We start from the raw sequence: 122,234 nt of genomic DNA, 5'->3' as shown, positions 1-122,234 counted from the left end.
GCCATGTGTGACTGACAGGGAGACTCAAAATCCTATATTGGGCCTAGAGAGATAAACACAAGGTTTGAATGAGTCTTGTGTTTCTGAATCTCTCACTGGGATTCTCAGGCCCAGTTTTTTTGGGGGTCTCTTTTGATTTTTCATCCTAGTTTTTAGCCTATCAACATAAGAGTATTTACTGGTTGTCATTATGAAGTCATGTGGATTCTTTTCATTTTAGTCCACTTTCAGTCTTGACTGAAACTTGACTGTGATTTTGTCGACTAAAATGCTGTGATTCAAAAAGTAACTAAAACACCCAAGACACTTTTTTTCTGCTGACACAAACTGTTTTGGGTATGAATTCATGTTGTTGATTGAACCGAGTCCAACTTTTTTGCAAAAATTGTATTTTCACCCTCGACGTGTTGAAACTTGGCTATTGAAATAGAATTTTGCTGCTGGCTGCGAATGGTGGCTTCTGACGTCACAAACCACCACTGTTTGCCCCGCACCTCCTATTAAAACTAGCATCTCACTATACCTGGCTATTGCGAATAGGGAGGTACAGTATAGGCTGTGTTTGAAATGGCCTACTAACGTACTACTCATAATAAGTTTTATGTCAAAATTAGTATGTAGTCCCATCACATTAGATAGTATGAAAAGATTGAATATAGAAGGTGTCTATTCGTACGGTTGCCAAAGTACAAGTACGTAGCGTGTTAGGGTTAGGTTATAACCCTATATCGCAATCATTTTTAGGGTTAGGTTTAGTCTCAGTCACGTGACCTGAACTGGCTAATGAATAGAATGTCGGTATATTGATACGGTAACCGTACGAATAGCCACTGCCTTTTGTAAATAGGGCTCTTATTTTGAAGTTAACCAACAGTTTTGTCAGAAGCACAATGGCAGGTCTCCGAAAACCTCCAAAATTTCAGAGTGGAATGTGTTTACACGACTTTGACGGATCAAATGACCACATGTCGATATTCTACTTGGTCACTTTCTCGCTTAAATTTTTTTCAGAAGTTTCAAAGGTGGCGAATCAACGGAGCTATTTAGCCTCAGCGTGTTTCAGGTTTTTGTTGTAAGTTCGAAATGCATCCTGGGAAACTTGGAAGTATACTTCAGTGGGAACGGTCATCACCCTAATCATCCTAACCATACTTATAGTACATAGTGGACAGTATACACTCATTGGGTTTGTAGTGTATAGTGCCCAGTGTGCCAGTTGAAAAAGTCACAATGAGGATTAAGTGTAGTCTGGGCGTGTCTTAATTGCTCCAGAAGTCCCACCCCTTTGATAACAAAATTGTCTGTTTACCATTAATGCTATCACAACACTAAAGCTGGAAAGTCCCACTCCTAAAAATAGCCGTGTTTTCTGTTCTCATGTGCATGGGGCAGGATGGGTAACCTTGGCATTCGACTCAAGAGATGACAACTAGCTGTGTGTGTGTGTGTGTGTGTGTGTGTAAGTGATAATCCAGCCCATGTTATCATTACTGATCTCTGTAAATGTCAGGATTGTGGTCAGAGTTTCATGGGCCTCCACAGATCTTTCTTTATATTGTAACACTTCCACTTGTCTTTGTATTTTACACATCCAGGTCATAATGTCCACAAGAAGTGAGAGTCCATTTAAAGTCTCCTTAACTAAAAAATATCACAATCTCACAAATTTAAACACAAAAAAAACAACTTTTAAGAGAATCTGATGATAAGTATGTGTCGTGGAATATTTCACAGTGGGAATGTCAGTGCTGTTAAACAGGTGGTATGATCAACCATCAAATCAAAAGTCAAACATGTTATATATTTCAAGTTTCTAGAGACAAAATGTTTTTTATCAGATAAATATATAGTGCTTGAAAAAGGGTCAAATGTAAAAGGTTGGAATTGCCGCTTGAAAGTTTCTTTTTATTGTCACTGTAAACACTACTTAATGAGATTGTCGGAAAAGTTTCACACATTGCATTGTGGGATGTGGAGTCCTGTAGACAGATTTATAGAAGTGTTTTTATACTTCATTCTTGCTGTGATTTATTGTGTTTCTACTCTAGACAAGGAAGAAAGTTTATTTGGTTATCCTCTGTGATATCAGAATGAAGTAAAAAAAAAAAAAAAACACTTCTATGCATCCACCTTCAGGACTCCACATCCCACAATGCAAAGGGTGAAACATTTCTGACAATGTCTATAAACAGTGGAGCTCAAAACTAACTTTCAAGCGATGATTTAAATCTTAAAAAAATGTACTTGTCCAGCAGCTTTTTTTATTACAAATCTGGCTTCGCTACTTAGGATGTTGCCTTTATGACCTGACCCTGGATAAGTGCTAGAAAATGGATGAATAGATGGACACGGGATTGTTTTATCCTTCAGTCATTGTGGGATGTACATACAGTATGTTAATGATGTATGAAATCCAGAATTGATGAAGATAATCCCACACATGGGGGAACATGCAAACTCCCCTCAGATGATAAGTTGTATAACGACGTGTATGTTCAGTAATGACTCTTCAAACCAACACAGATGGTTGAGACGTGAGTGCTGATGACAAACTGGTGGTTGACCCATTCTCCCACATGAACCCTTTAGAACCCCATGAAGGAAATAGTGTATCTTGTTTGTTTTTAATGGTATGAAAATATTGTTTTTGTGCGTGATATGGTAATACAGTTTAATGTAAATATAATATTTATTATATACTGTTCCAAAACACAGCTAGCTTGACTAATGAAACGGATTTATGATTCTATGATTATAATTCTTCTTTAGATTAGTAAGTTATTGTGAAGCACTGCTAAATCAGTTGCACTAAAGCCTGCGGTCATGTAACCAGTCAAACCTGCTAAACTCCATCAGCTTTACATTTTTATCTCATAGGAGCAGCACATGCTTTGATAAAAGACAGACGACAAGTTTGAGGCTCTTCAGCTCATTTTTTGAAAATTCGGCAGTTTGTCGTTGATTATTGTCATGTTTTTTTTCTTCTCTTTAACGAGTGCTGAAAAAATCCTCCAATTCGTGTTCTTAACATCAGGTTAAACATGTAAATGTTTAAATGCCTGCAGGTGCAGGACAGAGTATATACGCATGGCGGGTTTGGTGCTTTTGTTTAGACTAAATAGAACATACGTAACAGTTTCTCTCAGCAACTTTTTTAAAGACCTCTGCTTGTCTGTGAGGTTATATTGTAGCTAATTGAGTTTATTTAAAAAAAAAAAAGGAGTTTGTCTTACAGTTTTCAACCTTTCGACAGTTGGACATTTTGGCAATTTTTTTCAGTTAACCTAAAACACAGGGAAGCCAACAAAAAATTCCCAAAAATCTCTCTTTTTTTTTTAAACTATATGTTGTTTTAATAATATTATATACTTTCAGTTGGAAACTTGGAAATTTCATACAAAGTTTAATGTAAAAAAAAAAAAAAAGCATAGCTGTTTTCCAAATTCTAATTTTTCTGTCTTTTTTTTTTATTTCAAAATATCCTATTGTATCAATCTTATGAACTCAATATCATGCATCATACTGTACCTTTAATCAAGTATATAGTCCCAGCTCTAAGATACACATATAAATGGATAAGTATTTTCTTTAATAACACAAATGTGGTGCATTTTTCAATGCAGACTGTACGTTTGATGTCTTTGTCTGGTGACTGGTGACTGGCTACGTTTACATGAGAACGTTGTCTGGTTAGATTTACTCTCTCTGCCACAGCTGTGCAGGGATTTCATTTCCTTTCTAGTAACAGTGGAGCTACTGAGACCAAAATGGAAAGATCACTGGCTCAACTCAAACATGCTGGTGACATAAAGGTACCATACCAATATAATCCATTTGCCCTTACACGCTGTTGAGCAATAAATCAAGCTGCAAAACGCTCAGGCCCGACCGAGAAATACACAACATCAAACCAGAGTATGGGAAACAGTTTGTGATCATCCAAACTCAAATATTTCTCTGCCAACTGCACAGGGCGTAAGAGGCTGAGATTAGAAATAGCACAACAAACACTTTCTTCTTAAATTATGCATGTGTGGATGTACCCAGTGACGCAGACACAATGTAGCCTCACATAATAGAAAGTATGGGGGTGTTGGAGACTCTTTCTTTCTTTTTTGGCCTATTTCGTCGATGAGAAGCGAACTCATAGCTTTTCTTTGGCTTGTTGTTGTTGTAATAACTTTATGAGGAGTTGACAGAGACGTGCTGCTTTCACCGCAGGGGGATTCATTGTGCAATATACTTCCAAGTGGAGTTTTTTTTCTTTGGTTTGATTAATACTTTATTGATATTATTAAAAAAACAAAAAAATAAACATGGCGTGTTAATTAATTAGAAATCAAAATTGGGACCATCCCCCCCCCCCCCCCCCCCCCCCACCCACCCACAAAGGGGACTAATCAATTTGGAATATTTCAAAAGATTGTTTTATAGTTTCTGTTCTTTACTCATTTTCATCAATTATGAGTAGTTGCAATACAATTTAAATTTGTTTAAAAATAATTGAAAAAAAAAGACAAAAACAAGGTCCAATATTATTAAAAAATCATAATTCTGAAGAAAACATTTGAATTCTGAGATTACAGTCAGAATTCTGAGAGAAATTAGTCAGACTTAATAATAATATATTTTTAAAAGCTTATTTTCCCCCGGTAGCCCTAATCCTCTCCCTATACATCAGCCTATTGCCCAATTCATCATTTTTATTCTGTAATAATTGTCCAAAAATGCTCATATTTTCTGTGATGACTCAGAAATTAAGATATATTAGTCTCTAATCCATTTATATGAAAATCAATAAAAAATTGTTGTATTTAAAAACATGAGAAGAAAAAAAATTGTGTGTCCCACTGTGGAAGAGCAGCAGATGCTGTCATCATCATCATCATCTTATGAGTTTTTGTCTTTTAGGGAGTACAATAAAGTTTACAGTTTTTGATTGGCCTCATTATTCTTATGGAGTTTCTTCATTATATGTGTGATAAATATATTTTATATTTTGAGATGACATTTGTTGTAATTTGCGCTATATAAATAAAGTTGAATTGAATTGAATATACAGATGGAAAAGGCTGCTGTGTTTTACTACAGCAGGAGCAGAGTTGGGGGTTCGCCACGTGCTCCAAAAAGTGCGCAGTCGAGGAAAGTGGGAGTGATGATGATGATGATGATGATGATGGTGGAGTGGTTGCGTAACGCACGCGCACCATCCCGTCAGTCAGTCAGTAACAGCCGTCTGCTCGTGCTGGCCTGTTCGAGGAAGCGCGTGCGTATTCAATTCTGTGAAAAACGCCCCCCATCTTCCGCCCCGTTCCTCCTATAGGCTCAGTGCAAAGGTATCGCAGAGCCGGGGGTGGCTTTAAAAACATCCACTGTGCTCATTCTGCCTCGCTGCCCGTCTTTCTCTCCCTCGGCTGTCTCTCGTTGGCGTACAGAGCGCACCAAAGATGCCCAGCAAAAGCAAGAAAAACAAGCGCCGCATGAAAAGGGCGGTGAGTGATTTATTTTCTTTACAGTTGTTTATCGTATTTTGAATAAATTCAGATACAACCTGTATTAGAAACCTTAACCCTTTAAAAAAAAAAAAACAGAGAGAGAGAAGAAAAAAACATCAATCTTACTGCTGGATATTTACGCCTTCATTTGAAGACTCCGCGTAATTTACGCACATACGCACTAAATATTGACAAGCAGTCAAAAAAGACATTCGAGATCATCAATGTACATTTATTATTTGACATTTAAAATGTTTTTTTTTGTTTTGTTTTTTTTTGCCATGCCCCGGTAACAATCCCTCAGACCTCAATATGCCGTGCGTAAAGTTGTGCCAAAAACAAACAGCGCTCAAAAAAGGAAAACATTAGCGCCCATCCTTAATTAATCTGGATTTTTTTTTCACCATGATTTAATGTTGCAGTCAGTCACTATAGATTTGGATGGACACCTGTGCGCCATGTGCTTCTCAGTGCGCTCCTTGTAATCTTGGATGCTTTACAGTTATATATTTGGATGTCTAAGTATTTAGCACAACACAGTGAGAAATGTGTCGCAGTTGATGGATTAGTGCGACAGTTACATAAGCCTGCATTGCCAATGACACGATATTTGGGAGTTCTTGCTCCCCTCTTAGGTAATTTAAGAGCAGTTTGGGATTTTGTACATCTAGTTCCTGAAGAAAGTGAGTGGGCGGGGCCAATGGGGCTGGTGTGTGAGTGAAGAATGAGAAAGTAACCCACAAGCTCCAGTTTCTCAAAGGGTAAAGGTTGATGCATCACTCGACATCTCTGCTGCTATTTCATTTCCTTTAAAGATGATTTTGTGAATCTAGCCGAGCATTCAACCCACTTTTTAAATAAGCACTTGCGTCACCACTGAAGTATTAGTTAAAGCTCAGTTCTTTTACCGTCTCTGTGAAAAACTCTCCACATGGACTTCTTGTCCACCTCCACCCACCCCCACCCTGAAGCATTCGGGCCCTCTGGCTCTCCACTCAATCACTAGCACTCTCACACGACTGTATTTGGTAATGTGTTGACCAGAGGAATGTCTTAGGTTTGTTTTTGTTAGATTGGAGTCTGCACAGCCTCTGATTCCCAGTGACACTTAGATAAAAGAAGGACATTTAAAGCTTAGCGTTATCACAGGTTCTGTCTGGGGTACGAGAGCACAGGAAGGGAATGACCTGATGGACAGATCCAGACTTCCAGTTAAGAACTTCATGGGCATTCTTGCATAAAGGGTGCTATGACCTGTTTGCCACAACATGAAAACTGCAACTGGCAACTATGTTGACTTGGAAAGGCATTAGATGTAAATAGGTGGATCCCTATGGATATCCATCCACTTCTAAGTGGAGAGAGGGGTTGTTTTGAAGGTGGTTTGCACACAGATACGCTGCGAGTTTACAGTATTGGTCCCACCCTATGAATACTTCACTCGCTCATGGCCTTAACAAAGGTATTTTTGGAGGAGTGATTGTGATGTGATTATGCCCACTGTCTGGTCGGCGGGGCACCCATCAGTGCTGCTGACTCGCACAGTTTGTATTCCCGCTTCACCAGACCTGTCAGGGCCACTTTGATTCATCTAATTAGCTCCCATTATCTAGCTAGCTGTTTGGGTTGAGTCAGTGGTCTGCCCCCCTACACCACCATCAAAGCCAGAGAGTTTTTTTTTTGTCCAGAGCTGAAAAACATGTTGGACCTGCCTGGGAAGGCATGCTCGGTATTTGCAGCAAAGTGCTTGAATGAACATCATCAGCTAAATCGCGATGCTGTAGGACTAGAGATGGGCAATATTATCGGCACACCAATATTATCTACCGATATTTTCCATAAAAAGTAATATCAATTTACATCGATATAAAGTTCTTCACCATTATTGATAAACTGATTGAAACAAAATATTTTAAATAAATACGGCACTTTTCCCGCAACTGAAGCTGAATAAATATTTCTATTGTTATTTTTTGAACAGAAAATATTTTATATAGAACATTTGAATTCCATAGCGACACATTATGTGACCTAAAAATAAGTTGGGGGGAAGGCGTCTATATATCGGTAGTGGTTAGTATCGGAATCTGGAATATAAGTGTTGGACAATATTTGAATATCCAATACTGGTAAAAAGCTTATATCAAACAGCTCTAAAAGACCAGAGTCTGACATTGATAGAGCCAAATCCTCAGTGGCCTTTTAAATAACCAATATTGAAGTTTCTTCCCTTTATTTCTGGCTAATTTTATAGCTAAGTAATAATGGTCAAAACAGTTATTTGGCCTATTTAATTTTTTCAATCTAGATTAAAAATAAGACCTTTACGTCCACTTGGGTCAGCTGGTGTATTTCTCATCTTACAATTGTTGCAAGGCAGGTTGCACCATGTATTGGATGCCAGTCTTTCACAGGGCCATTTCGTGGAGACAAACATCATAATCACTTACTGATTTACTCCTATTGGCAATGTGGCCACTCAAATTAACATACATCTTATTGGATGTTGGGATGAGGCCCAAGTACCTGGAGAAAACCCATACAAGTACTGGACTCTATGTTTTTGTTAAGAATTGGAGTTATATTTTTTGAAAATTATTCATGTGCATCTTTCCATCTTTGCAGAGAGCCCTGAAGGCGGTTCTTGAAGAGCAACATGCAGCTAAGACACCAGTCAAAGCCAGCCGTGGGCTTGCTGTCGGTGCACCCCCTGCAACAAACCAAAAGAAACCAGTTAAAAAACCTACTCCTGCTCCAGCGCCAACACCATGCCTGGCCCCTACTCTAGCCTCAGCTTCAGCTCCAACTCCATGCCTGGCTCCATCCCCAGCTCCAGTTGCAGAACAAGTTCCTGCTAAGATTGTAGAACCCATTCCCGTTGCTGTTCCCATTGTGGAAGTCGCCAAAGTTGAACCAAAACCCATTGTGCCAGAACCTGTTGCAGAGCCTGTCCCATGTGAGATAAAGTTGCCCGAGCCCGTTTTGATTGAAGAGACTCCAGTTGAGGTAAAGTTGCCGGAGCCCGTTTTGATTGAAGAAACTCCAGTTGAGGTAATGTCGCCGGAGCCTGTTTTGATTGAAGAGACTCCAGTTGAGGTAAAGTCGCCGGAGCCTGTTTTGATTGAAGAGACTCCAGTTGAGGTAAAGTCGCCGGAGCCTGTTTTGATTGAAGAGACTCCAGTAGAGGTGGAAGACAAAATCCCAGCACCCGTCACTGAAGACGAAAAAGTTATTTCGACGCAACAAGTTTTGGAACCTCCTACAGCGGAAGTTGTTGTGGAACTCAAGACTGAACAGGTCATTCCTGAACCAGAAACAGTCCCAGAGGTATGAAAACTTTTCCTTTACAAGTGGCTATATTATTGGAAGCACAAAGATACAAAGTTTAAACTAGGTTTGATAATAATCTAGGACTGACCAAAGAGTAATAATCCGCTAGTTCCCTGGATGTATGAGGTTGTTTTTAACCATTTTCTTAATCTTTTGAATCCAGTTGGTTCTCAGGTTGGACAAAGGCTTTGGAGGACTTGTTTTAGGAACAAATACACTCTACTAGGCTGTTTCTAAATACCGTTATTCCTGTTTAATTTTTATAATTGAGAGCACAGTTTTAATGGATTGAGGTCAAAGGCTGCTTAGAACAGCCTCATGGAAGAAAGGGTGTAGGAACTGAGCTGGCAGAGAAGCTGAGGGAACAACTTGTTCCATTTAACATGAAGGTGAAAAGTAGCAGAGAAAATGACAGCTGCATCAGTTGAAGGGCCGCATGGCTTATCCTGGGCAGCCATGTTGAACCATGTCTAGCATGTGTCTTTGAGACGCTAGCTTTTTTCAAATTTGGCTGTTGGATAAGACAGTCAAGTCATTGCCTACTACATATAGTCACATGTACGATTGACTGCCATTGTGTTGTCACCCTTCTAACACAATGTGTCATCCAGTAAACTTCATTGTTGTGTGTGCTAATATTAGATTCCTAAACAGTCTAATTATCGAATTATTTTGCACATTTGTGGGCCAGTGACTGACATCTAAGAAATGCACATGTGCAATCTAATAGTGTAAACCCTAAACCCAACAAAACCAACATACTCAAAAGAGGAGTTATATGTTTATTAATGTGTGAAATTCATGATATAGATGATTTCCTGAATTGTGGACATTTGTGGCACCCTTCGTGTTTGTTGCCTGAGCATGGGTGGACAGTGGGTAAAAGATAATCCTTCAAACTAATCTAATTGAAGCTGAACATTTGAAGTTCTACATGTTAAGGACAAAATGTTCAGTGTTCATATCTGCCCTTTCCAATGTATATTTGCACTGTCTAAATTCAGGAACTGTGCCGCCACTGAGCTATGACCACATATGGTGCACTGCACATGTGGTAACATGTGTGTCTACATGTCTACATGTGATTACATGTTGATATTTGAACCCTATTGCTAGTTCCAGTCGAGCCAGAAGTTCTGTTAGCGGCTGTTCTTTAGGACTTGGCCCAGACCTTCTACTGTTCCGTAGCATTCCTTTGTTCACTTTCAGACTCCTTGTCCTCTGTCTGAGCTAAACAGAGAATATAAAGAAGCGTCTATAGGAGATTCACTGTCTTTCTTTCACGTGGTTTTATCCTGGGGCCGTACCCACCCCCTCCGTCCCATCGCTCCCACTGCCCTCCTCCTCCTCCTCCTCCTCCTCCTCCCTCACCCTCCCTTGCTTGTGTCCTCCTTCCCATCTACTGCTTACTTCACTCCGTCCTTTGCCTTTTCTCCAGTGCTCAGCTTGGAAGCAAAGAAACCGACGGTGCAGAAACTTATGCACCTTTGAAAACTAGTCAGTACTTACTTGCAAATAATTACTGTGATTGTCTTAATATTTCTTTAAAATTTGTTGTGGGCTGTTCTATTTGGCTTTGAGGCACCTGCACTTCCACTGTTCTTTGAGAAAGTCTGTGATACCAGTTCACAGACAGTCCAAATTTGCGTCACTTGGTTGATGGTAAAGTAACAGAGGGCCAAAAATGGGACTCGTGTTCAGCTGGCTTTGGGGCCAAAATGAGGCCCGGCCTCTCCTGGATGTCGTAACGGAGGCTCAGGTGAGTGTGAACCCACCTCCCCGATCTGCAGATTTGCTGAGTGTGTGTTTTTTTCACCCATTGCTTTCAGTGTCAGTGGGCGGGGCTGAACATTTTGTACCATGTTCCATGCTCCCCTCCCCTACCATCACTCCCTCGACACTCTTCATTTCCTCAAGCTTCCTTTTTAATTCTCTTCTCTCTCTCTCTCTTTCTCCTGTTGCTCTACCTTTCTCCACACTTTCAAATCCCAGTGGCAGCCTATAAGTTTTTAATAGCTTTTGCGCTCAGCACTTATTCATGTGTGCGTCTCATTGGAGGGTTTGTGGAGGGAGGTGACATATTTGGGGAAAGCTGAATAATTAGTTCTATGTTGGGAGGTGAGGTAGTACATCAGCCTGATGTGTGTGTGCGTGCGTGCGTTTGTGTGTGTGTGTGTGTGTGTGTGTGTGCGCGCGCGTGTGTGTGTTGTACAATTTAGCCTTTGGTATTCAAGCGCTGAGGGAGAGGCTTACCAAGACAGCTGCTTCAAAACCTTTTATAAATCCCGTCCACATGTTCTACTGGCAGAACATCTCAAGGTTTATTTGCTCAAGATAATAAAAGAGTGCATTCACACCCTTAGTAATCATTTTTTGCATACTTTTTATACTTTTCCGCACACTCAAATGACGTTAAGTCAAGCTGATTGTGTTTGGACGTTAGAAGTTACCTGTATATTTTGGTTTTTAAACTAAAGACCTGATCAAACAATTTCAAAAAATCATCCCAAATTACACAAAGGCAAACAATTCTAATCAAACATTTTCTTTTTGAGTAACCAAAATTACAAAAACTGGTTTTAAAGGTTAGTTAACGTGCTTTATCATGCATATAAAAATAATTGGCAACTCATGTTATACTTGAATGTGTATCTAATGTTTTAATTCTTTTTTTGAGGGATCTTGTTACTTGAGCTTCTGTACAGGCTTTAACTTTGAAAACAGGATCCTACTTCCTGTCACTCTATACAAATGCAAACTTTACAAATTGGAGCATGGTTTTAGTGACACTATACATTAATTTGTTACACATCAAACAACTATAACCCATTATAGCCACTTTATAAGATATTATAAACATGTAGAATTTAAAGGAATACTCAACCCAAATGACAAAGACAGGCAGCTCAACTGAAAGACGATCATACAGTAGAATGTACAGTAGTAGGAATGAGAGGCGATTTAGAAGCTGCAAATGTAATAAAAAGCACTTTAAACGCACGTTTGTGGAGGTTGATATATTTCACAAACTGTGACGTCGTGATTACTCAAGAAAGTTCAACGTTCATCTAACTCCAACTGGTTTGATGAGGTTTAAGGCATGCAATGGTTTTGATGGTAGCATAGACTTTACTGTTTTAAGGTGTCTTCATTGTTCAGCTGTTAAAATGTCAGATTGAAATCCATTTTATTTCACCGTAGACTTTCCATGAGGGCGGAATTACAAAGAGTAATCCTGACGTGAAGTGCAGACTCTGATTGGCAGAAATTAAAAGGGCGACACCCACATATAAAGGGATATTTCGTGTTTTTGAAGGCTAAAAGTTGATATAAATGACTTCAAAGACATTTCTGACATGAATTAGTAACAACGTTTCATCATTATATCACTTAAAGTGCATTCATGCGATGAATTACGTATTGCTTTAATATAACTTTGATTAAATCATCTCCACACACAGAGTTAGTTGCTTTTTTTTTTCTACATTCCTATATACGGTAGTATTTGTTAACTTCTTTTCAACTGAACACACTTTGTCACACAGACAAAAACATTTGTGGCTGGACACCGTGGCTGGATCAACTTTTCTTTGTGTTTTTAGTGGGTGTGCTGAAGTCAGACCACTTTGGTACACAGTGTTCTAATGGTGGAATGGACTGAAAGGGGGGTGTGTACTCACTGTATACGGCCACGTGTGGTGTGTGTGTGTGTGTGTGTGTGTGTGTGCATTTACAGTGGACCAAAGGAAAGGCTCATAGCACAGCTCTTTCCTTCCCTTCCTCTGCTCCCTATACCATTCCATTTGGAGACGCACAGGAGGTATTTTTACCCCTCTAAACCATACGTGCATATTTACCCAGTGGGCTTTTGTTGAGAAGCTGTAAAAAAAATGCCACAGAGCAGGATTCCACCCCTCCCAGTATACACAATGTACACAGCAAAAGGGGTGGAGATGGGCACTACAACTTAACCATGTGTTGTTTCTGTTCTGTTCAAACTGATTGATCGGTGAATGAATGACCTGTTTGTTTCTGACTGCAGCAGACTTGCCTCACATTGAATAGCTAAAGGAACGTGACAGGAGGATGAATAATTTACTACCAAGATGTTGGCGTTACAATATTTATGTGAGAGCCACTGTGGTTCAGTACACATGCATCAGTGGTCATACTGGTAACCATTTTTAGTCTCACTGAGAGGAGAAACACTAAAAAATGGTCGAATTGAGAAAAAAGTATCATAAACTGATGAATTACATGGTTATTAAGGCAGAACTTGCTAAAAGCTTTTGTTTTAATGAGATGTGGATGTCATTGAGTTTTGCCTGCAGGGTGTGGACTAAACTGTTTTTTTTTTTTTTTTTTAAATTGGAAAGTTTGATGGTAAATAACTTTTCTCCATCAGTGTACAATCTGCTTAAACATACAGAGGGGCCCTGCAGAGGGAGGGACCGCTTCCTGTTCAGCGATTGGTTGCAACATGCCAGTAAAAGATGTATAATGTCCCTCCTCTGCTTTCCAACTCCTGCTACAAAGGGACCATATATATGGTTTCCATTAAGGATTGGAGAATTCTGACTTTATCCATTATAATCAATGCATTTCTCTCTCTATTTTTTACATGTATTACTGTTTTATATTTATATATATTTTCAAAGCACTGTGGTTGAGCTGCTGATTTAGCTTATAATAAACTATGTATATATTTAATGTAGAACTGCCCTTTTTGATGAGCTTTTCTTTATTGTATTGTGTGTTAGGATGCTGCTACTTTGGCATTTTACCATGCAGCTCTAAGTTAACTATTTATAAATGTGCTGTGCAGGTTTAATACAAGGTAATAAAGCTAAATTTGTGCATTTATAACCGAATCACCCCGAGTTATACAGTCCACATTTTGGATTTAGTTTTTAATTTTTTGCATTGAAGTTTGGACACTGAAGAAGTTGCTTTGACTCTTTTTTTTTTTTCTTCTCCAAACCGTGATTGCCCAAAGCTATCACAGTTTACTGTTATTATAACAAGCTGTTGAGAAGGATCATTTGCTCCGAGCGCATTTTTGGTTCATACCCCGACCTTCAATCAACCGTCACAAGGCGGTTTATCTTGAGGCAAATACTTTGAAAGTGCCGTGTGCTTATTGAACACATTATTAAACAATTGATTACACATTACAAATTACGCATGCTCGTGTTTAGGATTGTTTAGTCTATAAATTCTTCTTTGTCTTTTTGCAGCAGGTCTCACCTTTAGCTGAGGCTGCAGTGGAGACTCCTGCTCAGACAGAGGTAAGAGATTCCTCGTACACACACACATGCATGCACGCACACGCAATGAATTGAATATTAAAAGTTTGTTGCAGAAGCACGGGGCAGAGTGAGACATGAGGAGTGAAGCGCAAATATCAATCTTAAACCTGTGGAACAAGTTTTGATGTTTTTATTAAAGGTCCCATATTATGCTATTTTCACACATTCTCCATTTGTTCTAAGAACACCAAAAACATAGTATTTGAGATTTATTTTCCCTAACTTGCCTGTTTTTCAGAGTTTTAGCCTCTGAAAAGTCACATTCTGAGCAACTCTACACAAACAGGCTGATTTGCGACCTACTTATGCATATTCATGAGTGGGCGTCTATAGACGGGACACTGACTTCCTCCTCCCTGCACGGTGACGTAGGGCCAGAGGACGGCCCCACTCCGTAGTCGAGCTCATGCTGTTTTATAAACATGAGACAGAGCGTGGGGGCGGGGCGTTCGCCGGTACATACATAGACTGTAGAAAATACATACATAGCACAGCGTGAAAGACGCTGAAATGCTCACCTTGGGGGGCGTGTCTGTTTATATGTCAATCACGGCAGAGAGCCTCCTGGAGGCGTGGCTTCTCCAGCTCAGTGCTGCATCAAATTCGTCATCAAAGTGGGAACGCGTTATCAAATTGGAGCGAGGTGTTTGGGATCACCCTGCAGTAAGAAAGGAGCAAATCACCCTCTAACTAAGGATTGAGGGAATCAATGAAAAAATAAGGCTTTGGGAATGTGCATGAAGCCCTAATAGCACTTTATCATGTTTAAAGGACATGAAAAGTCAATTTAGCTTAATATAGGCCCTTTAGGGTTGCAAATGTCACAAAGAGAAGCTCTGATACTTTTTTTTATCCCCTTGCTGTCACAAGTTTGTAGCATCATTTATATTAGACGCAAATGAACCATAACTTTAGAACCGCCTGTCTAATTATCTTTAGTGTCCTTTGGATTCCCCAAAACATGCAATATGCATTCATTTTCTATCGGCTTCTTCCCAACATCCAAAAACAAGACAAAAAATGTCATGCTTTTGTTTTGAAAGGGTTTATTTCTTCATAGGACTTCAGTACAAGGCAGTATTGTCTTCTACACTGTGACATCATGTGTTAACAGTGTGCAACACACTGTTTCCACCCATATTTTATGGGTCCACACTACAAACACATCGGGACAATGAACAGTTGCCTCAATAGAAACGTGTGGAAGACTGCAGCTGTACGCTGCCACCTATGAATAAGAACCAGCCTGTTCCTGGCACTTACACAACCCAGAACTTACATCATAAACTCACCCTGCAAATATTTTTTTGTGATTTCACTGCAGGAACATTTTCTTCAAACTCTTTTTATTTTTATATGAGGGTTGTTTGTTAGCAGGAACAAGCTGCAGTACCAATGTTTAATCCCCACAGTGAAAAACATGATCATTACGGGATGTTTTTTTTTTTAAGATTTTACATCTAAAACTGATTTTTAATAATCATATCACATGATCCCAGTTCAAAGATAGATTAGCAGCTTTTTTTTTTACAGGTTCCAACATTTGAGACCACAGTTCTACTAAAGGAGGCTGAACAGGTGAGACATAGATGCTGTAATATGAATTGAATTGCACGTGTTTGCTGAGTGTCATTCTCTCTGTTTTTTCAAAGTGGTTAGAAAAGCAATGAATGAAAGGTGAGGATAAATATTTTAAACAAAATGCAAAAAAAAAAAAAAAAAATATATATTAAAAAAAAATATCACAGTAATAGATTAAAAAAACCTAATAAATGACTATTTTTACTTTTATGACTATATTCCACAAATATAAATCTGTGATCCATATGCAAACTAGGGACACATTTAAAATGGGTGTAATCTAAGAATTTGAATCAAATTAAGAGATATAAATCTAATGCAAAAGTCTTTAAAGACTCTACAGGCTTTAATACCTTATAAAAAAAACAAAATATTTGTTATTCTAATAATGTGAAGATGTTCAAATGAATTAAAAAAAAGTCTATTGTTGTAGCTCATGTCGTACAGAGAGTGATAGATTTTGCTACTGGGTGACATTTATGATAACCAATGATGAACCAGTGGGAAAAAAAAAAAAAGATAACCAATGATTTGCTTCGGTGTCTGAAAATAATAAAGGGAGTCTGAAAATTGTATTCATTTATTATTAAAATACAATTTGCCCATAGGAATTAAAGTGAATTTGGAATGTGATTAACTTTAAGTGTTGGCATTCTGTCCAGGTTGTATCATACACGTAAAGTTGCATGTTTTAAACTTATAAGATCATTAAACTTGCCGTCTCAAGGAGGCTTGATGTAGTTGCATGTTGCACGGTGTCTTAACGTGTGCTGTGTTGACTCTGCATGCACAGAAGCTTGATGTGTGTGAACCAGAGGTTGAAGTTGAAGTCTCTGTGGAGCAAGTGGAAGTGACTGAGGTGGAAGCAGAGCAGACTCCGGCAGCAGAGCCCGTGACAGAAGCTGAAGAACCCACAGTGGAAGCACCATCAGACGACCAGGTATCGTCTGATGCAGTGGAAGTGGTCACAGAAATCGTCCCCGACACAGAGGCAGTGGAGGATATCACAGAGATACCCAAGTGTGTGACAGAAGCAGCTGCTCTGAAGGAGGAAGACGAAGAGGAAGCTGAAGCTGAAGTGGAAGTGTTGCCTGAAGGAGACACAACTCAAGCTTCTGCAGAGCTTGTTACAGAGACAGAGGTGCCAGCCTCACAAAACCCTGTCTCCTTTTCTTTCCACTTCTTCTTCCAGCCTTTGTGACGTTTGTCTCTTACTGTGTGAACATTTGTTGCTTTGGCGGGTTCATTTCCTCTTAAATTTGCCTTTTTCATGTGACTTTTGGGCTGCTTTTAGTCATTTGTTTCACAAAACTTCATCCTGTGCTTTCTGTTTTTTTTGATCAGGATGTACCAATCCAGTGTGTGGAAGTCCCAGAGGTGAGGTTTGCATAATCTGTTAGTTTTTACACACATATCTATTCAATTTGACTCACTGTGTGTAACTGTTGTTTTTCTAGGTGCCAAGTATCATCGCAGAGGAGAAGAAAGAAGAGGCTGAAGCTCCCGTTACAGAAGTTAAACAGGTAAAACTGAGGTTTCAACATAATGCTGGTTTATGCCAAATGTATCTTTTTTTTGATAGCTTTGTGGAACACAATTTTCAACCATTGAAAGAAATGATACTCCTTTGACAGTCACATAACTCTCCACTATTTGCATTAGAATTATTTCCTAATTTTCTGCAGCGCCAACATGAGCTTGTTTTCTGTTCTCAGCTCATTGAAGACTCGCTGGTTGAAAACCTGACTGTCACTGAACCTCCAACAGTAATTGAGTGTGAAATCACTGAGTCTGCAGTTGTTCAACAGGTAGGAGCTTAGAGAAATTCAGAAATTATTATTCTTTTGTCTAGAATTTTTTAAAACCGTACTATATTCTGTATTTATTCCTTTCAATATACAGCATTTGTCACTATTCTTTCTTAGTCCTTCAAGTTTAAGCTTTATTTCTCATTGGATGAATTGTTTTCTTTGTATAATTCCATCAATCAATCAAACTTTACTTATCTAGCACCTTTCTTACAAATTTAATTGTAGACCAAAGTGCTTCGTAGAATTTTGTTAACATGATTGACAAAAGTTAAAAAATATAAAAAAAATTGTATTATGTTTTTTTTATCTACATTTATGTTGAAAGTTTTAGGGGTATGACCTCTTCTCAGTGAGTTCTGCTTCTGTATTTGTGACCTACAGGAACCCGTGGCCGTTGCTGATGCCCTCGCCGTGCAAACAGAATGTGTGGTGGAGCCTCCTGCTGAGCCTGAGCCTGAGCCCATTGTTGCACCTACAGAGGAAGTAGTCAGTGTAAGTAGAACCGGTTCAGAACATGCATTGCCCTGACAATCCCTAAGATTTTTTTTTTTTAATGTAAAATCTTTTTGTCACAGGATTGTGGCATTGACCTGCTGCCAGAGGAGCCCATGTCAAATGTCTGTGACATGGCATGTCCGATGCAGCTCTCTGTGGACTCTGTGCAGCTCAGCTCAGTGGTATTTCACACTCATTATTACCCATAACACAAAATATCAATTTTTAGGTAGTTTGAATATGCTTTGTAACAAAACGTATTTGGACAAACTATATGAAAGTCACATCTGAACCCACTTTTGATTACTTGTTATTTTTTTAATTAGATAAAAACATAGTGTAGGCCTAAGAGTATACTGTATATATATATAAAGCAAAGATAATTTGCTCAAAAAAAAGATGTAAACTGCTGCTTGAAAGTTTTTTTATTCTCCACTGTAAACACTCTCTTATTGACATTATTGGAGAAATTTCGTGCATTCCATTATGGGATGTGGAGTCCCATGTTTTTACTTCATTCTTACCAAGATTTCTTGTTTTTTTTTCACCCCAAAAAACTGCCTAAGTGACATCCCAACGCTGAAAGTTGCAGATAAACATGGCAAATGTTTATTTTGGGGGTTACATGGAAAAATCTGAATCCAGCAGAAATTGAAGGTCTCGCGAACTGCAGTGATATCACTGGTAATATCAGCAACAAACTAAAATAAAACTGGTGACAAGTTAATTTACTGTCCTCCTTGTCTGATGAAGAAACACAAGAAATCTCAGTAAGAATGAAGTAAAAAAACACTAATATGCATCCGCCTACTGGACTCCACATCCCACAATGCAATGCGCAAAACTTTAGCGTTCACAGTAGAGATTAAAACAAGCTTTCGAGAGACAATATCAACCATTTACATCTTTTTTTCAAGCATATCTTCAATTTATTGATCAATTAGGCCTGCATTATTTCTTTATATAATTAGAAAATGTAATTTATCTATTTCAACAGTTATAAGTGATATTTATGTGTTGACGCTCTACTCACATGCTCTATGTTTGTGTTCAGGAGATGTCCATGGACACAGTGCTGTCTGCACACATGGCCCCAGAGGTTCCCATCGAGGGTTAGATGATGATCCATACCAAACAACTTCTCTTTGTAAGTTGAATAAATAATAAACTAAAGACTGTAATAAAACCTGTTTTTTCCCTTTATGTGACTGATATTCTCTATAATCTTCTTCTTTCAGATTCCCTTTCGGTCATTTGGAAGACATGCTACCTGACTTGAAGTCATCCAGATGAGATTTTTCATTCTTGAGGCTTAGTAAGGGACCATCAGGAAATCTAAGGGATATCCATGCTTTGAAGTGCCTTTTCCTGGCCTTGGTTTTTGTTATATTAGAAATAACATCGATGTGCAAAAAACAGGAGGGAAACAACATACATTCAAGGCCATGCATTTCACCATTAAATCAGTTTACCAACACATACAAATATGTAGGAGGAAGAAAAGAAAGCAGAAGAGGTGAAAATTTGACTTGATAATCCTGTTCCTTCACTCTGTGCATGTGAGAACTCAACACGTAAACTCACAAGAGACAGAAAACCAGTTTTATTTTCATCCTACTTCACATAAACTCAATTTTTACCCTCTTTTCTGACCTTCGATCATCTGCTTCAGCTATGTGCCAACGCTAAAGCGAGTGTGATACTAAAATCTATATCGCCAAAGCCTGAGTTTTCAGCTTGAGAGACTGATGAGTGACAGGTTCTTCAGAGGATTAACCCACATGTCTTTTTAAAGATCCTTTTCCCACCGTTTTTTCTTCTTTTTTTGTAATTGATTTTGTATAGATCTAATGATGTGCTACAGTTTTGTGTTCAAAGATCATGTTGTGGGAAAGATGATTTGAATTAGGTTTGTAAGTTGGTTGGTTGGTTGACCTTTGAAATAAAGCTGTAATTCATCTGGATTCAGTGTTTTTGTGTTTGATTACGTTGCCTTTTTTCCTCCACTTCCAATTATGCATTCATCATTAATCTATCCATCCATCCATCCATCCATCCTTGTGTGGTCTTGGTGGCAGTGTTGATATCATATTCCCTGGTGATCAGCTCTCCGGCAACTACTTCTAATTTATCTTGGGGGTTCCCAAGTCCAGGGCCAATTCCAGGTTCCTGTTATATATCACACCTGAAAAAAGGCAAAAAAACAAGCATCATAACCAGATGATCCGATCACCTAAACTGGCCTTTGAAAAAAGCCTCAATAAGAAAAGATATCAAGGTTTTTTTCCCACCAGTTTTGGCTTTTTTGGGGCCCTAACTGAAGCCAGATGGGGTTTACCATTTTTGTCCAGCAGATGGCAGACTACACAATGAAATAAAGACTCCAGTTTTTCCACAATCGAGAATTATGGAGTGATCTGCAAGGTGTGTTGTTTTAATATAATATTACAAAATATTGAAAATACTCAGTAAAGAAAAACTCAGAAAAAGCTTTATTGTTCATTTTAATGAGCTTTAATTATCTGATTAGTTTTGAAAGCCTCATTTGTAGCCTACTAATATTTTTCTATGCAATAAAATAGAACATCCAGAAACAATTATATGACAAATAAAGTATGTACAATATTTTTATTTTATTTTAGCAAATACACAAATTTTGAAAACCCATGTATTTAGGATTAAATTAATGTTTTCTTTCAATTCTAACAATTTCTTCCGCAAGGTACCAGAAAATGGGAGAAAAAAGCAATTCCAATAAATAATATTATTTTCTCTCACCAAAAAATGAGTCTAAACATTTTTGGAATTTGGAAATGTTGAAAGATGCAGTTAAAACGTTTTTTTTTTCATCGAATCAAATAATGAATTTAATGTTTGAACAAATTGAAAAAAACTGCACGGAATATGTTTAATAATGGAGAATAACACAAACAAAGAATTTGTTTTTAATGAATATATAATATATACAGTATATACAGACAATAAAGCACGTAATGTCTTATACAATGATCAATAAGGTCAGGATATGAACACTTTGAAAACCATACCATAGGTACAATACAGATAGGTACAGTACCCCAAAAACATACACACATAAGGGCTTTCAATAGGAGATAAATTGGTAGGATTCTGATTCAAAGATGGCTATGTTTTGTGGATCAACGTAGATTTTTTATTTAAGTCAAAATAAATGTGCTGTCAATAACACTGATTGTGAATGGTAGTGAAATGAGATTTAATTTTATTAGTTTTCTTTATGCGTGAAAAACTGTATAATTATATCTATAAATGTATGATCATTTTCATTTCCATAAATGCATCCAGATGAAGAGAAAACAAACTCCCGGTTGCTTAATCTCTGTGGTCACATGACTGAGTCGTGTTTTGACGTCACCAGTCCTCCCGGTAGTGATCTCCGTCTCTACAGTGATGATGATGATGGTGTTTTCGTCCGCGTAGCGGCGGGAGAGGAAGATGTCTGTTGGGTTAAAGTTAGTGTAACAGGTTCTCCTGAGCACCGGGATCGTTCTGCCGAGGCTGCGGGCTTTCACGCCACTTTCTCCCGCTCCCCACCGGCCTCTGTGAGCCTGACACGGAGGGCCGGAGAAACATGTCCCTCTTTCAATCGGCTCTGGATTTCCTGGCCGGGCCCGGCTCTTCTGGAGCGGCCTTCCGGGACCAGAATGACTTCGTGGGACAAGTGGTGGAGCTGGGTGACCTAAAGCTGAGGATAAAGAGAGTTATAGCGGAAGGTGAGCTGCTTAAACGAGTCTTTAGATGTTGGTCAGTCACGTACTCGGCACTGGTAGCTAGCCAAGCTAACAGGCTAACGGCTCTGACACATACCTGCGGTGGTAGTTAGTGACAGCGACGTCAAACACCGACCTGACACTGCTTGATCGTTTACCTCCATTGTCAGCATTATGTGCTACTGTGTTCAGTTGATAGTGTTTTTATGTGGCTGAAGACTCGCTGTCACCATCCATCCACCAATGTGTTCCCTGTCAGTCAGATCTTTAAACGCATCAAAAAATCTGGGATCCTCTAGTCTACTGTACTGGATCCCAACCTTTGTTGTCTGTTGTACCCCCACCATCACGTAACCACCCCCTCATATATCTTTAGTATGTATCTTATAATGTGTCAACAGACTCCCTTTAACGCTAATGTGTTCCAAAGCAAGAGTAACCAGGAATGTAGGCCATTTATTTATGATTTCTTCCAGAACTGGGCGATATATCGAGATTTCTATTTTGGCGATATATAGAAAATAACAATATGCATATTTAATAGCTGATTTTGTTGGCTGTTACTGTTGGTCCGGACCCAGACCTCAGACAAACCTGACTATAGTTCTGGTGTAGTGAAAAGTAATCCTACGTCTTCACCTTTATCATCCTTTATCTTCTCATAAAAACATGACAAGCCACACTACAGAACTCACTCACACGTGCTGTCCCTAATAGGTGAAAAAGCCAAAAGTGGCACATATTGTGCAGCTGTTTGTTAATAAATTTCCCTGTGTGGCATTTTTCATCAGCAAATTTAACACAGAATTGTGTTTCTGGTAAAACTTTATTTGAATAAAAAATATCAAGATTTATGTCGTATATCTAGTGTTTTATTAAAGCTTGACTGATAGGGTTTTTTAGGGCTGATGCCAATATTGGGGATTGTAAAAAGCCGATATCCAATGTATCTGACAATAACTGATATATCGGCTGATATATAAAATAATTTATTATGTGTTGATGTACAGTATATGATATATACTGTACATCAACACAAATTCTTATAATACCCAAAATAAAAGCAGCCTTAATTAGTAAAATTGTCTATAGAACTATAAAGCTACTTATAAATAAGGAAAAGCAAACTTGTGCAAACTGTGTTTCTAGTATACAGTGTACATTTATTTAATCAAAAATGAAGTTGCTCAAATCGTAAACGTTAACCATGAATAAAAATGAAAAACGCAAACTGTGAACTCGTGAACTTCCGTCGTTGTTGTAATTTTGTAGTCATCACTACGAAAACCAAAGTGTCAGATTATAATGTACTCAGCATAAAAAGTGAATACATAAGTTACATATTATAGCCCAATGACTGACCGGTTAAATTGTAATAGCTAAAATTGGGTCGATTATTTGGCCAATATAGGTCAGGCTCTACTTTTAAAGTCTTCATAGATTAATTTTATTACCTCTTTTGTTTTTCGTAAAAAAAAATAATGTTTAAGCACATAAGATTTGGAAATGGCTTGTAAAAGACAAAGAAAGCTATCATATTTATCTAAAAAGATAGATAAATATTTCCCTGTATTCCGTATAATCTACTCACATTCCCCAGTTTAGTGCTTTCCCCAGTGTGGAAACCCTTCTCCTCTAAACTAACAAAAAGCTGTAGTAGCTTGACTGTTATTGCTGTAAATCACCTCTGCAATCATTAAAACATCAAATTAGCTAATTTAACGCATTCTATCTAACATTCACATAATATCTAGTCCAAATGACAAATTGACCCTTATTGTGTGGTTGTATTCTGTTGGGGGTTAGATTCTAAACTATGCCAGTCAATGTGAAGTGAAAGGTTTACTGACATTTGGTGTGTGAATGTGACATTAAGGCTACTATTGCAATATTAATTTCTGATCCAAAAACAAAAGTAAAATCATACACTTCTAGAAACATGTAGTGTTAACTTTTGACCACATATGCAGAAAATATAGATAATATTGTCTCAAAAAATGACCATATACCGTAGAGCATTATTTCTTTACCCACCTTTATTCAATTGGTGTTCTAAGACATTTGTATTGAATTAGATTTCAAAAGGGAGCTTTTTATTTTTCTGTTCAAGCCTGTCTTGAGGCCTCATGTACAAAGACTTGCACGAAAAATGGCGTAAAATAAGCGTACGTCTGAATCCAGAGACAGGCATACGCTTATAAACATTCAGATTCATGAATCTGTGCGTAGTGCGTACGACTGGATGCACGCACCTATCCTTTGAACATCTAAATCACCACCATTTAAATAGGCATCATATTAAAATGAGAGCGACACAGGGATTCCCTTCAGCGTGCTCAGAAAAAGCTGCTGCTCTTACCACCAGTAACACAGGAAAAAAGAACATTTTTCATTTTTAGACCGACAGCAACACGTATGGCGGAGATGATTTAATAGTGAAGAAACTTGAATTAATGTAGACACACAGTTTGGTTAATGGTTGACTGTTTGTGGGTGTGTTAAGATTAAGTGGGAAGAGAAGAAAAATATTACTGCTGCTAGAATTGGTCTATTTTGCCTAAAAAAATAAAAAAATCTCATTATTTACTAATTCAAGTTTCAATTAAATTTTTTATTTTTTTTCCAATGCACTTAGAAATGACTGCAGATATATTGTCAAAAGTGCAACTTTATTGCTGTGATTGTCCTCAAAAGTTAAAATGCATAGAACAATCCCAAAATAAAAAGTAACTGAGACTCTGTCATTCAACAATTTCAAGCTTTAACCCAGGTTTAAGCAAAAGTGCAACAGCAACTTCACAGTAGCTTAATTTGTAAACTACATATTTTATAACATTACAATTAAAAAAAATAATAAACTCTTCCCTTAGCATCCCAGCATAGTGCGACTAAAAAATGACATGTGGCACACATATAACCTACTCAAAGGGTAAACAAAGAGGGGGCTGGCTCACATCGCGTTACGGTAACCCACAAGGACGGAACGTGAAAAAATCCGAAAAAACTGTGGTGGGGAGAGAAAAAAAACCTTGAATTTGCAAAATAAAAATCCTTTTTATCTACAAATTTGATAAATCGATTAGATAATTTTTTTGCCCAGCCCTAACTGCTACTGAAAATATTATAATAATGATAGGAAAATATGTCCTTGAGTAACTATATCTATGTAGGCTTAATGTTTGTCACGCTGTCGTCCATCTGAGCATAAAACAGGCTGTGGGAATGTGTAACAGGTAAATGGGACTAAAGCCCTCGATGAGTGAAGTCAGTTTATTATCAATACGTTAATCGTACGTACCTTTTGTACATGGGGCCCCCGCTCCTTGAAAAGTGTCTTTGTTTTGTTCACCCACTGAAACCTACCCACTGTATCCTGATAGCTTCATTTTATTTATCAGTTTAGGCTGTGTTTTTTTTTTTTTTTAATCGATTACTAACTTTCTTGCAATGTCAACAAAACAATCAGAATTATTTCATACAAAAGGCTTGTTTAGGCCTTTAACCCTTTGTCTGTGCTTCACTGAACAGGTTTTTAGATATTCAGGTGAAAGAAATGCAGCTTTTCAGGTTCTGGTTCTTGTGTTTTCCTCCACAGAACAACAGGAGACACTCGATCCTCTCTGCATGTCGACTCTCAAGTGACTAGCATCACAATGAGTGCTGCAGTGGATGAAATACAAACAAGCTTTTACATAAAAATGTCTGCAGTATGTTTAAAAAAAAAAAAAAAAACAGTTTTAAGCTTTCTTGATTGTGCCGGTGTTGGCATGGCTGATAAAACAAGACATTATTGCGCTTTTCTATTAAAGATCGACTTACACATTTTCATTCAATAGGCTTCTTTTCTACACTGACATAGTTAAGGCCAGGGTTTATATTTGTCTTTGATTTTTCAATAGTGGATAAAAGTCTTGCCTTTGATTTTCTTGCCACCATATTGCACTGATATTAAATGTTTTTGTTTTATTGCTGTCTTTATGTATAGCATTTTTGTGTCATTGACCGGTTCGATTGTGATTCACAGGAAAACACTTTTTTTTCTTTTCTTTTAACCTCCAAAAGATGTTTTCTGCCCACTTAACATTATTTGTGATAAGAATTAAAAAAGGAAACAAACATGCTCTGCTCAGAAAGAGGTCAAACTGAAAGTGAAGCAGGTTTCTCTAAGAACCGAATGCTTTGTATGGATTGATCTGATGACAGAACATCATGTTCCATCCTAAACGGAGCTGACATCATTCATGGTGTAACATATGGGTTCGTTTCCTTCTCTTTTGTCTGGTTAAAAACTTTTTTTCCTTTTTTTGTTTTGCAAAAAGTACTTGTAGTGTGTGAATCAAACTTTAGTGTCACTGTCTTGCTCTTAAATTTTAGGAGAGAGGATTTACAATCTTTTTTTTCCCCACATAATGTCTTTCCATACCCTATGTGATTAAAGTAGATGAACAAAATAATAACTTGCCTCACAAATTTCATCTACAAAGACAGGAAGTAGAAGGAAAAAATTGTTTCTTGCTGTTTCCTCAAAGCCAGCAGTTAATAATGTTGGTCTTCTACAAAATCATATAAGACATTAGTTGTAGCTGTGTGCTTGATTAATTATAGATTGTTCAACAATGTCAGTTGTTTAGGGATTATTGAAGGAAAGCAACGGTCAATGTAAATATTCTCATTGTTAAAGATTAATCAGAAGTTTACCTTTTGTTCATTTTTACCTATAATGTTTAAGCGCTGATTTACTCGTTACCATGGTTACCTCATAGCCATATTATAAGTGAAAGAGGGGATAATTAGCAAGGCCCAGCCTGAGGTTTAGAGGAGGAAAATATAGATTAGTGTGCATTGTTGAGTCTTTAAAAGTCTTGAAACATTGTCTCATGTAGGTAAACCTAAACAATCAGTATTCTATGGAATGAGAAGAAAAGGTATATGTTGTGTCATATGTCATATATATTAATTATTAACACTGCAAAGTGCATTAATCACACAACAAATGAGACACAAAGCCAGCATTACAATGATATTACTCTGTAAACAACATTTTCTACTTTCACTTGTAAAATTTTTGAACACCTGTGAAAAGTAAGAGTTGTTCTATTAGTGTGGATTAAAATTTAAAAAAAAAAGATTTAATCTTGAATATTAAAATAATTTAGTATGTGGATTTTCTCCTGTGTGTTGAACTTTTGCCAGTCCAGTAATGTAACAAAATCAATACTGGTAACTAAGGGCTTCCTGATCCGATATTCATATCAGATATATGGTCTGATATCATAAGCACTCCTATACAAGCAGTTCATTCCAGACTCCAACACCTCTATCCATAATTTCTTGGATTTATTCAGGTTATTTTTCTGTATAATGTTCTTATGTTTAAGTTAAAAATGTATGTAACCTCGGGATGTAACCATTAATTGTAAGGCAGTTAAAAATGGATTCATAGGTATCACGATTCACATCGATACTGTGAAAATTGAATCGCAGTACTTTTTTTAACCAGAAGTGTTGGCGGTGGGCGGAATCTGCTAATACTTTCTTTCTGGCCACTTTCTACTTTTAAACATGTTCATAAATGATTCCTTACCCCTTTAGCACCAAAAAGTCTCTGTAATATTACGTGAATATCTGTAAAAGTCACGTTTTTCTATTAGCTCTGTCTGCTAGCATACCATTTCTTCTTCAATGCAAAATATCTGCATGCCAACCGACCACTGGGTTACCAGCGCCCTCTGCTGGTCCAAACAAATATCTGACCTAAATACAGTGAAATGACAGTTTTTTTTATTTTTTAAAGTCCAATTGTTTAGGCACAAAATACATTAAGTTGCACTTTTAAGAAGAACTATGATACAGTTTTGCATTGTTTACTATAGAACCAGAATTTAAATTAATAGGCTTCTTCATTTTTATTATTTATTTATTTATTTTATTCAAGATTTATTTTTAGTTAAATTGAATTGTTTTGAATAGTTTATTAAGGGATTCTTTTGACAATGAAAAATAAAAGGAAAACAGTACGGTATTTTTCCCCCCAAAAATAAAGGAATATTTTTCAGTCATTTCAATCATTTTTCTACAGTCCCATTTTGTAAAATAAATCGAGAGAATTGTATCGTGAACCCAGTATCGTGAATCGAATCGTATCGGGAGTTGAGTGAATCGTTACATCCCTAATGTAACCCATTGTTTAGTAATAAAGGGGTTTGTTTTTTCTCATTCCTACTGCTGCTGTCTATTTTTTTCTGAGTAATATCACTTGATCAAATCTTTTCTAACATTCCTCACAACAAAATAATGAAGAACAGTATGTTTGATGTTTGCATCGGGACATGTCTACTGTTAAGTAAACAATATTGTGCAACCTTGAATAAAAAAGTGCTTCCTTTAATTTTTCTACTTTCAGGCGGATTTGCCTTTGTGTATGAAGCCCAGGACATGAGCAGCAGTAAAGAATATGCCCTGAAGGTTTGTTACATACTGAAAATGTGTTTTATTGTACCATGCTATCCTAGATTTAGTACCTACAGACTGATCTGGGTGTTCATGTTAAGCCCTGTTACAGACAAAAGAGCAAACGGGTCCTGAAAGGGGACGCCTTGAATTCCAAAGTCTCATTTTTCCAATAAATGGAAGCCTGGCCTCACAACCTCTGACTTTAAGAATCTGTTGCTAACACATTAGAGCTAAACACCACAGCATGGCCATGCATTTGCACCTCTTCCCCCTGCTTTTTTAAAAAAAAAATTTAACAATGTTAAACACATCTCATTATTGATTTAAGCTATTAATCATCAATGATGTGTCAAATATTAGCTTCTTGTTTTAAGTCCAACATGTTCACCTGACTTGAATTCAATATATTTGTGTTTTCAGAGGCTTTTGTCCAACGAGGAGGAGAAGAACAAGGAAATTATACAGGAAGTCTGCTTCATGGTATCCTTTGTCACGTGTTGACAAAATCTTTTTTTTTTCCCCCTGAGATCATGACAAAGCATTTTTGTGGCTGAAGTTGAAAGTAAGCTAAGCTTTGACCTAGAGTCTCACAGGCTGGACGTTAAGAACACTAAACAGTTAATTTAAGGTTTAATGTTGTGTCAATACTGGGAATATGTGATAGAGACCTGTGGTGTGGATGTTTACAGGCACTTTAAGATGATTATAAAGGATCATACACTTAACTTGCACAAAAACAAAACAAGTGCCTATATCATGTCTGATTAGTTGGACTTTTTCTAGATTCCATAATTACAGAGTAATTGGCAAATGTTATCACGTTGTTTAATGTTCAACCATTTAAAAAAAAAAAGTTAGCGGTTGGTTGAAATTAAGGCAAAGCAAATTTATTTGTATAGTGCATTTCAGACACAAGGCAATTCAATGTGCTTCACATAATCAAAAAGTGCAACAGAAAACATTCAACAGCTTAAAAATCAATAAGAACATTAAAAATGAATTACTCCTGGTTTAAACCATAAAACCACAAGTTACACCTTGGAATAACTGAACTCTTAGGTATATTCTGAGTAAGGGTGTAAGAAAAAATTGATTTGGTGATATATCACAATATTTCATCTGGCGACTATCGTATTGATCCAAAAAATGTCAAAATTGTTGACTTTTTAAAAACCTGGAAAAAAACATGTAATTGCGCTAACACATGCATTGCATGTAAATGGGTGTCAGTGAACCACATCAGACCTTGTTAAACTACCTCACTCCTCAATGCATTTTAGGTTGGAAGTTGATTGCACTTTATTTTCATAAAACATACTGGACACTTTATAGATTTATGTGATTACTTTATTAAAAAAAAAGTTTAGAATGTAAAAGAATCAGAATCTGTAAAAAAGCTAGGTTTGAGCTCTGTCCGTCTGTTCGTCCGAGTTAAAGGGGGCAGCTTTTCTCAGAAACTGTTTAAGATACGTTAACCAAATTCGGTGTGTGGCTTCAGGGTATCAATACATTGATGGAGTTCGAAAAGGAGAAGTGCACAATTATTTTTTCCGGAGTTATTGCTCTTGTTCCATTTTTTTTACTCTGTTGGAGGTATCTTCAAAGGCGACAGCTTTTCTTAGAAACCGTTTAAGATAGTTAGTAATTTTATATTCTGATGTGATAATGTTTTCTTATGTATACATAAGTGATAGACTTATACATCGGCCGGCCGTTCTTGTTCTACATCACCTGTTTTTAATATTTGTTAAATATTTTCTAGTTGTCGTTCTACCTCACCTTTGTGAATTTCAATACATGTTCCTCTTTTAAAAATTAGGACTCGTATCATTTGTTATCATCATTGTGTAATTTTTATGATGTAAATTTAGGGAGCAAGAGTAGTATCGTTTCCAGATATTGGCTCAAGAAAATCGGCAGTCCGTATCGGTCATCGGCTAAGGCTGATGGAAAAAAAATTGGCATCTGCCCTAAAAAATCCATATTGGTCTATCCCTAGTATACATTTACGTTCTTATATTTAGGACATTTAAGAAAAGGTTGAGTTATAATGAATACCAATGGATGTTGATGACTGTCAACTTGTTGATATTGCAATATATATCGTATTGTTTAGTATCGGGATATATTGCATCATAACATGGTGTGAATGGTATCGTATCATCAGGTTCATGGCAATGCAATGAGTGAGTGTTTCTTCCTTGACTGGTTGTGTTCTCAGAAAAAACTGTCAGGTCACCCAAACATGGTTCAGTTCTGCTCCGCTGCTTCCATCAGTAAGGAGGAATCAGACACGGGCCAGGCTGAGTTCCTCATCCTCACCGAGCTGTGCAGAGGTAAAGATTCCTCCTTCGCACTTCTCTCAGGGAGGCGAGGAACACGCTTCCTGTTTCATCATTTTCACCACTAAGGTTGTGCTTAGTCATATAGCTTACTCCAAGTGTTGTAAATCTGTCAGTTTCCTGACAATTGCAGACATTTGTGATGACAGTTTCCTGTCTGTGGCCTTTGTATTTCCTCACCATTTTAGTTACATAGAACTTCTTCATTTAAAGAATTTTCGCTGTCACTTTTAATGACGCATTACTTTTTATGTTTTCGTTTGTTTCGGTCTCAGGTCAGCTGGTGGACTTCATAAAGCGCGTCGAGCAAAGGGCTTCAATGTCATGTGACACCGTGCTGAAAATCTTCTACCAGGCGTGCCGTGCAGTGCAGCACATGCACAAACAGAAACCTCCCGTCATACACAGAGACCTCAAGGTTCATGAATGAGTGAATATTTAAATCAGCTGTATATGCTGCAGCATTGGGATTAGACTGTATTTTAGTGTCTTTTTTTTTTTTAAAGAACTAATGTTACTGTGTTTTTAATGGTAAATACTGCTGCTTCCTCACTGCGTTTCAGATTGAAAACCTCCTGATTAGTAACCAGGGCACCATCAAGCTTTGTGACTTTGGCAGCGCCACCACAGTGACCCATTACCCAGACTACAGCTGGTCAGCACAGAAGAGGTCCATGGTGGAGGATGAGGTGCTCACACAGAAACACACTTGACAAATCACCTCATTTAAAAAACTATCTAGAAAGTTATAATAATAGATTCAAATTTAGCTGGAAACAAAATAAGCTATTTTATTTGTCTATTCAATTTCCAGATTCCACAGCAGAAAGTATTTTAAACTGACATCATCCTCGCTAATGTTTTTGTTGCGTGCTCGTCTTGTTGTTTTAAGCATCAGCTGTGCACAAGTAAAACAAATGAGCCCCTAAGTCAGTGGGAATCTGGCAATGTGTCGCGTCAGCTTTGTAAACAAACTGGGACAACAAGTTAAGATGACTAAATCTTTATTAGATTAAATATCTTAAATTAAGCAATATATGCTTATTTTTTGTTTGATATTTCTTCTTACCAGTTACTGTTTGTGCATGAAGATTTAACTTTTTTACTTCTTTTAAAAGATCTTGGTAAGTCCTGATCTGTTGGCAGATAATTTTGCTTATTTTAAGTCATTAAATTGCAAGTTTTTTTTAAGTACGTTCATCCCTGATTTTACTTAAAATAAGCAATGAACAATCAATAATTTCACATTACTCATCTGCCTGATCCCTTTTTTGAAAATATGGTGAGGGTTAGGCATGCAGGGGGTGGAAATCTGGTTGTTTATGTAAAGATTATGCTAAATAATATTTTCCCAACTATATTTAATATTCCTGTTAATTGTCAATTTAATTCCCAGTTATTCCCATTATTTCCCAGAAATTCCCATTGAAAGTTTGCATTTTGCAACCCTAGTTTTGACTGAAATGTAATCTCCTTCCTTGGTATAGCCTTAAGGAAAGTTTAGGATATCAGCTGATCTAAGAAACCAGACACAGTAGCTTCTGTAAAGTGCAGACCATCAATTATTAATGGCTGGGATTGAGAATCGGCAGAGAAATGTCTGTCACTAAACCGAGGTTTAAGAATGCTCTCACGCTAGCTTACTTCCCTACGTTTTTATAACGTCTTCTCCAAAAGACGTCATTGTTGATTCACGACAGCTTCGCACCGTTGGATAAAAACCAGATTCATGTGATTGAATTAACAGAGCAAGGCTCAGGAAGCACTGATCAATGATGTCAGGCTAATTTTCTTCATCTTGTATCACCGAGCAGACGCTCACACACAAGACGCCAGAGAAACTGATGAACCCATTTCATTTACATAAAAATATTTTTTATCAATATAAATCATGTAAAAGTACTTTGAGTGGGTGAACAATAGGTTTCCTTGATAAGAGATCAAACACTGGAACAGTAACCATCCTTAATTGTTTTGTTTTTATATGTTATTTTGTTGTTTCCAATCTTTATTGGTTCTGTTTTGTGAAATTATGCATTCTCATTTAATACCTGATCAGAATCAACCAGCTAGATAAAAATACATATTTTTTGATATAATATTGGATTGTTGTTTTCTTAGTTAAGTAAGCACTGCTGTAAAGAATAACCAATATGCAATACATTTTATTTAAGTACTTTTATTTAAGTTAATTGTGTCTTGAAAGTCATGAATTACATTTTACTACTTTTACTAAAGTAACTTCGATTGATTGTAACTGCACTTTTAGTTTGGACAGTGGTTTCCAACCTTTTTTGGGTCGTGTCTCCATTTTAATAACACACATTTTTGGCGACTCCACAGACTTTTTTAACTTTTGATAATGTTTGTTGTTGCCAGAATTAGTGCACAAATTGGCAAGTGACAAGAAGTGCCAGCTAAGATCTTTTACAGCATTTTATTTGAACTTGATTTATATTTAAAGTGAAAGTACAGAATACAGATTGTGTGTGGTGTTATAATTTGAGAAAGAATGATAAAAAAATGCGGAATAAAAATGTCAACTACTCAATGTGTCAGGTGTAGGTGTGAGTATTGGCAAGGATGTTGCAATACGATACGTATCGTGATACATGGGTCACGATATTTTACCCAGTTAATATCAAAATGAAATGGAGAGATGAAAAATCAAGTTGCTGTATATGTTCATCAGAAGATATTGATCATTCAGAGGTCAAATTGAGTCAAAACTATTTGCTTCAAAACATCCTATTTATTATTTATTATTAGTGTTTTTGCACATTTTCACTGAAAAAAAGAAAATACAGTGTTACACACTGCCATCATAAAATAAAGTGCAACAAGTTTTTTTTCACTGAAACTACTGTGTAGAAGTCTCAAAGTAACCATGACAACATAATGACGGCATTGTAACAACTGTAAGTGAGAACATTAAGGATTAATCACCCTGAGTTACTGACAATGCACAAAAATAAGAAAAAATAATTTATCCTATTGTATCAGTTTAAACACTGATCTGAACTCATTGAAAGCATTGTAATTACCACTGAAATATTGCACAAATACACAAAAATATTGATTAAATTTCAGAAGAAAAAAAAAAAAATCGATTTAAAATTGGCACCCAAAAAATCGCAATATATCATGAAATCTGAAGATTATTTGGTCTCCATGAGAAATAATGAAGTGACTTAACGATTCTAAAACTTTTATTCTGTTTCTTGTGTAGATCACTAGAAACACAACTCCAGCATATCGAACTCCAGAAATGATCGACCTCTACTCCAACTTCCCCATCAATGAGAAACAAGACATCTGGGTCAGGAAGACACCCCACACAGTGTCTTTGTTCTAATTATTTTTGCAGTTTGTTTGTTGCGTTTCTCATGAACCGTTGCGCCCTTGGTTTCCCACATAGGCTCTGGGATGCATCCTCTACCTGCTGTGTTTTAAGCAGCATCCATTTGAGGAGGGAGCCAAGCTACAAATCGTCAACGGGAAATACTCCATCCCTCAGAACGATGTCAAGTACACTGTGTATCATGACCTCATATGTAAGCCAAAAACTGGGTATACCGTATGTGTGTTTAGTTAATAAGTCATTTTAGTTTCACTACAACTTTCCTCTTGGCCTTAATAATTCTCCCTCATGTTGTTTTTCCTTCTTCTTCTCTAGGTTCCATGCTGAAGGTGAACCCAGAGGAGCGTCTGTCAATCACAGAGTTGGTCAACCAGCTCCAGGAAATCGCCGCCGCACGCAACGTCAACCCTAAGTCACCCATCACGGAGGTAAGTGTATGACTGACTCTTGACGTTTTGCTGTAGAAAAACGTTTCCAGCACACAGACATTCAGCCGTAAACTCTGTGGAATGTGACATACACTGTAATAACGTATTTACACATAAATCAGAATGTTTGTTTGTTAGTGACTATTCAGCTGTGGTAGCAGATCTAACTTATGTTGGTTTAAAATGTATACTATACAGATGTTCTGCACATTTTTGTTCATCCAACGTTTTTGCAGCTGCACCAGTGTAGGTGACGCCCACTTGTGGCTGAATTTGAAAACTGCCCTTACCAAAAAAAAAAATGCCAAAAGAACTATTAAGCGTACAATAACAGGGACCTTACTGTTTACAGCAACTGATTAGCAACTGGTGGCCACATGCGGCCATTGGTCTAATTTAATGCGGACCCAAAAATAACTGCAAGATAACTTTAAAAACACACAAAATGGTTTGAATCACAAAAAAAGGAAAACGACTACACACAAAAAGACTCGTAAAACATACAAAACATAGAAAAGGGCAACAAAAACATAATGACAGGAAATATACACAAAATGACAGCATACACGAAATTACTCGAATCAGAAAAAAGAACCACAGAAACACATTTTTCGACTCGTAACCCATACTAAAGACTTGAAAAATACACAATAATTGGAAAAACACAAAATGACAGGAAAATACACCAAAGGACGGAAAAATAACACAAAATGAGATAAAATTATACAAAACATCTCAAAAAAAAAAATGACAAAAGCAATTTTTTTACTCATAAACCACAATAAAGACGAGGAAAATACACACAAACTGAGAATTGGTCATTATTCTAAATGGTGACATGAATGTTGTTGTTATGACCCTCAGATCACACGATCACATTTTCATGACCCCTGCTGTGAGAAAAGTTGCCCATCTTTAGTCTGCAGTAATTCTGTCCCGTGAATTAAAATGTCCCAGCAGTCATTGCAGTGCCATACCTAAAGAATAATGTTAGTTTTAGCCTTTTAAAAGTCATAGTTAAGTTCCAAACATGGATTTGTTTTGTTGCTTTTCACAAGTTTCAGAAGCTGGTTGAGACATCAGGTTTTACCCATGCTGGTAGTCATCTGTAGCATAGCTAGAAAGTGATTTTTATTTGCTTCCCTGAAATTGTGTAACCATGTTCATTCTACTAATAAATGGTGGCTCATGCACTGTGTGGCAAAATAGGTGAACTTTGAATCAAAAGGCGGCAATGCAAAAGCCTTGCCAAGTTCATTAAAAAGCTGAGAACTCATCATCGTAAAGGCAGAAAACTACACACAAGCCTTCAATCAGAAGCAGATTAAAAGCTAATGAGGTTGAAGCTTTAGGTGCAGGTTTGTGAGAAAAAAGCTTTTTCATGTCGTCTGAGCACTTGATGATCTTCAGCCTCTTAAACCTGCTAATTCTGTTACTAATCATTAAAACCTTGATAGTTCCTAATTATATAAAGCTGAGTTTTGTGTCCAATATCTACAGTTTTGCAATTAATCTCCATTATCAACATTCGTTCAGGTCTGTGATAGGATCATGATTATTACCAATGAGTCACATTATTTCTGTAGCTGTTTATCTGTGAATTGACGCACATTTACCCGTTGGGTATGAAAACCCTTAAAGGTCAATCAGGGTGCGTAGAGTAGAGGCAGATTTGTGCTCCACTGATCTGATTAGGGTTAGGAAAGGGTTTCCCTGCTGGACTATAAGGAGATTAGAGTCCTCCTACTGCGCTCACCCTGCACACACATACTGGGAGGCAGGCTGAGAGATGCAACTGAGAGGGAGAAACATGTGAACGAAGGCAGACGTTGAGAGAGAAGTGAAGTGGATTTTCTCTGCAGGCTTTTTTTTTTTTTTTACCTCAAACCTGTCTTTTGCCAAGTGGGCTTGGTTTGATGGAGCACTGATGTTCTGTGATGCTGCTTGGTCTTTTTTTGTCTTCTTTTAAGGACCAGGATGCTAAAAATTCACTAAACATGCATGTGGATTCAATCCAATTAATTTTTTCAGATTTCTTCCAACTTTCTACTTTGTGAATATGTTAAATATTCAGTGTTAAAATCTTTTAGCGAGTTCAGCTGCCTTTCTTTTTTTTTTTAAAGAAGATTCCGATTATTTTCCTTATTGTCGCTCATAATGTTGACCACCTATTACTGTTGGCGTCCAATCTCTGACGGCTATGAATGTCTGCAGCTGCTGGAGCAGAATGGAGGCTTCGGCAACAACGGAGCACAGCCGGCCATGCAGATCCAAAACATCCACAATAATGCAGGTAAACAAAAGTCTGGAGTCTGACAGGTTGGTCAGATTGTGTTTTGGGCGTCTGGTGGAGTCCAATTTGCCGATTTATAAGCATTTGACCCTAAGAAGTATAGAAGATGATGCTAAATTTGACATTTAACGTTTAAATTCTTTGTGGGTTTACAAATGTACTCCTAACACAATTTCAGCATCCTTTCTATTTATTTTTCTACACATACATCTAAATAGTGTATGATATAAAGTGTATAAATAATGGCATCTTCAGTACTTGAAGTGAAATGTTCCTTTGAGCCTGGACAAATGTTTCTGTAACATTTCTGTCATTTTTGAGGTGTTGTATGAAAAGTATAAGCTAAAGCAGAGGTGTGTTACAAACAAAAACATTTCAAAGTACAGCTGTACAAAATATTGCTTTGATTCAAGGATTATTTTGCAGATGAAAAAAAGAAACATGTTTCACAGCATTTTCTCACCGAAAACTGGTCTAAAGTTTTTAAACTCTTTGTAATATCTTATGAACATTTTGCATTTGCAAAATACAAGCTTTTATATTTTTGAAAACACAAGTGCAATTTGCATTCACTGGCACAGCGAGCTGACTGATGCCTTTAAGAGGATTCATTGACCATCTGTCAAAAGGCGAACTCTTGTTCTTTGACTGAGCGTCTTCAACCACATGATACTAAGAGACAAATACAGCACCAATAAATCGCTATAGTTTTTATTTATATAGTAAACCAATAAAAATACTGTGCTGCTTTAAGTTTCAACTTTTTATTAATGAAAAAAAGGGAAAGATATAGAACTTTTTTTCAAAACTATTGAGTTTTGAGAAAATAATAAATATAAAACAAAAAACAACCCCCCCCAAAAAAGAGTACATTGTACATACATTCATGTACCGTATATCCATATACACACATACCATACCCACTCTACTACCTGCATACTTATGTATGTTGTCACGTATATACATTGCCAAGGACATGCGTATGTGTACACCCAGCCACAAACAAATGTTAGAATAAGATTAAAATTGTACAAAAAAAGTACATAAACAAAATTAGAAACTATTAGGCACAGAGAAAACGCTCATGAAGCTTAGCATAGAACAAGTGTCCTGCTTTAACCAAAGATCATACCAAAGCTACAGATGGACAACATTACACATTTTAAATATTTTAATCCAAATATCTAGAAGATGGGGATGGATGGGTAGAGAAATATTGTATTACAGCTTTTTTTTTTTTTTTTTTTTACAAGCTGAAAAAACAAAGTTGTAAGAAATAACTAATTTTTTTTCTTCTTTCTGATGAGTCGGTTAATATTTTTGAATATCTTTGTTACAAGTGAGTAAAGACAGACCTGAGACTTTTTATCCATGACCCACAAGTTGAGAATGGCTGGTTTAAGGCAGAGTGGCCCTAATATAAACATCCAAATGCTGTGTTCACACCAAATGCGTCTTCTGCTGCACCGGATGCGTATGCCGCACGAAAGGATAAAAAAAATGTCCCCATTCGCTTCATATGCGCGTTTGAAGTGAAGCACCGCCCATCAGCAACACATCCAACTCAGTGAGTTTCACTGCCTACTGTTCCTTTTTCTCCTCTCATAAACATAAACTACCAGTGAAAAAAGCCGGTGTGATTAGTGGCTAATGCTATCCTAGCTCAGTGCCGATTTTCAAAGATGAAAACTACAGAGAGAACTTTTACCTGCTACTACCACCTCCTCGCTGATTCTCCTCCACGCCTAATCCTTCCTAGTCCGGTCTCAGTTATAGAGGCCGTGTTATACAGCTCCAGGTGGTCACGCACAACTTCTACTCAATGGTTGAATGGGTGAACAGACCGGTGTCCGTGATGTCATCGTCAACAAAGACTCTGATTGGCTTTCGTCATGCGAAACAGTCACAGGAGTTCAATATTTTGAACGTTTGCCTATATATTGAAAAATTGGGAGCACGCTCGCACAGCCAATGCTCTTGACGCATGGATCGGGCCGCACAGGAAAGATTTTGCCCCTGGGCCGCGTCTCTCCATTGACTATGTATGTAATCTGGTCACATGAACATTTTTTGACGCATCCGGTGTGAACGCAGCATAAGGCTTTAGAATTGTTAGTGTTGTTAATAATTGTACTTTCACTATTTCCCCTTTAATGTCTGTAGGTGTGTATAATCCTGACGAGTCGGGCAGTGGCCTTTTTGACATCCTTCGAGGGGGAACGGAGCGTTTTCTGACCAACATCAAGGATACTTCGTCTAAAGTCATCCAGTCTGTAGCCAGGTGGGACTTTTGTTTTATGTTTAAGTTTTTTTCATTCTTATCCCATCAAAGGAACATTCTGCCTCTTAACAGAGAATCTCACTGTTTTTCATAGCCTGAGTTTCCATTAGAAATCCATTGATCCACAGATGTGGACCATTTCCATCTTTCCATTAATTCACTTTTTGTACATGCTTCTTCCGATCAGGGCAGTGGGATCTTTTTTTATGTTGTAGCAAAATGTTCCTTTGATATCCATCTTATCCACATTTGTGAAGTCTTGACATTTTATTTGGTGTGTCTGCCATAAGTTTGCTCCATTTGTTTGGTTGTTTATGCTTTGTTTATGCTTTGTTTATTTTTTATATTTTTGTTTCTGTTCTCTGTCCCTATCCCCCATGACACGACTTTGTTTGCGCCGCCTAGCACCCCAAGGTAAATATGGGTCGGTGACGTGCAGAAGCTAATGTGTCAGTGTGTGCGCTGTAGCTTGTGTTTGATTTAGAGGAGAGAAAAAAAAAAGCTTTCCTCCAAAGCCTTTTTTTGCTGTGTCGTGTCTGTCATCACAGCTTTGTTGCGTCTAACATGGCATATTTGGTAAATCTGTTGAATGAATGCAATGCACGGTGTGAGTAAACTGATTTTTGTGGAGACCAACATGGTAAAAAAAAGATTTGCTTTTACTTGATAAGGAATCTTTCCTTCTTAATGGATAAAAGGGCCTGAATTCATCATGATTGTGCATCTGTAGGTCTTCCTTCAGCAGGATGAAGCACCAGTGATAAAGTCTGAGACCTCTGAGGAAATGAGATAACAGTAGTTTCATGTCCACTGTCTGATTGTAATTGCTGTCCTCGACGAGTAACCCTGATTGGATGAATGAGTGAAAGATTGACTGGTGATGAAAAGACGGCTTCACTGCTACTAAAACATCACTCGAGCTACATTTGTGTTCTAACATGCATCCCTTGTAATCAGGGTTGGGGTCAATTAGAGTTTCAATTACAATTACGTCTTCAATTATCCATGTTCAATTACAACAGCCTTTAATAAATCATCTTAACTTTACCTTCCTCTTGTATTAGCTTTTTGTTAGCATCTCTTATGATAACTGGTCAGTTTTGACCCATGAATTAAAACAGCTGTAAAATACAAAAAAAGTATGATCCATCATTCAATGTGTTTCTCATCTCTTGGTTAAATTGTTAGGCTTCCTCATATATGAAAATATAGGTATTAATATTTTTGGTGTGAGCCTTTTCTCAGTGAGTATATCCCTAGATTTATTTATTTTTTAAATGATAAAATGATCCTTAAGAGAAGTGACAGGTAGTTATGAAACATATTTTATTGATATTGTAACAGGTTTGCGTCTGATTACATTTTAGTTTACATAGAATTTTCATTACAATTACAAACTTAATCATCTGAATGTAATTACAATTACATTTTGATTACAGCAGCAACATATTTTCTTCAATTACACTTACAATTAATAAATACACCATCATAATTGTAATGAATGATCAATTACACATTTCCAGTTATAATTGACCCCATCCCTGCCTGTAATCATATATCGCCCAGAGACGCCCCAACCATCATCAGCTGACATAGATCAGTCTCTGCTTGGCTTCTTTTGTCCAATGTTCTACGTATAACACATAGTTTAATTACTGCTGGCTTATCTTTGGCATTATATGTACCTTTTTTTCCTGCATCAGTGACTCACCTCAAACACCAGAGACACAAAGTATTTGTTCAGTTCATTTTTCTGCCAAAATTAAAACATTTTAAGAATTTTAAATAGAAGCATTCACTTTTCATTCCGACTGCCTACTTTTGCTCTGCGTGGTCGCCTTGGCAGTGGCTCGATTGGTTAAACAATTATTTTTCACCTGTTTAACCTATGTCAAAAGGCTTGTAGTTTTTGTGGTGTCTGATTTTTCATTACAATTCTGCCTGTCACTTCCTCCACAGCTATGCCAAAGGAGACCTGGACATTTCCTACATCACTTCCAGAATAGCAGGTTCGTTCCATTCCCTGTAATATTTTGTGATCACAGACCATGGGAATAAGTAGATTTTATTCACTGCGTAGCACAATTTAAATGCTTCAAAAGTTCAGAAACTGCATTAGTTCTAAATTCTGACAATAAAGTCAGCTGTCGTCTGCTACATAACGTGTTCATGATCTAAAGGAGTGATAAGGGGCCGATAAAAGAAAGAAAGATTAAATAAATTTAAAAAAAAAAGTTTTTAATCAATAAATAGAGTTAAACTTAAAAAGATATTTTTAAAGACCCCCCCCCCCCCCAAAAAAAAAGCAACCTTTCAAAAATAACCCCAAATACTTTTCTTTATTGCTTCCAAACTAATTCTCATGAACCGCTGCCCTTTACCACTCAAATTACTTTGTTCACTGATACAATTTTTAAAACTATTATATACATAATAGTTTCTATATTTTCCCAACATGCAGAAGCGTTGGCTAATATATTGGTATAGCACATTTCATATACAAGGCATGTATGACTGAAAACATGAATGAATAAAAACAATAAACAGACTTATTTTTGCAGCAACGTTTCAGTGCCACATAGAGGCCAGGGGTAGGTACTGCAAGTGGTTCGTGTTTGGCGTTTTACTGCAGAGGCAGAAAATAACTTTAAAATTTCTTTTTGAAGAATGACATTTAGGCTGAATGCAAGGCAAGGGATTTTTTTTTATTAAATAATTTATTTCATACACAAGGCAATTCAATGTGCTGTTCATGAATCAAAGTTCAACATTTAGAAAACATTAAACTGAGTGTTTTTATTGTTAAACTTAACCTCTAACATTACTCTTTGACCAGGAAATCTTTTACATTGTGATGTAATCTCACAAAGTTTTACATTTCCAACTACTAGCTTCTGATTGGTTAGTCTTTAACACATGTAATAATTCATACAGAAAGTTATTGACACAGAATTCTGAAATGACCTTTGTGAATCCAATGTGTTATTCCACTGATGCTCATCACAATCAGAGTTGAATCCCCCGACACTCAGGTTTGAGCTCCGTCCGTTCGTGCGTCCGTCCATCGAGTTAAAGGGGACAGCTTTTCTCAGAACCTGTTTAAGATACTAGAACCAAATTTGCTGTGTGGCTTCAGTGTATCAATACTTTGATGGAGTTAAAACCAGATGCGCAGAATTATTTTTTCTGGAGTTATTGCCCTTGTTCCTGTTTTTTGGACTCTGTTCGAGGTATCTTCAAAGGGGACAGCTTTTCTTAGAAACCGTTTTTGATAGTTAGTAATTTTATATTCTGATGTGAACATATTTTCTTATGTATACATCTAAGTTTTGAGTCATTTAGGACAAGATTGAGAGTTAAAATGAGGACCAATCTGGCGGGGAGTGTTGATGACTGTTTTCTTATTACATATGTTTTCTGTTTGGGTGTAGTTATGTCGTTCCCAGCTGAAGGGGTGGAGTCTGCCATTAAAAACAACATCGAAGACGTGCGTCTGTTCCTGGATTCACGTCATGCTGGTCACTACGCCGTCTACAACCTCTCCAAGCGATCATACCGGCCTTCCAGATTTCACAACCGAGTACGATGGATGCATGAGTGTTCTTTCATGTGATTTAACAATCAAAGACGCCACAGCTTTTGATGGACTTGCTTTTTCTTTGTGTTGGTCATTGTGTGTCTGCAGGTGTCTGAGTGTAACTGGCAGCTGCGTCGCGCGCCCAACCTCCGTAGCTTGTACAGCGTGTGTAAAAACATGCACCTGTGGCTCAAACAGGACCAGAGGAACATTTGCATCGTCCACTGTTTGGTAACTAACCCATAGTTTGTGCCGCTTTAAATGATAATCCAACTCCTGCATTAATGTTGATTATGACTTTGACGTCTCTGTAGGATGGAAGAGCAGCTTCAGCAGTGGCCGTCTGCTCCTTTCTGTGCTTCTGTCGCCTATTCACCACAGCTGAGGCTGCAGTTTACATGTTCTCAATGAAACGCTGCCCACCAGGCATATCACCATCACACAAGAGGTGCAAATACACGCACACGCACTGACGCTGAGGGGAAGAAATACAGTATGTATCCTAATCATTTTCTACATCTTACCTGTGATTGTCAGGTACATTGAGTATATGTGTGACATGATGGCAGAGGAGCCCATCGTCCCTCACTGTAAACCAGTGACCATCCACTCCATCGCCATGACGCCCGTGCCGCTCTTCAACAAGCAGCGAAATGGCTGCAGGCCTTTCTGTGAAGTGTACGTAGGGGACGAGAGAGTCCTGACCACGTCTCAGGAATACGACAAGATGAAGTAAGTCTCTCAGCCACAGGTGGTGCTCATCCACTTTCCTGTCTTTCTTTAAAAATACCTTTTTTCCCCATTATACTGACTCTTTGCACTCCGTTCAGGGATTTTAGGATGGACGACGGGAAGGCGGAGATTCCTCTCAACGTTACAGTCCAAGGAGATGTGCTGGTTGTGATCTATCACGCAAGATCAACACTTGGAGGCCGCCTACAGGCCAAGGTAGAGTTTATTCAGCCCAGTGGTCCTCAGACTTTTTAGGTATTCCCCACTACTTTGAGCAAAGGTGAACTTTCAAACTTCCATCTGCGCCCATTGCCCCCAAATAATCCTGACAAATAACACGTTTTAAAATGTATTAAACTAACAGGGAACAAGTAACATCATGTTTCATAATAAATCAAAAAATCCAAAACAATAATAAACTAATCGCCTCCATAAAAAACTAATTTAAAAATACAACTAATAACAAAAACAGTGTTTACCATCTGTGCCAAAATGCTTAAGAAACAAAAAGGAAATTCAGTGCACATATGAATGAACTAGCAGGGAAAAAGTAACATGTTTCATAAACAAATCAAAGCTAAAAAATAAATTAAACTAATCATCTCCATAAAAAACTAATGTAAAAGTGCAGCAGTCAAAAATACAGGAAATAACTAAACGTTGTTTACAATCTGTGACAAAAAGCTTCAGAAAACAAAAAAGGAAATTACGTTTTAAGTCCGCTATTGAAAGCTTGTTTATTGTTCCGCTCCACTTCAAATGCCGATCTCAATAATTATTTTTACACTTTAGTTCCACGTAACATTTAGTTCCTGGTCCATGTCTAATGCAGTCTAATTTAAAGCTCTTTTCATTTCTGCTACATTTTTAGGCTCCTTATTATTACTTTCTTTGTGTGTAGATGTTTTGTTTAGTGTTACTGATTTTTAATGGCAAAGAAGAAAGGCATTTGAGAAGGTTGGCACGAAATTCAAAATGTCCTCCTCTTTGTCGTGCCCCACCTGTCATACCTCCATTCACAACCAGGGCGGCGTGCCATACAATTTGAGAAGCACTGTCTTAGCCAGTCTGCTGTAGGATTCATAAGAGGCATAACAATTGTTTTCAGGTTTTTTATTTTAACAAACACAACCCATTAAATCATTTATTTTTATACATATATATATATATATTTTTTTTGTTTCAGATGGCTTCCATGAAAATGTTTCAGATCCAGTTTCACACAGGCTTCGTTCCAAGAAATGCAACAACCATCAAGTTTGCGAAGTATGTACACTTAAGATTCTAATCATCTTTCTCCTTTTTTTAAATAAAAAATGGGCCTTCTACAGGAACATCAAACCTGTGAGGTTGTAATAAATTTTTTACCTTCTCCTTCCAGGTATGATCTGGATGCCTGTGATATCCAGGAGAAGTATCCTGACCTCTTCCAGGTCAACCTAGACATTGAGGTGGAACCCAGAGACCGGCCCAGCACCAAGAGCCCACCGTGGGAAGGCTTACAGACTAAAGGCCTTAACCCCAAAATCCTCTTCTCCTCTCGGGATGAACAGCAGGAGATCCTCAGCAAATTTGGTGAGATTCTTTGCAGCATCGGCTTGTTCTGTGTGTTTTATTCTAGATCAGTGAATGGATCTGAAATGTCACTGCTTGGTTCCTACACGTGTCTTAAATCTAATGTTTATGAGCGTAGGAAAGCCGGAGCTGCCGCGTCAGCCAGGCTCGTCTGCCTTCTATGACTCAGAGTCGTCCACGCCTGCTCAGACTCCAGAAAGCTCCACTGCGACCGACGCAGAGTCTCCGATGAGCAACGAAACCACCGCAAGCAACTTCTTTCAAACGCTGGACTGGGATGGTTCGCAACTTTTTTTTTTTTGTTGATGAATCCCCTCCATTCCCTCAAGCTGATGATTGGCTCGTGTTTTTTAGATGTACCGGGCCCTCACGATACATCGGACAGCCAAGGAGGACAATCCATGAACGAACAGGAGCAAAGTGACCAATCGGAAGGAGAATCCTGCTCGTTTTCAGCCCCGAGTGAAGCACTATCACGTGACATCAGTGAACCCCTGTTTGATGTTGATTTCCAGGTGAAGTTATTCCTACATGAATGTTCATATCTAGCTTTCCTTCTTATACTCATTGTCCTGTTCCATCCTCAGACGTCCCCTCCCCAACCACAGGAGTCTCCTCAGGTAACTGCTGACCTCTTAGGACTGAACTCTGACCCGGAGCCTCACTCAGAGTCCGCTCCTCCTCAAGGAGAGCATGGAGGACTCAAAGCCTCCTCCAGCAACAGCAACCTCCTCAATGATTTTTTTCCACCCCCTGCTGGTCAAACTGGAGCAGGACAAGAAGATTTGTTTTTCAGTGGACCAACAAGCGGAGGAACACAGGAGTCAAAACGTAAAACTGCAGAATCGGCATCGTTATGCTAACAATGTGGGACATTTTTAACATGAGTTCCCTGTTCTGCTCTGCAGCTCTTGGTGACCTGTTCGATCCTTTCGGGATGGGCTCCAGCACCGGTGCATCTCGACAAGCATCTGGTCCGGACCTGTTTGGAGACCTGCTGGGTTCTGACAGCTCAACCACCAGCGGCATTAGCTCAGCACATAGTAAAGCCACTCCTCCTTCTGCTTCCAACACCAGCCTCTTCAACCTCAGTAAGTGCACGACTCAACGTCCCACTCAACGAGCCCTGCTTTCACATCCTCTGCCGTCTACGTAGCTTTTTTTCCTCGTTTGTTGTCGATGAACAGATAAACTTGTGAAGGACGTGCCGAAGATGACCTCATCAGCCAGTCAACCAGACCTGCTGAGTGGCTGGGACAGCTGGGCAACTGGTACCAACAGTGGCACGAGCACCGCCTCCAGCAAACCCAACTACACCAACACAGGTGGGTGGAGGACATGTTAAATGTGCTGAGTGGATGGATGTGTGTGCCGCATGCAGCCCAGTGTTAACTCACATGTAGGTCAGCTTAGATAAAACACCTTTCATTAGGTCAACACATTATATGTAATCCATTATCATTGAATACAGTTATGTGCGGTGACTCCTGGAGTCACACATTTATGAACCCAATAGAAACTTAAATGCATTTCTTTTTTTTAAGATATAATTTTATATTTGTAAATAGGGAGCAGTTATTTCATTGTACTTTTACTTTTATTTGTTTTTATTCTGCAAGTGCAAGAAGATTTCCTTGCATATATTGTGTATATGTTCTTGCACTGAAATGATACGAGTTTGAATTTAATTTACAAAAAAGATTGATTACATTTCAATTTTGGCCTAAATTTTCAGTTGTTTTGAAAGGCTTTGCTATTGTATATGAAATGGATTAAAGAATAATCAAAGAAAAACATGAAAATCATGAATGATCTTATCTTAAAGTTTTGGGTTTAAAGGTCTTGTTCCTTAGTTCTGAACGCTGACCCCTGTCTGTGCTGCACGGTACTGTCTACCTCACGCTCTACTTTTTTCTCTGCTTTTATATACAACGCAGCCGACCAGAAACACTAAATATGTCACACACGTTCTTTTAACATAATAGACAGATTGTGTAACGTCGGCATGTGCAATAAATGAGTAATCAAACATGGATATTAGCGATATAAAGAGAAAAAGCTATGTGACCATGTCTCCGTGCCTTCTCTCGCTCTTTTTAATGGATTTGAACATGAAATTCATAAATTCAATGATTTTGAACATAAACATTTTTAAATCACACAGAAAACAAATTCATAGAGCAGTTAAGTGGACAGATTAACTTTCTCTTATAATTGTTTATTGCATTTTACATCCCATGATGACAAGATTAAATATTTTTGCCAAGAGAGTAAATGTCCTATTTAATAGGGAAAATACCTCTTTTCAGTTCATGTTGCTATTGTTTTTTATTAAAAGGCAATTAAAGATGTTTATTTAACAATGTAGAAAAATGCTAAAATATATAAAATATACGTTTCGTAGTTAAATAACCCTCAACTTTTGACTCATGTGTTTTGTCTTCTCTGAGCTGCCCAAGCTATTTTTATCATTAAATCTCATCACTTTGTTTCATGTGTTTCTAGCCTCAGGCACATCCTCCATATCAAAGGCGAAGTCGCAGACTTTTGATCCTTTTGCTGACCTTGGAAACCTTGGCTCCACTTTACCAGGTAAGATCACTGGTTTGGTCCAATTTATAGTTTTATTAGTGACGTTACAGGTGAAAAAATAAGCAGAGCAGACCTTAAAGTAAGTCATTGTCCAAAGAAAGGAATAGTTCTGTAACTTTTATCCTTTGGTTGGTTGTTCTAGGTTCCTCCAGCAGTAACTACTCCGGACCTTCCTTTACTAAAGGTGCTGCTCCCTCTTCTTCATCCACTAAGTCTCAGGCCCAGCCGTGGCAATCTGCAAAAGCCAACGCAGCCCAGAATAAACCTTGGATGTCTGGCTTGACGCCCAAATCTCAGCCTCAGCCTGCAGCAGCTCAACCTCCTAAACCCAACTACAACCTCAATTTCTCCAGTGTCATCGGTGGCAGAGAGGAAAGAGGAGTTCGAGGACCTGGGTTTGGTATGACTCCGACTCAAAGGACGTGTTAGAAAATTCTGCTTCTTATGAAGTGGTTTCAAAACGTACAATCCCTAAACTTGAATTATTTAGTTTTTCTTCCCTTATGATGTGATGTAGGCCCAAAGCCGAAGGTAAAGGAGGATGATTTCGAGGATCTGCTATCGACTCAGGGTTTTGCTTCCAAGCTGGATAGGAAGGGACCGAGGACCATTGCAGAAATGAGGCGACAGGAGCTCACTAAAGAGATGGATCCACTTAAGCTGCAGGTAAAAAACACAGAAATCTACTGTTTGTCAGAAATCATTTGAAGTTCCAGAGAGAGAAAAAGCAACATTAAGCATCTGAGCACTAATTACACGGTAACATGATAGTTTTTCATTTTGAATTAATTATTCCAAATTAAATAAATCAGAATGAAGGTGTTCTGCTTCATGTTTACATGGAAATAGTTATTGAGAATTGAGATTTACATGGAAACACGTTTATTTGCCTTTACTGAATTCCACTTTAGGTCTGGGGGTTGGGAAGGGTTCTAATTGGACAGGAGGCTCTTATTAAATAAATAGTCTCTGCTCGGGTCCCACTTGCTTTGGGCGGCCATCTTGGATTGTGTCGTCATCAGTGACAGGACGAGCATGCGCAGAAATGTAATTGTTTACAAGATTGAGGAATTTTTCCAATCAGAATAAACCAGCCTCTTCATTCTGATTTAAGTTTAATTATGAATGACCATTTTTGTATGGAATGAAATATTTACAAGGTCAGTTTATAGATGATTTAACTTTTATTCTGAATTAAAGGGTAATTAAAGCCCTTAAATATGTGTGTAATTGTTGTGCTGCAGATTTTGGACTGGATCGAGGGGAAAGAGAGAAACATTCGTGCTCTGCTGTCAACGTTGCACACCGTGCTGTGGGAGGGCGAGGCTCGCTGGAAGCCCGTTGGCATGGCTGACCTGGTGACGCCCGACCAGGTGAAGAAATACTACAGGAGAGCCGTGCTGGTCGTCCATCCAGATAAGGTACATCATCACGGTTTGTTTACATGTACCTGAGTTCACACGGATTCTCCTGACCTGAGTTCTTTTCTCTCTGCAGGCTACAGGCCAGCCTTACGAACAGTACGCCAAGATGATCTTCATGGAACTGAACGACGCCTGGTCAGAGTTTGAGAACCAGGGATCCAAAGCTCTTTTCTAAAGTCCAGTCCAGGCCAGAGGAAGCAGGATTTGGTTGAAACCAAACATTGTTTAGACTGAGCCAGGTCGGAACCAAGCCTGAGCCCACATTGGGCTTTAGAGCCTCTGAGAGGTGTCCTCTCCACCATTCCCTCCCACTGTCCCACTTTCCTCACTTCCTCAGTCAACAAAGGCACTTTGCTTCATGTTCTGTTTCAGAAAACAACCAATTAAACAAACATTGTGATTGTCCTTCAACTCACTGCCTGCGTGACGGAGTGAAAGGTAACGATTACACTGTGAAGATGATATTGATCACATACTACAAAGAGATGGAAAATGGCTTGACTGAAAGTTCACACGCAAATGATCTTTTTCAACACTTGGTCATTCTGTGGAAAGACCCAATCAGAAGCCTGTGAGTTTGGATGACATTTCTATGTGTTTTATCTAAAAAATATTAAATACTACTATTGTATCTTAAAGGGGATCAGCCACAGAATGAAGCAAAGGTGAAAACATGCTTTACTGACTTCATAATTCAAACTTAACAAGTAGTTTTAGCTTTTATCAGGTTGAGATGTTGTTTCCACGATCTGAATCAATGACAGCGATTGCTTCACACTCTCAGACTAACATCAAAACTCCTCCAGTTGTTTTCCCCGATTCAGACAAACCCGTCTGCCTTTTTAAAGGTGCTGCTCAGCTCTACTGCATGCTCTCGCACACGCAGGCTGGTGAGGTCAGTCCCGGGGTCGTGACTTTTTCATCAGTGCTTCTTTTCCCGTAGCAGAAAGCGGATGAGCTCACATCACGCCGTTAGAAACACTGTGTTTTCCGTCTCTTTAAGCTAAATGGATGGAAAAGGAGAAAATAGTGATTAAAACAAGATTTTTATCATTTTTTGTTGCTTTTTATTTAGTGCTCATCAACATGCTGGCTGTTGCTTAGTGTAAATATAAATCACAGATGAAGTGGGTGTGTATGCTTTCATTCTGAGCTCATGCAGTGCGCTTTCATCCTTTTCTTTCTGCAGGTCGCTAATCACACCAAGTCTCACGATTTCTAGTCTAAACCTATTTCTGAATTCTTCTTTTTTTTTTCTACTTATTTTTAACTCACGGACCAATCAAATTGCTTCTTTGTTTATTTATTATTATGTTATTTTTTGGGGGCGGGGGGATTGGGGAGGTTTATTAATATTTCTGAATATATTAATGGCACAAGCTGAAAATTCACCTCATAAATAAGTAGACTACGCGGAGAGCAATCGGGACAATAATCGGTTGATCATCGAGCCTCTTTGTTGGCTTTTTTTCATTCCAAAGCATCCTATATTACTATGAATGTGCTTTTACAAATATATATATATATATATACCCTCTCTGTTTATTGGGTGTCTTCACGATGTGTCTGATTTGTCTGTCTTTTAGTTATTTTTCTTTATGAATTTTTTTTACTTGTTTGTCTGTCGTATGGTGTGAAAAGGATTTGTATTTTGACTTTTCTGATAAAATTCCAACTTGGAGGCTCTCTAAAACCTGAAGTGAAAGTGTTTGGACATTATGATTCCAGTTTTAGGAAAGGAGTTAAACAATAGCCACATCAACAGTGTTTATCGTACCAAATTACGTCATGCTGTTATGAATGTAGATTTCAATGCGTAATTAAATAAAAATCCCATTTTGTCTTGAATTTGACTTTTTTTGTTATAAAGCTTTGTCCATGTCGCTTGTTATAAATTATTTCCCAGGTTTCCTGCTTTGTTGGCGCTCGTCTTTTGATTGTCAAATGTTTTACGTCACACAAATACTGAAAGTCTCGCAATGATGTCAAACACGTTTGATATTATTTTAAGGGGCAAGACTAGGAATTGGGAAAGGACAATCGAGCGCGTGGAGAATCTGGTCAGACTTTAAAGATTCCACTCGTCTTTACTCTAAGAACTATAGTATTAGTCAGTTTAACGCAAAAAAACCTTTAATCATTGGGCCACAAATCATAACAACCTCTGGTGATGTGAAATTGAATATGTATGTAAAAAATATATAAATAGAAAATAACTGAATAAATGTGCATATATGAGGAGCATCGCTAAGGAATCCTCTTTTTCTTTAGTCCCGATTGGATCCCCAACAGGTTTGTTTGATGAGCAGTATGTTCAATAGGGTTGTTTAGTAGATTGCATTTTTGGAAGAAATAGCATTCATTACACAAAAATTGACAAAAAAAAAAATATCAAAAGATTTTGAAGTGAAGATAATTAATTTCTTGGATATTGTCGGTGTCTTACACACTGTGTATTTACAGGTGAAAGTGCAAACGACCACAAAATAATGCTTTTTTTTTTCTGTCCACTACTTCAGAACAAACTGGTTCTTATTCAACCCCTTAAGGAAATTTACTTTAATGCCAATGCTCTATTGGTAACATACAGACCCTTTCCAAAAAATTAGAATATCATAGAAAAGTTGTTTAATTTCCATAATTTCATTCAAAAAGTTAAACTTTCATAGATTATAGACAACAATTTAAACAATTTCAAGTATTTGTTTATTTTTTACATAATTTGGGCTTCCAGCTCATAAAATCCGTGAAAATAAGATTTCAAAAAATTAAAATACTTTGAATAAATCATTTACTTTTCAGTTTTTGCAGAAAAAAAGAGAAGGACTGGACTTTTTTTTTTTTTAGTAGATGCTCAACAAACAAAATGTATGATTTGTTGATGACGTTTTTTTTTTTTTCCGTGGCTTCTCACATGACAGGATCCAATGATACTGGGGAATAAATAGTTTAAAGAGCAAATCTGATTAAACTGATCAAAGAGCCTCTTTGCTTTGGAGAACAGTTAGAATAACCTGTACCTTAGTATCTAGGACACCGCGTACAAACACTGCAACTCTTTCAGAGATTGGATTTTATTATTATTCTACAATCTCCATTTTTTTTTAAAGTTGTTTAAAAAAAAAAGATCAAAGGTCAACTATTATGTTTAATTAATTTTTTGTCTCAGGTGTATTCCTACTAAGGTCATCCTGGTCAAAAGGTAAATATTGTCCAACAACAGTGGCAGAAATGTAACATTTAACCATTTTTATCCTTTAATAGAGGTTACTGTGTCTTCCAGTTGCTTTTATTGGCTTCATTGGTTTGACTAAATAGTTGGTGTGTTGTTGCTGCAGATTAAAATGCTGTTTATTCCCCCATTGGTAAAACGGATCTGCTCCATGACTGTGATTTTAAAAGAACGGTAACATCTGAATGAAAGAAATCACACCCTTTGAGGTTTCTATGGCGCCAAAGCCTTTGATGTTACTTAATGAAACATGATATGATTAGTTCTTTAGCATGGTGCATCTTTTCTTTTGTTGGTTTAGTTCTAGCTCCAGCAGTTACACCAATGTCAGTGTCAAATGTCAAGTGACTGAATGTTCAGTTCCGGTCAAAGATCAAATGCTGATTTTGCAACTTTTCAGGCTGAGCGGTCGAGGTTTCCCACCATCCAACTGCTTCACCCACGTATCCTGGTTGGAAACCAAAGCCTTTATAGACGACGAGTCCCACACAGTGGATCACAGGCCGTTTTATACAACAAGACCATTATACATTCATTTTAGGCATGAAATCTGTCATTTGTTTTAACTTTAAAATGATCCCAATTTCAGTGTTCTTGTTTAAAATGATTAATTTACTTTATAGTATAATATTATAGTTAATTGCGTTAAAAGCTTTCGTTCAACAAGTGATTACTAAAACCATGATTGTGCGTTTACAGGCATTTATTAATCAGAATCAGAATGCCCAGAGGGAAATTGCTTTTGTTGCAGTCCCTTCATGAAAACTAAAATCACAAAGAAAAGAATAAAACGTTTAACAAAGAAGAAAGAAAGAATAAACATTAAATAAGCGTATAATTAAGTAAAGACTGTTAAAAATAAGGATCAGATATACACACATTACAGTAGTAAAAAAATAAAGATAGGTAATACTAATCTAATAATAATATAAAAATACAATTTGATACAGATAATATTAGCAACCTTACACAAACAAGTAAAAGCAAACGCACACCATATTTCAATATTATATTATATTAAATTAAAAAAAAAGCTCCGTAATACCATTAAGTAATTATTGTTATTACACAAATTGTATTTGTTAAAGTAAAACTGATCATTAAATTCCTGTATTGTTGTAAATCTTTTATATTTCATTCATATCAGTTTTATTGCCAAGTAGCGTTTTTAGACAGTACAAGGATTTTTACTTGGTAGATCATGCGAAAAAACAAAAACAAACCAGAAACAGCATAATCATTATAATAATAATAATAAAGGATGAATATAATATATTAAATAACTACAGGAAAACAATAACTATTATTGACACACCTGGATATTGATCAGTTAAAGCAACATGTCCTCTGACTAATCTCAGGTTTGAACGACTAGAACAGGGGTCTGCAACCTGCGGCTCTGGAGCCTCATGTGGCTCTTTGAGCCCTTTGCCATGGCTCCATATAGCTTTTAAAAAAATACTGAAATAAAGAGTTATTTTCTTACAGAGGCTATTAATGATTAATGACAAATAAAATCATGATATCACAATTTGTTAACTTAAAAATAAATCACGGTGTGCACCTTCCTACTTCATCTCCTGCAACATCTACAGACCATCAACTTTCCTGCACCTGCGGTTAACCTTAAGTTTTAAATCCCTGGTAAGATAACTAAACCAACAAAAACACTATTCTGGAAGAAAACAGAGATTTTAATTGTGTGGGAACAGATTCTTTTAACTACCAATGTGCCGGTTAAATATGCATGCTTTATGTGTGGCAAGAAATTAGCAATTAGCATGTGTTGACCACATGATCATGCATTAATACATTAAATACATTAACATAAAAAATATTATTTATATAAATTGTGTTCATGTAAACTGAAATGCGTAAGAATTTGAAGATGCAAGACACGGTTTTGTTGTTATTTTTTTATGTCAATTCATTTTATTTTAAACTGTTTTTAAGTTGCCATTTACTTGATCAAATCAAATTAAATCAAACATTATTCTATATAATTTTAACTGTATAGAATTCAATACACTGTATTGTATACATTGAGGCGGTATTTTTCCGGCTCCAGGAGGACTTTATTCGGGGTGAGGTGAGGTTAAATGGCTCCTTTGAGAGTAAAGGTTGCAGACCCCTGGACTAGAAGATTAAGAGGAACGAGGCAGGCTGATCTAAACAACACCTGACCATGAGGAGGTTGGCTCTGGCTCCTTCTGATTGGGCACACCTCTAACGTGTTGCAGAGCTCTTGTGTCGCTATTGGTTAATTTTTTCTGCGACGCAATCTTTAAAATCGTCATAAATCAGCGCCTCATTGGACAGAACACCTGCCACTCCGTGTATGTGGCCCCGCCCCCTTCATGGACCCATCAGTCTGCTGATGTGTGGAGCCAGCGTTAAGGACCAATCAAAACCCTCGCAATCGGCCACGTGCGTTACACGGTGAGGTTGAACGGATGCGTTCAGGAGACTTGTACAATGTGCAACAATGCATGTACGTGATTACCTTTGACCGCTGCAGAAATACTTTTTGTTTATTTTTAGTGATCAAAATAAAATATTAATACTAGAACTTAGTGGAAATCATAGGTTGAAATACGTCAAGGATATTTATCTGTTTTATTTTTTGGGTGATTAAATGTAAAATAACTTTATCAGCAAAAAACAAACTTAAAATAAAAAAACAACAAATAATACATTACAAAATCATGAACAGATATAAAACAAATAAGTTTGCATGCATAGCAGTCAGTCATTCAGAATTTGGCATTTCAAGGTAGAACGAGAAGGCAAACATTGTGTAACATTAGTAATTTACGCAGTTCAAAATAAAAAAAAAGATCTTTTTGCTTTTTATAATTTAATCATAAAAAATGTGATATGTTCTATAGAGGTTTTTTTTTTTTTCTTTCTTTTTTTTCTAAATTGTTCTTTAACTAAAAGTTAGTTGTTTATTTAAAACAAATATAAATACAATACAATATATAGAAAGAGGGGCAACAATATCATTATTTCCCAGACTATTGCGGTTTTTTTTTTTTTTTTTAAAAAAAAGCCTAACTAATAAATACCAAAGCTTTTTTATTTGTGATCACAAATCTCAACATTATTGGTATATTCATTAGTTTGTTTTTCTTTTTTTTTTTTTTGCTCATAGGTTCTGTCTTGTAACTATTAAAGCCCAATCCCGCCAGTAAAAACAAAACAAAAAACAAACAAACTAGAAAAAGTAAAATAATAATAATAATAATAATAATAATAATAATAATAATAATAATAATAATAGTGTTCATATTTTTTTCGTAAATTAATTTAATTAATTTTTTTCGTTGATTAATTAACAAATAGAGAACATTCATGCTCTTGAACGCCACTCTGGTGTACGTCATGACGTAGGGGCGTAGCCTCCGCTTTTTCAATGACAGCCTTGACGCTGAGCTCTGACATTCTCCTGTGTCTCCTCCAGGTTCTACGATAGACGCTAAGCAGCTCTTCGGTGAGCTCATTTAGAAAGCCGGGGACCTCACCTCAAACTGCGGCCGCCTCTTTTAACGAAGCTCGCTCTCTGTGGTGCCCATTCTGCTTCTGGAGGAGGCCGACACTGACATGTCTAAAGATATGGAAGAAGGCAAGAGCGAGAAAATCATGGACATGGAGAGCAAGAGGCTGTGGCACCCAGACTCTAAGAGGAGCTGTCAGATGGACAAATTCAGGAAACAGGTCAACAAGGACTACGGCCTTAATCTGGGTTAGTAGTTGGTTTCAGCTCCTTCACATTCTGACAGCGATGAATATCATACAATATAATGACAATAGCACCAATTTGTTATTAGTTTAATCCATCATTTGATTACTTCAAAAATATAACTGTAAAATGTCCTTTAAAAAAAAAAAAATATATATATATATATATATATATATATTTGTTGTTGTACCGCACATGTTTGCATATGAGAAAGGGGGCGTGGTCTTTAGGGCCGTGTGGGACAAACTCCTTAAATTAATTCAATTTGTAAAACTCAAAGCAGTAGCTTACTGTGTCAAATTAAAATGAATTATAGCTGGATCTATGTAGACTTAATGCATTTTTTTTTACACTGTACATGTTCAAAAATATGTGATTGCAGATTTGTTTTTTGAAAAATGAGATTTGACGAAAAATAGGCAATGTTTTCTTTTCTTTATTTTTTTTCCTTAAAAAACAAAACAAAAAAACTAATTTTTTTACCCATATTTTTTTCCAAATTTTGTGAGATTGATGGGCCTGAGCTTTTTTTTTTTATGGCCGTGTCTATTGATACGGATCGCCCCTCATTGGCCAATTTAGGTCACGTGATAGATGCACCACGTGACGTAAGGTTCCGTCAGTTTTATTTTAGCTCATATATATTTTTAGCTACCTCGCCAACCCTTTTATTTTATTTTAGCCCTATCCCTAACCCAAGAAATACCCTAAAATGTTTTTTTTTTTGTATATGTATTTTTAAAGGTGGAATTTGCTGTGTTAAATATGTTAAATTAAAAAAAAATATATAAATGACAGAAGCAGGATTCGAACTCACGTCAGCGGAAGGAAGAATTCTTGACTCAGCCATCCTGACACATTACTCTTATGTAGAAACAGTTCAAAAAACGTAGCCATAGCCCCGGGGGCTAATGATACGTTTCCGTATCAATGGACATTTCCTTTTTTTTTTACTCAAAGGGGGCCTCATAAACCATTTTGGAAGCACTATGTTAACCTATGACCACATATGCAGGCATGGTTAAAAAATCATTTTTAAAAATCAAAATTTCCACTTAGTTAGTCTTTTGACGAAAGTGTAACCTAGTATTAGTCAAAATGTGGTCGTCAGGACTGTTTCTGTTTTAGTCAACTAAATGACATTAGGATTTTAGTCGACTAAAATATACGGCATAAGAGTTAATGCATTTTTTTATTTATTTTTTTAAGATTCAATTACACTTTATCGATCTAATATGAGATATTGAATATGAGGTATTAATGTTTTGTAAATACACGCAGACTGATTTGATGCGATCAATGCGTAAGAGCACTTGATCACGTGAGTTCTGATTGGATTTCATCCCATGTGATGAAATTATATTTTAGTTTATATTAGTTAATGAAAAATATTATTACATTTATTAATAATTATTTATAATTGGATATAGTTTATATATATATATATATATATATATATCTAATTCACGAAAACTATGACAACATTTTTTAATATTGTCACTTAATATATCGCAAAATGCTAATCGATATTTTTCCCCCGCCGTTAATTATTAGTTATTATAAAAACATTGTGATGTTTTTGCATTTCAACTATGCGGCTGTTACGGCGCACTAAAAATTACAGATTTTCCTTTTTCCTGGAATTTTAGTTTTTGCAATTTGTTTATCAGTCAGTCAGGAAAAAATGATGTAATATTTTGCTAAAAATACCCAAGATATATTGACATGTGATTATTATTGAGTTTGATATTTAGTTTTTGTTTTAATTTTGCTTTTAAAATGTGCAGGAAACGTTTGACTAGAGATGATGAAACTTCTTGTAAATTACATCAAGCTATTGATGTCAACTTCTTCCTCACTGTGTGCATGCACGAGACAAGTATGTGTGTAATTTTAGATGAGTTCATTCCTGAAGAGGCTTGTATGAAGAAAAGCGATCATGCTCTGCTTGTTCTTCGGTTTTCTAAGAGTAGGAATGCTGAAGAACCCGGTCAGCCCAGTTGTCAGTAGAATATATACTAGACAAAGGTAGCTAACTGGTTGCCCTCGTTCTAATTTCATGCAGCACCCAAAGTGAACATACAAAATGACAGAAAAATGCACAAAACAAAAGCAAGAACACATCAAAAAATACAAAGAATTACAATATTGCAGGTAAATACAGTAAAAGACAATTAAAACACAGAAAATACTCCAAAAACACACAAAACTACAACAAAAATTAGCAAAATGGCAACAGTAATACAGAAATAATGAACAGTAAAATGACAGAAAATGACAACGAAAGTCCACAAAAAGACAAGAAAAATACAAAAAGTTACTCCGCAAACCCACAGTACTACAAACAAGCAAAACAACAAAATACATAAAAAAATACCCCAAAAAATGCAAAATGACAGCACAAATATACAGAAAAAATACACAACAGGACAACAGAAATGCACAAAATGCAAGACAATAAACATACACAGAATGACAGGAAAACACACACAATTACTAAAAAAACCTCTTTGTTATTTCCTGTATTAATGCTCAGATCCTCACTCCACAATGCTTATTAGCTTTGGAAGATGATTGCACGTACTGGGCACTTTTCTAGATGTGTTTTTTTAATTTTTAAATAATTATATTTCATACCATTTTGTGCTAGGGCTGCACGATTATGGCCAAAATGATAATTACGATTATTTTGATCAATATTGTAATCACAATTCTATTTCTAACACCGCAATTATTTATCATATTAAGAAAAAAATCTGTTTTTATTGCACTACTATTAAACAAATATGTGTACAGTTTACAAATGAAGCTTTAAATAAGAATTATACTAAAAAACACACATATATATATGTTTTTAATTAACCCAAGAATTTAAAATGTACCAAAGACTAACCAAACAAATAAAAATATAATAAATCACGATTAAAATATGATTAATTGTGAATTGTAAAGGTGAAATTTGTTATTATTGATATTGCGATATACAGTATATGGTATTGTTTAGTATCGGGATATATTGTATTGTGACATGCAAATTGTGAATTGTATGACATTGTCAGATTCATGGCAATACACGCCCCTACTCATTGGTGTGTGTGTTTTGTTTGTTTGTTTTGCTGACGTGTAAACATTGACTCATGCTCAGTCAGTGTGGGTAGAGTAACACGCTGCTCTGTGATTGGTCGATCGTAGCTTTCAGGAAACACAGAGGAAAACAGTCTTTGGAAATCTATTGGAAAACCCAGAAGGCGGCACCCCAACTATGAACCTTTTTTAAATGAGACAACACTGCATAAATCAATCACATTAACTTTAACTAAATATTTGACCCGTCTTTAACACCCACAGTGAACTACAGTGACCTGTACCAGTGGTCTGTGGACAGCTATTCTGAGTTCTGGGCTGAGGTTTGGAGCTTCTGTGGAATAGTGTCCTCCAAACCTTATGAGGAGGTGAGTCAAGTCCGCATCAGACCGCTAACATAGACTAATATGCTAAGGAACTTTTGAGTGTCGTTTTGTTCATAAATAAGTTCATTTAACCATTTTTGACAGGTTTATGTTCCAGCAAGGCAGTGGTTTTTGGTATTACTTTATAATTATTCTTTGCTCGCTGTAAATCTGCACATTAACATAAAAAAAACAATAATTTAAGATTTCATTCATGTGTTTAAGCCATGTTGAAGAATTAATAATGTTATTTTATTAAGTACCTACAATGCATTAGGGGTGTTAAAAATAAAAATTGATTTCACGATATATCACGATTTTTTTTTTGGTGCAGATTTTAAATTTATTTTTTTTAATTGATTGAATTTTTTATTTCTTATTGTATTTTTCACATTTTCGTGGACGTGTTTTTTCTATTGCTGGAGACATTGTCACTTCTCAGCGGAGCAGCCTAACTACTGGGCATGTTGACCAGCTCCTCTTCCTACATAAAAACCTTGAAAATTCTGCCACTTCCACACCTCCACTCCGGTAGATGGCGCCGTAGAGTCACTTTGCTGTGCGCTGCATTTCTGTAGTAGAGGCACAGGTGATAAAGAGCGTTCGAGTTCTCTTTAAGCTCAGGAAAAGAGGAACACGACTAACTTACGAGCACATCGAGCAAGACATCATGCCGAGGTGTTATCAGAGAAACGACCGCATCTCTACATTTATTTTTTATATCAACTGGGTAGAATATCGCGATATCGTAATAATATTGTATCGTGACCTAAGTATTGTGATACATATCGTATTGCAACATCCTTGCCAATACTCACCTCTACAATTCATCCAGAGTATTTTTGTACTGTAGTATTATGTTCCACACTAATAGACTCATTAGACCAGAGGTCACCAACCGTTCTGAAACCACAAGCTACTTTAAATTTACTGAATAATCTAAAGTCTAAATTTAAACAAGTTAAAATTTCACTGTGTACTTTTAACTGATAAAATTATGTTTTTACAATTTAACAATCATATAACATATTAATAAAACACTTTGTTTTTTTTTTGTTTTTTTAAAACATCACAATCTAAACACCAAATCTGCAGCTTCTTTAACAAAATCCTATCTGTGATATACTTAATGAAACACATTTCGAACAGTGTTTCAGTAAAAAAATAAAAAAAATAATAATAATAAAATTGTATTAAAGATGTGTTGATGTTGGTGACTCCTGCATTAGACATTGTTGTTTTCCCCCAACAAATAACAAAATGAAAATGTTGTCACTTAAATTAATGAGAGCAAATTTTGTTTAATTGGCTGTTTTTTTAGAGGTCAGATCAGGTGACGAAAGGTGTAGAAGGCGGGACCTAATGTTACATAAGCCAATCAGATGTAATCTCTGTGAATGAAGTTAAACTCACACTGAAACTAGCAGGTAGTGGTTTTTAATTCTAGTGAAATAAAGTTACAATAGATAATTGTTATTAAACTGATTGAAGTCTTTGTTTTTGTGGTAAAAAACAAAATGATTATTATATTATTAATATATATATTATATATTATATATATATATTATTCCCTGTGATAAAACACTGTTTACCTACTGCCACATTGTTAGTGTTGAGATGTTCTACTCGACTGTAAATACAGCAACTAACTAAGGATTGGTTTACTAACTTCTTATTACAAACATGATTTAACTCTGGTTTTACTGTGAAGCACATTCTGTTGTATGCTTTGTATAAAAAATGTTATACAAATAAAGTTTTGATTGATTTAAAAAAAGTGAACAACAGAGTTCCAAAGGCAAACGAGGCACAAACTCCTTAAATCAGAGGTGTCAAATTCCTTTTAGTTCAGGGGCCAAATACGTAGCAGTTTGATCTCTAGTGATGCAATAATGTGCTCTAGTTCAGTGATTCTCAACTGGTGGGTCGGGACCCAAAATTGGGTCGCGGACCTGTACTGGGTGGGTGGCGGACAGCTGGACAAAAATAAATAAATAGGATTTGTCTTTTATTTTGAAAGAAACTTTTCTTTTGACAGGCATGCTGTGAAATGCATGTTGCACAGGAAAATATAGATTTATGTTTTAAAAAAGATTACATACGTGGGCTTTCAACAGCTATTTTTGAAAAACTAAATTTGGTTGGTTGAATGAATTCTAAAAAAATGTGGGTCGCGATTTAATGACTGAGGCAAAATGTGGAACCCAGGGTGAGACCAGTTGAGAACCACTGCTGCAGGATCTTCACTTAAATGTCTTTGATTTTTGTGACAAATTTTTATTTAATTTGCTAAAAAAAATTGCAACAATTTAAGTGAAATTGAAGGATTTTCTGCGTAAGCATGGGAAAAGTGTGAGCCCTGCAAATATTGTGAAGTGAATTTGTGTATTTAGACGGACTGAGATACCTAAAACTGAATTAGTTGATCATTTAAATATACACTGTCATTCAGGATTTCTTCTTAATTTCTACTTTCTAATGTGGGCCAAATTGTATGATTTAAAGGGCCAGATTTGGTCCCCCAGGCTTCACCCATTACTAATTAGATGGTCAGAAACTATCATCTTATCTGAAATTATTCGCATAAAATTTTAATCAGAAGTAAATAAAGTTTAAAAAGTCAATTCTGGTTTGACACGCCTCCTTTAAACAAAACAACACACACTTAAAAATGTCCACCTTCCCTCTTGTGTCGTCAGCATTGTCTGATGTAAAGCGCTTAAACGAACCGGTTCAGCATTACAATGGTTCTCTGTATTATTTTGTCATTTGACAATAAGAAAGTGATGAGTGACAATCATCATACAAAGTTTGATTAACTGTCCAAGAAATCAAACTAAAAGAGGACTAATGAGAATGCACTACCTAGTATCTCTTTGTTCTGTTTTTTTCTGATTGTGATGTATATTTAATGGGTATGGTCATGTTTTAGGTGGTGGATACATCCAAACGGATCTCTGACATTCCCGAGTGGTTCAGAGGATCTCGCCTTAACTACGCTGAGAACCTCCTTAAACATGGAGAAAAGGACAAAGTAGCTCTCTACGCTGCAAGTAAGCGTTCAACTCTACTAACAACCAATAATGAGCATCTTACAACCCACAATAAAAAAACATCCTCACATTTTCTCTGCTTTTATTGTGATTTAATATCATACAAAGTTGAGTTATGCACTGAAAATCAAAGCTGTTTTAACTCTGTTAAAAAAGCTGTATCGGGACATCCCTACTACAAACTCAATGACTAAAATTTGCAGCACACTGAGGCTAAATATCTCCACCTTTAAAAGTTCTGAAAGCATTTTAAGCGAGAAAGTGACCAAGTAGAATATCAACGTGTGATCATTTGATCCATAAAACTCACGTATATACATTTCATTCCAACATTTTGGAGATTTTCGGAGACCCGCCATTGTGCTACTGACAAAACTTCCTGTTAACTTCAGAATAAGAGCCCTTTTGCTGCTTTAAAACAACACTGTAGTCCGCCATAGTTGGTTATTTCTTTTGTAAAAGGGATCATCAACCCAAATGACAAAGGCAGATGTTGGTAATTTGTTTTTAAACATTGATTTATTGGCTCCATATGTGGAAAAAGTGATGTTTTAAAATGCCATTTTAATGTTCACATGAGAGCGAAATTCAAAATGTGAAAAAAAAACTTTTTGGGGTAAAACTTTGATATTTTCCAAACATCATTTACCGTAGCTTCAAAATTTGGCATTTCTTTTTTTAATGAACATTCAAAGAAATGGCAAGAATTTTCAAGTATTTGTTTCCAATACCATTTCCAATTTTCAATAAATTACCAATCTATGGATGGTTTGTGTGTAGGACAGGCTGTAGATGTGCTGTAGTTAATTTGGTGTTGATTGCGCAAAAATTGTGGGAGGAGATGGGTTTAATAAGTTTTACAGTTTTTGTTAAAAAATAACAAAACAGAGTGTACAAATGTGTCTTCAGTATTATGGCTACATTTTGGTGAAAGTTGCCAATGTGTGGTAGTGCCACATTTAGGACTATTGTCCTGTTTTGTAGCTCAGGCAATGTTGACGCAATGGGAAGTATGATTTCCACAGAAGAAGAACGTGCACAATAACAATAGGTTCCTGGCAGCTCAGCCTATGCCCGCCCCCTCATAAAAGAAGTAACAGAGCTCTGGGTGTGTTTGAATACGGGATGGATCAACGAGTGCAGGACGTCACGAGTCACTTTATTTGATTAACTGCTGCTTCACTCTCCATCTCAGAGGACTGTCACACCCTAATGGATAGCTTCTTTCTTATCGCTGCATGTCTGTGGGCTACGTCTCTCAATGAAATGCAATACAATTATGAGAAGAGTAATTGGTCACGATGCTGCAGACCAGAGCCCTGCTCAATGTCAGTAAGACGTTCCTAACAGGGATTAATGGAGGCTGCTGTGTTAAAGCTCATGCTTGGTTTTCCATTCAACAGACCTCACCAACTCTTCTTTTCTGCTGTACTTTAAGATTCTGTAACAGTTGTGGATATTTTTCTGTGCTCACTTGAAAATATGTGCAAATAAAACCCCTCTGTTGATTCAAATAAAACAATTCCAAGGCTGTTCTTGCTCTTCTTGATGTTTGTGTAACCTTGTTTATTTGTGCTTGCCTGTTTGTCTTAAAGTCCTCTTCTGTTGTGTCTTTCAGCTGAGGCCAATGATGAGATTGTTAAGGTGACTTTTGGCGAGTTACGCCGTGACGTGGCTTTGTTTGCAGCTGCAATGAGGAAGATGGGCATTCAAACCGGAGACAGAGTCGTAGGTGAGTCTCTGAGTGACAGTTCAGAGCACGTGTCAAACTCAAGGCCAAATCCGGCCCTTTAGAGCATCCAATTTGGCTCGCAGCTGCAAGCGAAAAAGCCAGAGAAGCCATGAATCATTGTGTAAATTGCCAACTAATTCAGTTGTAGATTATCTCCAAACTCATACACAAATTCAGTGAAACTCCACAATAGCAGGGCTCACATTTTCCCCATTCTTATATCACATGATGGCAGTCATTTTTATCCTCCGCCACAAAGTGGAAGGGGGATATAGATTTGAGCTCCATTCGTCCGAGTTAAAGGGGACAGCTTTTCTCAGAAACTGTTTAAGATAGGATAGCCAAATTCGGCTTCAGGGTATCAATACCTCGATGGAGTTCGAAAATGAGAAGCACGCAAATAATTTTTCCAGAGCTATTGCCCTTTTTTTGTTTTTGTTTTTTTGACTCTGTTCGAGGTATCTTCAAAGGGGACAGTTTTTCTTAGAAACCATTTAAGAGAGTTAGTAATTTTATATTCTGATGTGATAATATTTTTTTATGTATACATCTAAGTTCTTAGATTTAGGACATTAGGAAAAGGCTGTAAGTTTTAATGAGAACCATCTGGCGGGGATGTTGATGATAATGTCTTCTTGTTTAATCTCAAATTATATAAAATAATTTACAATTTTTCCAAAATCCTGCAGTTTTTTTTAAATTACAATATGTGCAATTGCTTTGATATCATCAGTGTTGTACATATTTTACAATTTATTTACATGTGGAAGTGCAAACTAGAACGCAATAATTGATTGAATTACTAATTTTCCCGCCTAAAATCTGCGGCCCACTTAATATGAACTGTTCCATATTTGACTGTCATTCGTCTCCCAAATACATTGCTTAAATGTTATTTCCTGTTTCAAACCTGGTGTCTGACTCTCTCTCCCTCTGACGTGTAGATCTAATCATACACAAGCTGCACCTTCTTATTTCATATTTACACAAGCAGGCTTGGCTGAGGTTGAATGTTTTCCTTCAGAACTGCTCTGTGAAGAAAGTTTTTTTCAAATTCATTCATTCATTTACAGTATTATCAAAACACCAGAGTCTTAATATTAATTTGTTGATTTAATTTAATTTAATTTATTCATTTATTAGGACCCAGTACAAATACATTAAGTTATAAAAACAGAGATTTTGGTACCAGACTTTAGCTTAAAAGCTTATTTCCATCTGTAGTCCTTGGGGGGAGGGGTCAAGATGTAATATATACAGTGCAAGTTATGTACATTCTATGGGTTAAAAATTCAAATAAAATTACGATCACTAAAATAGCACATAAAAAACTAATTTTAAGATCACTAAGGCAAGGCAAATTTATACACAAGGCAATTCAATGTGTTTTACATGATCAAAAAGTTCAACATCTTAAAACCCTGTATAATCCAGCTGTTTCAGAGCACTCCGTTTTGTGGGTGTGTCCCTGGAGTTGCAAAGACCTCCCCCTCCCCCCGCCCCTCTCTTCCGTATGGTGGCACACACTAAAGGTGCGTTCACACCGAACGCAACTGAAGTGACTAGATTACATTAAAAATCAATGTCAATGACGTGACTTCAAGAGGTCCTGCGACCTAGTCGCTCAAAATTTTAAAAAATTAACTTTTCAAGCGACAACTCCCCCATCCTTCACTGCCTGTAGAGCCCCTCCCTTTAATTACAGTGAGACGGCTGCAGCGGGAGGCTTCCTCAACTTACCGGGGCAAAATGAAAGCGGTTAACTTCTTGAATAAGCCCTCTCTCTCTCCCCTGTCACCCGGCTCCACACACGCACACACACGCACACACACGCGCGCACACACACACACACACACACACACACACACACACACACACACACACACACACACACACACACACACACACACACACATACACTGTTCACTGGAGCGATGAAGTGACCAAAAAGCTCCACTATGTTAAAGCGACTCATCACGGGCGATTGAAGTGACTGCAGTCGCTACAGTTCGGTGTGAACACACCATCACTCCTTCGCTAGCGAAAAAACCAGTGGCGGACTTTCGCAAAAATTTTCATCAGGTTGGGGGTGGAGTCTATGGGTGGAGTTACCAGTGGAGGGGAGGGTATTTTCTTTCCTGATTCAACTTGTGACATCACAAACTTAGAAAATTTGAAACAGAACAATTTTATCTGTGTTGTATGACTTACACAGACCACAAACAAAGGACTGGATGGTTTTATTTCACATTTTGTGTGCCGGTTACTTCATATGTTCAAAAATACAGCAAAAATTTATTTTTCATAATATGTACCCTTTAAGATCAGCAGTAAAACGTTTAAAATCAGCAGTAAAAACATTAAATCAACAATAACATGATTAAAAATCTCCCTCTCTGTTATGCGCGAGTGCAATAAATCTTCCAATTGCACTTTAGCCCTGTCATACATATTGATTAAGATTGAAGTATTTTATACAATGCTAAGCGCTAAAAATGAAAAGGACAATATTGATTCTGGCTGCTCATGATGTTAAAAACAACCCAAAAAATCTGTTGTGTATAAATTATTTCTACTCATTACACTTATTTCTACTCATATATATATATATATATATATATATATATAAACCTCTCTAGTAGACCATCCAACCCTGAGCTTCTTTCTCATACATCCATGGCTGCTCCCTTGTTCCCAAGAGGCTCTTAAAAGGAATGATCATCGTGTGTTGGAAAGCTGTGCACTTTCTGAATGGACATTAGGATAAACAAATCCATTAGTGAAATGACTTTAGCTCTGTTGGAAATTCGTTAGAGAAACAAGAAGGTCTGGGTGGATGTTGGAGGCAAATCTAAACTCATCAAATGGAGATAAAAAAGACTGTTTATATTGATCAACCATACTTTTCTTTCTTAACATTAATTAGCATCTATTTTGATATGTGAATTGCTTCATACGTACAATTGTGACTGCTCGTCTTTCCTTTCTCGACTTTCTGTAGACTTGGAAGATTCTACAAAAGCTTCATTTCAGTCTGCATTCTATCTTTCTGTCTTAACACTGGCATTTTTGTCAAACCAACATCCTTACTGAGCATATTCTGCCCGCTGCTCGGTGCAAAGATAAAGACTGCAGTGGTCATATTATTGTGGCCGATCAGTGTAACTTCCATCTAAATTTCTGGGCACAAACCTCTTTTTGAAGAGTGTAGTTGATCTGTAGATGTCCTTGTCCCAAAGTCACAGCGAACACATCTTGTCAGAGTCATTCAAGAGAAATATGAGCACTTAGCTAATAAGGTCTGCCATGCTTTTATAGGAGAGCTGCAGCTGATGCGCACGCACGCACACACACACACATACGGGCACACACCACGTATTCTGTTCATGCGAACATTTGTTTTATTTTTTACTTGTTTGCTGATGGTGGATTTACAAGATGTTTGGTCTATTTATGGCAAATAAATGAATAAAGGGAATGAACCCCGTATTTAAGTTTGTGTAGAAGCAGAAATAAATTTATGATATGAGTTTGTCACACCACAGAAACGTATCATTGACCACTGAGCCAAATTTGAAAGATGTGTTACGGCAAATTTGCGGTTGACCTCATTTGGAGGCATGATTTATTGCTCTGGTTGAATGATGGAGTCCAGGCGAGGCATTGATGATTTTATAAAAAAGGTTTATTATAAAACTAAATAAAAAAGAGTACAAAGATTAGTGACCGCCCGGGCGGACGTCCGATGATCGAGTGGCCCACAGTTCTAACTCATCACGTATATTCCAGCTCAGTCCCCCTCCCTCCTCCCCCCAGGAGATAAAGAGGACAGAGGAGGTGAAAGAAGAGGGTGAAAAGAGACAGTTTCTTCTTTAGGTCAAAACAACCAGTTCTCTGGTATCTCCTGATTGTCGTGAGTGTTGGAGGTGTGTGCGTGTATGGTGTTTGTGTGTATGAATGGATGTGTATTGGGTGTTTATGTGTGACTATGTGAGTGTGTGTAGGCATGTGAGTGTGTGATGCCACTGTGTCTGAGGGATAAGATGTGTTTTGGGAAGCTGACCTCGAGAAGAGAGCAGAAAACATGAGACAGCAGAAATGAAAAGTCTCAACTTAAAGCCTTAAAAAGAATAAGGTCTATGAGTAAATATGTTAATAAACATAACTAACAATTTTTGCCCTGACAGATGAAAAATTGGCTAAGGATATAAAATTAGGTCTCAAAATCATGGAAAAACAAGCACTTCTCTCTGCTCTGAAACGCTGGGGGCATGTCAGTTAGAGGCCATTTTTTTTTTGATAATTTAAAAAAAAAAAATCCACGCACAGGTAGGGCCCGCCTCCGTGTATTGTGTCTATGGGAGAGAGCAGTGTGAAAGCGGCTCCAGCGTCGATAGTGCTTCTCCCACTGATTTTCCAAAAGTGCTTGAATCGAGCAGAAAGGTCCGCTCTGCCCGAGTCTGAATATGTGCATTTCTCTCGGGTAGAGTCAGAGCTGCGCCCGCTAGAGGCAAAACACATAATTCCGGACGTGTTTTATTCCCCCGAGTCCGAATATGTGGGTTGTTTTCGGCGAGGGGCCAAATTGCGTCCCACTGGAGGCCGCGAAAGTTTGGTGCGCTTCGGCAGCAGGGTCGGGTTTATGCTAATGAGGGTTCCGTGACGTAACGCCCATTACATCCTGAACACATAAAACTGAAACACAGTTTGTGAAGCCGAGCTCCACAATGAATTTATAAATAGTTGAATGGCCTTTTACATGTTTTAAGGAATACATTTATGACCTATTTAATGTGTCTAAAAGAAAATGGCAGAATTTTCTTTACACGATCTTTAACATTCTGGTTTGGCTTGTGAGATATGTAACATTTAGGATTTAAAGATAACTTTCATATTTTGTTGATTTTTTTTTATTTATTTTTTTTTTTTTTTTAGGTTTTTTTGGTAGAAATTTTTATTATATCTTCAAAGTAAGTAAGTAATAATAGGTACACATCATATAAAACACATGTGGTAATAAACTGTCCAATAAAACACTGTCTGTGGTGATTCAAAACCTTAATAGCTGCAATCAGGATGTGCTTCCTGGTTATAGCTGGAGTTGCCTTGGCTACATAAACAAAGAGCTGATTAGCTTAATAGTCTTGAGTATTTGGGAGGTGACCTTTCAGGTTGTTTGTTTGCAGCTACTCTGTGTATCATTGTGTTACAACTTACTGTATTTGTTCTCTCAAACTGTACAGTATATTGTCTGGTATCAATAATGTTTGTAATTATTAAAAACATACAAGAATCACTTTAAATCAGGTCAAAAAGTCAGCTGATTATAGGTGGAAAAACTTGCAATTTCAACAATAATGTGCTCTACTTCTATAGTTCTACCTCTTCAAAGTATAAATTATATGTTAAGTATGTATCTAAACAAGTATCAGATGTCAGTCCCTGCAGGATCTTCACCTTTGTTTTTGTGACCAATCTTTTTTTTTTAATTTGGGGAAATGTTTTTGAAAAATTTAAGGAAAATTGCAGGATTTTGGAAATTTGAGTTGAATCAACAATTTGAGATTAAAAATGACTGCCATCATGTGACATAAGCAGGGAAATTGTGAGCATAGTGTGCATTTGGAAGGACAGAGATATCTACAACTGAATTATTTGGTAATTTACACAGTGATTCACATTAGCTTGGAATCAGTCTTTCCTGATGACACATCTTTAGATTCAGGTGAGTTGGTGCTGAGATCATCCAATGCACGCAGGGGCTGAAAGTGCCTCTCCAGGACCAGATTTATCCACTTTATAAAAACCATTTTAAACTAAACTTTCAAAGCAATGCAAGTTTGCTTCTTAATACATGAAATGCAATATATTCAATGTAAAAAAAAAAAAAAAAAGTCTAAAAAAAATGCTTTTTTTTTTTCTTGTTTCCAGGTTACCTGCCCAATGGAATACATGCAGTGGAAGCTATGCTAGCAGCAGCTAGCATAGGAGCAATCTGGAGCTCCACATCTGTTGACTTTGGTGTTAATGTGAGAGGTTTTTGTTTTATTTACGGCTTCTACCTCACACTGTATGTGCCTGTAAAAGAGACGCTATCACATAAATGAAAATACATTCACACATTAATCAGCTTTTCCATTTTTTTGGCAGTACATGCTAAATATGCTCAGTTTTAACTGTCTATTGTAGAAACAAATCAATTTATCAATTAAATCACCATGTTTCACAGTTTAATTGGTGTTTAATCATTTACATTTTGCTAATCATTACACAAAGATTTACATTTCTTATGGTATTGTTTTTGTTTGTGATGCTCTACCGCCCCCTCTGGGAGATTTGAAACTGCATTTATCATCTATTTTCAACTTCATGAGCTGCACATATTTTGATTTATAGGCCTTTTTCCCCCTTAACTAAATTCTCAGAAATAAATCATGTGTTTATGTGTCCTTTTAAAAAGTGTTTTCTCTTTGTCAACACTGATCTGTGATTTCCCCGTTGTGTTTTTCCACATCAGGGTGTACTCGATAGGTTTTCTCAAATCCAGCCCAAGCTGATCTTCTCTGTAGCTGCTGTGGTGTACAACGGAAAAACACACGATCACATGGAGAAGCTAGTCAGCGTAGTGAAAGGTAGGTGATCACACTGGTCCTCTCAATTAATGCTCTATCATCTGTTTGACACCACGAACACATAATTCAGTTTTTTACTGGACAGCGAGTGAAAGTATGACCAAGTGTTTGATTTAGATATTTACGGATTTAATGACAAGAAAAATGATGGAAATTGCTTTTTAATGAATACGTGACATACATTTTAACTGTCCTGGCTTTTTATCAATGAAGAAAACCTGGAATAAAAAGTAATTTTAGCTTGTCATAGTTATTTAATCCTTATTTAATGAACAGTCTTTTACTCAATAAGCTTTTTCACACTCTCGGAAATCTCGTTCTCGTTCAGTTCTCGGTCAGGTCAACAGGGATAAACTCGCCTTAGATTTAGATCATTTTTACAGTTAGAGCATTGATTCTTTGAAAGATTTTTTTGCAGAAACATGGTATCGGTCTCCAAGGCAGAAATGCTGAGTTAGCTGCTAAAGCTAATGCTATACACGAGCTGAAAATTCCGGTTTTCTGTGGCTTTTTAAACACTGACCAATCATCTGATCAGTGCGGTTTCATTTATCGACCTGGTTAGTGTCCATCCTGTGTACTTCCTTCAAATTTTTAAATGAAATTAAAATAATATCTTAATAAAAAGTAATTGTTTTTCCTCCTAATTAAGGCTGCAAATAAGTTCCATTCCATGTATGTGACTTTTGTCTCTTTCTTGTGATTGGCTATCAGAATAAAAAAGGAATACGTCATTGATGCAAAAATTAACTTGAGTGACTTAATGAGAAGAAATGTCCTAAATGTGTTACAGTCTGAAGCTTTCTATGAGTGTTCTTCTAACACCTCTGTGTTTTCCCTGCAGGCCTGCCTGATCTAGAAAAAGTCGTTGTCATTCCGTACGCTCGCACCAGGCATGAGACCGACCTCTCCAAAATCCCCAACAGGTACGTACGGGTGTTTTAAATAATCCTATTGTGTCCTAGATGGTACGTTATTGACAGAATCTGCCTTCTATATGTACTTTCTCTCATCAGTGTGTTCATTGATGAGTTTTTGGCATCCGGCCGCGGTGAGGCTGACCAGCTCCCTCAGCTGGAGTTCGAGCAGCTGCCTTTCAGTCACTCTTTGTTCATTTTGTTCTCCTCTGGAACCACAGGAGCTCCTAAATGTATGGTGCACTCTGCTGGGGTAAGAAACAAGCAGTGAAGAATAGATCTTTCACAGTTTTATTGGGTTTTTTTTCTTTCAAATTTGTCTTTAAGTCACATTTTTGAACTATCTACACTTTTTGACATTGTCAAATCTAAACTTATTGAAATCAAATTAATTTGGACATTTTGTCTATTGTAACATCAACATACAGTATGTATTTTCATAAACTTTACCAATAGGCCTTCATAATCTAAAATATTTTAACACATTTAAACGACTGCAGTTTTTTGTTTTAATAAAAAAAAAAAAAATCTGATTGAATTAATTGATATTAAAGAATAAGTACACCCCAGGCTTTTGCTCAACTGCCACTAGGGCGAAATTGGGGGAAAACGGGCGTTGCTTCTTGAGTAGTTAAGACACGCCCAGTCACAGCAGCCCCGCCCCCACAGCGCTGCACAGTTCCACATGGAGCTGTCAATCAATGCTCACTGAGGGCTGTGATAGGAGGAAACCAGTCCTTCATCCCATCTTTTATAGAAGAGGCGGAGCCAAAAGTGATGATTAGTGTTGTCACTGATCCAAAAAGACGTCACTGATCTATTCTCAGCCAATAGCAAAATGAAATTGCAGTAGCCAGCATTCAACCCATAGAGGGTAATCACTCTGATGTTTTATAATTAAACATTTAAAAACTTAAACTAACATGTGAAGAGCTGGACTTGGATCAATAAACTACTGTACATTACTTCATAGCTAATCATACTCTGTTTTTAAAAAGGCGCAACAGCACCTCCACCTCCTCAGAAAGTTGAGATCTTTTAATATTAACAAGGACATTTTATCTTTAGTGTACACTTCACTTATTGAATCCATCCTCACATACAGTATCTCTTCCTGGTTCAACTTTCTCACCCTCAAACACAACACAAAACTCAGTAGAATAGTAAACCAGGCCAGTAAGATCACGCTAACCCAGGGGTCTGCAACCTGCGGCTCTGGAGCCTCATGTGGCTCTTTAACTCGTTTGCAATGGCTCCTTATAGCTTTAAAAAAATAAATAAAATTTTTTAACAATGAATTGGTATTTTTTACAGAGGGTATTGATGATTAATACCATTAACTTAAAATAAAAATCTGATAAAACAGTTGTTTAACCTCAAAATAAATCACATCCACTACAGACCATCAACTTTCATTACCCCTGTGGCTAACCTAGGTTTTAATTTACTTTTAAGATCACTAAACTAACAAAAAGACTATTATGAAAGAATATAGAGATTGTATTTGTGTGGGGAAAGATTTATTTCATTGCCAACATGCCAGCTTATTATGTATGCTTGATATGCTGCAAGAAATTAGCAATTTGCATGTGTTGACCGACATGATCAAGTTATTTTTTGTAGCTCTTCAAATCCATTAACTCTAAAAATTATTCGATATTATTTTAACTGCATAGCATTTTATACACTGTATTGTTTTCCTTGAGAAGGTATTTTTTGCGGCTCCGGAAGGACTTCAATCCTGGCGAGATTAGGCAAAATGGCTCTTTTGAGAGTAAAGGTTGCAGACCCCTGCCCTAACCCCTCAGACCCCACTTTGCGATCTATATAGGTGATCAGTGTAGAGGAAAGCAACCCTCATCACTGAAGACGTCACTTCACCCTCTGCATCACTTCTTCTCTCTGCTGCCTTCAGGCAGAAGATACAAAACCCCACTGGCCCATAAAAACATCTACAAAAAAATCATTAATTCCAACCACAGTCGCTGTATTAAATAGCACCCGTTAGCACTGTGCTTTATGCTGTTCTTTTTGATTTGTTATTCTTTAATGATGGTGTGTTTTTACTGAATCAGTTTTAATGAGCTGTGTGTCAAAAGACACATTTCTGTTCTTTTGAACAGATAAAAAATAAATAAGTGACAGTTGGATGCTGTTATTTTATTGCCACTAGAGGGCAGCAGAACTCCATCAGCAGACCCATGATCTGTTCTTGGCCCCTTAAAAGAAGGAATGACTCTTTGTTGCCTTGCTTTATGAGTTACAGGCAGAGTAGAGTAGATGTGTGATATCTAGAAAATAAACTGTTAATTAGTGTTTTAAACTGCTGCATTCTCTTGTTTTCGATACTTTTCTGTCTCTATGCTTTTGTTTCCTTTTGGTTTCCTGCCTTGATTTTACATACTTCATCACTTTGGTTTGCTTATTTATTTATTGCGTTTTAAGTCTTTTATTAGCACTGTGTTTTGTTTTCCAGCACAACGTCCTTTTTTACACTTCTTCCTCAATCATCATCCTCAGCCTTTATTACCTCATCTCCCTTACTTTTTCTGCTTCTTTCTCTCCTCGTCCTGCCAATAATTGGACAGTAATACGTCGGTGAAAACATTCCACAGTGTGACACCGGCAGTCCTCTCCGCCACAGCCAATTAGCCCCGGCGTGTTGTTCCCACTGCTTTGTTTCGGCTCCGTTAACACGCTGTCAGTTACAGGATGACACATACACCCAAAAAAAATGGATTTGGCTTCCAAATCCTGCCTGAGATCATATGCATGCACTCACACAATTGTCGCTACACAAAAAAAAAAAAAATCAGAAGTGTGGGAAAGCGACTGAAGGTAGCTTTGCTAACTTTATTCTTAGTTTGAAAGTCAATATGCAAGCTGTCATATTTTCTGTAATTGCACAAATACTACTATTTTCTATCTTTTATTGTTTATCTATATGTGAAGCAGGATTCACCAATATGTTCCCCTGCTGATATATGATATCTTCTTTCTCCTTCAGGGAACTCTAATTCAGCACCTGAAAGAACACATTCTTCATGGGAATATGACCAGCAATGATGTCATTATTTACTACACTACGGTAAGATGTCCAAACTTTTCAAATCATGGGACAGATGCTGAACATGATGAATAATATGTTACAGCTGAAAATTTTCCACATCAGCAGATTTGAAAAATCTGTCAATTTTAAAAGATTTACAGGAACAGAATCTCAAATCCACCTGCTTAATGTTGTCAGTACATTTAAGAAGATTTGAATGAAAACTATTCATGACAAATTAATTCTAATTTAACAGTTTGGCTTGATGGTGGCGCTAAAGAACTGGTCATGGTTTCATTATCAAGGGGTTCTTTATGTCTTCAACAAATAAACAAAGTGCCTGACACAAAAATCATTTTCTGGAGGCAAATATCTCTGGGGTCAGATTGACCCCAAGGGGTAAACGTGTTAGTAATATTTGAGGATAATTGGAGGGTTGAATCACAGCAGGTTGAAAATCAACATTTTTCTAAGATTCAGGTTTCATGGCCCAAGGCAGAGCTCAGAGGACCCTGGTACCCTGCTGAGACATCTCGTGCCACCTGCAGGACCTGCACAGAAAATAGCACTTGTCCTATTTAAACGTGTTGATGAACTTAACACTCTGAAAACACACCTTTGGTCTCCCTCTGAGACGGCGAGCAGGAAGTGATCCTTGGTCTGACTCTTTGAGTTTGATCATGAAAATATAAATACTCGCCAGAATAGAAGCAAGTTGCACAACAACTCTCGTCTGCTCGTACACGTCACACCCACTTCCTTCAGTAAACGGTGTATTTTAAGGGATTTATGAATGTTTGGCAGTTCGAGGTGTAATGGATGGAATCATTCATTCATATTCCAACTTGTTTATCCCTGTGTAGGGTTACAGAAAAGCACAAATCCGATCCTGGCCACTTTCATATGTGGTCCTGAATTTGATACGTATCTGTATTTTACTGCTGTCTGAACAGCCTGGTCACATTTATCTGACCTTTACATCATTTAAATGCGGCAAATGTCACAATTCTGTCACAATTCCTTCAACAAAAAAACTTCTTACAAAGTGGTTTATTGGTTTGATTCAACAGGTGATAATGTATCACTGTGTACGAAGCAAGTTAATAATTATGAACTGTTTGTTACGTTTTTCAGACATACTTCAGCTTATAGTTGATCATTTCTAGTAAAACTCTAACAGAATACAGCTCACTGGATAAAATGGTACCCAGTCAAACCTACAGTACACTTCCTGTGTCAGCTTTTCTTGTTGAACTGATGCAGGAAATGGATGAGAGGACATATCTGGATTTTTTTTTAGGATTTATTTTTTATTTTTAAACAGTTCTGCAAAAAGAATTAGATTTGCACACAAACCAAAACTTTATTAGCTCTACAGATGGTCATGACACGGTAAAGAGTCATTATGTCTCCATGAAGGATGAGGCCAAAACATTAACATGGCACACGACGAAGCCGGAATATATCACAAATTTATGTGGATTTCTATTTTATTTCTGCGTCATTTATTTGACAATAAAGGGATGTAATTGAAGGATCTGTGTGTGTGTGTGTGTGTATTGTTAGACTGGCTGGATGATGTGGAACTGGCTGGTTTCCTCTCTGGCTGTGGGTGCCTCGGTCGTTTTGTATGATGGTTCACCATTAATGCCGACACCAAATGTGCTGTGGGACCTGTGCGACCAGCTGGGGTGAGTTAGACACATACACACACATACCAGAAATACCTACTTAGTGAGGACCTGCAGTACTGCTCTATGTCCTAGTTTAAGGCCACATGGTTAAATACACAAACAGGAAATTATAGGAGTCATACTTGCTGTTTGAAAACATAGTATTTGATGTTTATTTCCCCAAACTTGTCATTTTTCCAGAGTTTTAGCTTCTGAAAAGTCACTTTCTGAGCAACTCTACACAAACAGGCTGATTTGCGTCCTACTTATGCATAATCATGAGTGGGCGTGTCTATAGATGGGACACTGACTTCCTCCTCCCTGCACGGTGACATCGGCCAGAGGACGGCCCCACTCCGTAGCCGAGGTCACGCTGCTTTATAAACACGAGACAGAGCGTGGGGGCGGGGCGTTCACCGGTACATACATAGACTGTAGAAAATACATACATAGCACTGCGCGAAGGATGCGGAAATGCTCACCTTTGTGGGCGTGTCTGTTTATATGTCAATCACGGCAGAGAGCTTCCTGGAGGCGCGGCTTCTCCAACTCAGTGCCGCGTCAAATTTTTCATCAAAATGAGAACGCGTCATCAAATTGGAGCGAGGTGTTTGGGCTCACCCTGCAGTAAGAAAGGAGCAAATCACCCTCTAACGATTGAGGGAATCAATGAAAAAAACACTTTGGGCATGTGTATGAAGCCCAAATAGCACTTTCATCATGTTTAAAGCACAGAAAAGTTCATTTAGTGTAACATGGGCCCTTTGAAATTAAAAACAAATAACACCTCTTTTTGTTTTTCTTAAAGTTAAAAAATTATGATTGAAAATCAAGGCATTTTTCTTTATCAGGGCCGAGAAGGGATAAACATTATTTTTCATTTTCTATCTCTAAAAACTAAAATTTTTTTGTTAGGCATAAACAAAAAAAATGCCTGTTTTTTATAAGATGTGACAGGAAGTTGCAGTTTTCAAAGTAAGAGTGCGCATGAGCCCTAGCCTATTAGCTAAAATGTCTTCAAAATCTCATGTGATTTTTGACATGACAAAACAAGGCTTGTCACAGTAATAAAAAAAACAACACAGCTCTGCTTTTATTATTTATCATGACATATTGTCACACTTCAAAAGTGAAAGTGTATTAAGTAAAACAACAAATTTTTCCCCTTTTTATTTGAATTGTTGGTTTAGGCTTTGATGCCACTGTCAACAGTCACTTTAATGACACTTGGTCTTTATTATTGATACTGAAAAAGGTTGAAAACACAACATAACAAGAACACTCAGAGAGCACAAACCTCCACCAAGAGCCAAATCTCCTCTTTGCCAGATGTTGGCAGTTATCTGGATCAGTAATTCTGATTAGGTATCATGATCATTCACACTTTAAAGGCTTGGAAGAAATTGATATCCTCATTAAGTGGATTACAATGAAGTAGGTCCAAATGTATGGACACCTACTGGTACATTATTTTTTTTTAAATTGCGATAAAATGAAAACCGGATGTGATTTGGATTAAACTTGTTGGGGCAATTTAGGAAGCAATCCGACATAACTGAGTCAAATTTCACAAAGATCAGTCAATAACAAATCGAGATATTAATTTTTTACATTTCCCCTATGATGAGCGATTGGAATTTTTCCGATTTTTGAAACTGATCTAGAATCAGTATATTGATCCGGATCCCCACCAAAGTTTAATGGAATCTTCCACCTTTGGTTAAAATTTTGTCAAAATCCGTTCAGTACTTTATGATGTATTCCTGCTAACAGACTAACAATTAATACAAAGATGTGATTTGTTTAGTTGTGTTTGAAGCGGATGAAATCAACTTGTGTGTTTTCTTCTTGGCAACACTTTCCTGTTATTGCCTGGAATGTCCATCAGGCACATTCTGCGTGAAGTAGAAATGAATAATACTACTGCATCAAAAAGAGGAGCTCACTTAATGAAATGGAACCTGTGCTCCATAACATTACTCTGGCAATGGGACAATGGTCTGTTATAAAGTAGAATTCTGCTAATAGAGTCTGTTGGAGTATTACTTGCATCTCAAATGGGAAAACATTGTCAATAATGCCTTACATGTGTGAGATAACAAGGTGTACACGACTATTTATGTCTGCTTTCAGGTGTTTTATTTTGCAAACGCTTTCATAGCAAATGCTGTTTAGTTCTAGTTTTTCACAGAGAATCTGAAACATATGGTGGCAGAGAATGCACAAGAAACCCCTCCTGGATTCATCCTCACTAATAAACTGCACCTGATGTATCCTTATGCAGTCGTACAGCGACAGCCAGCAGCTGGAGATGAGACCACATGAGACTGCTGACTGTGAGAATGTGCTGCAAAATACGCTATATCAGACTGTTGTTATTATTATGCAAAGTACAGTATAGTGGTCAGCAGGAAAAAGAGGCTTTTATAAGGCGGTTGTTACAGAGATGGCACGTTGTCCTCAGCATGGAGAGGTGGGAAGGAACAAAACCAAAACACACATTAGTGTCTGAACAAAGAGAACTACAAAGAATACTTTTGTAGAAAGGAGAAGTTTTTTTCGAAAACACAAAACAAGTTAGTCATTTTGTGTGTATAGAAGTGCAGAAGTCCACTCAGTAGAGTGTACGACTTTGTAACGTTACCAAAGTGAAGTAGGCATTTGTGGGCAGTCACGAATAGACATTCAGAAGATGTTTAAGTGTGTTCAATAAACGTTTAAGAGATGGACAAATGGACAGATTAAGGGGAATTCTTATACTACTATTGCCACTATTAGAGTTTTTATTTACATACCTGCTGAAGATCATTACCACACTGTTAGGGTCTGAGTGAGTGCATCAAAAACAAGCATCTGTAGCTGACATGCTTTTTCTTGTTATTTTGGAGCGATTCTGAAAGCGCACTGGATATAAGTAGTTTGGTTTTAAGTGAGGATACAACCACTTTCATATTACGGTGTGGAGAAATTCTTAGAATTCATACATTCAGACTTAGATTTCAACATGCCAGCTTCAAACTTTAAGCGCTTACAAATAATGATTACGCTGTGTTTTTTTTTGTTTTGTTTTTTAATTACAATATTTTTTAATGCAAAAAATTAAATCAGCAGAAACATCAATACTTAATACTAAATATTTAACAAAAGTTGATTTTAAATATTGCATGGGCAACTGTTGGCACAGGGGCCACAGGTGGTACCTTGGTCTAATTTTGTGCGGCCCTCAAAGAAAACACCCAGAATGAATTAAAAAAAAAAAAAATAATAATTTTTTACAGAAAAATACACACAATCAGAACAAAAATGCATAAAATGGAGTTGAATTTGAATTTTATTTCGGCAGCCTTTAGAAAAACAATGCAGAACAAACACTCATTTGTGTAATTCTTCAGCTGAAAAGGTTGTAGGTTGAAGCAAAGCTTATACACGCCTCCCCATCACAACAAAACAAAACAAGGTTCTCTACATAATATCACTTACAGTATATTACTATTTTTACAATATACATTCAAGTTTTATATATAGTTTATACATTCACATCAAACATATATACATACGCACACACATCTACATACATACACATGAATGTACGTGATGTACATAATATTAATATTATATTTCATATACACAAATTTCATCAGTTAAATTCAGAGTGGCTATATATAAATTAATAGAAATATGATATTTTATTATTATGTTGTTTTATACCATTATGTACTTAATCATACCATTATATACATATTGTATATTATTGCTGTCCTAGGTAAAATTGTTGCTCTTCTTTCTTATACACGGATGACCATGGCTCAGATGGTAGAGGAGTTGTCTTCTGAACAAAAGGTTGGGGGTTTGATCCCAATCAATACCCGTCTATGCGTCAAAGTGTCCTTGGGCAAGGCACTGAACCCTAAGTTGCTCCCAGTGGTCGCCTAGCGCCTTGCATTGCATTAGTTTGTGAATGTGAGTGTGAATGAGTGAATGAGCTGATATTGTAAAGCGCTTTGAGACTACTTCAGTGTTGGGATAAAGCGCTATATAAATCCAGTCCATTTACCATTTATACTTACTAACGATATATGATTTAAAAAGCTTTTTAAACTGGTTTATGTTTGTGCTTTGTTTTATTTCATCCTTTAGACAAAAATAATCAATAATAATAAATGAAAAATATACAAAACAACATCATAAATGGCTCCAAAAACACAAAATGAGAATACGCAAGACAACAATATAATAATGGCTTAGATTTATATAGTGCTTTTTTTCAAGGAGACTGAAAGCGCATACAGAAACCATTATTCATTCACACCAGTCACTCACATCAGTCATACCTGTGGTAGTAAGCTACAATGTAGCCACAGCTGCCCTGGGGCATATTGACAGAATTGTGGCTGCCATTTTGTGCTCACTCCCCCTCTGACCACCACCAACATTCATGCACAATTCATACCCATTCATAAGAAGCAATGTGGGTGAAGTGCCTTGCCCAAGGACACAATGACAATGACTTGGATAGAGCGGGATTCAAACACCCCACTCTACCACTTAGCCACTGTCGCCCTTTAGAAGTACAGAGAATGACAGAAGTCTACAAAACCACTAAAAGAATATGCAAAATGATTCCAAAAACATGATTTCTATTTTTGTTTACTTAAAAATCTGAATATCTCAATCACTTTCCAAACATTAGCTTCTGTTTTTCTTTAAATTACATTTGATAAATCATACCATTTTATATAAATGATACATTAATGCAGTTACGTACTTTTATCCTCTAGTTTCTATTTGTGTCGTAGAAGGTACTTGAGGAGTCGTACTTTCTCGACTCGTCACATCTTACACAGAGACACATTACCAAGATAATTGTTCAGAGCTGCTCTCATGTTTGATTGGCACCGAGAGTCGCTTATTGGCTTTGTAGCTTCCAGTAGCATCCCTCCTTGGAAATACACTCAAGGACACACACACACACACACACACGCTGTCATTGTAGCTCACAGCATCTCCACCGTCATTCATCCTAAACACACATTTAGACGCCACACCTGACCACCTGCCTCCATTCAGGGAAAGATTTCACGTCACAGCCCACGTTTCCATGGAGATGACGATGAGCAGGTCCAGATGTGGATTGGGGGGGGGGCACAGATAATGGATGGAAGGGAGAATTAGAAGTGAATCAATAGATGTGCGTGTGCGTATGCTTTGTTTATAGGCTGTATTATTCCTCTAAAATAATGTTTTGTTTTCCAACTGAATTATCTTTCCTGACTTTTCTGAAACGACCAAATTGGTAAGAATTTAGCAGCAATAACTCCACCCCCCCACCCATAACGTGTGCTAATTTGGTTCTGTTTTTTTACTTCCTGCTGTCACAAGGCGGAATGCGTGATGTGGGAAGGCGTCTGCAATGACTGACTGTTGACAACACTGACAAATATTAGTTCTTTTTTTATACTTTTCCCTAACGGATTGACAACATCTTTGAAGTTTTGAAAACTTGGGTAACTTGTGTGTGTTTTTTTTTGTTAATTCTTTCAGGATCACCATCTTTGGTACGGGGGCCAAGTGGCTGTCAGTGCTCCAGGAGAGAAACCTGAAACCTTGTGAGTTCTGTTCACATGTGAAATACTCACGAATGAAACACTGGTACTGTATATATATATATATATATATATATATATATATATATATATATATACAGTATTTACTTAATCAGAGGAGAATCAGGAACAATGAAAGCCCATGAACACTAAACCATAATAAATTAGATTGTTATTAGAATATTATGACCACACACATCCATTATTTGTTCAATCAAAACTTATGAAATGTAATGATATTGTTTATTATAAAATAACAGATGTTGTTCAAAGCAAAAATAAAGGTAATAATTATATATTAGAGTAATAAAGGCGTTCAAAAATACTTCTCACTACTAAGAGATAAATTTATGTTTATTTTACCAAAAGCAAGATTAGAAGTTAAACAAAGATGTCTGTCTGTTCTAGGGGTTAACTTTTGGAATACTGTTGATAAAGAAATATAAATCATTGTCACACTATTTAAAAAAGAAAATGTCAATATATTTTAGAGAGCTATGTGAAGCAGTAGAAATATGTTTATGTTCATTGTTAAATGTGTATTATTGGCAAAGGTAAGTTGAATGTTATAATTTATGTTTGGCGTACAAGCATTTTTGTTCTGCCTGTTTTGGTCTTGTTATATATTTTTAAATTGTGTTTCATGTTTGAATATTTTTTGTTAGACTGAAACACACACAAACTGAAGCTGAAACAATAATTAATATGACGTTGACGGTTTAACTAAATATCTTTAGCTCCATTTACTGCACAAACCAAAAGCTCGTCGTGTGTTCTGTTTTTGACAATGCCCCCAAACAATAAAAGTGCCTTTTATTATTTTTCATAGGAATAAGCGGTGGGTCAAGCTAATAGCTTTTAGTGACACATCTCCTCAGAGAGACGACCACAACTCCAGCCGTTATCAGAGTCCTGGCAGGGATTATTCGCTTTCCTGCTAACCTTCCATCAGTGCCAACCTCTTCTGCTGTTTGTCATGTACTTAGAAATGTCTGTTAGAGTGTATTTGCTCAAATGATGAGGGATGTTTATTGTTCAAGTACAAAGCGCATTGGCTAAATTATAAATACAAGCAGAACAATGATGTGGGGTGAAGAATTCCTTTTAATTGTTGGGGGACAAAATCTGAAATGTTTCTGAGGAGCAATTTAAAAATAAATAGCAGCAAATAGTAAAGTTTACATGTAATCATTTCCTTAATAATAAATTTAAATCTAAATTACATTGGTACTATCTTGATTTCAAATCTGACTGTAATACCTGTAGTTGTTTTTTTTTTACATTACTACCACCCATTATCCAGTTTCTTATTTATTTTGTTACACTTTTATGTTTAAAAAAACACATGAAAGCACATTTACAACTGGAAACAGGAAATCAACACACCGATGAAAACTAGTGTATAGTGTGTATATTCAGAGCCATTGGATGTTCAAAATGCGACCCCCAATGTAAATGCACATAATGACCGCAAAGACGCACAAAACGACAAATAGCATACAAAACATACACATTTACAGAAAAATACACAAAAGGATGAAAAATTGTCACCAAAAAACAGCAAATATACACAAAATAACTGAAAAATGTACAAAACATCCACAAAAATACCGAAAACAGACGGTTAACAAAAATACATCGGACGAAAACCAAAAGACCATCAGAATCATCAAAAACACACAACTTTTTGTTCTTTCCTGTATTAATGTTCATTTGGTCTTTATTCTAAATGCTAACATGAATGTTGATAATGTGACCCTTGGGTCAGTCGATCACATTTTTGTGGCCGCCGCTGTTAGAGAAGTTGCCAATCTTTGTTCTAAATGCAAGAAGTGTCTGTGTGTGAACAACAGTATATAGAGTTGAGCTGTTTGTTAATCCAACAAAGTCATTTTCTTCATGTCCAATACATATGTTTATAACACTCGGAATTAGGAAGTCGTGGCCCCAGGAATAAGGTAGATTAATTTGTTAAAGCCACAGAAATGCTTGTAGTTTAGACTATTTCATTTTAAGTTCAGTGTTTCTTGAATATTAGAAAACAGGAAGTCATGGTAAGATCTTCTCTAAAAAAAAAAAAAAAAAAAAAAAAAAAAAAAAAAAGGTTGACTTTTGTGCGTGTGCGAATTTCAAATGATTCAAACACATTATTAGGCAGCAGGAGCCACACCTAACAAGAGGTGACTTATAATCAAAGACAAGATATTGACTTCTGTGCATGTTTTAATGCTTTTCCTTCTTTTCTTCACAGCAGAAACACACAACCTCCAGTCCCTCCACACCATCCTGTCGACAGGGTCTCCTCTCAAACCTCAGAGCTATGACTACGTTTACCGTTGCGTCAAGAAAGACGTGCTGCTGGGCTCTATCTCAGGTAAACATCCATAGCAACAGATGCATTGATTTTAAAGCTATCTGGTTATGGCCCCTACAGGACTTATCCTAAGGCAGGCATGAGCTTGGTCTAATTTTGTGCGGTTTTCAAAGAAAACACACAAAATGACTTTAAAAAACATACAAATTCACAGAAAAATACACATAATCATACCAAACATACATAAAACGACTCCAAAAACACACAAGAAGTAGAAAAAGACACAAGACAACAATATAAATACACAGAATGGCAGAAAAGTCTACAAAAAAAAACAGCAAAACTTACTTTAAAATCAGATTATCTCAAGCACTTAATGTACATTAGCTTCTGATTATTGTCTTTAAAATACATTTGATAAATTGGATGAATCGGACAGTTTTACTTTTGTAGTTAATGGCTTTGTAACGCTTGCTGTTACACAAGTCACTCCCACTGTATGCTGCTCATAATCCAACACAGTTATATACCAAATTCTATTTTTATTAAATGATGATGTTCCCATAAATTGTGGTAAAAGATGGGTTGTAATTATAGCTTTTAACCACTTTTTTTTATCACGATGAAATCTCTCTAAATGTCTGTAAAAACATCTTTTGTAAATGTTAAGTAAAGCAGCAAAGCGTCACAGACACAAAAGAAATGATGCATGCAAAGACTATACCGGGAGAGTCGATTGTATAGGACCACACACACACACACACACACACACACACACACACACACGCACACACACACACACACGCACACACACACACACACACACACACACACACACACACACACACACACACAAGCGCGCGCACACAGCCCATTGTGATGCTGACAGGGCAGTAGAATGCTATCTGTCTCTCCCCATGAGTCATAAAACGTTTAACATTTAGCCTGGCCCGGCTGACTGATGCGTTACTCACACACACGCACACACACTTACTCACACTCATTTGAACAATCATTGTGAATGACAGCACTAATGGGGATACTATACAGCTTCAGAGGCACATATGAATGAGCGCAAAGACTCAGTGTGACACGCAAGTATAAAGAGTGGACATGAGCGTTGACTCAAATGTCAAGAAATCTGAAGGTAGAGACATTAGTGAGGTTCAGTGGAAGCAGCGACGCTTTCCACCGTGCTCACTGTTCATCACACCGCGTCTGTGAGATAAAACTCAAACCTTTGAGAGCAGCTTCGAACAAAAAGCTCATCTGTGAGGAGTGTAAATTGAATCTCTAACCGTGTAACGCTGGAAACCAAGTTTAGTGGAAACATCTGAACGAAATGGGCTTGTCTCTTTTTCTGTTTTAATCCCCTGGTTCAAAAATCATTCTGCAGTGTCAGATTAGACACTCTTGGTCACATGTGTCAAACTCATGGCCCGGGGGCCAAATCCGGCCCTTTAGAGCAATGGTTCTCAAACTTTTTTTTGGCTCAAGTACCCCCTTTCTCTAATTTCTGAATCCAAGTACCCGCTTTGTCCAACTACAACATTTTAATCAGAATTTAAAAAAAAAAAAGTGAGAACACATTTTAAAGAATCTCATTTTGTAAATATGCAAAATGAAACTGTATTTAGTGCCTCCTGAATAGATTAATTTATGCAGTTTTTATCATTTACGGTTATCTCCCTCCTGAAGTGGGACCGAGACTAACTCTTGTATTTTCAGTTCATGTTCTCATCAAGATAATTTATATCATCATTTTGTGTGTTTTTCTGTTGTTTTGTGTGTTTTTGGTGTCATTTTGTTTATTTTGTGGTTGTTCGTTTGTATTATTCAGTATATTTTCCCTGCTGGTAATATTTAGTATCATTATCATTTTTAAAAGCACTTTTCTAGAAACTCAAAGACACTTTACAGGTTATAACTTTCAAATGTGTCAATAATTTAGCACCTGAGCCACTCAGTTCATTTATACAGACACAAAACAATAACAGAGTCACCTGAGGCTCCATCAATTACTGTACGTTTCCACTCTGCAAGACTTTATTTGGTCAATCTACCATTTCATATTCAGGTCCGAAGCTATGGCACTCATTCCCCACAGAACTTAAAACCAGTTTAAAATGTTCACTTCTAGGGTTAAGTCTTGGCTGATGACAAACCAAAGCCGTACCCATTTGTAAATAGCACTGAATCTGTGTGAATGCATCTGTGATTGTATATGTACAGTATGTGTGTGATTGAAAAAGTTTTATACAAATGTTGTATTAATGTATTTTATTATTGTAAATTGTGTAGAAAGGCCCAACAAGGGACATGAAGCTCTTTATGCGTCGCATCAGCTGCAAACCTTAATTGTAACTATATTTATTGCATCGTCTCTGATAAATAAATAAACCAATAAAAAAAAAACAACAATAGCAAATACTGAGATGAAAGCAAAGAAATATAAATCATATAAAAGAAAGAACATCAGATGCTGCCATTTGTTAATTTACCCCTCTCTCTCGCTCTCTCTCTCTCTGTCTCAAGTAACCCCTGTAGTGCCATCGCGTACCCCCATTTGAGAAACACTGCTTTATAGCACTTCATGTAGCGTTGACCTTCGACAGCATGTGCTGACAAGGTGGAAAGACAGTAAAAATAACAGATAACATGAATTATTGTGTGAATGACCAAATAATCCAGTTGTAGTTATTTCAAATTCACCAATTTAATGAAATTCTGCAATATTTTAAGGGGCTTGCAGTTGTCCTTGGTTTATATCACGTGAATGCAGTCATTTTTAGTTGCAAATCGTGGAAATAACTTTTCCCACGAATCTTGCAAATTTTACAAACAATTCCACAAAATTCCTCTAAATTACACAAAAATTGTTTACAAAATCACGAATTTTCAAGTGTAGATCAGGCAGGGACTGATATTAAAAAAACTACGGCACATTTGATGTTAAAATAGTTATTTTTCCCACCTGAATAACTGGTCCACTTGAGATCAAACTGGTTCATTTTTGGCTCCTGAACTAAAATGAGTTTGACATCCCTGCTCTGGTTAGTCAGTTTCCGATGGTTAATAAGACGTGTAAAGCAGATTTCTGAGTAATAATCATCCCATGTATCTGAGGTCACATGGTGCAGGGATTTAGTAGTGACTTCTACTGTATGTACTTTATATTGAAGGTGTGTGTCAGTGGGACATAGCACAGCTTATAAAAACTGAAACGGGCTTTTGGATGAACTCCAGGTCGGCTGGCAGATGGAAGCCGTCCCGTGATTTCACAGCTGCTGCTAAAGCTGAGGTGGTAAGAGCAACAGTCTGGATGCACGGAGCATACGGTGCTTTATGAGTGTTACAACAGATCATATTATTGTTAGATCTTAGTCAAAGCAATATCCATTATTGTCTTAAAGGACTCCTCACATTAAAAAAGATAATGAGCAAGAACTGAATAATGGACCAATTGGCTCTTGTTTCTGTTTTGTGTCTCCCTCTACTACTGAGCGCAGTTTAAAATACAAACCTTAATCTTTTAACTGTATTGTCTCAGCTATATCTTGATTACATTTGTACAGGTTTTTAGCTTTTTTTGGATTTCTCATTTTGTCCAACACTACATTTTCAATTTTTCGAAAACAACCAATACAATTTTGAAATATATCTCCAAGGAAACAACACAATAAACCTACTTTTAATGTGATGTCCCACTGGATGTGTTCTACAAACAAACATTGTGCAAATTTGTAATACTTATTTAACTTCAGGAATGGAAATAGTGCCATAGCCAATTGGTTTTTAATATGCTTGACCTCAGTAGTCTAATAACAAATAATCCAAGCAGGTTAACAGTTGTAAGAACAAACAAAGAGTCGTTGATGATGTTCACTCTGAAACTCTAACAATACAGAATAAAAGATTATATTTTACTTTAAGTTTTATACATAAGGCTGGCATTACGTTGTGATTATCTGTCATTAGCATGAATGAAGTGTCATGAAGGCTGTCATTAAGTGTCGTTTGCTAAATTATGACACCTTTGGAGCTGTGCTGGCATTTTTGCGTTAGGTGGAGGGACCCAGTAGGATTATGGTTAGGGTAATGAAGAGTTCGCGTATCGAAGGGTTAGGGTAATGAAGAGTTAGCTTATCAAAGGGTTAGGGTTCGGTAACGAAGAGTTAGGGTATCGATGGGTTAGGGTAACAAAGAGTTAGCGTATTGAAGGTTTAGGGTTAGGGTAACGAAGAGTTGGCATATCGAAGGGTTAGGATTAGGATAACAAAGAGCTAGTGTATCAAAGGGTTAGGATTAGGGTAACGAAGAGTTGGCGTATCGAAGGGTTAGGGTAACAAAGAGTTGGCGTATCGAAGGGTTCGGGTAACAAAGAGTTGGCGTATCGAAGGGTTCGGGTAACCAACAACACTTAATGACAGCCTTCATGACACCTTATTCATGCTAATGACAGGTGTCATGTCATAATATTGACAGCGTAATGTCAGCCTATAAAACTTCAAGCTGTTTCAAATCCTCACATGATCTGCTACGTCACTTTCTTGTCCTCCTCACCTCTCACAGGAATAGTCCGTTTAAGGTGATAGTCCCACCGCTGCATCGCATTGAGTCACAAACACGTTGGATCATTGCATAAAGGCGATACAAGGCGGTGTCACGGCTACTAAAAGTGAAACTGATTGTGAGTGCTCTTCGGTTTATCTACGTATATACTGGATTCTTATAGGGTAGGAGGAGGCAGGATTGTCAGGAGGAGGAGTTTCCGCGATGTGATGTCACAACGAGAAAAGTCCAACTTGCCCGTTTGGAGCTGACTTTTTACAAAATGTGGAATAACAAGGGAGGGAGGAAACAGAACTTTTTCAACTTTGGACCTCTGAATGGATAAATGAACAATGGAATGTATATCACTGTAGCAAAACCATTGTAAAGTGATTTTTTCATAATACTGCCCCTTTAAAGTCAGGGCGGGAAACCCAAACAATATTCTTTCCCACCACTGGATGGCACTGTAACACCATAAACACATTAAATTCAGTAACACAAAGCACAGCTCATATCAGTGAAACAATCGATACCAAAGTCAACCAATATTATATTTAACGGCAAATATTGGCCAATATTTATATAATAATTATATTGCTGGTCTCTATATTTTTAGTGCATTGTTTTAATACCAAAGGCCTGATTTGCTGTTTGTGTATTTGCCAGGAACTTCCATCTTTCCCCTGCTTCATTTCCTTCCTGTTGCCAATGGCAGCAGCAGGCTGCAACCCTATCGGCTGCCAACTGACCTGACCTTGACCCCTGAGGTCAAGCCTGTGTGTGTGTGCGTGTGTGTGTGTGTGTGTATGTTCCTAGGGTTTTATCCAAGTGTAAGCGGGTGACTGGTGGCCATGGTGACATCTGGTGAGGGGCCCCTTAGCCGATGTCCCCCTGTGCCACTGTGTGTGTCTCTCTGCGTGCTTGTGTTAACATGTGAATGCTAACATTTGGTCCATGAAAACTGCAGCGTGCGTGTGTGCGTTTGTGTGTGCGTGTTTGCCAGTCAGCAGGTGTGTCAGAACCCTGTTGCTTTTCAATGAGTGATCTTAACACTTTCCCTGCTGGATTCTTTCGATGCTAATATACCTCCATCTGACTCCCCATATGTTCCCTCCCAACACTCTTCCTCTGCCATTCTTTTTTTTCTTTTTCTTACTTCCATCCCTTTATTTTCTTTGTCGTTTCCATCTTTTCGTGATAGCATCCTTTGATTATCTCTTCGCTCCCTGTTCTTTATTTTCTTCCAAACCCAAACTCTGCAGACGTACATCCTCAAAAACAACTTGCTGGAATAGACACCTATATATTAATGATACACTGCAACTACACACATTCTGTTCGATGGTGTTCTACAGTTCAAAGTTACCCTCGTGTGTAATAAACACACCTCACGCTCTCATGCACATTGATGGCAGGTGATGAGACGGAAGCTCCACTTTTGGCAGAAAGTGTAGCTTTGTGTGCGTCTGTGTTTACTCAACTTAATCAGTAGAGTACGATAACAAAGTGTGTCAGTCAGCTTTAGGTGTGCGTTTTTAATCTGAAGACAATTTTCTGCTTCCTCCCGGGAGCCAATTAAAGCTCAATAAAGAATCCAGCAGAGAGCGAATGAAGGAGGGAACAAGAGGGAAAGAAAGAGAAGAGAATGGAGGGAAAGAATGACAGGGAGGAGTTGAGATGAAGGCTACAGATGGATGGAGTCTATCAAAGAAGAAGATACATAAACAATGGGAAGTGAGACAAGTGAAGGGTGTCAGAAGCTATAAATGATGGTAAGCAGGGCTTCACAGTAGCGCCCCCACCCCCTCCACCAACCAGGCATATGCAGGTAACCGTCACAGGTAACTGCCCAGTTTGAGCTGTTGATATTGTAGTGCCGGAAAGAATAATTGGGCATGATGTCACGACATCTGCACAGAGCGTAGAGCTCATTATTCCTCCCTGACCTATGTATCTATCACTTTGTGACGAGTGAGTGTTCAAAAATGACTTTTAAAAGTCAAATACTTTATTCACAAGCACCAACATCTATTTAAAACTTCTGCTTTACAACTCTGTGAAGTAAACAAGCCACACATCCTACACCACACACATAATGTTTTATAGGCTCAAATATTGGTTTTTTTTTGTTGTTGGGTTTTGTTTTGGTTTTTTGTTTTTCTAAGAAAAAAATCTGATTTGGTGAATGCTTTGGTTGCTTTATGTATGAAATTGTGAATAGACGGTTTTTGTTTCTGCTGTATGCCAGTTTCTCTACATCATGCACGGTAAAGAAAACCAAAAAAAATAAACAATTGGATGAAACCAAAGGCCAATTCTGTAAAATAACATTAACCAAGAATATGCAAATGACAAAAAGGAATAACAAAAACAATGAAATGCTACACTGAATTACTCGAAAAGGCATTACATTAAATTAATTTATTTTAATCCATTATTGTCAGTTTTATAGTTTTCTTCTTCTGAGAGTAACTTTAAGTTATTTGATCACTTATTTCACATTTCTACCCCTTAAAACAGAAACACGTCTGTATTTTAGTGTTGGTTCTTCATTTTCTTACCTAAATTTTTTATTGATACGTAAAACTCTTAAATTATATTATATTTCCCTCTCCTACCTTAAATAATCCTTAAATACAAAAAAAAAAATCTAAATAATATATCCAGTGTTAAAAAATGTTTTTTTAAAGTTTTGAGTATTTTTTTTGTTTTATTACTATACATTTCAGGCGACCCCATTTTAATTTAATTTGACTCCAAGGTTGAAAAACCCTGCTCTAAGGACCTTCTGCAATCACATTTTTTTTAAATAAAAAATTGTAATTTTAATGAATAATTTTTTTAATGTTTTTATTTCAGGTGACCCTATTTTATTTCCAGGTGACCCCAAGGTTGAAAATCTCTGATTTAACAAAGCTTTTACCTATTTTTGTTTTATTGGGTTTTGGATTGATATTGTATACTGGTATTTTTGTTTTTCATTTCAGGGGGTTTGGAGTCATTTGTGTTTTTCTCTTTTTTGTTGTTCCATTTTTTTTTTTACCTTTAGTGTATTTATGTGTATTTTTGTTGTTTTTTTTAGTGGATTTGGTGTCGTTTTGTAAATGTTTCTTTTATTTTGTGTATATTTGTGAATCTTTTGTATATATTTGTTGACCTTTTATGTATTTTTGGATTTATTTTATGAGTTTTAGAGTCGTTTTTGTGTATTTTTTTTTCGGGGCCCACACATTGAGGGCTGCATGTGACTTATGTCTGATCTAACCCTTTATTGTCCCTGTCTTTTCAGGTGGCACAGACATTGTGTCGTGTTTCATGGGTCAGAACCCAACAGTTCCAGTTTATCGGGGAGAGATTCAGACGAGAAACCTCGGCATGGCCGTGGAGGCCTGGAACCTGGACGGTAAGAGTGCGAGGGAGGGATTCTGATCTCAACAAAAAGAGAGTTACTGGATCACCAAAATGTTGGAAGGAACAATTTCTGATAATCTGAGCAAACTCTCCAATCGGGGAGATTCTTGTTTTCATTTGTTTGTAGGAAATAGTTAACAAAAGGCAGCTATAATTAGGGAACTTTCAGGCAATAATTCCATGTACAAACTTGAGGGAAATGTATTTCCTTGAGCTTTTTAACTGGCACACTGTGTTGTTTATTTGTCCTGCTGGGACTGTTCAAAGCCTTTATTGTGTGTGTGTGTGTGTGTTATTTTTTCTTTTCTATACAATGATTGTAGTCTTTCCCCAGCTCCCAGTAGCAGGCTGTACTGGCATGTCTTCACCAGCTCAAAGCAGAGTAGATCCAGGGATGATTTAAAGGCACTTTGGTAGGAAGAGGTTGGGATTATTTGAGTCGGTCTTTAAACATATGAAACCGCGCTGAGGGAGGAGCGCATGGAGCGAGTGAAGCCACACCAAAGCCAACCAGTTTGTCCACAGTGTTGGATGAAACGTTAACCCTTTAAACTTTCTTGTGCGTTTGTGTGTGTGTGTGTGTGTGTGCGCGTGTGTGTGTGCTCACAGGTAAACCTGTTTGGGGGGAGTGTGGGGAGCTCGTCTGCCTGAAGCCGATCCCCTGCCAGCCAACACACTTTTGGAATGATGAGAACGGCAGCAAATATCACAAAGCCTACTTTTCCTCATATCCTGGTGAGCTAAAGTGTAACTGTGTTAAATATTTGCACAGTAACACAAAGGGTTTTACAATTAAAAGGTATTTTATTCGTGTAATTCATTTCATTCATGTTTGATTCACAGCAGGGCTGGGGTCAATTATAATTTTCTTGTAATTGATGATTAATGGCAATAATGGTGTAATTATAATTGTAATTGAGTTCAGATAATTGACTTTGTAATTGTAATTACCATGGAAATTCTATAAAAATTGTCAATTACAATTTCAACGCAAACAGTTCTATGTCTTACACAAATGTGGTTAACAATTATGAAAACTAGTACAGTGCCCGTCGGGGGTATTCATATAGTGGGAGGAGCTTAAGTGGAGTTGTCAATTATGGCTGTAAAGGAGGTGTCAGGAAGGAGACCCAAACTTGTGACCTCAGATACGACTGTAATTAGGACCAATGGCCAAATGAGTAGTGTTTGAAGGTTGCATGTACAAAGAGGTATACATACTCTGTACTCTGTAGTATTATATATATTATATATTATATATTATATATATATTTGTGGGTGCAAAGTAAAATAGCATGTGTGATTTCCCTGGTTTAATTCTATGGGACATGTGCATGATCAATGTGTTGTTTTTTTTACTCATTTTATATTTTTGTCATTTGGTTTATTTTTCTGTAATGCATGTTTATTGGAGTCATTATGTGTATTTTTGTATCTCTCTGTTGTCTTTTTGTGTTTTTTTGGATAATTATTGTTTTTTGTTGCCATTGTAGTGATTCTGGAGTCATTTTGTGTATTTTTTTAGCTTTTCTGGTGTAGTTTTGTGCATTTCTGTTGTCATTTTGTGTATTTTTTTTGTATAAATATTTAGTTGTTTTTTTTTTGACTCACTTTCATATTTTTTTTGTCGTTTGGTGTATTTTTCTGTAATGTATGTTTTTTTGGAGTCATGTTGTGTGTTTTTGTAACCGTTTTGTGTATATTTACACTTATTTTGTCAGTTTTTGTTGTAATTTTGTGTTTTTTCTGGAGTCATTTTGCAAATTTTTGTGCATTTCTGTTGTTTTGTGTACTTTTTGTATAAATGTTTATTTTTTTTTAAAATTTTTTTACCTCAATTAGTATATTTTTATTCTAAACATCTTATGTGTGGTGAGGGCAGTAGTGCGGTTGGTTCCAACTCGTGCTCTTTTGACTTGACTGTCTGCGTACTTAACCAAATCTGTTGTGCTCGTTCGTGCCCCAGGTTTGCCTCTCTGTGGCATCGACTTCCAGGAAGCTGGAATTCAAACCAAGCATCAGAATGGATTAGAAAAGTGTTTAGATCAGAATCAGCTGCAAATACAGGCCAGTCGTTCTAAAGGTGGCGCTACAGGAAACCTCTAAAGTTAGAACATTTTGAAAAATCACAACAAATCAACCATAACATGTCCTACAGAACTGATATTTACATCAAAATGTTGTCCCAAAAAAGCAAGAAACTTTTTTACATTCAAACCTATTGCAAATGATGAAGACGTCATTGTTTTTTCCTTTAAAAAACCTCCTCCCACAGTTTTTGCTCAAATGACACCAAACTTGTTACAGCACATTAAATGATTCAAAATTAACCCTAAGTGCAATAACTAGTTTGACTGTAAGTGGTAATGTAAACGTGTACTTACAAATTCTTGCTAAATACGTTTTCAGTGTTTATTTAAAAATGACTACATTTTGGAGTCATGGTAGATGATGTTTGGAAATATCAGTGTTTATTTTTATTTATTTTTTTTTACAGTGTTTCAAATTTTGCTCCCATGCAAAATGAGTCACTGCAAAATATTTTTTACTTATGGAGCCAATAAACCAAGCCTCTCTGTGCGGTCTATGTGCATTTTGTGTATTTTTGTCTCAATAACTGCATTTTTGACAGCTGTTTTAAATCGACTTGTTTTGCCTAAAATTGCCTGGCCTCGAACATTGCTGTGCAGCAGCTATAATTTTATCAGATTTGCAGCTGAAATCAGTAGCAACTATGATAAGTTTCATATGAATCTACATCTCTGAGGAAGGTTTACGAGTTTGTGTTGAATCTTTGATTTGGAGGAGCCTCATACCAGCGAGGTGTGCCTAATAAAATTAAAATAAAAGGGAATTATATTGTGATTTGCTTTGTTGTTATTCTTTTAACGCTGCTAACTGCCACTTTGGCTTGAATTGTGTCCCACAGGAGTGTGGGCCCATGGAGATTACTGCAAAATCAACCCTAAGACAGGAGGCCTCGTCATGTTGGGCAGAAGGTCAGAAATAAATCATCTTCTCTTTGGAGGAGGTCCTCTCAATGCTGAGTCATGTTTAGCATTGTTGTTCAGCTGCAATTCTTCTGTTTACACAGTTATGCAAAAGAAATATTCTCACAACATTTTGACACTCAGGTTTCATTTATAACCACATGTGAAGGAAAGTATAATTCTCTGGTGTTTTCTTCAACTACTAGACATTTTCTGTTTTCAGTAGCTTCAGAAATAAAACACATTTAAATGCTTTTTTTATATATATATAAATGTGATGAACCAGCTGAAGATGTTTAACATATATTACTTTGAGTTGAATTGTGATTTATATATATATCAGATCTCGTTTCAATATCAGCAAAAAAAACCAAACAAACAAGTATTGCATTATATCGGCCTGCACTTAAAATCAATGATATAATAAAACAGTTTTTATGGGATTTATTGAAGTTTTTTTTTCAGGGTTTGCTATTTTTTTACATTTATTTTTTTTCCAATTGTAGAATGTTTAAATTAAACTAGTTTGCACTTTAAAAAAGATATATTGAGGTTTTTTGAGCGTCTCCTAATCTAGCTTTCCTGTTAGTAAAGCTAAGAGTCTATCTGCAAGTTAAAACGAAGGCTCTAAAGCAGATCCTATAGGTTCATTTAAATGCACTGAAGGTTACATGAGTGACATGAAGGTTTGAAGTGTGTTTGTTTTGCAGTGACGGCACTCTCAACCCTAACGGGGTTCGATATGGCAGCTCAGAGATCTACAACATCGGTGAGTTCGTGTGTTGTCAAACATCATCAGCATACATCATTGTTTTTGTACATTTGATGGGATTTTTTTTGTTTTTTTTTTTAGATTAATCTGCAAAGTTAATATTTTCTCTTTATCCTTTGCTAATGTTGTGCCTCTTTGACCATCCTTCCTTTTTTTTTTTTACCATGTCCTCTGTGCAGTGGAGGCCTTTGAGGAGGTGTCGGACAGCCTCTGCGTCCCTCAGTACAACGCTGACGGAGAGGAGAGAGTCATTTTGTTCTTATTGATGGCCCCTGGAAAACCCTTCTGTCCTGAGCTGGTGACAAAGATCAAAGGAGCGATCCGTAAAGCCCTGTCAGCACGACACGTCCCCGCACTGCTGCTGGAGACCAAAGACATTCCTGTAAGAGGGTCAATAGGAGGAGTTCAATCAGAACATCCTTTCACAGTTAAACAGCATGAAAAGTCAAGACCAAGCAGGGTTGGGGTCATAGGCGGAGTTTGAGATTCTTGCCGGGGCGGGGGGCGGGCAAAAGAAAAAATTGATTTAAATAACGTCTCGAGATGCGCGCCAACCACAATGTGTGTAACATATACAGTAATGCAAAAATGATTAGTAACAATTGATAATGTACAAAAAATTGCGTTGACGCGTCATAACGTCCACCATCTCGAATAGGAATCAAAATGCAAGTTCTCACTCATTCACGCTCTTACTCGTGGTTTCCACTGGATACGTCTCCGCTGCGCCACGGCTCCGATCCGGTTGACGTCACGAGACCGAGGAGTTCTCGCGATGTTTACATAATCGTGCGAGAACGCAGTTAAAGGAAGTGTTAAAAATAGTGAATTACAATGACATATACAACAATAAAGTGCAGCAATATTCACAAACAAGTACAGACACAGACGGGCATTTGTGTGGTTAATAGAGCCAGGGAAATAGATTGAATGACACATATAAAGGTGGAAATAAATAAATAACGATAAAGGGGTGACAGGGAAGCACATTAACACTTTTCAGACATATGTGTATTTTACATTATTGAGTTTCACAGCTTGTTTGTTTGTTGCATGTTTTAAGGTATTAAAATATAACATTTACCTTTTGTTGTTGTTGTCCTAGCCACATTTTTTTTAAGCTACAGCCAACAGAGAAGAGATAATATGATGAAATATGATCTGAAGTGTTTTATTTTGAAAAGTAACCCGATGTTTTAATGTTTAGTATGTGCTTAACTTCCTGTTTCACTGTATTTGCTCTGTGCTGAGTTGTTGCGTCGTGCTCCGGCATCCGCCATGCGTATCTCTGCCAGAGGGCTCCGGACTGTCGCTGCTGGGAAGGAGCAGACACGCAGCGCACTGGACCTGGTAGAAATAAACACACAGACTAAAGTGTGAACCTATCGGCTCTGGTGGCGTGGCAGAGACGTAACGCAGTGCACCCGCATCCAGTGGAAATTGGGGGTTAAGGGATTAAATGTTTCTCACGTAACGTCCCATTGACAAGAAGAAACTTATTTCTTTCTTTCTTTTTTAGCTCTGTGAGGCTGACCGCGTCATTAAAAATCCGGCGGCTGCTTTCGGCATCATTTTTGCTGCAGTACCATACATGAACTGCTGGGTGCAGTGTCGCTGCCCCATTTACGTCATGAAGAAGAATTACGCAACAGAAGAAGAACCAAGTCACATGACTCCAGCGCCAAAAAAAAAAAACTTGCATTTCTAAAAGAACAAATTAATTCATATATAATTTGTACAGTCACTTTGTTTTATGGCACTTAAAATGTTTGTATATGTACATTATATTAAGAATTGAATTTTTATCAAATTAATTTAGGAAAACTAATGAAAACTTCTGACCACTGGGGGGCAACGCTCCCCCTGAAAACTCTGCATATGGTTGGGGTCAATTGCAATTGGTAATTCATTATAATTATGATATAAACATAATTGTAATCGTAATTGAAAAATAGATGTTGCTGTTCTAATTGTAATCGTAACAACGTATTTAAATGTAAACCTGGGGAACCATGTTACAGTTCTATACATTAACCTGTTGCTTCTCGTAAAAGGTTCATTTTATCATTTAAAAAAAAAAAAAAACAAAGTAAATCTAGGGGTAAACTGACAGAAAAAAGGCTCATACGTTCACACCAAATTTTTCTTTATTCACACAAAGTACATTAATACCAATATTTTCATGGATAGGAAGCCTAACAAGGTAACCAAGTGATAAAAAAAACAAATTGATTATATTATTTTTAGTGTATTTTACAGCTGATTTAAGATATGGGTCAAAACTTATGGGGAGAGATTTGTATATAATATATCCAAAATTTTCACATGTTTTTTATATTTTCACATGTGTTTTTTTTTTATTATTTTTACGTGTATTTTATATTTTCACGTGTTTGTTATATTTTCACATGCATTTTATATGTTCACATGTTTTTAAAAATATTTTTACGTGGTTTTTTTATGATTTCACATGTGTTTTTTAGATTTTTGCATGCTTTTTTAATATTTTCACACATGTTCTTTTATATTTTTGCATGTTTTTTTTTATATTTTCACGTGTTTTTTATGATTTCACATTAGTTTTTTAGATTGTTGCATGCTTTTTTAATGTTTTCACACTTTTATATTTTTGCATGTTTTTTTTGATTGTTTTTGTGAAAATCAAGAAAATAGATGTGCAAATGGATATATTTTTGAGACAAATCTCATAAAGAACGCTAATGCACTATGATGGTTCAATTTAATGGGGTTATTTATTTCAGGCTCAGTAACTGTGATTATTTGTAATTGAACTTTAGTAATTGAGAATAATTGTAATTGACTTTCAGGGGACAAATACTAATTGGCATTTTTTCCCAATTACAATAAAAATTACAGTCAACGTATTCGTAATTATGTTGTAATTGAACATGGATGATTTTAGATGTAATTGCCCCCTACTCTGAAGCCAAGCATTGCTGATAATGCTTGTCATTTCTTTTTGCAGTACACCATCAGCGGTAAGAAGGTGGAGGTGGCTGTGAAACAGGTGCTCGCTGGTCGGGAGGTGGTGCAGAGAGGAGCGTTCTCCAACCCAGATTCACTGGATCTCTACAAGAACCTTCCAGAACTGCAGAACTTTTAGACACGAGCAGTATTTAAAGTAGCGTTGTTTCAATTCGGGGGTTAAATATGTAAAGTACAAATCAGGAGCATTTGGGTCAACATTGGACATGAGACGGACACACAAACAAAACACACAACACAGCTACTCGTACTAATGCGTGTGTGCAAACGGGTTTATGTTAGTGTAGTGTTGAGTAGATGCTTCTTTTTCAACATGTGGTGAGGAATTGGACCTAAAATGTATTCCTTTTCATCCTCTTAACTGTATCCAGGTACTTTACACCATTAATTACATTCACACAATAATGGTGACTGAGCTCCCACACTGGGCGCTCGTCGGCCAGTGGAGTTCACTGATACAGACAAGGACAGTTGAAGGTCAAACTAGCAGCCAGTGAACTTGTTGCTGCTTTTGTGTGCGTGCAATGATTAAAACACATCAAGAAATGCACCTCATCTGTTGCCCCTAACGCCATATCATAGTGTCAATCCTAACATACGTATAGACATAAATGTGAAAGATCTTGTTTTTTATTTTGTTTTTATTTTTTTTGACTGATAAACGGTATCAGCAAATTCACAGTTTATTTGTAATTCCATGACAACAGTTTTACGCTAACTTTCCACGTCTTTGTAGTTGAAACCAAATGTGAGCTTCCTGTTGCATTATGTGCTGATTTCTGTGTGTATCTACAGTGTGCCAGGATAAGAATAATATGTTCCCCTTCAAGAAGAAAGAGGGAAATGCACTAAATAAGAGGTATCGATGTCAATCCATGCAAAGTTGTATTTTAAAAGTTATAAGCTTTTAATCCGTTAAAAAAAGATGTAAAACAGAGGTTGGTTTGAGGAAAGGTGCAGGGTGATATTGTTAGATTATTCTGTTTGAATAAGAGGTTATTAACTGGTCAATTATGGGTTATTTTCTTTTGCTTTAATAAAAGGGAATAGATAAATAATCTACAGTGTACTCCATTGAAAAAGGCTGATAATGTGTCGTTTATTGCTCCATCGAGGCAGCAAAGTGTTGAAAGTGGAAAGAACAGGGGAGAGGGAGTTAGGGTGGACAGTTAAAGAAAGGATTAGCACGCAACTATTTTAGTTGTGCTGAAAGTAAATTGTGATGTTACTATATACTGTGCCCTTCTGGTGACAAACTGGTGAGATTAAAGAAGGTGAAACATCAGAAAGCGTTTGGTGGTGTATCCGCGAACCGATGTGTGTGTGCAAGAGCCGCTAGATGCCCCCCAGGCCAAATAGCGGCATCGACCCGAGCAAGCCCACGGAGCCAAGGACCGCACCCCGAGTCTGTAAATTGGCCACATCCATATTTATTGGTGTGACTATCAGTTTGCCACAGGGACTGTAGATGTTTTATGACGACAGCTGTAGTTTTTAAAAATCTATTTAACAAAATGACATACGTAGTTGTCCCTGCCAACAACTACCATAGCTTTACCATTCTGTACCTCTGGTTCCTTCCACCAGATGAATCCAAACCCATTAATATGACAAATATTCTTCATGCTGCTAAGAAACGATAAGTAACACCAGTAAAAACAGTGTCGGCCTCGTTTCATCTGAACAATGGAAGAATTTATTCACAAAGCGGGAAATTGTGACTCGCACGATTGTAATTGATTCCACTACAAACAATAGGTTCGTTCTCAAACAGTCGTGAGACTTGAACTTTGGAAAGTTTTACACAATTGCATTGTGGGACTTGGAGTCCTTTAGAATGGCGATGAAGAAGAAAAGTTTTTTTTCACTTAATTCTCTTCGTTTTTGTTCTGCTTTCTTTATCTTGTCACCGTTATCTGATATTTCTCCCATCGTGTCCGTATTTGGGTGTTTCCGTGTAAGCTGCAATATCAACATCCAGCTTTGCTTTGTCAACTGTCTGGATGGAAAAATGGAAGTGGTTGGTTCAATAATTTACAGCGACTGTACCTAATTTAGTTCTCGCAAGTTAATTTTGTCTTTTTTTTTTTAAAACATATGTTAAAGCTGACATCCAGAGTTTCTGAGAAATCTATGTTTATGTATGATTCTTTTGAAATGAGAAAAAAGACCTAATGAGTCTTTTACAATGGTCTACTGCCAGTGGTCATTCATATACATTAATGTATATAAGTCCCTCCTTCGTCCTATAGACCCCTATTCAAATGGAGTGCACTCAGCCAATAGGCTTTGACTTCCTGTTTCTGAGACTGTCAATCAAAGTGAATGTGGATCTGTGTACGGAAACAAGGCCGTGCGTCACATCAGACGCATAAATATGATTTTGGCTACTACCTGACCCATAGATATACAGTATATCAATGCGACCTTATGTTCCGCGCTGCGCGTGCAGAAAAGTAGAGGCGTGGCTTCTGGTAGATTGCAGAGGAAGTGAAGATGATTAGGGCGGGACATCGAGACGTTTCTCAGAAACTCCGGATATCATCTTTAAGGTTTTGTTTATTCAGATAATTTTGTTTCAGGAAATTTGATCTCCTGACATGTTTCCACTGTCCACTGCCAGTTTTCCTCAGAGGTGACAGTCGAAACATGTCAGGAGATCAAATTTCCTGAAAAAAGTGGTCAGAATAATCTAAACCTTAACATACTGTATATGTACCTAATTTATATGTATCAGTTTAATTTCTCAAAACCTGGATTTGTTTCCAGATTCTATTGTTTGTTTGAAAGTCTAGAAATAACATACAGAAGGACATTTGATTTGGTACAGCTGAGCATTATACTGTCATTATTAAACAATATACTCAAATAAAAGAATTGTCCTTGTGAGAGTAAATAAAGCTTTATTTTTTTCTTACCTTCTTTGTGGCGTAAAGCTCCTCCCTTGAGTGTCACCCTCCTTCTGGGCCGGTGTGTATCTCGCCTTGCGTAGATCTCGGCATATGGACTCCTGCTTCAGGGCGAGGGATCTGACAGATGGTTGGTTTAACAGAGTGTGTGTGTGAGTGATAGTCTCTTTGTGCCAGTGTAGGAGCCACTCATTTTGACAGACAGCTCCTTTAGAAATAAACTTGGCAGTTTTCAAACTTGGCGTGAACCTTTCCGAGTGCGAGATGTCATTCAGCCCAAACTTGGAGATAAGACGGTGAACATATTTATACACGACGCTGGAAACACGTCCTCGGCGGCTGACTGTGTAGAACAGGGTTGAGCAATCTTTCATAATGTTGAGACTCCTGGTGGTTTTTCAGTTTGTAAATGAAGAATAAAGAGAAAAACATGGAGGGAAAGGATTGATTGCGGAATAGTGATGTGAGAGTTATGCAAGAAAAATGTTGAGAGGTTTTTCTGAAATGAACTTCCTGCTCAAAGTGAAGGAAACATGCAGTCCTTGGGGGAAAAAAAGGTCACTTTTTCAAACTTACTCTGGAAATTCAAGGGGTCAAAATTACACACAAGTCCATGAGGCAAAACTTTCGGGAACCATTATAGACCACAAACTAACATGGACAAAACACATTGAATCTATAAGTGCTAAAATGGCAAGAGGTATACAGTAATGATAAAAAAGGTATTCATATTGTTTGACACGCAAGTCAAGAGTACACATTACCCAAGCATTGGATTTTTTGCAGTTGGATTACTGTCCATCAGCAGCTCAGATTAAAAAACGACAGGTCATACAAAATAGAGCAGCGCGTATGGTGAGTCTCATGTCACTGCTCTCCTGATTGTCCTGACGATAAAATGCAGACATTGTTCTTCCCTGATCTGTTATAACTTGTGACAGTCTATGAAACTCCACATGTTTTTCACGGTCTGACCGATTTGTACAGCCAAAAACACGGCAATACTTCACCATTTCCTCTCAGAATTCGGGATTTGCTCATTTGCGTGCTGTTTGTAAACCTGCTGCTTACCTCCAAAATGGCGACTTCCGGGTTGATGACTGAAGTGTATTAAAGCATTTAACATGTGATATTAAAGGTTTATAGTCCTTTTTGAGTAAAGAATTGACTCTAGGCAAAACACATATGAGAGATACTACAGGTTAAACAAGAGGCCCTGATTTAAACAATAACACCATGGGGATTTTCACAAGAATTTGGGTCTATTATGATAAGGATGGAACAACATGCCTCTCAGACTTTGTGTCCACAAAGTTCCTCTTTGAGTAATAAATCTTAAGGCTCTGGGGGGTACCTGAGTTGATACTAACGGGATGTGTACATCTTTTGGTGAACGAGGATGTCTGTTCAGCTTGTTACTTGACAAGGAAGACAACAGATATGGCAAGCCCTTTCAACATTTAATAAGTCTGGCGGACAAGTAGCAATTTAGTTTTCACTAGTGGAAATTACATTTGAACATGTTCAAATGTAATTTTGACATGTTGAAATGTTAATTCAAGATATCGGTAAAGCCATTTTCACACTTAACAAATATATTTCAACATGTCAAAATGTCATTTCGACATGTAGAAACTGAATTACAGATATCTGCAATTACATTTTTACATGTAACAATTGAATTGCAGATATCTGCAATTGAATTTCAGATATCTTATTAAATGTTAAAAGGGCTTGCCATACAACAGAATGATTCCAGATGTAAGACGTGTTTTCCTCAAGTTTGTATACATTGTATCCGCAGGTGTTTGACAGGCTTGTGGTCCAGTTCAAGTTTCTATTTGATAAATAGACTGTTTTCCTTACGTTGGTGCCCAGAACTGAGTTGTTTCCTTTAAATGGTGATGAGCTAATGTTAAAGACACACCCCGAAGATATATATGCTTTGCTTTCCCCGAACGAGTTCAGAGTTTGCATCGATCGGACCGCAGCTCATTTTTTGTGACTTGTTTATAGGAAATTGATTGTATTAATAAACTGCCTATTATTTACAAATCAGTTATCCCGAAGACTTTTTCTACACCACCTTTTTTGTCATCACCAGCCACACCACCAGATGCGACGCGACACGTCGTGAAAAGCCTCTATAGAAGAGGCATTGTTGTCAGTGTGTGAATATGACCATAACTAACCACCAACTATAAGCTTCCCACTGCTGTAAAAGTTCGCTCATTTTAGCATTTAATGAAATTCCTGCAATAAAAAGAAGGTGTGCTGTGCTATTTAAGTGTCCAATCAGCCGTGGCACTGATGCAATTTCATGCTCGACTTTACATTCTGTCTTCAATTCCTTCATCCTCTACATGTTTGTTTAATCCACACACTTTCCCCCCTATCGTAGTCTAGTTTTCTTTCCTCCATTTACTCTCCACAGACGCTAAAATCCACAGTAATCGCACCCTTTTATTCTCACTGCCATAACCACTTCCCAAAGGAGGTTTTTCCTTTTGAAAAGCTCATCCCAAACATCAGTGAAGGCTCTTTCCTTCCTCCACGTGTAGATCTCCGTGCAGATGTCCTGCTGACAGGAATGCAGCAGAGACGTGTTTAATCTTAACTCAAAAAAAAAAAAAAAAAATGAAGTCATAGTCACCCAGTTTCTGTCTCATTAAAAGTGAGGAAATGTAATAAAGCTTCAGTTTCAGGCTCGTCAAAGAACTCCACATTACTTAAGTGGGAGTGAGAGAGAACAAAGGGTTCTGTCGTTTCAATTTAATGCAGAAGTTTGCACGTGCTTCACTCTGTGGCATTCATGGTATCGCGTGTGCAAATTAAAGATTTATTTTCATAGCTAGAGTGAAGTTTCTTTATTTTTAATAATAAAGTGATATTATTTTGAGGTGTAGTTCCTCTTATTGACCACATAGAGGACTCAAAGCAACAGTGAAGCTAGTTTAGTTTTAGTTAGAAAATCACTGAGTAAATTTCTACGTTTACCGTCATCGGCAGAGGTGAAAGTAACTCACGTTACAGTAATTCAGTTGCTTTTATGGATACTTTTACGTTTTTTTGACTATATTCCTAAATCAGTAGTTTTACTTAAGTAAAGTCATTCCTTACATTTCTACACTCATCCGTTACTGCGTAAATTATTATTCATTTGTGTTTTAAAATGATCGACGGACATTGTGAAAAATGAATTGACCAGACAACACTCAAATGCATCACATCATAGCCAACCAATCAGATTAAACGTAATACACTGTGCCAAAATAGCGTAGAATGGAAGTTATTATTAGTTCATAAATTTAGCTATATACTTTTTAAATATTTTTTTTTTTAATTATTATTTTGAATTGAATTCATTTGTTTTATTTTATCTCTTATTTTATACAGATGCCTTTGTGGAATTTAAATGATACGAGATTTAGTCTCTTCCGTTTAAAGTTTATATATGAGACGTTTACTGTATGCAAGGGAACCGTGCTAAGATTCATTACCAAAATACTTAATGTTGCAACTTGAATTTGTCTTTTATTTTGAAAGAAACTTTTCTTTTGACAGGCATGATGTGAAATGCACGTTGCACAGGAAAATATATAGATTTGTTTTCAAAAAGATTCTGTATGTGTGTTTTCAACAGCTATTTTTGAAAAACTACATTTGGTAGGTTGAATTCTATTAAAAAAAGTGGGTCGCGATTTAATGACCGTGTCAAAATGTGGGTCTCAGGGTGAGACCAGTTGAGAACCCCTGGTCTACACAACAAGATTATAAACTCCAAGATTACAGAAAATGATCTAGACTCTAGATACAGACCACGTCTAATAACATTTAAAGTATGTAAGACACTGACAATATCCAAGCAATAAGTGACAGATATCAATCCCTGCAGGATATTATATTTCCTTGATTTTGTGACAAATTTTTATTGAATTTTGGGAAATTTGGGGGAATAATGTGAGGAAAATTGTAGGAGTTTGGAAAAATTCAGGGTACTTACAACAATTTGAGATTAAAAAATGACTGCCATCATGTGATTTAAGCATGGGAAAACTGTGAAACTTGGGGAAAAAAGTTTTATTAAATTTGTGTAATTGGAGGTACGGAGCTGAATTTGCTGGTGATTTACTCAAGAAAGTGTCTAATTGTACGGTTGCCGTACGTAGCATTTTAGGGTTAGTTAGGTTTAGTTTTAGTCACATGACCTAAACTGGCCAAAGAGTGGCGCTGCGTACAGATAGAATGTTGGTATATTGATACGGCATCGGTACAGATAGCCACTGCCTTTACACAATGAGTCATGTTTTCACTGTCATTTTACTTTCTCCTGCGGGCCGAATTGGAAGCTTCAAAGGGCCAGATTTGGTCCACGGGCCTTGAGTTTGACACGTTTGATGCTGATCTAGACTCTAGATCATTTTCTGAATGCCAATGCGTCGATTGCGATCTGCTGGTTGATTGCAAAGGCATTTTGTGTCAACTAGACCAGGGGTTCTCAACTGGTCTCACCCACGGTTGCCACGGTTATTAAATCGCGACCCACTTTTTTTCGTTTTAGAATTCAACCAACCAAATTTAGATTTTCAAAAATAGCTGTTGAAAACACACATACTCTTTAAAAAAAAAAAAAAAAACATAAATCTATATATTTTCCTGTGCAACATGCATTTCACAGGATGTCTATCAAAAGAAAAGTTTCTTTCAAAATAAAAGACAACTCCAACATGAGAGACATTAAGTATTTATTCATTTATTTTTGACCAGCTGTCCGTGACCCACCCAGTACATATAAATCATGCAAATGAGACACTTCATACCCCGCCCCCTCTCCAGGTTGCACAGGTGACACTCGGTTCAACTCCACCCTATTCGGCCATTTTTTTAGTTTGACAGAAGAGATACGATTATGTAGCGGCGCAGAAACTTTTTATTCACACGTTATTTACAAAATGTCAACAACAGAAGACTTGTTCATCCAGCTTTACATGTTTGAGCTAGAGTCGGACCCGGCGGAGCGAGGTGAAAATGAAGATGATGAACCTGCAGAACCCTAACAAGTGAGCTAACACAAGCGCCGAGCTAACGCTAGCGCCAAGCTAACGTCACGAAATGCATTTTAATAGTCTTTTTGGAGACAAAAACGGCAAAATGAAATGACTAATGAAAACTTTAGACTTAAATTAAATCACGTAGGCCATATCATCAAGGATCTAAAACGAGCACACAGCGCTAACATATGAAGACGGTGCAACTGCTAATGCTAACAAAACAATGGCAGGGACGTCTTGTCATCACACTTTTTAGCGTTATTTACAGCTTACCGAAGTGCTCTGTTCATCGTCTCCAAAACACTCTAAATATTCAACAAAATGCATTTAAGGGCTAAAAAAGTGGATTTAGCTTGATTTGTCCCCTTTAATAGAAATGAAACATAACAATTCAGCCTCTGACCTTAATTTGAGGGGGCGCTAGTGCACCAGTCTGTTCATTTACAACCTCTAATGATAAGTAGAAGAAGAACCTCCATCAGCCAAAAGGTGGTCACACCTTATGTTTATGGTTCACAACATAGTTAGTTATTATGTTTATGGGTCACAACTAGGGATGTAACGATTAATCGTAAGGCAGTTAAAAATTGATTCATAGGTATCACGGTTGATATCGATTTTCTGACAATTGAATCGCAGTACTTTTTTTAACCATCAGAGGGCGCTATCCGGAAGTGTAGGCGGCGGACGGAGTCTGCTAATACTTTCTTTCTGACCGCCTTCTACTCTTAAATATGTTAATAAATGATTCATTACCCCTTTAGCACCGAAAGAATATCTGTAATATTACTTGAATATCTGTAAAAGTCACGTTTTTCTATTATCTCTGTCTGCTAGCATAGCATCTCTTCTTCACTGCAAGATATCTGCATGCCAACCGACCACTGTGTTACCAGCGCCCTCTGCTGGTCCAAACAAATATGACGTAAATCATATTTAAAAGTCCAATTGTTAAGGCACAAAATACATTTTCAGTTGCACTTTTAAAAGAAAAAGAACTATTATGCAGTTTTGCATTGTTTATTATAGAACCAGAATTTAAATTAATAGGCTTCATTTTCATTTGTGTTATTCCTTTATTTATTTAATTCAAGATTTATTTTTAGTTAAATTGCATTGTTTTGAATAGTTTTTCAAGGAATTCTTTTGACAATGAAAAATATAAGGAAAATAATACAGTATTTTTTGTCTACAGTCCCATTTTGTAAATGAAAAAATCGTGAGAGAATCGTATCGTGAACCCAGTATCGTGAATCGAATTGTATCGGGAGTTGAGTGAATCGTTACATCCCTAGTCACAACATAGTTAGTTATTATGTTTATGGGTCACAACATAGTTAGTTATTATGTTTATGGGTCAACCACGGACAACCAGGGGTTGCCGTAGGGACAACCACGGCAACCGTACAAATAGACACTTTCTTAAAAAAAAAGGCAGTGGCTATTCGTACGGTTGCCATATCAATATACTTGACATTCTATCCGTACGCAGAGCCCCTATTTGGCCAGTTTAGGTCACATGATAGGTCAGTCATTGGCCAGTTGATTTTGCGTGACTAAGACTAAACCTAACCCTAAAAATTGTTGCGATATTGGGTTATAATCTAAGACACTACGTACTTGTACTGCGGTAACCGTACCAATAGCACCGGGGGTTGTCCGTACGGCAACCGTACAAATACACACTTTCTTAAAAAAACCGAGAAGTTTGACATTACCAGTTTAAACCTTTTTTTCACCACTATGCATTTCTGTTTCTGGTATGTTGTCCAGAGGTTGTAGGTGTCATGAAGAATATTTTCTCAAATGGATTACACACTGTAGACTAGAGGGTTTACCTCTCAATCAATGTAACCTCAATCTCAATTGAAACTGTGATAAATATAGCCTTGACTTTTTCTTCTTGATACGTAAACATTGAAATGGTTCAATCTTTCTGCTCCTTGTCACCTTTTTAACTTCTGCACTAAAGTGAAGCAGAGAAATGAGAACAGAGTGGGAAAACATGCTGGTAAATGAGACAAATCAAGAGAAAGAGAGGAGGGCACTGCAAGAGAGAGAGAAAAGTGGACCATGATAATTAATTGGAGACGGGGGAAGCAAGATGTTACTGGTGAGATACAAGAGAACAAATCAAACACAGGCAGAAGTTAAAAAGGGGAAGAAATGAAAGGGAGTGACATGAATCACATATGAAGTTACAAATATAAGCCAGATGGGCTCAATGCGGTGAAGATTTTGATGTTTCTCCAATTCCACCTGTCAATCTCAATCTTTGTCGTGGGGATTGTTGGGTTGTAGGTGGCTCCCCGCTTTGTCAAGACACAAACCAATATTCTCCCCTCACTCGCTGTCACAGCTTGATTTGTGCTATTTGAGAAAGTGTTTTTTGGATCGAGCCTTCCCTCCAGCTCCAAGAAATGTCATTGACTTTCTGAGTGCGTTGGTTTAAGAAGCGTGAGAAATGCTGGCTCACACAAGTGACAGCGTACGTACACTTTAGTGGGAAACTAATTGGTTTCAATGTGATACAGAAGAAATGTTAAATGGCTTGTTTTTGTTATTACAGATTATTTTAACTCTTTTCCAAGGTTTGTTTTTCTTTGAGAAAAGGTGCTGTGTTGGACTCCAGGACTAGGCTCGGGACTTTTCTGTGTAGAGTTTGCATGTTCTCCGGTTGTCTGTGAGTTCCACAGTCCATAAATTGTTTAATTGAATTATATATTTTATCTATATATTCGAAAATTTACATAGGAACTTAAGTTCGGGAATTTTGTGAATATTCAAAAATATAAAATTTTATTTATTTATTTATTTTTTTGGAATTTCCTGGAAATTGGGAGTATTTTATATAAATAACTGATGCTGATATTTTAGATGATGCTATAATAAATTTCTCTAACTATACTGAACAACCCTGTTAAGGATAAATCTTTAATTTTAAACATTTACAGTTCATTTCTTTCTTAGTTTCTAGTTTTGCAACCATATTGAAACGTTTGGTTTTTTTAATTGTAATATTCTGAATAGATACTAATATTTATGTTTTATATGATACATTATTTAACTTTCCCCCCAATTTCCAGTTATTGTGAATACCATTCATTTATTCATTTATTTATTTTATGTGAATACTATTTATATTAATAACTGTTTGATAAGAGGTAATTTAAATTTACAATATCTTTTAAAAATAATATCAAAGTCAAGTCAAAGTGTTTTTATTAGTCTCCCAAGGGAGACATTTGTGTTGGACAGAGGGATCTGCTGCACAGACGGTTCATTTATCACAAATAAAACATTCAATCATTCACATAGTGAAATAAAATAAAATAAATGAATATACATAGAATTACATTGCCAAGAATTTTTTTATTTAAAATTTGACACAAACTTTTGCTGAAAAATGATCATGAAATCGTTCTGGTAACACACTCTTATGCCATTATGTGTTCTATTACTAAACCAGGTCATGTTTGTTATTACTGTTAAATAAGATCTTTCCCACGCTGTTGTCTAATCTAGATCTGCATCGATCCGTGTCCTTGACTGTGATTCCATACACAGGAAAATAGCCCTGCTATTCAGTGGATTACATGTGGATAAAGAATGCATTAATGGTTGTCATGAATGGAAGTGTACGCACACACTTTCACAGGCGAGCACACAAAGAATAAAATACTTCCAATTTACATTGGGCGTTAGTTGGATTACACAGGGATAAGCTTTGCCTCCTGATATTGAGCTAAAAAAACCACACCTCATTCCTCACCTGTGTGTAGGCAGTCAGATATAAAAGTAGAAGAGTATTCACAACATTTGCTGATGAGGTTTTTCATGGATTTGATCAATTTTCAAAGGTGTAAACTCACTGCAGAAGAGTTTTATATCTCTTTATATACAAGGTAGCAATGGCCAAGGGTTGATTGACTGTTTATAATGACTTAAATTTACTTTTTAGCGCATCAGAAATTTTTTTTTCCCAAATAGTCAAAGTTTGCGTTTTATTCAAAACATTTATTGTGAAAAGTTTACTACAACATCAGGAGACTTTATTTACTTATTGGTTAAATGAAATGGTCATAGTTGAAGTTTGTAAATCTTTTTGCATGTATGAGACACTTGTTTACATGATCTATAAGCAGAGTTCTGCTACAGTTTCAGAATAAAAGCCTGAAAGTAAAATTAACCAAAAAACTGGAATTTTCGCTCCTAATTTTTTCCCCTCAAATTTATAGTTAATGTAAATACTACTCATTTTTATAAATGTTTCACAAGGGGTCATTTAAATATATTATTTACATTTTAATATTAATTATTTACATCTTTAATCCAATTTTTCACAGACTGTTGCTAAAAATCATCACATAATTAATTATATAGGTTAAATTATCAGGGCTCAGAGTGGAAGTTTGTTTACCTGATCCAAAGGCAGAGTTTTGCTACAATTTCAGAATAAAAGCCTCAAAGTAAAATTTACAAAAATGCACCTGTCTCCACAATTGGGGGGACGTAAAAAAAACCTCCCCTTCCCTGCTGGTTATATCATTATTATTATCATTATTATTGATTAAAGCAGGAATGCACGGCCTGTACTCAGATTTGTCTGTAAATAAACATATTTTGGTAATACTAATTTGAATATTGTAAATTTTAAATCAAAATGTTTAGACTTTTGTCATTGACTATAAATTCATCCTGATCTTCATTTGTGTCAGTTCGTCCTGTTTCCAGAACAAAACAACAAAATATCTCCAACAGGTTGGAAACAGAATTGTGATATATCAAATAAAAAAAAAGTGCTTTTCATACAATGAATGCAGCTCAAAAATACCCAAGTCCTGTCCACCACACACAGACACACAGGTTAAAATACAGACAATGGCATATGGCACATGTAAAAATACACATAAAGTACAAATCAAACTTGTGAAAGTAGTTGTCGTCTTAATTAAATGATTTGTTGTGTAAAATGCTTGTTTAAGTCACTATCTGTGTCCAAGAGGCACCACTACTGCTGCCCATATTCATATTGATCTACGACTTGTATATTTATAGCAACAATAACCTACGAGTGAGAAAAAGAAGAAAAGAGCTGCAACAAAACGTAACTGCATTTAACTGTGCTTTAGTTTGGTGTTTGCACGTGTGCATAAAGATCACAGTGAATCAACACATTCATTTCTCAAAACATTCATGCATATCTGGAAATCGACTTTGTAAAGGCCCTTTCTGTGCTTTGCAAAGTCATGATGTGGATTCCATACGACCAACGTTTGATCAAACTGAGGAACATAAACTCTGATCTCTTCGGTTCATCCAATCCAACCCTGTGCATGCAACTTGTATTCGTTTCCACACACACCTTCTATGGCGTTTGGGTTCCTCCCATATTTGGTCACACACTGAGTTGAGTAGGATGTGCGTATGAAGTATTGCATGAAATTGAAGTGGAGGGGGAAACAATATGAATGAGGGGCAGGATTTTTTTTTCACGGGCATGCTCCGGCTCCAGCAAGCATGTTAAATGCAGATAGGGCGAAAAACATTTTACCCACTGAGGCGTGAAATTCTCCAGTCGCTTGCGATTTGGTGTTTTTTTGATGAAGATTTATGCAGCGCAATTTTATTTTTGAACTATTTCTCAAGGAGAATTTTCAAACCTGGCTTGGACAGACCAGAGACCTTCAATGTAGCAGTAAAATATTGTGTATTTTCCGTATAAACATGTTGGATAAGGAGCTTGTTGATGCATCTGTCACACAGATTTAAAATGAACCAATTTTTATCTTTAGTTTTTACGACAAAAAAAGCCTTTGATATTAATATATTTACATGAAATATGCTTCAACCTCTTTTTAGGTCAAATAAGAGGCAGTTTTTCTCCTTCTTGAGAACTCGCTCACACACTTCCTCTGGCAAGCAGCTGTATTTAATGCACCTTGCAGAGGATTTTGTAAAGTAAGTAGTAGATAATTGTTTTGGCAGTGATGATAATCTGCTTTATGTAACACGTCGTGGTCTCATGGTGGGAAGACTCTCACCTTAGCGCTCTTGATGGGATTGCAGATCGATCTCATCTTCATTTGAGTTATTAAGGGGGGCCTGAAGGAGCCTCATCCTGGAGTGTTTTCCCATCTTAATCAGCCTCTCCAGGGAGCCGCAGGGTATTGACATGCAACATCTCAGCTTGTACTAATAAGCACAAACTAAATAAAGGCCAGACCAAGTGTTGGTGAAACACGGTTGAGAAATAGCAGACGTTTGTTTGTACAGTAGATTATGCAGGTTTCAGTTTGTAGATGTGTCTACGCTGATGATGACAACTCTCTGGTTTTCTCTAATTGGAGTGTTTAATTGGTTTTGGTGTGTATTTAGCAACGTGTGCGTTTACACAGGTGAGATCCTTCATTTGCACAGATTACATCGTAAATGAGAACATTTGAAACCAGCACAATGTTGAGGTAATACACTTTTATTTGATATATAACAATCGTGGTTTGCTAATATTCTGGATACAGAAGTAGCGTCAAGACAAATCTGTTTTGTTGGTAGTGATCACAGTAGCAACTAGAAAAGCACTCAGAGAGCGCAGACTTCCGCCAAGAAGCTCAAGCTCAGCCAACACGCTCCTTTAACATTTTCAAAAACTTGAAAATATTTGAGTCTTTTTACGTCGTGACGTCATCTTCGAAGGTCTTAAAAGTAACGAGCTCATTTCTAATATGTTAGGAGTAGAAAGTACAGATATTTGTTTAAAAAAGTAAGGAGTAAAACTAAAAACTTGTCAAAAATGTAATACTAAAGTAAAGTACATGTGCCAGAAAAAAACTACTTAAGTACAGTAATGAAGTATTTGTACTTTGTACTGTATTTTTGTCATTAATTTCTAAATATTTTCACTTAAATAAAGGTAGTATGCCACCCACTTTGTGATAAGCTCAATTCCTAAAGTGACCAAAGTGAGAAACTAATATAAAAACTTCATTTTGAACAAAAAAATAAGCTTATAATCGGAAACGTTTGTAGTGAAACACACTCTTTGTTTCAGATTTTTAAAGGCAGGATAGAAAAAATAAATAAAAACTAGATAAAGCCTCAAATCAGATAACAAGCTTCAAATACTTTTATGAAAGTCAAGTAAACTTCAAAAATGATCTACTGTTACCTTCATCCCTATAAAACTTGTGCTCTGGCCAATTATCTTTCTGTTTTCCTGTTTTTCAGAGGAAAAGCACAACTGACATTCCTATTTGTGCTGTGGATGAATAGAACTGATGATGGCAACATAAGTTTGTACTTATCACATCCTTTAATATATATATATATCTAGTTTCTAAACTTCCCCTCACTCAGCCTCTTTTGTTTTTTTTTGTTTTTTTTTCGTTGGCCACGTTCTCCTGCTTCACACACTGTGCGCTCTTTTCCTCAGTGACCTGCTGTGACTTTTTCCCTCTTCGTCCTTCTGGAGCAACTCTAAATGCCTTTGCCTTTATTTGGCCGTCCAAAAAAAAAAAAAAAAAAAAAAAAAAAAAAAACAGGGCAAAGAGATCCCTTTAATTGGCCCAGAAATAGCAAAAGAGCCCGAGCTGGATCAGGAGGGACACGAGAAGGAGTCAAATCCTGACGAGCTTTAAGGTTTTTGGAACATGTTAGCAGTTGATAAAATCAGTGTCATGCCCCAAATAGAGAATTGGTGCCACTTTTATTCAGTCGCATGGTAATAGATATATTTGTTTAATGTTTTAGTAAGTGATTGACAATTGATTAAGGCAGGGATGGTCATATTTTATCACTGTGGGCACACAATAATGTGTTTGTCTAAACCACAGTTTCAAAGTCATGGCCTGGGGGCCAAATCCAGCCCTTTGGAACATCCAATTTGGCCCTCAAGAGAAAATAAAAATGACAAAGGAAACAAAAATATCATTTTTAATTTTAAACTGTTGAAAAAACTAACATTTTCCTCAAATGATGACAAAATATTTCTTGGATATTTAATGTGAACATCCCGTTGGAACTGATATTTATCACTTATAGCTTGGATATTGTTGGTTTCATACACATTTTGTTTTGCAAGTGCAACCTCGGCCACAATAATGTTGAAATTACTTGTTTTCCCGCATAAAATGTGTGGCCCACTTGAGATCAAACTGCTCTGTATTTGGCCTCTGAACTAAAATAAGTTTGACACCCCTGGTCTAAACAAAGGGCTACATTATCAAAATTCATGTCAACATTTAAGATTATTAACCAATTTTCTCAAATTTATTGTTTGTTTTGTGTGTTATTTTGTGTATTTTTTATGTCATTTTTGTGTTGCTGGAGTCACGTTTGTATATTTTGTTGTCATCTTATTTTTGTTAATACTTGTAGTCATTTTATGTATTTTTTGGAGTAAATGTCTGTGTTTTTGTGAGCCTTTTGGTTATTTTGAATGTTTTTGTTTTAGAGTGATATTGGGTATTTTTGTATATTTTATGCGTTTAGTTCAGACGCCATACAAAATTAGATTGTGGGCTGCTTGTCATCTTCGGACCACCAGTTGCCCCCAGTCTGAATGAGGGCCAACAAAAACGAGTGAATTCTGGTCAAGCTATAAAATAATTTGATGAAATAACAGGAATAGGTTTATAATGATGTAAATGTTGTAGTGAGTTTCCTGAAGATGAGTGAAAAAAGGGCGTGGTCACAAATTTAGAAGAACTTGTAAAAAAACAACCAGGTATTCAAAAAAATCACTCCTTTTGATAATTTCCTAATTACCATGTGTCATTCTACTAAAATATTCTATCATATTTCTCAAAATCAGGATAAACTGGTTGACAAGGAAAACTAAGCCTGGCTTTGAATTGAAGTTGAAAGGAAGTGGAAAACAAGCAGATAAAATGATCCCACTGGTATTTCAATCAATCACATCAACTCATTAATCAACTCATTTGTTTTCTGCCATGAACAGGACTTAAAAAACGGCATGTCTTTAATTTCCTGAGCAAATGCAGCCGTAAGTCCTGTAAAAGGACTGATAAACACCTCAGCCACTAAAACATGAATACAGTCTCATGTATTCATTAATGGTTAAAACGTGATTTTCTCATTAGTGTTTGCCAGACTTCTTACCTTAAGATGCAGGTGTATGTTGTAAGGGTGTCCCAATTTGATATTAATATTGGCTATATGTTTGATATCAGCAAAAAATAAATAAAAAATCGAAGTTGAAAACATATCAGCCTTCATCTAAAATCTCCAATATGATAATATTGTTTTTATTGGATTGGGAAAGTTATGTTGGGGGCGTGGGCCAGGGCGGAGAGTAGGAGAGGATTTCCGTCCGCTGGGGGACGCGGGTGTGCAGCCACTTCTGGGCGCTCCACGAAGCCGTCCCTGTAGTTCAGAGGGGAGGGGGGGGAGGCGGATAGACAGCCAACGAGGCGTTGAATTATAATCCCTTAGCTTCGTTTCTGAGAAAGCCAGATGATGTGTGACGACCTTGAATAGATCAGTTCAGAAACAAAAGTTCCAGGTGGCAGAGGGGGGGGGGGTAAAATGAGACAGCCTTGGATAGCTGATTATGGGAGTGGGAGCCAAAAGAAAGATAAGCAATGCGTTTTTGATTTCAAATAACCTTCTGTCCTGGGTCTCTCTGCATTAATCCAATAATCTGGTTTTAACTTGCAAACCGAGAGCCTAACTTCTACAAGTTGGTTTCACTTCTTTTGAGTTCATTCATCACATGAGTCTGAGAGTTGAGAGCCCTGCTCCATTCTTCAGAAATCACTGGCAATCTTCCCAAAACAGTTGCCAGGGTAATACGGACTTTGCAATAGGTCAGAAAGCTGCCAGCTCCAATCAGCAGCTGCTACCATAATACCAATCATGTACATGTCCTCCACGTCTTCCGTGGAAAGAATCAACAGACACACAACTCGCCACTTGTTCCAAGGGTCCAGTGCATATCCAGCCGCAGACGTCACGCTCGGACACGCGGGCTCACCGCTGCCCGATCTTTTTGTTGAAAAAGTTTGATTGATTGCATTGAGAGACCAACTGATCAATTCCATAATTCCAGTTTTGGATGAGATGCAAAGAGAGGCTCCTATTAGATTCACAAGACAATTAGAAGCAAAGGCAGATAGGGGTGGAAAGAGAGGGAGCAAAGGAAAATGCCACTGTCTTCGTCGAGTAGCAGAAGAGAAGTATCATCAGGATACTGAGATGTATTTACACAAATTGGACATTATATACATATGCTGTTGTAAGGTTTTCTACCTTATCTACCTTCTTTTAACTGAACAGCTCCGAAGACAGATGACAAGAGTAGTATAATTTTCATGAAGTTTATTCACAAGCAAAGTTCAGTAGACTAAGCCCACGCTGATGGTCAGAGGGTGACGTCTGTGTTACTCCCTGTTCTCTGCATCTCTGTCTGTGTCAGGCTACACAGTATATCTTCATGACTGGACCCTCCTTGCTCCAAAGGTGTCTGGTACAAGCATGATTTAGCATCGCAGGGAAGCCCAACGCTCCTCTGCTGCTGACCTTTGGGGTCATGAAAACAGTTCACAGTTCTAACAATCTGTGGAGGCAAATGTCAGTATCCTGCCTTTACAGTGAAGAAAAATGACTGTTTTGGTCATTTCACCGGCTGCTGTGCTAAAAAGACACAGCCCACTGTCTCCAAATCCTTGCTTCTGATTGGTCAATCACACACAGGGGGGAGTAGAGAGGGGAGGGGCCATTTCTACGAGCATAAATCAGTTTTGCTACAGACGTCTCGCAAAATGTGTTGCAAAACTCAAGCAGCGCGGATTCACACGCGAAAAGTAGTTTGTGCATCTGTAGCGGTAGATTGGAGAAGTTGTGATTGTAAACGATCATTTAGGCAAGTATTTAAAAAACGTGAATAAATGATGGATTACAAGTTTGCAGCTGTAACTTTATGCGTCTAAATGTTTTTCCATAATTTGTGACATTAAATTTATTTCACGTGTGTGGATTTTTTATACACAAGCTCTCACATCACATTCTACAAGTTCTCACATTTTGCAACACATCTCCCTTCAAAGGCGGGGCTAACAGTGCTTGTTTGTGATGCAAGCTGGTCCCAAAATGTCACATGATCTTGTTATTATCCAATAGCAAAAATCAATTGTAACAACCCATAGAGGGCAGTCACGCTGACATTTCACAATAAAATATGCCTTTGACTAAAATGTTGCGAGTTGGACCAGGATCAATCAACAGCACTACTTCATACCCAAATATATTTGTATTCAGTTTGGTTTATCTGGTTTTGGGAATTAGTTATTCTAACTTAAATTACAGGATTTTGTAAAACATGATACATAAGGTACAGTATAAAGTGGGTTATGCTCCGTCAGAAAGACATGGCCAGAGTAATTTTTCCTTCGTGGTGGTTGTAAAGACTGGATAATGGTGTTTCTATCTATAATTATTATGTGTGTTTTGGGGGGTTTGGGAGCACCAGTCCGGTTTCCAGCCACAAGCTGCAAAGACAGAGGCTTGAATAGTAAATGGACCACAGGTGCATTAATCAACACACTTCTCAAGATGTCCACCATGGATTCATGCTCTTTACAACTCTAAGGTAAGGCACATTTATTTGTATAGTTGTTCACAGCAGATACCCCAAAATTAATGACTTAAAAGTCACATGTCAGTGATGTCACATTCAACCAAAAATATTGCTGGGAAAAATGTAATTACTACTTTTAATGGTGTTTTTTGAATAAATATGCACGTCTCTTGTTTATTGGTAATGAAACAAAATTGATGCTGTAAACAGGATGAATACAGGTAACTTGTAAGCCCTTGATTTCCATTAAGATTCACAGGTGGCCTTAACACACAGCTGGGAATTGATGGAAGATTAACTGCTGTGCCACCTAAATTGTGTTTGTTACGTTTGTCTAACATTTATTAGCTGAAGCTAAAAATAAAAATACTAAATTGATTTGTAGACTTTTTTTTAATTTTCTCTTACATTCTACAGCAAATTGTTAGGGATACTGTTTCTAATGTGATGCCTGATTTGTAGTAAAGCCTCCAGCTGATGATTACATATGAAAGGGCACACAATGCAGATTCATCCACAGCGCTTAATGGAAGCAGCCAAAGGGGGGGGGGGGGGGGTGTGTGTGTGTGTGTGTGTGTCCTAACCTTTTGTTTTTAGCTGTGCTGATTTCCCGCCTCATTCAGAAACACAAGTACCCTTTTGTAACCTGGAGGTACTTCAGCATAGTGTATACACACACACACACACACACACACACACACAAAATAAATGTCTTGTCCCGGGAGTGTTTGTGTCCTGTTGAGAGGGATTACACGAGGCAGTAACCATACTTCCATTTGAATCTTTCTCTCTCTCTCATTGAATATTCATCGCAAGCTGTGTCACTCGTGGTCTGTGAGTGTGTGTGTTTGAGTAATTCTAAGTCCATTGATACACAGATACACCCCTCGAACTGTAAATCACCTGTCATATTCTATTGTCAATAGGTTGCACAGATGCAAGACACGTATTTAGTCCAATACAGTGTGTGTACATGTGACTGTACTCACTAAATTGCATTGAATCCACAGGTTGCATTGTGTTACTGTAAGACAGCAGCACATCAGCGCACACTGTTGCAGAATGATGAGCAAACCTTTCAGCTAAAGCACGGATATTTCACACTTTTGTCCCTCATTATTATAAAAAATATAATAATGCATTAAATTTATGTGTAGGGCTTTTTTAGACATTCAAAGCACTTTACATTGCATTATTCTTTCACTCCACACTTATTGGTGGTAAGCTACTATTGTAGCCACAGCTGTCCTGGGGATGCAATGACAGATACCACTGAAGCAGAGATGGGCAACAATATCACAGTGAGGGTCACATCGATCCAAGGGGCACATTATCAACATTCAAGTCAGCATTTAGAATAATGACCTAGCTGTGGACATGTGCGTTTCACTTTCTCTAATTTTGTTGTTTTCTATATTTTGCTGTTATTTTGTTTAATTTTGTTGACTGTTTGTGTCTTTGGAGCTATTCTGTAATTTGTTGACGTTTTTGTAGTCATTTTGTTCGTTTAAGTGGTTACTGTGTCTGTCTTTTGCGTGTTTTTCTGTACTTTGTGCATTTTGCTGTCGATTTGTGTGTTTTGGGATTTATTTTGTGTATTATGTTGGGTTTTAGATTCCTTCCAACTTCTTTAATTACAATTTTTGGGGATTTGCTTCTGGGGCCGCAAAAAAAATAGACTGAGGGCCACATGTGGTTATTGATGGAAATATACAAAAAAAAAATCTGCACACATGAATCAATGCAAGTAAAACATTTACTATAAATACTTATACTATAGTATGCCTAATAGTTCATCATCCATCCAGCCATTTTATCACCCACTTGCTCCTGTTTTCCAGGTTGCAGGTTCCTATCTATAGCTCTCATTGAGCGTTAGGTGGGGGAAAAGTTCAAAATTATTTTATAAACTAAATTTTTCTAAACTATAGCTGTTTTGTTGAAAAGTAGTTCTCATCCGCTACTGATGCCAGTGTGTGTTTAGTGACTTTTCTGGTGTTTTCACAAATTGAAAGTTGTGCCAAAACAGTGGCGGATATTGATATTGCGGCTTCGAATTGAAACCCCCAAAATATGGCAGATTTACCATCTTACAGTGACGTCATATAACAACATAAACAAACCAGAACAAAAATAGCAACAAGTGACACTATCTTCCTAGTCTGGTGAAGAAATGATGCTAAGAATGAAGTGAAAACACTTCTTGAAACTTTTTGTCTTCTAAGTCTCATGACATCTGACTATTGTTTGTAATGGAGTGAAATTACAACCATTGCGAGTAGTTTTTCCAATTTTTTTGGAAGAAATACCTTGTTTGAAGATTGAGTACGCAAGAAATACCCGGATGTATACTACATTGGGACATTTTTTTAAGTATACACGGTGGGCACACAAGTCATACTCAACTGCCCCATGATGCATTGCGAGTGGAATGTAAAATCGTCCTGGGACTGGCTTCAAGCTAAAAGTCAACCATCCCCTTTTCAAAACAAAAGCACCTCTTCTTCCATTAGTTTTTTCCTAAATAAGTTAACCGGAAGTTTTGTCAGTAGCACAATGGCGGGTGTCCGAAATTCTCCCAAATATTGGCATGAAATCTGTTTCCGCAAGTTTTATAGATCAAATAACCACATGTTGATATTGTGCTTGGTCACTTTCTTGTTTAAAATGCTTTCAGAATGTTCAAAGGTGGCAAATCAACGGTGATATTTAGCCTCGGGGTGCTTCAGCTTTTTGTCGTAGGTTCGAAACTTGGAAATATACTTCAGTGGGAACGGTCATCATCCAAATCATACCAATAGTAGACAGTATATACCCAGAGTTTGTAGTGTATAGCACAGTGTGCCATTTCGAACACAGCCTATGTCTTTATCTGTTCTAAAAGTAATAGTAATCGTCTCATGCAGCTTTAAACAGTTCCTGCGTCCAATGAGTGACACATGGATAAGTGAAATGTGGCTGACCATGTGGGGCGTATGCAGTCTTAATATGAATGCCAGAAACGTGCATTAAGAAAAGATAAAACAAAATGGACATTGAAGTAAGTGTGCGTGTGCGTGCGTGCGTGCGTGTTATGAGATGGACCAGTTGTCGTCAGGTGGCATCTTGCCCACCACAGCTGTCGTGGTTTACCGGCACTTATCGGAGGATTAGCGGCTCAGACTGAGGCAGACTAGCAGTGCTTGTCAGCAGCAAACATGTAGTGATGGCAGAAGGATGACAGAATGGTTTTGTTATGATGGGGTAAACACACACACACAAAAAGCCCAAAAAACTGTGTAATTTTAGATATCTCAAAAACAGCAATTTACAACAAATCGACTTTTTGTTGCAAAAGAACTGAAAATTCAACAGAGCTAATAGTGAACATGGTTATTGTGTTTTTAGTGACTGTGATTTTTACTTTTGAACGAAATATCAAATAAAGATAGACCTTCCGCCATGGTAGATCCCATTGAATCTTTGGGGGGATCCAGATCAAAATACTGAATTCTGGATCTATCTCTCATCAATGTTTCATATTTCAGTTTGTATTTGACCGATCTTAATAACATTTGTCTGTTATGTCTAATGTCTCATTATATTTTATTTTATTATTATTATTATTATCTTATCTTGTTGTTATTTTATTTAGTTTTGCACATATTAGTCCAACTACTGTTTATATATTTTTTTAATTTATTTTTTCTAGTTGATTGTTATTATTTAATGTTTACACTAT

The 122,234-nt window shown here is 37.0% G+C and overlaps 3 protein-coding genes across 8 annotated transcripts; all 3 read left to right on the top strand.

Annotated features, from left to right (window-relative positions):
• Nucleotides 1-5,208: 5,208 nt before the first annotated feature.
• LOC114469799 (calphotin-like) lies at nucleotides 5,209-19,985 on the top strand. 5 transcript variants are annotated; one of them, XM_028457613.1, is made up of 12 exons: nucleotides 5,209-5,492; nucleotides 8,121-8,822; nucleotides 14,066-14,113; nucleotides 15,668-15,712; nucleotides 16,509-16,856; nucleotides 17,060-17,092; nucleotides 17,173-17,238; nucleotides 17,431-17,523; nucleotides 17,908-18,018; nucleotides 18,102-18,203; nucleotides 19,076-19,168; nucleotides 19,260-19,985. In XM_028457613.1, the coding sequence occupies exons 1-11, from the start codon at nucleotides 5,448-5,450 to the stop codon at nucleotides 19,136-19,138; spliced, it is 1,656 nt and encodes a 551-aa protein (XP_028313414.1). In that variant the 5' UTR covers nucleotides 5,209-5,447; the 3' UTR covers nucleotides 19,139-19,168; nucleotides 19,260-19,985. The 5 variants fall into 5 exon arrangements, with proteins under 5 accessions (XP_028313414.1, XP_028313413.1, XP_028313416.1 ...); XM_028457612.1 differs by having other exon boundaries at nucleotides 14,063-14,113; XM_028457615.1 differs by lacking the exon at nucleotides 16,509-16,856.
• Nucleotides 19,986-21,405: 1,420 nt separating this feature from the next.
• gak (cyclin G associated kinase) lies at nucleotides 21,406-50,676 on the top strand. 2 transcript variants are annotated; one of them, XM_028457138.1, is made up of 30 exons: nucleotides 21,632-21,773; nucleotides 28,174-28,235; nucleotides 28,644-28,703; nucleotides 30,445-30,559; nucleotides 30,841-30,983; nucleotides 31,129-31,254; nucleotides 33,795-33,884; nucleotides 33,984-34,119; nucleotides 34,242-34,354; nucleotides 36,569-36,647; nucleotides 38,811-38,928; nucleotides 39,334-39,342; nucleotides 40,888-40,937; nucleotides 42,360-42,508; nucleotides 42,614-42,736; nucleotides 42,820-42,953; nucleotides 43,043-43,237; nucleotides 43,336-43,453; nucleotides 44,424-44,503; nucleotides 44,619-44,812; nucleotides 44,931-45,092; nucleotides 45,167-45,327; nucleotides 45,400-45,643; nucleotides 45,721-45,903; nucleotides 46,000-46,137; nucleotides 47,318-47,404; nucleotides 47,547-47,804; nucleotides 47,922-48,070; nucleotides 48,649-48,825; nucleotides 48,902-50,676. In XM_028457138.1, the coding sequence occupies exons 1-30, from the start codon at nucleotides 21,632-21,634 to the stop codon at nucleotides 49,001-49,003; spliced, it is 3,897 nt and encodes a 1,298-aa protein (XP_028312939.1). In that variant the 3' UTR covers nucleotides 49,004-50,676. The 2 variants fall into 2 exon arrangements, with proteins under 2 accessions (XP_028312940.1, XP_028312939.1); XM_028457139.1 differs by lacking the exon at nucleotides 39,334-39,342 and having other exon boundaries at nucleotides 21,406-21,773.
• A 4,809-nt stretch (nucleotides 50,677-55,485) lies between these two features.
• Nucleotides 55,486-99,089, top strand: aacs (acetoacetyl-CoA synthetase). Its single transcript, XM_028458542.1, has 18 exons — nucleotides 55,486-55,805; nucleotides 59,151-59,254; nucleotides 62,184-62,304; nucleotides 63,923-64,036; nucleotides 69,968-70,065; nucleotides 70,554-70,668; nucleotides 71,513-71,594; nucleotides 71,685-71,838; nucleotides 74,593-74,673; nucleotides 76,201-76,325; nucleotides 81,849-81,913; nucleotides 84,162-84,284; nucleotides 92,068-92,181; nucleotides 92,799-92,924; nucleotides 95,119-95,188; nucleotides 95,890-95,948; nucleotides 96,131-96,333; nucleotides 98,938-99,089. Exons 1-18 carry the CDS (start codon nucleotides 55,664-55,666, stop codon nucleotides 99,073-99,075), a joined length of 2,034 nt encoding a protein of 677 aa, XP_028314343.1. The 5' UTR covers nucleotides 55,486-55,663; the 3' UTR covers nucleotides 99,076-99,089.
• Nucleotides 99,090-122,234: the final 23,145 nt, after the last annotated feature.

This window comes from Gouania willdenowi, chromosome 9, assembly GCF_900634775.1.
Source record: "Gouania willdenowi chromosome 9, fGouWil2.1, whole genome shotgun sequence".
Classification (NCBI taxonomy): domain Eukaryota; kingdom Metazoa; phylum Chordata; class Actinopteri; order Blenniiformes; family Gobiesocidae; genus Gouania; species Gouania willdenowi.
Note: the sequence above shows the minus strand (reverse complement) of the source record. Positions and strands in the feature narration are given on the sequence as shown.

Coding starts and splice junctions, on each gene's coding strand:
- LOC114469799 (XM_028457612.1), top strand. CDS start 5,448: ATGCCCAGCAAAAGCAAGAAAAACAAGCGCCGCATGAAAAGGGCG. Junction 16,857..17,059: donor AGCTTGTTACAGAGACAGAG/GTGCCAGCCTCA, acceptor TTTTTTGATCAG/GATGTACCAATCCAGTGTGT. Junction 18,204..19,075: donor CTGTGCAGCTCAGCTCAGTG/GTATTTCACACT, acceptor GTTTGTGTTCAG/GAGATGTCCATGGACACAGT.
- gak (XM_028457138.1), top strand. CDS start 21,632: ATGTCCCTCTTTCAATCGGCTCTGGATTTCCTGGCCGGGCCCGGCTCT. Junction 33,885..33,983: donor ATGAGAAACAAGACATCTGG/GTCAGGAAGACA, acceptor TTTCCCACATAG/GCTCTGGGATGCATCCTCTA. Junction 34,120..34,241: donor TGTGTATCATGACCTCATAT/GTAAGCCAAAAA, acceptor CTTCTTCTCTAG/GTTCCATGCTGAAGGTGAAC.
- aacs (XM_028458542.1), top strand. CDS start 55,664: ATGTCTAAAGATATGGAAGAAGGCAAGAGCGAGAAAATCATGGACATG. Junction 71,839..74,592: donor GTATGGTGCACTCTGCTGGG/GTAAGAAACAAG, acceptor TTTCTCCTTCAG/GGAACTCTAATTCAGCACCT. Junction 74,674..76,200: donor TCATTATTTACTACACTACG/GTAAGATGTCCA, acceptor GTGTATTGTTAG/ACTGGCTGGATGATGTGGAA.